Source organism: Monodelphis domestica, chromosome 5 (genome assembly GCF_027887165.1).
Source record: "Monodelphis domestica isolate mMonDom1 chromosome 5, mMonDom1.pri, whole genome shotgun sequence".
Taxonomy (NCBI): Eukaryota; Metazoa; Chordata; class Mammalia; order Didelphimorphia; family Didelphidae; genus Monodelphis; species Monodelphis domestica.
In genome coordinates this window covers 180,635,301-180,779,479 of record NC_077231.1, presented here as the reverse complement: position 1 = coordinate 180,779,479, position 144,179 = coordinate 180,635,301, and the positions used below count along the sequence as shown (strand labels likewise).

The 144,179-nt window shown below is 34.9% G+C and overlaps 1 protein-coding gene across 1 annotated transcript; it reads left to right on the top strand.

Moving 5' to 3' along the window:
• The first annotated feature begins 73,021 nt into the window (after window positions 1-73,021).
• On the top strand, window positions 73,022-140,382 carry PPP1R3A (protein phosphatase 1 regulatory subunit 3A). Its single transcript, XM_001366999.3, has 4 exons — window positions 73,022-73,870; window positions 135,498-135,556; window positions 135,654-135,778; window positions 137,717-140,382. Exons 1-4 carry the CDS (start codon window positions 73,074-73,076, stop codon window positions 140,378-140,380), a joined length of 3,645 nt encoding a protein of 1,214 aa, XP_001367036.2. The 5' UTR covers window positions 73,022-73,073; the 3' UTR covers window positions 140,381-140,382.
• Window positions 140,383-144,179: the final 3,797 nt, after the last annotated feature.

The following is a 144,179-nucleotide window of genomic DNA, read 5'->3' as shown; positions in this document are numbered from 1 at the left end:
TTTTAGACTGGCTTAGGATTTGCCACATAATAATAAATAATACAATAATTTTTAAGAACTCAAGGATGCCAAAATTAAAAAAGAAACCCTTTCATATAAATAATTGTTCAAATTTGCTCATTTTCCTTATGAATTCAATTTTCTGGTACAAAGAGTCTATCCCTATGACATGGTATTTCCTGTGAGATTTAAAAGAGTGTGATGCCATAAACTGTAAGAGTTAAAAGAGTTGAAGATATAAATTGTGATAGATATAAGAATGGGTGAGTAAATTGTGACCGCAGGAAATATGTTTTTATCACAGTGTCTTGTTTTAAATCAAATATAAGGTGGTCACCAGGTAAATATTCCCAATTATGAATATACCCAAGTCAACTGGGTTTTATAGAGACTTTAATTAATAATACAATGAGGAATTAAAGAAAGAGAGAAAGAGTAAGAAAGGAATAAGTATGAAGGGCCTTAAGCCAACATGGCCTAGACCTGAGTCTTAAGAGAGAGAGATCAGTCAGTCTTTTATCGCTCACGACAAGATCTGTCCAAGCAAGGAATCTAGAGATACCAGGCCAGCATCATCTCAGCTGCCTCCACTAACTCAATCTTCAATCTGAATTGCCCCTGAGAGAGTCTCAAGAGAGACCCTTCAAGGCAGCCTTTCCCAGCTGACTCTTTCCAGAGAGAGCTTTTTGTCTCCTTTTAAAGGGCATTTTCTCCTTTGTCACCTCCCCTAAATTCTTACATCTACCAATCACAGTAGACGTTTTTCAAAGGACAGACCATTCTTAGTTCACACCTTTAGAAGGTGTGAACTTTTGAGTAATTTACACCAGAGTAGACTAGAATCTCTGAGTAAGTTCTCACCTCTTTGCTCCTTGTAAGTTCACAAGTTGCCTAATCCTTTATAGGTACTTAGCACCCCTTTCTAAAAATAGGCATGGCTTAATTATGGGTTTAAGTACTTTTCATTGTTCAGCAAGGAGTTTTCTCCCCTAAAGCAGTCTTAAGTACTGGTGGAGTAGAGGTCTTCCCATTTCTGATCTAAGTAGAGTTCTCACTTTCCAAATGGAGAATGGTCCCAGTAGGGAATTGTTCCAATGGAGAATTCCCCAATGGGGAATTTTTTTAACATTCACAATTCTGAGAAATTTCAAGATTCACATTCCCCCAAGTTGTGCAAAAATTCATGGAGAAGAATGGTACCATTGGAAAAAGCTTCATAACTTGCTTAAAATGTCATCAAACCAAATTTCTGAGTCTGTTCATTTTAAATTTCCCAAAAGGAATAATTATCCTTACCCTAGGATACAAAGTCTTTAAGAATGGATCCTTCACTGTAAAAGAGTTTGTAACCTGATATTTATTATTTCTATTTAAGTTAAATATGGTAGAAAAAACCACTCTTCTTCTGCCCATTTGACTCAATTATAACTTATGCCCCTTGATAAATTACAGATACAAATTAGTGCAATCCTGCAACCACGTCTCTCTAGAACATCTTGTAGTTTACTTGTAGGCAATTTTCTATGCCTGAATGAGTTTATAACTCTCTGAAAGGTTTTTCCTTTGGGGGAAAATGAGGAAGGAACATTAATACAAACACTCATCTGTTAGCAACTTAATCTTTAATTTAAAAAGTGACTTTAAGGCAATTGATCAATACAGGTTTTAAACCCAAGAGCTGCATCTCTAATGCATATAATTGTTATTAAAAGTGGCTATTTGCTGTCCTACTCACTTCACCCTACTTGATTTGGTCAAGTTTTGAGTGGGGGAAGGGGGATTGGAACTCTTATAATTGTCACCTACTCATTAAAAGAACTTTAAGTCAGATGCAAAACAGGACAGATTCAAAGAGAATTTCATCATTGTAGGGAGTTTCCACTGAGGAGTTCCCTCTTTAGATGCAGATTGACAACTTGTAGTTTTAGAGAGTTTGGTGGGACACCAAATACAAGTCATAAATGGGCATAAAGGCAGGAACAGGCTTGGGTGTACTAGCATACTTAGAGGTGAGCATTAACAAAGACCCTTACCCTAAGGGGAAGGTCCAGTGATTGGCCCCAGAGTTATGTGGGCATGCCTGGTCCATCTGTCCATGCCTATGTAGCCAGTATGTGTCTGAGGTGGGATTTAAACCAAAGTCTTCCCAATTCTGAGACTGCTAAGCTAGTCAATATGGCATAATAGCTCCCATAAAAATCATCATAATAATATCCATATCCATTAAATCAAATAGCATAGATAATCCAGGTGACAGAGATTTGGCAAGATTCTAGAAGATTAAGAGTTCCTCTTCCATTGTCATTTAGAGTTGGATAGCTGCTGCCCTGTACATAGACAGAATAGCTTAAATTCCTGGAAGTTATCCCAGATTAGAGTTTTATTTGACCCTAGAAGGGTTTTAGCTATCTGCTATTGTTGTGGTATCCATCTTCTAAGGACTGAAGAGTCTGGAAGGTATCAATAAATGAATGTACAGAAAGGCAATGCTGAGTGCTAGCCACATCAGGCATTAGTATTCTGATCCAAGGGGGCACTGGAAAATAAAGGAGAAAGAACGAGAAACCTAGCAGATATAATGGATAGAGTGCTGTACTTCAAATCAAGAACAACTGAGTTCAGAGCCTGCCCTAGGGACTTAGTAATTCTGTGGCCTTAGCCAAGTACTTAATTTCTTTCAAGGTCAGTTTCCTTATCTTTAGAATGGCACCAATACCTAGATCGTACAGCTGTTGTGAGGACAAAATGAAATGACGCAGTATTTGGCAAATTTAAAATTATTCTATAATTATTAACTATTAATAATATTAATATTAATGATGATGATGATGTCAAGGGAATAGTCATACCTCACCAGCTTCTTTCTCAGAAGACAACACAGTGAAAGGGATATATAGTTACCTGACAAAAGATGAGAGCTGGTATTTTTGGAGGAGAAGATAGGCAAAGTAATGTACTTAAAAAAAGTCCCTCCCAAATTTATTTATTATTTTACCAAGTTCATGTAAAAACAAATTTCCACATAAGTTTTCTGAAGTTACATGATCCAAATTGTCTTCCTCCCTTCTTTCCCCCATCCCAGAGCTGGAAAACAATATGATCTAGGTTATTCATGTATTATCATGCGAAACATATTTCTGTATTGTTCATTTTTATAAGTGAACAATCATATAAAACAAACCCCCCCAAATAAAACTCAAATAACCAAATGAAAAATTATGTGCTTTGATCTGCATTTAGATTCCAACAGTTATTTCTCTGGAGGTGGATAGAATTCTTTGTTATAGGTCCATTAGAATTGTCCTGGATCACTGTGTTGCTGAGAGTAGCTTAAGTCTATCACAGTTGATCATTCCACAGTATTTCTGTTACTGTGTACAATATTCTCTTTCTTCTACTTATTTATGTTTGTGTCTGAAATCATCCTATTCATCATTTCCCAAAGCACAATAGCATTCTATCATCATCATACATCACAATTTGTTCAGTCATTTCTCAATTGATGGAAAACCCTTTAATTTCCAATTCTTTGTCACCACACAAAAAAGAGCTTCTATAAGTATTTTTGTACACATAGGTCCTTTCTTCTTTCTTCTTTATCTCTTTGGGGTACAGATCTAGTGGTGGTATTACTGAATCAAAAAGTATGTGTTGTTTTATAGCCCTTTGGGCATCATTCCAAATTGCCCTTCAAAATGGTTCGATCAGTTCAAAGTGATGTACTTTTGATGGAACTATGAAGTTGACCAACTATTCTTGATTTCAATTCGGAATTTTGGGAGAGAAAGGACTAAATTTTCTGACTCAGCAATCTTATTATTGAGCTTATATCCAAAGGAAGTCAAAGACAAATCTGAAATTTTTGCCAGAATATTCATAGTAGTATTCTTATGGTATCAAAGAATTGAAAACAGTGAAGATAATGATGGCATCTATTTTTTATGCTGTTGTGAGAGTTAAATCAGATGATATGTAGAAATCACTCTGCAAATCTTAAAGGCTCATATGAATGTAAATTTTTGCTTCCAACTTTTTTTAACCTCTTACCTTCTGTCTTAGAATTCATTTAAGTATCCATTCTAAGGCAGAAGAACATTAAGGGCTGGGTAATGTGATAGAGATATGAGAGAGAGAGAGAGAGAGATTTTGCAGGACTTGTGGACCAAGATGCAAGAGAGGATTCCAATGGAATGTCCCTGGTTGTTGGCAGTTTGAGCTGACGGGGGGGAGGGGCTTTTGGATTTTGACTATGACTGGGAGACACAGTTTCTCTCCCTGGAGGTTTGAAGCTGGCTGAAAGACTTTTGTGAAACTGATTTGATTTTTTTGTTTTCTCTGATTCTGAGCAGTTGAAGTTGACACTGAGAAGAGAAACTTGGTTTTTGGGACTTGGTCTCTGTTTCTCTGGCTCTGAGCAGTTGAAGTTGATCAGGGGAGAAGCTTTTGAGTTGGTGGTCTATAAGAGAGTTGAGCTGAGGAGGAGAAAAGGAGAGACTTTGAACTTTGTTTCTTTCTGAGGTTAAGCTGAGAGATCTGGTTGATTTGTGAAGAAGAAAGAAGATTTTGAACTGCTATTGTCCTCCATCTTTCTAACTGTCTAAGAGTCACATTTGTGACTCCCCCAAACCCTCAATTTTATCTCATTTAGATTAGGGAAATTCCTCATCCCTCTTACCTCAGTTTCCCATCCTGTTATCCCAATAAACCCCCTGACTGAGAAAGCAACTGGGGTATCTTTATAGTTCACTCAGGAGCAAGGGAAGAACCAAAAGCTTCAAGAAGATTTGGGAGGTGGGGGAGGCAAAAGGGAGAGGTTGGTTAAGGGAGGGAGTGAGGGAGGAAGGAGGAAGGAGTTTAGGAAGTAGATTGATCCATCAGCAATCAGTAGGGATCAATAGGCAGAAACCCCAGTGCAAATCCCAGAGCAGTGTCCCCTGTGTACCAGCATCTCTGTGTGGCAACATCCCTCAGCATTTCTTTGTTCAACCTCCATTACTAATAAGCAGGTTCAGGTCCCTGTAGCAGCCTCTCTAATCACAGCCAGCCAGAGAACAACAGTCATTGTAAAGAAACAGGTTCCCCTCAGTTTACCCTCTCTATTTCAAACAACAGCCATTGCTGCAGAAACAGTTTCCCCTCAGTTTGCCTTCACCATTTCAATTAGTGATAAGTTTCAGTCAATTTACTCTTGATTTCATTTGGCACCCCAGTAGTCTGACAGTACCCAAGAATCCCACAGGCAGGAGAGACAGTAAAGATCTTGCCTGGTAACTAGGTTTCTGGGAAACAGCTTTTGTGTATCTTCTAACCGTATTTAAAATTTTGATTTCTTCTATTTCCTTCTTCTTCAAATCCTTTTCAGTCCTCTCTAACTTTTCCTTAAGATCTTTAAGTTCCTTGCTCAGAGACAAAGTTCAAAAAGCCAAGTCAGACTCACAAAAGTCTCTCAGACAGCTTCAAACCTCCAAGGAGAGAGAGTAAGTCTCCCAGTCAGAGACAAAATCCAAAAGCCCCTCCCCTCTCAGCTCAAACTGCCAACAACTGGGGACATTCCATTGGAATCCTCTCTTGCATCTTGGTCCACAAGTCCTGCAAAATCTCTCTCTCTCATGTCTCTATCACAGTAATTGGAATAAAGTGACTTGCTCAGGGTCACTCAGCTAGGGAGTATTTGAGGCCAGACTTGAACCAAGATCCTCCTTTCTCCAGAACTGGCTCTCTATCCACCAAGTCACCTTACTTCCTTGCCTCCAGTTGTGGAAGGGTTGCAGAGAATTGAATGCTTTTGAGGGATTTGTTTTAGGGGTACCTAAATTCAATTGCTGACTCAATTGTCTCAATTAAGTAATAATATCTACCTAATAACTAGCATTTACAAGCTTACCATGGAAGCATTGAGCTAAAAGCTTTCATTTATTATCTCATTTTAATCCTCACAACAAACCTGGGAACTGTTTAACTGGGTGTAACCATTTTACAGTAAGGGAACTGAGGCAAATAGTCCCTGAAAAGTCAATCTGACTGACCACAAAATCTCTGGAAGCTATATTTCTTTCCAGCTTGAGAAAACAGGAAACTAATGTGAGGTCATAACTCAAAGGAAATGTTATCAAAGGCAGTTATGAGGATTTCTTGGAAGGGAGAAGAGAATGGACAAAGAGAAGAGAAGGAGGAGGTGACTTGGATCATGAAGTAGAATCTCCTATGGGCCAGTGGCAATATCTACTGTTGTCCCTGTTTTTGAATCAAAGCCTCCGTGAGAGAGGGAATGACCATTAATTGGATAAGCAAAGAGGTATATGAACATACGTGTGTGTCTGTGTTTGTGTGTTTTAATCAAGGGTGCTTCCTCCTGTAGGGGACTGAGAGAAAAATAGACATAAAGAATTGATGGTCCTTGTAGGCCACCCTCACCCATCGCCTATTTAACTAAGTGTATCTGGCATATATTTTTAGTTTTGTCCTGTAAAAATTGTGCTAAAGACTTACTTTCGACAGATTTAATTTTTTTTTCCATAAAGTGCCTCTGTTTGATCTTGATTTCATATTTCCTAGTGCTCCTTCATTTGTAGCATGAGGGTGCGAGACAGTTCAGTGAGCTACACAGGAGAGGTCTACATCCCTACCCAGGTAAGGATGGTCTAGGATAGAAATGTCCTGGTAATGATTAGTTTTTTGTTCTCCAACTGTGGGCATCATGGCAGGTCATTTCATATTTACATTTCTAAGGACTGAAGTACTACAAACTTGGCTCATTAAAAAAAAATCTGTCCCATCAGACACAAACCTATTAGTAACTTAGTGTTACAATGCTAGGGTTATTTTACCCTTAGATGATACTCTCTATAGTCTCATTATTGGGTAGAAATGTCACAAAATGTTTGAGTTAGAAGGGACTTTAGACAATTTTAATTTCAACTTATGCCAGAGAAGAAATCCTTACATATCTATCAGTAGCTAGCTAATTAGCCTCTACCTGAGGACTTCAGTGATAGGCAACCCATCATTTTCTAAAGAGCTCAAATCTTAATAATATGGAAATAGGTCTTGATCAATGATACATGTAAAACCCAGTTCAATTGCTCATTGGCTATGGGAGAGGGGAGGAAGGAAGGGAGAAAAAGAACACGAATCATGTAACCATGGAAAAATATTCTAAATTAAATCAATCAATCAATCAATCAATAAAGAGCTCAAATCTGCCTCTCTGCAACTTCTCTCACTTGGTTCTTTCCTTTGGGGCCAAATAAAACAAGGTTAAACCAGAGGGATCACACACTATGACCAGGTGGGTTTTATACCAGGAATGCAGGGTTGGTTCAGTATTAGAAAAAATCTATTAACATCATTGACCGTATCAATAACAAAACTGACAGAAGCCAGAAGATTATTTCAATAGATGCAGAAAAAGCTCTTGACAACTATAGCACCCAATGTTATTAAAAGTACAAGAGAACATTGGAGCATTAAATGGAACATTCCTCAAAATAATAAACAGAATCTACCTAAAACCATCAACAAACATTGTCTATAATGGAGATGAACTAGAAGCCTTCCCAGCAAGATCAAGAATGAAACAGGGATGCCCATTATTACACTGCTATTCAATATTGTAATAGGAATGCAGGATATAATAAGAGAAGAAGAAATGGAAGGAATTAGAAGTCAATGAGGAAGTAAAGCTATTACTCTTTGCAGATGATATAATGGTATATGTAGAGAATCCCAGAAAAAAAAACAACACCAAAAAACAAATCAACATAATTAACAACTTTAGCAAAACTGCCGAATGTAAAATTAACCCATATAAATCTTAAACTTTTTCTATACCAGTAATAAAGTTCATAAAGAAAGAGAAATCTCATTTGAAATAACTGAAGATAACATAAAATGCCTGGGAATCTTCTGCCAAGACAAATTTAGGAACTAGATCATTACAACTACAAATAATTTTTCACACAGTCATACTAAAACAATTAGAAAAGCATTAATTATTCATTAGCAGCACAAGCCAAAATAAAGAAAATGGCAATTCTCAAACTAATTTATTTATTCAGTGCCATGCCCATCAATGTACCCCAAAATTATCTCATAGAGCTAGAAAAATGATAGCAAATTCATCTGAAAGAAAAAGAACTAGAATATCAAGGGAATTAAGGGGGGAAATATGGTGACCTAGCAGGATCAAAGGATATGTGCAATTTGTTAACTTTCTAGGCATAGTTCCAAACCAATTTCCAGAATGGATGGACAAATTCACAGCTCTACCAACAATGCTATAGTTTTTCAATAATCTCTCCAAAATTTTAAAACATTTTCTCTTTTATCATTTTAACCAATCTGATAGGTGGGGGATAACCTCAAAGTTTATTTAACTCACATTTCTCATTATTAGTTATTTAGGACTTTTTAATGTGATTTTTAATAACTTGCATTTTTTCCTTTTATATCCTTTGACTTTTTATCTGTTGGGGAATGACTCTTATTTTTATGAATTTGAATCAGTTTCTTACATATAGCTTAAAGCAACACTACAACTTTGAGGATACTCTATATCTTAGAAATGAGAACATCAGAGAAATTTGTATAAACATTTTTTCTCCATAGTTACTTGTTTCCCTTCTCATTTTTAATGGAGTAATTTTTTTTTGCACAAAAATAGAAACTTTAAAAAATTTAATTATTTATTTTATTTTGAAAGATGCTCTAGATCACTTATTTATGCATAAATTCATAGATTCATAGATTCAAAAGGGAATTTTTCCCTTACTTCTCTAATTTGTTTATAATGTGACCTTTTATATCTAGGCCATTATCCATATGGAACTTTTCTTGGTAAATAGTATAAAGAGTTCACTTAACCCTAATTTCTGTCAGATTGCTTTCCAATTTTTCCAGCAGTTTTTATTTAGTAGTGATTCTTGTCTCAACAGTTTGAGTCTTTGGGTTTATCAAATACTATGCTTCTATGCAGAGAACATCTGCCCATCTGTAATTCTGTGACATTTGTCTAATTCTTCAATGCTTTTTTCAAAGTATCCCTGATAGTGGCTCAATCACATATGTCAGTAGTTTCCATTCTCATGGATGTAGTTCATCCCAGTCTGCTGAAAAGCACAGTGAAGTCAGATGAAAACTCTTACTAGCTCCTCATTTTCAATTCTCCTTTATTTATCTTTCCCCTCTTAATTGAATCTAATCTGAAGACCACTTTTCTTGGTAGAGAAAAAGAATAAGCAAAACTGAAGTCAAGTAGTTTCATTCTTTCTTTGTGGGACATTGCCCTTATATCAACCATTTTCACCACCTGGAATGCTTTCTCTTTTCTACTAGTGAGAATCCTTAGCTCCCCTTTTGGCTCAGATTAGGGGTTGCCCTTCATAGAAGTTAAGGAAGATAGTGTCTTACAGAGGGAAGAATAATGAATTTGATATCAAAGTCTGAAACTTGGTTCTGTCACTTATAACCCATGTGATTTGGAACAAGTTATCTAACTTCTCTGCTCTTCTGTTTCTCCATCTATCAAATGAAAAGGTTTAATGAGAATACCTCTAAGGTCCCTTCAAGATATGAAGCTATGATTTTTGGAATTTAAGAAAGGAGATTATTTCTGAATCTCTGATCTTTTTATAAGACACATTCTCTCCTCCCCTCATCACAGAATTTATATGAGAAATTAAGATTCAGTAGGGTTGATTTAGATAGGAAGGTTCAGTTATCCTTAGTAATCTGTTTATAAATTTAAACCCTTACTGACCTTTGGCATAATATTTAAAAATAACTCATTAATAATCACATTAAATATCAGATAAAATTATTTTAATAATTAACTTCTACATAAAAAGTTTATATAAGATACATAATTACATACCTAAGTTTATATATAAAAAATGATAACAAATAGAAGAATAGAGACAGGGAATAGATGTGAGATTACATTGATAGAGGAAATACTTGAAAAGTCCTTTTCTTAATTCAATTCAGTACTTTCTCTGTGTCTTCTCTCCTACTAATAGTCTGAAGGGCAGATAGAAATTATGCTAGAAATATAACTTTGTTGAAAAGCTTTAGTTTTAACACACCCATTTGTGAAGCATGTAACCTACTCATAGTAAAACTCTTTCTTCAATTCAATATTATCTAAAACTTCAACCAGTTAAGCTATCAGCTGGCAGCTGGCAGCTGTGTTTACCCAGAGCTCCTTGAACATCTTTGTCTGCCAATATAGCTTAGCATTATCATATGTCTAAGTTTGAAATCTATTTTTAAATGCAGTTTCTGTTATAGAACTGCTTTGCAGCTTAATGCATACTCCTGACTCTTTCATATTTTCTCCCAGTTTTTAAATTCATATGCATTTTAATCATTATATGTCTAGTACATTTATATGTAACTCATTGGATTGAGTCAATGAAAAGATGGAAATATCTATTAATGAATAAAAGTTCAAGATTTGAAAGCAATCAATTTTTAAAGCAATCAAACATCCTATTTGGCAGGTAGTGTTACTTTACAAACTTGATCCTTTTCTAACTTTAAATGAAATTTTAGCAGATTAAAAAGCCATTTTTAAGAGTAAAAATATTTGGTAGACCTGATGTTAGCCAAGTAGATAGTTTGAGGTGGTCATTTCTGATACCTTCCATATAACACTATCCTGCTTCTTATACTCTATTTTTTCCCAATGTTTCTTCATCTCCAGTCCTTTTTCTTTGTAGGCAAAAACTATGGCCATGACCCAAATTTTTTAAATCCGTTTTATATTTGGATGTATGAGTTTACCTTTGTGGAGAGCTCTTAGCATTGAAACTATCTCCAATGATACACCCTGGCAAATCATCTGCCAAAAAGTTGCCTTTTGGATCATTTCATTTCATTGTCCAAAAACTTTTCATTCAGTTCCATCCTAGTTTGACATTTCTTACAAACCTAATATATGTAAAGTATTGTTCTAGAGGTGAGGGATTCAAAGATGGAAAACATTGTGATTTTTTTCCAGAAGGAGTTTAGGATTATACACAAGTACAACCATAATATGGTTCAGATTTCCATTTTGTGCATAACTGAGATCATAGCTGGAAAAAGAGAAGATATTAAAGGAGAAAGAAAAATAATTTCTATCTTCAAAGATCAGGAAAAATTGCATGAAGAAAGCTGTCCGTGGGTTGGACTTTGAAGAATTTCAATGAGTGGAGGCAGTTGGCATTTTGTTAAATAACTAACAAATGACTGTCTTAAGAAAAAAAGAAAAAATTACCTATGATACCCTTTAAGTTTAATTTTCATTATTAATGTTTTCTTCATCACTTTAACATAGACAATCAGCAAAACAACAAATCAAGCCTTGATTTGTAGCATTTGCCAATTTCCACAGTTCAAATACTCACAAAAATTTAATAAGCATACTGCTGACTAGCATATAGGGTGTGTGTGTGTGTGTGTGTGTGTGTGTGTGTGTGTGTGTGTTTCTGTGTATGTGAGTATATAGAGTCTTTTGGAGTCATTATGGGGCACAATGTCAGGAAAAAACAGGACAATTTTAAGAAACTGACAAAATTGGGGAGCTGACTGGAGAAATGAAAACTCACATGGGACATGATTGCTGTTGTCAAGGATTGGACGGATTGCTATGTGAAAGAGGGGTTATTAGATTTGTTCTGATGATCCAGAGGGCAGAATTAGGAGCAATAGGCTGAACTTGCAGAAAGACAGATTTAGGCTTTGATGTAATGAAAAACTTCCTAACAATTAGGACTCCCACTAAATGAAATGAGATTCTTTAGGAAGTAATAGGTTCCCTGTTACTAGGGAAGTAGAGCAGTTTTAAAGTTTTCCTTACATATAAGATGTATATAACAATTTACTTACTTATTATTGATTCCAAAGCAGAAGAGGGGTAAGATTTAGACAATTTGCATGAAATGACTTGCCCAGGGTCATACAGCTAGGAAGTGTGGGAGGCCATATTTGAACCCAGTACTTCCCATTTCCAGATGTGGCTCTCTATCCAATGAGCCCCTAGGGTGCATTCTAAATCTGGTATGTTTTCTATGGGAAATTTCATTAGAAAGTCAGATGTAATATAGTAATAATTTTAACAAAATAAATTGGTGTTAACTTTGTTTAAGGATTTACACAGGGTTCATTGAAATAGCTAATACATGCATTGCAAAACAGCTCAGTTGGACATAATGAATTTGAATACAATACATCTTGAAATCAGCTATTGAATAAACGTGATATATGTAAACACACAGTAGCTCATATTGGATAGCAATCTTCAGGTTTTTTTTTTTTTAATGATGAAAGGTAGTTTGGTGGCACACTGAATAGGGTGTTGGACTTGTAGTCAAGACAACCTGGGTTCAAAACCTACCTTAGATATATATTATATTTGTGATCCTGGAAATCACTTAACCTCTTTCTGCTTGCTTCCTCATCTGTAAAATGGGGATAATAATAGCAACTACCATTTCATGGTTGTTTTGAGGATAAAATTAGTTAATATTTGTAAAGTGCTTTGCAAGCCTAAACATTAGCAATTGTTCTTATGAAAAGATTTCTAGGTCCCAGCCTGTGAACCTCAGTAATAGTGTTTTCAAAGTCTCAAAACAATAGAGATTTACACACCATGATAACAACACTAGCAATAACAGAGAGCAATTAAATAATTGTTTATTCAAAATAAATAAAATGTATAAAATTCTTCATAATTTATGCTGCAATCTTTCTTCCTCCTCATTTCAGATAACAGACATGGCTAAAGTAGGGAAAAGATTATATTTTCTGGAATGTGTGGGTCAGAAATGGGAAAAAGTCACTGGGAGAACAAGGGCTCTGATTCCTATGGGACTAGAGTTTTAGGAAGATGGGAGTTTCAGAAACAATTCGGTGGGGCTGTGTGATCACATTCGTAGGCTTGAAGTATTCATAAGACTCTAGTCTAGTGGAATATGTATGACCTTCAGAGTCTTAGGGAAACTCTAAGGCCAAGAGAAAGAAAAGTAGTTATCAGTGCTGGGACAGCGTTTCGAAGATCAGTTGCCAATCCCAATGGAAATGGAAGTACTGCATGGATGACATATCACATCTATCCCCTATTCTTGCTGAAGAGGGAACTTGCTTCTAATTTGCTCTGTTGGAACCCTTGGCATTTTGGTAGAGATTATTTGGAAAATTGCTCTTGGGACAAAGGAAGGAGAAAGAAGCAACTTACTCAGGGTCCAATGGAGATTGTTTTTTAGTTTTTTCATTTCCATGAATTTATTAATGTGGCGAGAGCCAGTGGATATTTAGACCTTTATTAACTTAAATGTTTTCAGTTTTCAAACTTGATGCTTCAAATGAAACAGGAAAATAAAATGTCATTTAAAAATTCCCACATTTTGAACCCAAATTGAGAGGGTTAAGAAAGGAAGAGAGATCCTAACAGTAATACAATGATCCAGGACAATTCTGAGGGACTTATGAGAAAGAATGCTGTCCACCACTAGAGAAAGAACATTTAAAGTAGGAATACACATGAAAACATATGATTTATCACTTGTTTATTTGGGTGTATGATTTGGAGTTTTGGTTTTAGAAGATTCTTCACTTGTAAAAATGAATAATAAGGAGATATGTTTTGTGTGATAATACATGTATAAGCCAGAAAAAAAATAAGAAAGAAGCATAGATATGTGAGCTATTAGTTGAACAACAGTAAATGTTTGTTTTGTGAATTCTGGTGGGGTGTGAGAGGAATTGTTTATCCCAGAGGCATCAAACACATATGTTGTCTCCTGGCAGATATGTGGGTCACAGACATTCTCAAGTGTGATGTGAACCAGATTAAAAGGTAAAAGATAATTGGGAAATATCTAACAAAGTAAAAATATAATAAGACATAGATAAGATTATCATGTGGTTTTCTAAGTGGATATGTGGCCAGCAGGGATCCTTACACATGGTTGAGCTACCCTTATTTCTATGTGAGTTGAACCCCACTAGGGTAGAATGCTAGGCTTAGAGGCAGGAAAACCTGAATTCAAATCTGGTTTCTGAAACTTATTAACTGTATGACCACATAAATCACTCAAGCTTTCTCAGCCTCAGACATTCCCTGGAGACTTTTTTGCTAAGGCATTAACAATCTGAGATCTGCAAAGGAGATCCTCAAAATCATAGATCTTCAACGTGTTTGTCAGAACTGTTGCTATCTGGTAGCCAACTGAATTTAACTCAGCTGATTCTCAGGCCATTGACAGATTTTCCAATATTACCCTCATGATTCAGATATTTCCATTGGGCTGCTATTTGCCAGAACTTTCACTGTGATGGCATAGAAACGTATATATCATAATTAGTCCCAATTACATCTCAATAAAAAAATTAAATGACCTCTTCCACCTTGTGGGAGTTAGAGGCAGCACCTCTGCAATGTGAAGTTTTTTGGCCTTCCCTTTATAGCAGAGAAAAAGTTTGATTTTTTCTTTTTCTTTTATGGAATGTTTGAAAAATCTTATTATAAAATTTGGGTTAAACATTTAATCAGAGGCTATATGTAGGTCAATGTTAAGTAAAATACTGTGTGAAAAAAGAAATTAAAAATACAAATAAATATGAAAAATTTAAAAAATGGAATGAATTTGAGGAGAATAATACTCAACATGCTGTGCAGGTAATATATTTATATAATATTTATATATGATAGTAGATATATTTCATGAATTTACTAGTTGTTAAACTTTTCAAGAGATATCTCTATATTTCTAGCCTTTGTGTGTCACCTGCTGGCATTTTTTAAATTGTAAATTAACTCATTAATTTATTTTAACTTTTAAAAAGAAATTGTATCTGTAGTATTAAAAGAAAATATGTTGATACTATATAATATAATAAAGGAGGAAAGACTCAATCACATTATATAGCTTTGTCTGTGTTATTTTTTGGTATTCATACAGCCCCAACTGACAGCAGCAGTTTACTCAGTGTAGATTCTGCTGGTAAAACAAACAAACTCGGTTTTAGAAACCACTGTATAATTAGGTGCCAGACCTAAGAAGCCACATCACCACCCAATTATTGATGGACTAGTGCTCATTAATGGGTATAGATACTCATCAAGGACTGTTGATTGTGAGATGATGGAGTGTGATTAAACTGTCGTAAAAAAATTACATATAACTTTGGACACTCTAAAGGAAATTTAAGTGTAAAATCATGAGGAAGTGTATTCATAAAAAAGAATGACAAAAACAATGCATTTTGTTAGTTGCTTGAAATAAAAGGGATTTTCACTATCCCCAAAGAGATGCCTGCAAAAGAGAATACTTGTGGCTGTGACTTGCTGAGCCACGTGAGACCCAGTAATTGAGAAGGAAGGATGAGGATGGAGGGCATGAATATTGAATCATATCAAAGGGTGAAACACTTCTTTGTGGAGTCAATTTATGACCAACAAACCATGGGCTCATATCGTGAGACATGTTGTCATTCAAATATTACAGCTGGGTGATGGAACCATCCATTAAAAATTAAATTAATTCCCAGAGGGCATGGCTGATTACTTGGAGTGGAAACCTTTGATACTTGGTTAGAACATTCTACAAATGTGATACAAGAATGTCATGGGATTGATTCAAGGAATTACAAGAGACCCCCAGGGGGTTCAATCTTGACATTATACATACATTGCAGATGCAAAGCCTGAAGGTCATGACACTGGAATGCTTGTGAATGATGTGTGTGTATTCAATTTTGGTAGTGCTTAGAGCACCAAGAACATCTACATGAAACCCCTATCTACCCTTAAATAAGAAAGAAAAGAGACCTATGACTTTGTGCTAAGATTAGAAAAGCTGTTATGGAGGGAAGAGATTAGGGGATAGTGATTGCAGAGTGATGGCAAGTTTAGGAACTGGACTACAAGTTCGAGATAGACAATAAGGAGAAGATGACACACTGAATGGAGAAGACCAGGGTCAAGATGTGGATGAGAAGAGTTTTGTGTTCGTACACTCCTAGGGTTTGTGGAAGTCTGCCAAGACTACTTTAGTCCAAGAGGAACTATTTTTGGAATGGCCAGGGAAAGCTGGTCAAACCTAGAAGTTAATCCTTTCCTGAATAACATTCAAGTCATGGAAGTCTCAAAAGAATGGACTCCATTTGTAAAACTTTCTTCTTTGGAATTTGGAGGCAGAATCAATTATTTAGCCTGGACCTTTCACAAACTTAAAAATGGGATAAATAGACCAATAGGTCTGAGGATACAGAATGACTCAAAGGAGTAGCAGAGCTTGGGGTTGAAAAGCTGACATGAAAGTCATAAAAGTATAAGGACTCTGGTCAGTGTCCACATTGTCAAAGATGTTCTAAAAGGCAAGGGAATGAACTGCACACTTGCATGTGAGTTGGTCTACCATATACAGTTCTAATATGAGTAAAATGAACTTTCATGTGACCTATACATCTGGGAAATGGCAAACCACTCCAGTATCTTTGCCAAGAAAATCCAAATGGAGTCAGGAAGAGTTGGTAAAGACAGAAAAATGACTGAACAACAGTATATGTCAAATTCAATAGGCCAGGCTTCTTTTAATCCAAGAACATTGATTAATTTATAGATTAGGTGCTTAATGTTGTCATAGGTATGTACAGCCTAAATATATATGAAACTGATGTAATTTTCAGTGACTGTAAATATTTTACTGGAAAAGGATTTCTTTGGCATGGCTAATTCAGGAAAAGAACTGCATTTACTATAATTCCAATACCTAGATCCCAAACATATCTTGGAAAAATAGGGAATCCATTTTTCTATGAGGTTATCTACTCATGAGCTTGACATTGTTGTTAAAAATCTTCTGGGAATGTGGAGTTTCAATGAACAACTCTGTTGGTGTTTGTGTCTACACAGATAGAACCAAAAGGACTATGAAATTGTAGAGTTGGTATACAGGAATCTGGGACTCCTGGCGTGTCCTTGAAATCTTGCAAAGAAAGGAGAAAAAAAAAACATCTATGCTGCAGTGGGGTTGTCAAGTCTGGCTAATGATCCCAATAGGGATTCAGATGCTCTGTTAGTGAAATTTCCACCCCTAATTCCAGCTATGGAGAGACCATACCCATTATTAATTCCTATTGAATCTCTATGTTTTGGAAGCAATTGTTTCCAAACTACTTTGAGGGGAATGGGAAGGGAAATAAATTATACCCTGAAAAATGCACAGAAAATTGTTTTCTATTATCTTTCCTTTTTTGTTTTTGTCTGGATTAGAAGTTTTCTGTTGCAATTCCTTCTCTTGCCTGCATCTGATATCTGATGCCTTGGTGATTCACTGAACACCTAGCTCTAAGTTTCTTTCTGATGTCTCCACTTAAAAAAAAACAAATAAACAATTTGAGTGGAGGAAAGTGAACTTTAGCTCAAGGACCACTTTCTATATGAGTCTTTACCCCAGTGCCCTCAGCTGCTAGTTTTTAATTGTCATTCTCTCAGTAGCTCTGGTTTATGTCCTGAAATTTATTTGGAGAAAATCAATCCATTAGAATGATCCTTGATGATAGGAAACTTGGGGTTAGAGAGATAGAAAGATATGATGAATTGAAAGGAAGGTGGAAGAAAGGGTATGGTTTCTTCAACAGAATCTTTGTTTTTGGTATATGCACCCAAAATAGTCTTAGAGGTAATAGTCATGGCATGCTGGGAATATACCCTTTGAAAATAACCATTACACTGAAATGACAATACAGTGAAAACATCTCTGTGGAAACACTGGTAATAGATTTGACTCCAGTTTTAGACCTGGAAAGCATAATCTTACTAGGGCCCCATCTAAAAAATAAATTTGAGAAAGCCTAAGTGCATTGAAATACTTTCAGTGACTGTGAAACATCAGCAGTTGTCTAACTTTGGTCTTTTTTATACTTCGATCCTATAAAAGCCTTAATGCTCCAGGGACAATAATGCCATGAGAAGACAAGGGAAGAATGGCTAATTCAAAGTTGGTGAACAGACTATAGATTTAGAGGAGGAGAACTTAGTGGTCATAGATTTAGAGCTGGGAGGGACCTCAGAGGTCAGCTAGTCAAAGTCTTTCATTGTAGAAATAAGGAAACAGCCCTAGGAAAGTTAAGTGACTTGTCCAAGGTTACACAAGTAAAATCAGAGACAGATCTGAACCAAGGGCCTCTGGCTCCAGGACCAGTTTTTTTTTTTCTATTGCACCCTGTTACCTCACAATCCTTAGCTTTGATTGTTAAATAAATGGAGGCCCAGAAGGATAAAATAACTTACCCAAGACTACACAGGAAGATATGGGACTCAAATTAACGTACTTTGGCTCCAAATTTGGTTGCTCTCTCCATTGTACCAGGTTGTTCTATTGTTGTGTTAAAGAAATTTGCCAAACTCAGAAAGTGCATAGTAACATCATGAAGAAATAAGTCATTCATCGATTGGTATATTCAAAATGCAAATATTCACAAAATAACCTCAGGCAATTTGAAACCAAGATAGAGGAGGACTCCTCCTCCAAACCAATTTTTGGTGGATTTGTCATCCTTCTTGACATGTGAAGAAACTGTTCTCTTTCCAGCTGACACTGAGGAAAATGTCAGTCATGTAGGTTCATGCTCTGAAACTAACCACCTTCCAACCTGCTTTACCACTACATTACCACAAATTGTAAAGTTAAAACTCTGCAGCTAACTTGTGTCTCCAAAGGGCAATGAGTTTATAATAGAATTTTACAGGGCTGACAAGTGACCTAGCATTAGTTCTGTACACAGGTTACCTACAACCATGTATTGAGAAATAATTTGAGTCATGGAAGGCTAGAACTACAAAATGCAATTTCTTGATAACACAGCAATAAGACTGAATAGATTGTTTTCTCAAGCTTTTCTATTTCATTTGTTCTACCTAACAACCAAGAGGATTGCCACTATTCCTAATCATGTCCAGAAAACATTCTTTGGGATATTGTGGAAATGTCAAGTAATGGTACCCCACGGTTGCTGATTCTAACCATGTGGCTAGAGCTATGTGTCAGTTCTCATGACTGTTACATGAGATGTGAGCAAAAGGGCATGATGGTAATGTTGAGGAAGCAACTGGGCTTACATCCCAAACCTGCCCTTTTGAAGAAGAGAGTTTATGTTCTGAAGTTATGAAATGTAAGACACTATGAGTTATAGTTGATGACAGCATTGCGAGTGATATGCACCAAATAAGATGTGGCCAGAAGAGGTGTGACTGGCCCAAGAGAAAATTTATTTTTAACCCCTCTCCAATTATCATTTTTTTCCCTGTGCTGTCTATTCCTATTTCTGAAACTTCTTCCCCTTTCCTAGAAGCCCTAAGTCATCTGGTTTCCCACATTCAATCACTTCTTTTATGGCATTTGGATCTAACCTTTTGGTCAGTTGCTCATACACTGAATCTTTACTGATCTTTATTATCATCTAAACATATTTTTACAAATTTCCATCTTTCCTCTATCCCAAGTAGGTATTTTAAAAACTTATGTAAGTACATTGATTTTTGGTCATAGCTTAATGGAATTCTCCCACATATCATTTACAACTGAAAAGAGGCCTTCAGTACCCAGAAAATAACTTGAGAATTTCTGATAACCTGGAAGAATCAGTGGTGGAGGGATTTTAAGGTAGGATGTGTCCTTCAGGGCCCCCATGATCACATCAAAATTGTGATCAGTTTTGTGGCCAGTTTTCTTAATGTCACAGACATTAGTAATAAATAATACCTAAGCCATCAAAGTCCCAAATGCATTACAACAATTCTCCAAAGTAGATCCGTAAAGCAAGTCCTACAGAAAAAATACCTAGAGATTATGGTGCTTAGAGGATGTGAAAAGATAATGAACCGCATGCCTCATTTGTAAAATGTAATTGGTGGTCTTCCTATTTATAGTAAATCTCAAAGGAATGATTTGATTCTACCTCAGTAAAAATGGGGAAGATTTTCCCTTCTAAGTATCACTAAACCAAAGGGATTTATTTATTCCTGTAATTAGTTAATTGACCTCAAATTGAGTAATATTGGGGCAAGTTGACAAGGCAGGAAAGAAAGGCATTATGGCATATTTACCCTTTTCACACATGTCTATTCTTTTAATTTTCTGTCTAATTTGTATAATACTATTCTCATGATATTAACAATTTCTCTAAGAATACATTTTAATTATTATCAACTCAATTTTATTCAATAAAATTCATACCCATAACTCACTTGAATAAATTAAAAATCAGTAAAAAATATTTAATAAAGTTTACCACAGATTAAACACTATGCTAAGTTCTGGGGGTACAAACAGAAAAGTAAGATAATCTCTACCCTTATAGAGCTCACATTCTAACTCTGGAGATGCTACATATAGGAGCAATGATTTCTTAGACTTTCATTGTATGTCAGGTGGTCTGATGTTCTTCCATCTTAATTAATTAATCTCAGTAATTACCTACCTATAATTTATTTATTTATTTTTTATAAAAACCCTTACCTTCCGTCTTAGAGTCTATACTGTGTATTGACTCCAAGGCAGAAGAGTGGTAAGGGCTAGGCAATGGGGGTCAAGTGACTTGCCCAGTGTCACACAGCTAAGGAAGTGGCTGAGGCCAGATTTGAACCTAGGACCTCCCATCTCTAGGCCTGGCTCTCAATCCATTGAGCCACCCAGCTGCCCCCTGATTGTTTCCTTCTTATCCAAGCCCATGAGTGTCCTTTACATTCTAAAGAGACTAGAAAAAAGAAAAATGATGGATTTTAGAGTTTTTTTTCAGTGTCTTTTATTTTAAATTGTTTACGTTAGCAAATGATTCTCTTATTATTTCATAAAAGAGCAAATAGAGAAGTAATTAGGGAAAGTCTAGGGTTGGGTGTGTATATTTTACTTTAGTTGGCTTTAAGTTTTCATGACCAATATTTTTTCCATGGGAATTGTGAAATCCTTCCTGTCCTAAATATTAATTTTTCAAATGAGTACTTGGAATATTTGTGGAAAATATTTAAGATGCAGGGTCATTAATAATGTAATAGTATGATTTGTATCTGTGAACAAATATATATGTGCTTTTATCCTGAGAATCTTATACACAGAAATGATAAAATGTGATCTAATCCCTTTGGTTATCCATATGATATTCATCATTGTAAATAAATCATTTGAAGCATGACTTCTTGGTATGGAAAAAAAACTAGTTTTGCTTGGATTTATGATATCAGGAATTATTACATTTAGTCTTCTTACTGTGGCCCTAGTATCTTTTAACTGATGGTTAAGAACAACAAAAAAATTCCTTCCTATCTTTATAAAGGAATATAGGGCTTAGAATGTAAAATGTAACTCTTCAACACAATGATTGCTAGTATGTTCATTTGTTAAGGTGGGGGACAAAGAAAATTTTGGGGTCCTTTTTCTCCATCCTCTCCATTCCATTTTGACTTGCTTAACTGGTGTTGGTTGACTAAGGGAAATGGCTAACTTGTGGATGTATCTGAGATTGAGAAGGGTATATTGAGTGGGAATGCTTTGCATCTGGCAGAATATGTCTAATTTTAGCACATATAGATTTAAGCAGACTTATAGAAAGTTGATGATAGGGAATATGTACCAGTACCCAGAGTGTCTCAAGAATTGTGATGATGGAAAATCACAATTCAAGTATGGGGGATAGTCAAGTTGTTGGTAGGTGTCCAAAGAGATAAACTGTTGGCAACATATCAGGAGGAATGATTCTGTTATTTATAGGGTCCTGGACTATATGAACAATCAGTGTATTGTAGCAATACAAATAAAGAACTTAGAAGTATGGTTACCATAGAAGAGATGTTATCAATGCTTCAGCTCCCAGGCACTCAGAAACATGACAGGTTTTCCTCTTTTTTCTATTACTTGTGGTTTTGGCTTCAATAAATTGTGATCAGGATCAGAGGAGAAATAATGCCAGAGAGTCAGAGGATTATAAATTTGGTAGAAATTTCAATGACTATTTAGTCCAGCCAATATGCAACCTATATGCCTTATAGCATAAGAAGTCATCTTTTTCTGTTTGAAGGCCTCCAATGAGGAAGAATCCACCAATATCCAAGTCAATCCATTCACTTTCTAAACAACTTTTTTGTTAGGAAACTTTTCTTTATGTAAAATCTATTGCCGTTTCCTTTGCAACTTCTATCCATTCTTAGTTCTGCTCTCTGGGTCCAAACTACAAATTTAGTACCTTTTCCATATGGCAAACCTTTCAAATTCTTGACCATAAATTTAGAGATATCTCAGAGTTTTTGCTATTCTAGGCTAATCTAATTTATTTGAACCATTCTTTATATGATATGGATTCAAGGTACTTGGCCATCCTGGATGACCTTTTCTTGATGCTCTCCAGATTATCAAAGTCTTGCCTAAACTGTGGTGCTCAGACTAGAATGCAATACTCTAGATATGGTTTAATCTAGAAGAGAATGGTAGGCTTGTGACCTCCCTGTTCCTGAAAACTATACTATCTTAGTATTGCCCGAGGTAGATTAGCTTTATTGACTGTCACTTCACATTATAACTCATCGTAAGCTTTCAGTATCTTAACCCCTCTGATCTTTTTCATATTAACTGATATCCTATTATAGAGCTGGTCTTACTATGTAGTCTTTACTATGTGCTGACTATGTTTCAAGTACTATGCAAAACACTAAGGGATACCAAAAAAAGTAAACATTATATCCCTGCCTTCAAGGAGCTCATTTTTTAATTGTAGAGGCAACAGGGCAAATATTTTATATTTTGGTGGTTAAGCAAGTGGTGGAGACTGTAAAAAAGCCACTTGAAGAAGATGAGATTTGAGCTGAATTTAGAAGAAATCTAGGGAAGCCAGGAAATGGATATGAGGAAAGAGAGCAGACAGAAAATAAATGGCATGGAGTTGAGAGAGGATGTGCTATGTATGATAAACAACAAAAATAGTGTCTTTGGACTGGATTGTAGAATTTATTAAGGATGATAAGTCTAAGAAGAAAGGAAAGATAGGAAGGGACCAGACTATAAAGGGTTTAAGATACCAAACATAGTACTTTATATTTTTTCCTGGAGGGAATAGAGAGACATTGGAATTTTTAAAAACAAGGGTGACAAAGTTAGTTAGAACTTCAGAAAAAATCATTTTTGGTACCTGAGTGGAAGATAAACCATGTAGTAGGGAGAGACTTATAGCAGGGAGAACATTCAGAAGACTATTACAGCAGTCTGGGGATGGTTCTGTTTCTATCATTGTTTGCATTTCAGTATTCCGCACAAGTCAACATTAGGGCCACTAAAATCCCAACTACAACACACATGCAAACATATATATATATGCATGAATATTCACACTTAAATATATGTACATGCATGCATAATGTATCACATATATATTTGTAACCAATATGTGATCACCAAAAATATTCAATAAATGAGAGTAAGAGAGTTCTCCTGGTCCTGAACATTGTGATTCTCTAAAATCAGGTTAAGACTGAAGCAGTTATTCTGGATGCCATATCATACACTATCACCTCATATTGGACTTACAATCCATAAAAAGCTTAGATATTTTCCAAATGAATTGCTGTTGATCATTGTGAATTTGGTTGCTAAGATTCTGGAATTTCATGCTAATGCTTCAATGAACAGAAAATTGACAATAATTAACAGGTATTTATGTATTCAATGTGATCATAAAGGAACATAGTATATGTGCGAGTGTGTGTGTGTGTGTGTGTGTGTATGTGTGAGTGAGGAAGTGTGCCTCCTGCACTCTATGACTTTTAAAGCTCAAATCTGGCAGGTGATACAGTGGATAAGATGTTGGATATGGAATGAGAAAGACCTGAGATCAAGTCCAGCATTGAACAAGCTTATTAGCATTGATTCTATGTACAAAGAGATTTATTTTTGGCATCCTTACTATAAGCAAAAGTAATGGGGTTACTCTCAAAATTAAATAAATCTTCACTGGCAATGACTAAAACTATATAGTAGAAAGTATATGGTGCATAAGAAACCTGTCATAAATGTTAAGTGCTGATGTACCCACTGGAAAGCATTATTAAATTAGTAAATAGTAAAAATATATAATAGAAAAAATTGTTTGAAACAACTATTTAAATTGAAACATTTTGGAATAATAAGTTGTGAAAAACAAAAACAATTTGCATAGTCACATTCCTCCTGTGAAGACTATTGAGACAGGTAGAAAAATAAATATTCAAGTAGAAAAATAAATATTCAAGTGTCTAGAACTAAGGTACTTTTCATTCCCAAGATTCTCTCATTTTCTGACTTGGCTGAAGAAGAAAATAGCAGAGCAATCATAAAGACAACCTGTACATCAGGAAATTTACGATTTAGGGAATAAGGGAGATAAAAGTAATTGAGAAATAGTAGTATGTGGAAAATTCTGATATTATGCAGAATCCTCTGATGTACTTGACCCCCTTTAGCTTGTTTTCAGTTTTATGATTTAGAACAGAGACCCTCCAAAAGACAATATTCTCTGGGATAAGTTCAGTGGTCTACTGTGATCTCAGAGATTCTTCCTGATACTTTTATAGGTGTTACCAAGGAATCCATATTCTCTCTACATGATGAAAGTCACTCTCAGAGATACAGGAATAACATGGATTTTTCCATTTATAATGCCCCTTAGTACAATTCAGCTTTTATTATTTTAGGAACAAGCCAGAGCTAACATCATTTATTCCCTTAAGAGTAAGTTTTTATCTCTCTTGCTTGAAATATTACAGACTTGAAATGATTCTGATGAAAGGAAAAACATTTTTGATATGGGGAAACCTGAAGTTATATCCCTAAAATGTCCAAAAATATTTTTGTACCCCAGTGTATTTCTTCCATGGTTTATGGAATATAATTATCAGTACTAAGTATTTTAAAAGGGTCAGGTATGGAATTTAATTTTGATTGTAGTATAATGGTGACTGTCATGGATTCTGATTTAGAGGTCAAATTTTAACAGTATCTCCATTTTGTGAATCCTTTTTCATCGAATATGAAGTTACTGTGCACACTTAGAAAGCATTTATTATTAATTCCATTCCTTTCCCTTCCCCTTTCTCCCAACCCCCACTTCTTAGGAACTCTCTAAACATGGAGATAATGGCTGAAAATCAGTTTGACGCAGATCTCTGTGCTTTTGCTGCACAGGGTCCTCATCAAGTTGACTGCTGAATTATTTCATGATAAGATAATTTACCTTCCAAACTTGATACCATACAGGTCACATGTTCTGGAGATATTCAGAAGGGAATTGTCACTTTCAGACGTCTAATATCAGTCATTCTTCTATCTATATTTGGTTTATGGATTCAGGGAAGTGTGATAGCAGTTATTAGCTGCTCTTGGGAAACCCACTTGTGAGAAAGATTTGTTCCTGATTAATGATGGAGATGATCCAAGTTTTAATATCAATTTTTGAGATCAACAACTCAATGTCAACATTGTTCTGACTTTGTCTTTTAAAATCACTTTGTTGATATTAATTATTTTTAAAACATTATTTAATTTGCATTTCCACAATAATTCTAATCAGGACTGAAATGCCATTTCAAACTAAATTTGTGAGTGTATGGTTGCATCACAATTAATAAAAGAACTAGTTAGAGGTTTTCTTCCTGAATAATCAGTAAGTATTTATTAAGTCCTTAATTTTTTCCAGCTACTTGGCAGATACAAATCACAGACTATCTACTTTCAATGAGCTTACATTCTAATGGAGACCACAAATACATATCCAATGTCTTTACAAAGCTTGGGTATTAAATTAATAAATGCTAAATGGTTAAAATAAGATAGTTTGGGTTAGGGAGGTGGAAAACTCTTTGTATGGAAGATGGTGCTTGAACTGCATCTAAAAGAAAGAAAAATAATCTTTAAACCAGAAGTAAGACAAGAGTTCATTCTAGGATTGGGGAATCATTGGTGCAAATGCTCCAAAATGGGATAAGGAATGATATATATAAGTAACAGAGCAAGGCAGTTTGAGTAGCTCATGAAGTAAGTGTAGCAGGAAGAATAATGTCAAAGAAGGCTCATATCTTGGAGTCAGGGTATTAAAGGCTTTAAAAATCTAAACAGAGAAGTTTATATTTAAATTGGTTGAGTCATATTTTTATATGTGTTTAGTAAAATTATTTTGGTAGTACTGTATATGAACTAGGGTGGTGAGAGACTTGAGACAGGAAGGATAATTAAGAAACTGATGCAATAATCTACATAAGAGCTGATGAGGGGCTGAGCCAAGGTGGTAACTGAGTGAGAGGTGAAAAGGTGTTTAATGCAAGAGATACTATGAAGGTAGAAATGGCAAGATTTGGCAACTGATTGGATATATAGGAAAAGGGTGAGGAGTTGGGAATACTGTTGAGATTCCAAACTTGGGAGATTGGAAGGATGTTGTTGCCTTCAAAAGAAATAGGAAATTTGGAAGTGGGGAAGGTTTAGGGGGAAAGAAAAGGAATTCGATTTTAGATTTGTTGAGTTTGAGATGTCCTTATGACATCCAGTTTGAAATGTACAATTGTTAATTAGTGAAGAGGGATTGAAGCTCAAGAGAGAGCCTGGAGCGGAATATATAGGTCTTGAAGTTATCTGCACAGAGTTTATAGTTAAACTAATGGGATCTGATAAGATTACTGAAAGGTTGGAGGAAGGGGGAAGAGAAGAAAGGAAGGAGAAAGATAGAGAAAGAATATAAAGGGAGAAGAAATGCCTTTGGGAACATCCACAGGTAGAGAGTATATAATAGATGATGAATCAGCATAGCAGAATGAAGAGCATTCAGACAAGTAGGAGATGAACTAGGAAAGAGCAGTGTCATTTAAATGTAGAGAGAGGACATCCTCAGGGAGAAGATGATAAATAGTATCAAAAGCAGCAGAATCTATACAAAAAAGGCTCTGGCAGGGAATTATTTTTTCATTCAGCATTTGAAATCCAGAGATTTCATGTTATTATAGGAGTTTCTCCCAGAATTCATCATTTTGTTTGATATTGCTCTTTTTGTTAAGCATAATACTTAGACCATAGTATGTACTTAAAACATGTTTATTGATGGATAGAGCATTGGCTACAATAATTAGCAAGAATTAGAACTCTTAGTTGTAACTTTAAATGGGTGCTATTCAATCATTTGTTTAATCATGAGATAACTAAACTGAAAATTCTTACTTTGTTTTTGTAGTTATGATTTATTTCAACTCAATTTGATTCAGCCAGCATTTAAATGCCCAAAATGCACCAGGCCCTGCAGTAGGTAATACAAAAGTTAAAAACCAAATATGGCCTCTGCCTTAAAGAGCTTATAATCAAGTGATGCAGTGAAATATTACATCACAAATGCCAAACTATTGTTGGCTTTTCAATCTTTATAACTTTCCTAGTATTAAAAAATTCTACATGTGTAAATAATTTGAAAGTGCTATGTTAAGATTTTGTCCTCTGTTCCATGTCACTTAACATTTTGCAATTTTTTCAAAAACATTTATACTACTGAAACACCTGCCTTCTAAGATCATTCATTTATACATTTATTGTAAAGCTCAGTTTCATTGCAGTTTATATATTGTTAATCTATTTATTTATTTATTCATTTGACAAATATTTATTGTATACTACTGTTTGCTGGGCTTGGTACTGTATTATTAACAATTTTCTTCAGTAGTAGCACATTATAGACTCCTAGCAGAGAAGTTTCTCTTCTTTATATAATTTGGTCATAGTAAAAAAAAAGAGAGAGAAAGACAAAATGTGGTGGAGCATTAGAGGGAACAGCCTCAGAGTGAGGAAGATCTGGGTTCAAATCATGAATCTGACTATTCTACGTACTGGTTCTTTTCTCAGCACTCCAGATAACTCTCTAAAATTTCAAAAATAACTGTAGATCTTTGTTGATTGAGGTGGTTTTCTTCCTGAGAGTTTCTTACACTAATTAAATCAAAAATCTTGAAAACAAAAATAATGCCTGCCTTTTTTAGAAGACAGCATAGTAAAATGGAGTGAGGATGCCCTGGGCAGGAGCCAAAGAAAAAGTACTCAAGAAACCCTGAAGATTGGACTCAAACTATAAAAACTCAGACCCTCCGATTTCACATTATAAAAATACAGACTGTAAGATCATAGAAAAGTGACAATTAATTTTAATTTTAATTCTTTTTTGAGTTGATGGAATTTTTCTCTTTCCCCTCCTTGCTATGAGGGAGAATAATGGACTGGAAGAGCATGAGAGAAATAGGAATAAATTTTACAAAGAAAATTGAATCTGAGAATTGCAAAACATTTTCTCCTTGTTGAAGTTTATAAAGTGATTAGATTAGCAGCATTGCAATGATGTAGGACAATTCCAAGGTTCTTATGAGAAAGAATACCATCCACATTCAAAGAAAGAACTGTGGGAGTAGAATGCAGAAATAAAACACATAATTAATCACATGGTTCAATGGGGATATGATTGGGGATGTTAACTTAAATTGATCACTCTATTGCAAATGTTAATAATATGGAAATAGGTTTTGAACAATAATACATGTAAAACCATGTGGAATTGCTTGTTGGCTCTGGAAGAGGGGGAAGGGAGGAGGGGAGGGAAAGAACATGAATCATGTAAATATGGGAAAATATTCTAAAATAAATAAATTAATTAAAAAATAAATTTATTAGAGTGCCACTCTTGTAGTTGGGAGGACCTGGGTTCAAATCTAACATCTATCACATCCTAGATGTGTGATCCTAGGCAAGAAACTTAAATGTAATTAACTAGCCTTTATTAATCTTCTGTCTTAGAATTAATTGATTCTACAGGTTTAAAAAAAAGGGGGGGGGGATTGGAACATGCCATAAGAAATGTTAGAGAAAGATGATTACTTTAAATATTTGGAAACAGAAATCTGTCAAGAAAAATATCTTCATGGTCTGGAAGGGGAAATATAATGATTTTTTTCCATTTTAAAGATTTATTGTAATCTATTCCCATGGCTGAATCAATTCATCTTAACAGACAGTAACAATTTTTAGGGAGGTCAAAAATCTAACTCTTGTCATGGTCTCTTCATGGGTGAGTATGGAAATTGTTGTTCCATTTATATACTTTAATTTCCTAAAATTGAATGGAATAATTTTTCCCTTCAATAGCAAATGATTTTTGAGGGATTTAAAATTTGTGTCCTACATTATGTGAAGTTGTTTTGAAATGGGAACTGCCCTTTCAAGATCATTATAATTCTAATGGCTAGAACTGTTTACCTGAAGCAAAGAACAAGATAAGGAAGGAAATAGCATTTGTATGTGTATACAGGGCACCTGACATGGAATGGTTGGTTTTAGGACATTTCTATAAGGTAACAAATAAGCCACTAATAGTTATTGCATGTGCCACTCAATGGTGCCAGAGCTAGTAGATGTTTAACTCTGAATCAATGTATGTGGGTATAGGCAGTTCTTTATTTGAATGGAATCTTGTTAGATCACTGGGTCATCAAAAAGTTTGTTTCTGAACTATTTCCCCACTACTCACTTACATCCAAGCATGCTTTCTACTCAAACTTGTCAACGAGTAAGTACTGACCAGATTTCATGGTTTACTTTATTTCCTTGCATATTTTCAACCAGACCAACAATGAGGAAAGAAAAAAAATATATAATTCAGTAATTATAAAAATTCTTATCAATTGCTAGAAATATCATTAGATTAATTGGATTTAGACTTCAATAGTTTCAAAAACATCTGTCTAGGCAAAAGTACCTATGCCCTCATTGAATTAATATTTGATTGATTGAATTAGAAGTAGGAGACTTGAATGAGAGGGATTAAGAATTGCGTTCCCTTGTCTTCCAACAAGACAACCCATATAATATGATTTAAAAAAAGATTTCTAGAGTAGTTGTTCATCCTTCCTTCCTTCTTTCCCTCCTTCTAAAGAAAACCCCTTTCTGTCTTAGTAACAACTTTAAGAAAGAAGGGCAAGGGATAGGCAAACTTACCGAACTTCCTAATTATTATTGAAATCATTACCATCTTTCCAGGTACTCAGATATACTATTTCCTTATCATACTCATCTTCTCATTCTCTCTTAACTCAACCTAGTCAATCAATTGCTAAATATTTTCCGTAATTCTTTCTCTACAACATTCTTTGCTTCTGTCCTTTTTTTTTTTGCTAATATAACCTACCGTCTAGGTTAAGCCCTTATTATTTCTCTCCAGAGCCATTGTAATAACTTCTTAATTGATCTTCCTGCTTCAAGTTTCTCTGCTCTTTTATCCATGCTATGAAATGAATTTCTTAGAGGGAAATCTAACCATAATACTCCCCTACCCAATGCCTCATTAACTTTTGCATCAGATATTATTTTGTCTTTATAATATACTTTTAATTTTTATTTTTGTGTAAGCTTTGTAAACACACAATTATCAGTATAGTAATATATGTAAAAGTTATAAACAAGTATAAAAACTTTTATAAAAAATGTACCTTCTAAAGTATCAATTCTAAGAGAGAAGAGTGGCAAGGGCTAGGTAATAGGGTTTAGTGACTCCCAGGGTTACACAACTAAGAAATGCTTTTTGTCGTTGCTCCACTGAGAAGGGATGTAAAAAGGTTTGGAGACTGATATTATGGAAGGTATTTTATAACCTTGCTCATTCATTTTTTGTGTGCTTAATTCTTACTTTTATTTTGGAGGAGAGGGACTGTGGGGACAGAGTGGGTTGTGCTTTGTTATTTTAAAAGAAGGTTTTACTCCTTCTGTCATAAAATAGCAAACCTGTAATGTCTTACTGAGTTGTTTAAGTCCCTGAAAAGTTAAGTGACTTGTCCATAGCCGCACAGGTAGAGTGTGTCAGAGGCAGAACTTGAACTCAGGTCTTTCTAATTATTTTTTTCTTCCCTTGGTGCAAGCTGGAAGTTCAGTAGCCCCTTATAGCCCATCTTCTTGCTATTTAATTAAGGGGATTTGATCTTCTCTGTTTCTAATCTGGGTTCATTAGTCCTGTCTTTAGGCAGCCTGTTAGCCCCCCACTTCTTAGGTATAGGGAAAGGGATGAGTGGCTCCCCACATTGGTGAAGGACTTGATGCTTTAGTCTACTGCAGCTTAAGACTTCTGAGCCCAAGTGATCCACCAATCTCAGCCTCCCCAGCAGAGGAATTTTTTAATGATTCTTAGACCCTGCCTCAAAACATGCTCCTTCTCTAAGGCTTATTAGTAGAAGGAAAAATGCAGGAAGCAAATTTCATAAAAGTATTACTTAAGCTCATTTAAGCTTGTACAAAATTCTTTCATGATCTTTGACATCATCATCTCAAACTCATTCCCCTTTCTCCTTTACTCTTACCTAATAGGCGCAACTTCTGACCTTCCCTTATATTAAATTTGCTCCATGTTCTTTTTTATAAAATGTATATAACCTTGGTGTCATATGTTCTATTCATATCTTATCCAAACTTCAACATAATATACCCTAACCCCCTGTCTAGGCACAAGACACAATTGATGGATTCTGTTTCTATAAGTGCTATGCTGTTGGGTTCAAATTGTTTAAAATACTTGTTTGCCTTCCTTAACCTATCACTTATTTATCTTTGCTTCTCTCACTTTCTATGTGCCTTTATCTGGAAATAGAGCCAAATGTAGTTTAACTTTTGGAGAAAAATGAAGTCTAGCAATAGAACCTGGAAAATGATTGCTTTGGGCTCACCAAATTAATGGCTTCTAGAAAGCTTCCTTCCTCCATTCTCTTAAACCAGATTCCTCCCAAGTATGGACAATGATCAACTCAAAGACATTTCTATGGTCCTACATCACTATTTTCTTCTCATTTTCTCAGCACTTGCTAGAATTAGAAGCAGGAAGATCTCCATTTAAATCCTGCCTCTGGTCTTTTAATACCTTCAGTGATCATATCTCAATTTTTTCCCTTATAAAGTGAAGATAATGATACCCTTACTACTTTGTTGTTCTTTTTACAAATGTATTTTCTAATTCTTTAGGTGGCTCAAATATAGAGGGACTACCATTTCCATTTGGTAGGTAAACTCCTTTGGGATAGGCATCAGATGTCCTAGCTCTTTCTCCTAACAAAGTTTAGTGCTTAGATTCTTGGAAGGGGAAAAAAAAGCGGTTAATGGACCTATTAATGCATGAAAGTTACCCCCCAAATTCTACTGCTCGTCTCTAAAGTTAACTAAAAGGATGTAAACATATACTTCTAGATCTTTGTAGGCTGATACTGAGATGAGTGGGAAAGTGCTCTTAGAAAAACGAAAGAGAATGCAATATTAAGCTAAGGAATGCGTAATAGACGGGCCCCTAAGTCAATGCAAAGGAATTAAAATCTATGTTTTCTACTTAAAGTTCAGTTTTGTATTTGGAGGGCAGGTTGATTATGGGAGTGGGGGAAACACTCTCTCTCTCTCTCTCTCTCTCTCTCTCTCTCTCTCTATATATATATATATATATATATATATATAAAATAAAACCAGTTATCAGATATTTTTGGTGATACTGTGATTTTTAGAGCAGATCTACTACTGTATCATTAGTGAAGTAATGGTAAGAAGAAAAAGGCAATTTGCAGTGATAGTTTATAAGAGTCCATATGACCTCAGCCCTGGCTATTTACATCTGTCACAGGCTGTGGCATTTCATCTGGTGACTCTTGAAGTATGTCTGTGACTTGAATGTGACTATTCTAATTTATGGGTGGAACAGAGTCAGGATTATTCCTTATTTTTTGCTCTATTATTTTTACCAGTTTCAATAAAGTAGTTCACTTGTTTAAAAAAAAGAAAGAAAGAAATGCTTTTCAGGTAGGAAGTTTTATATATTGCATATCTTGTTTCATGAAATTTATGATTTTTCAGTGAGTTGGCTATTGCTTCCTAGAGATGCTTTAAAATCCTGAATAATCTGCCTAGATTCCATGTGTGTAATTAGCTCAGTTTTTGTAGTTCTTAGTGACATTATTTCAATTTCATGTGGTAAGAATCTTATCTTCCTGCTAAACATTTTATTCTCCCTAATTGAAGTTCAAATGACCATCATATGAAATGTCTTTTGTTTCCTATTTTAAACACTGTTGACTATTTATGCTTTAAAAAATGAGTGGCTCACAGCAACTTATCTGGCATAAGACAAGTCATTTCAGAGTATAAACGTGGGATCATTTATGTTATACTACAGACACTCTAGAGAAACATTACAGTAATTGCATTGTGTACTGCCTTTCTGTCCAATCACGTATTAAGAAAAAGATGATGCCAACAATTTTAACAATTTTAATCACTATCTTGTTAAATTTAATTTATAATTAAAAACGATGCCTAACAAGTTCACAGTTGGTTATGCAATCTCCTTCTATTCATATGAATATTTTAATGTCCGTTAATAATTATTGCATTCATATTAAAAAGACATTTTAAAATATAATACAAAGAAAATCATACTCCAGAAAGGAAAGGCTCCAGAAAACAAAGATGCACATGGAAAAGAGAATCTGTCACTGAAAAATGTAGAAAATTTTCCTGTGGTTCAAGGAAACTCCTTTAAAGGGACTTATCAAGTTTTCTGTCTTCCTCACTTTCAGGATTTTCTATGTTGCCTGAAATGCCCGTGGAGAAAACCAGTAACATTTGCTGGATATGTGCTCCAATGATTCTCCTTGCCATCTTTCAATCTTACCTTTTTCATGAAACTGCTCAAGGACAGGTTATATCTTAGAATATTTCTAAATCCTTGGCCTTGGGTCTTGTAGAATATGAGTTGTTTTCAATAATAAAATATAAATAGAAGCTAAATTCAGCTTATTTGGGGGTAAGGAGAGAATGGCCTTTGCAATTAAGGTGATATAAGGCAAGGATAGATTTTATAAAAGTCCTTCTTTACTTGTTTTGTTGTATTGGTATTTACCTGCACAGAATTTAGAAATGACATCTTCACATGGGGCAATGGGACTCATGTGGAACTTTTAAAATTAAAATTGGTTGTCTTTTCATAATTTATAGAAACATCTGTAGTCATTGTAATAGTTAGAAGCTTTCTGGTTTTGTTCAATTGGTCAACACTATTCCAAAGATAACTTAAGTAAAAGACTGAATGACTATAGTTCTGCAGAACTCAATGTTTAGAATCAAATGGCCTACTGTAATAGTTGATATAATTCTTTTTTAATAGTCAAATTGAGTCATTAGACTGGAGCAGCTTTGTAGTCCACAAAATAGAGTACTCAGCCTGTAGTCAGGAAGACTTAAGTTCAAATCTGTCCTCAGATACTTACTGGTTGTGTTACTTTGAGCAAGTTACTTAACTCCATTGGCCTCAGTATTTTTTACTGGCAAAATTAGTTGCAAAAGGAAATGACAACTCCAGAAAACCAAGAAAGCCATAAATGGAGTCACAAAGAGTTAACTGTAACTGAAAAAATAAAAACCCAACAACAACTGAACAACTGAATCACTGTAGTAAAGAAATTAAATAATGCTATTATCTTTATAGGAAATTCAGCACTGATTAGCCACAGGTTAAAAAAAATAAATTATAACAAGCTAAAGTATGAAGATAAATAGGCCTTGATGTCAGTCTTTTAATCTGTCCATTCTTAGATAAAATCCCACTGACATCTAATAACTCATGAGAAAATTATTGTAATTAGATAATATTGTGAAAGAATTAAAGCCTTCACTGATAGAAAGAGCAGATTGAAATCAGTATTTTTTGTTTCTGTTTGCTACACTTAGTTAAATGTCTTATATTTAGTACAATACATGCTTACTTTATACATCTAAAAGCAGCAATGTGGTAATGAAGCACACTATAATTATATAAATGTATATTGATGAAGCATATAGGAATCATGTTAAGTTCTTTTTTATAATAAAGTTTAATTTTTCCAGATTACATGTCAATACAATTTTTAATATTTGTTTTCTAAAATTTTACAACCCATGTTCTCTCTTTTCCTTCTGTCTTTCCAACCTCCCCAAAAAGGCAGGTAATATAAGTAGTACATATATTATCAATTAATGCATATTTCCATCTTCATCATGTTGTGAAACATAATGTTTACATTACAGAAACATTCATGGAGGAAATAATGTAAAGAATGACATGTTTTTGTTTTGTCTTTTAGACAATTACTTTCCATCTTAGAATCAATACTGTGTACTGGAGCCAAGGCAGAAGAGTGCTAAGGGCTAGGCAATAGGGGTCAAGTGACTTGCCCAGGGTCACACAGCTGGGAAGTGTCTGAGGCCAGATTTCAACCCAAGACCTCCCATCTCTAGGCCTGGCTCTCAATCCACTGAGCCACCCAGCTGCCCCAGAATGGGCATGTTTCTATCTGCAATCTGACTCTATCTATTCCTTCCATAACAGTGAATATTCTTTTTTGTCATGAGCCCTTGTCAGTTGTCTTGCTTGTAATAGTTAAGTCATTCACAATTGATCATCATACATTACTGTTGTTACTGTCTACTGGTTCTGTTTACTTCACTTTGTACCACTTCATATCAGTATTTCAGATTTTTTTTGTGATTTACTTGCTCATCATTTATTAATGCACAATGGTGTTCAATTACAATCATATATACTACATGTTGTTGATTCATTCCCATCTGATGGACATCCTTCAGTCTCTAGTTATTTATCAACACAAAAAGAACTATTATAAGTATTTTTTTACAAATAAGTTTTTTTCCTGCAATATTTAAAATTAATATCCAATAACTCCAAGTATAATATTTTATATGATCTATTAATAATCACTTGAAGTAGGAGAAATAAAAGAAACAAAATTAGAAAGCCTATGTAAAGAACACATGTGTAAAATTCTCCTGCCTGACTCTTACCCAACCTCTACAACCTTGTTTCTAGAGGAGTGCAAGAGGGAGGAGTTACACAAAAATACACACTCCCCACATTAGCATCTAACATGAGAAGGAGCATGGGATGCTAGGAGAGAGAGTCCCTGGGGAGCAAAATTCTAATGATACATTCCCTATCTTTAATCTCTATGGAATATAGACCCAGTAGTGGTATTGCTAGGTCAAAAAGTATGCACAGTTTGAAGACACTTTGGGCAAAGTTCTAAATTACTTGCCAGCATGGATGTATTATTTCACAGCTCCACCAATAGTTTATTAGTGTCCCATTTTTTTTCATATCCCCTCCAACATTCATTTTTTTTAAAATTTTTTAGCCAGTCTGATAAGAGTGAGGTGGTACATTAATCACTTTAACTGGCATTTCCCTGAGATTTGGAGCATTTTTTCATATGATTAAAGATAGTTTTAATTTCTTCATCTGAGAATTGCCTGTCAATGTCCGCAATCATTTGTATTCTTATGAATTTAACTCAGTTCAATATATATTTGAGAGATGAAGCCTTTATTGGGGAGACTTGCTATAAAAATTTTCCCCCAGTTTGTTGTTGGCCTTTTAATACTGGTTACACTGATTTTGATACTGCAGAAACCTTTTAATTTAACATATTCAAATTTATCTATTTTACATCTCATAGTGTTCTTATGTCTTCCTTTGATCTAAATTCTTCCCTTATTTAATAGTTCTAGCAGGCAAACTATTTTGTGTTCCTCTAATTTGTTTAAGGCATCATTCTTTATTCTTAAATTGTGTATCCATTTTGACTTTACCTTGTTATAGGGTGTGAGGTATTGATGTATTCCTAATTTCTGCCATACTATTTTTCCAGTTTTTCCAGAAGGATTTGCCAAAAAGGGAGTTCTTCCAAAAGCTTGAATCTTTAGGCTTGTCAAACACCAGATTACAATGTTCATTTACCCTTATGTGTAGAGTGTTTTATCTGTTCAACTGGTCCTCTACTCTATTTCTTAGCAAGTACCAGATTGTTTTGAAGGTTGCTCTTTATAATTTGAGGTCTGGTACTGCTAAGCCAGTTTATTTCATATTTCCCTCCTCAATTCCCTTGATATTTCAAGTCCTTTTTTTCTTCCAGATGAATTTTGTGGGATTCTGAGAAGATGGTACCTTAGACACAGCAAAAGTATAGACCTTGCTCAAAAACCTTCCACACCAATCAAAAACAAAGTGCTTCAAGGGGACAGAAAACCAAATCTAACAACAGGAAAGAGCTGGGGGACCCTCCTGCAAGAATCAACTTAAAAGGTGTGCCAAAAAAGCCTTAATTCTTGAACTCTTGGGTTGAAAGGAAAGGAAGAAGAAAGGTCCCAGGACTCCTCCCCCACCTCCTGTGCTGAGTTTCCAGTGGTCCTTGGAATCTCTGGGCAAGCAAGGGCTCTAGTCTAGAGGGAATGGCTTGCTGGCACAGCAGTGCCAGACTCAGGTGTTGAAAACAGATGTTGAACACAGTCAGGGAAGCAGCTGGAGGAGAAGCTCAGAGAGGGAAGCCTAGTTTCAGCCAAAATTTTCCATCTTGTACCCCCCACACACACTTTTTCTCGAGGTTTTGGTCTCAGGGCCCATTCAGCTCTTCAAATCAACTCTGCTTGGGGTTAATCTTATCAATAGGGCAGATAAGAAGCCTTCAGAGGCCAGGGAAGCTCAATATCCAGTACCCCTCCCCCACTGACTCCACTGAGAGCCTTGCTGATTAAGCTCTGAGGGTGAAGGCTGTAACCACCAGAGAATACCCTGATAACAGGGTGGGAAGCCCAGCTCCCTTTAGCTTCCACACCTTTACATACACCTTCATCTTCTGCTGCCAGCTGGGGAAGATCTGACCTCAGGGCTCATTAATACCATCAGCCTAGCCTAATCAATCAGCAGAGCAGAGAAGAAGCCCCTTCAGGACAGAATAGCCCAAACTTACAGATCCAACAAATAATCAGAGGAGCAAGATAATAGCCAATGATGGGGGGAGGGGGAGAAATAAAAAAAAATATGAGTAAACAACAGAAAAAGAAAAAAAGAAATTACAATTGACAGCTCCTATTCAGGTAATGAACAAAGAGCAAATGGAACAGAGGAGGACTAAGGAACACTAAGCAAAAACACAGAAACACCAGCAAATTGAACACAGGCTTTGGAAGAACTCAAAACACAATTCAAAAAACAATGAAAAGAGGATGAAGACAATTGGGAAAAGAACTTAAAAAGAAAAATAAGTAATCTGGAAACAGAAAATAGTGTCTTGAAAGCCAGAATTGACCAGCTTGGAAATGAGGCAAATAAGGTGAAAGATGACCTACAAAGAAAATCAGAACAGAAGGAGGATGACCAAAAAGCCAGAGATGAAATTGGGTCTTTAAAAATTATAATCAAACAACTAGAAGCAAATGATTTCATGAGGTAGCGAGAGTCTATAAAACAAAATCCAAAGAATGAAAAAATTGAGGAAAGTATGAAACACCTCATTGATAAAACTGTAGACATTGAAAACAGATCAAGAAGAGACAATTTAAGAATTATTGGACTCCTGGAAGATCATACAAAAGAAAAGGCCTGGACATTATTTTACAGGAAATTATTAAAAAAAAAACTGCCCTGACATTCTCAAAAATGAGGGAAAAGTGGAGATTGAAAGAATATACAGATCACCTTCATTTAATTCCTAATTGACAATGCCCAATGTTATAGCCAGATGAATTTTGTTATTATTTTTTCTTGCTCTATTTCAGTAGTTAGGGTTAGGTTTGGTATGACACTTAATAAGTAAGTTAATTTAGGAAGAATTATTATTTTTATTAAATTAGCTTGACCTAACATGAGCATTTAATGTTTTTTCAATTATTTAGAGCTGACTTTATTCTTATGAAAATTGTTTTGTAATTATGATATAGTTCCTGAGTTTGTCTTGGCAGGTATATTCTCAGATATTTTATATTGTCTATAGTTATTTTACATGAGACTTTTCTTTCTATCTCTTATTTGGGGACTTTTTTGGTAGTATAGAGAAATAATAATGATTTCTATGAGTTTATTTTATATCTTGCAACTTTGCAGGAATCATTAGTAAGTTCTAACCATTCTCAACACATGCTACTGAATCAATACTTAAAGTAAGTAAATGAAGGACCTCTTTTAAAAGACCAGATTGATGGATATTTTAAAAAATTCCAAATTTCTGTTTTATTTTTGTGAATGGAAGAAATAGCAACATTTCAAAAAAATGAGGCAGGAAAATCATCTATGAAACTGTGAAAAAACATTTAAGTGTACATTAAATGTAACTAATAGTGGTCCCTAAACTGCCTTTGTCTTCAGTGTTTGCTTCTGAACTTCCTTCTTCTATCCTCTGTGTATTTGTTTTTATTGTTTTTTGAAGTTCTCACTTTTATTTTTCTTATTTTTTAATCTCTATCTCTACTCATAGACTTCCCCCTCCCCCAAACACAATTTTTCCCTTAAAAAATAAGTACAGTCAAGCAAAATAAAAGAACACATTGACTATGTATAAAAATTCATGCTTTGGGGGTAGCTCAGTGAATTGAGAGCCAGACCTGGAGATAAGAGGTTGTGGGTTAAAATCTGGCCTCAAACACTTTCTGGCTGTGTGACCCTGGGCAAGTCACCTAACCCTAATTGCCTAGACCTTACCATTATTTTCAAATTTCATGATCAATGTTTATTTAGAATATTTTTCCATGGTTATGTGATTCTTGATTTTCCTCACCTCTTTTCCTCCCCATTCCTGTAGATGACAAATAATTCCACTGGGTTATACATGTATTATTGTTAAAACCTATTTCTGAATTATTCATATTTGCAATAGTGTGATCTTGTAAAGCCAAAACCCCAATCATATCTACATCAAACCACATCAATCATATGTTTTTCTTCTGTGTTTCTACTCCCACAGTTCTTTCTCTGGATGTGGATAGCATTCTTTCTCATAAGTTCCTTGCTTACCACTCTTTTGCCTTGGAACTAATACTTGGTATTGATTCTAAGAAAGAAGGTAAGGGTTTATAAATCTTTGCCTCTATCACACTAATTGCATAACACTGGGCAAACTGCTGAATCTCTCTGTTCTCTAGGAAATGTTAAGATTAAAAGTTGGAGTAAAGGTGTTATCTTACATATGTAGAAGTTCTCTCACCCAGGAGTTCCATTTACCAATAAAATCACAAATCAGTCCTTTTGGCTAATCCTCTTCATTTCATATGATGGCTATTTGAATTTCAATTAAGGAGAATAAGATGTTTATCAGGAAGATAATTTACACACCATATGAAGCTGAGATAATGAAAAAAACAACCTAGTAATATATATGATTTGGCAAAACACAAATGCCTATTAGATGCTACCATACTGATGGGATTCCCTATGTTCTTGCTCATATTCTAGAGGAAATCAATGTTTAGATAATTTCAAGATTTCTGGGCTTCTTTGTTTATGAGATGTTTGAAGACAAAGGATAGTGATGCTGTTTTAAAATGTAGCTCTTTGAATGCTCCATGAGAGCTGGGTATGGTTTATATAAACTTTATATCATCCTCTATTATCTAGTACAATGATCTGTATTCAGTAAGTGCTTAACTAAAATTTGTTCAATTAGTCTAGAAGTGCCAATAAAATGTAGAGGGGAGAGTAGTGAATGAGTCGTTTATGACAATATTCATAAAAGATGGAAACAATTTTATCCTGTAAAATGCCTCCCTTCTCTTTTCTGAAAAAGCAAAGAAAATGTTAACATGAGACTCCTGGTCACTATTTCAGCTTAACCAGAATACATGCTCCCACTATACTATGGAAACTGAATGCCAATTGTGAAGCAGAGTTGGGGAGAAGAACAGGCAGAGAGGAGTGAGTTAAGACAAAGGATTTAGATTTCGGAGGACACATCTAGTTTAGGCATCCAGGTATGGTTAGTTGTACTTAGATGCTATTTTAAATGATGTCAATTGACACTATATTCATGTAGCTATTGAGAAGTGACATTTAATTAGTGAGTGACAAGTAGAAAATGGCAAGGTGACATGGAACCGCTTAATAATGATGCCGTCAGCATGAAGTGGTTTTTTGCGGTTCATATTTGCAGAGTTTTGCAGTGTCCTTTATTAAACCTTCACATTATTCCTAAGATAAAGGGATAACAAAAACCAGCTATTCTTTTTTCACTATGGAATGAAGGAAGGAAATGGGTTTAAATAGTAACAAATTGCAGATTATTTGAATAAAAGACTATGCCTACAATGAAAGTATTTTTTAGGTATCATAAGGTTTTGGCAAAGAGCTCTTTAATCTCTGGCTTCTTTCTCTGCACCACACTAACCCCAAGATCCTTATTGCTGACATTTTCGTTGCCCTAAGACAAAATTAACACATTGGCAGAGGAGGCATGGCCTACCTCATATAATTTTGGGGATGACAAAAAGTTTGTTATTCAAAAATGTTTCCCTACCTTAGGACTGTCACAGTGCCTAGAATTTTGAAATCAGTTACCTTGAGGTTAAGTTTCCCATAAAGGTACTTATTAAATCAGAAATGTTTTAAGGTATATACATCCCAACATTACCAGCTCTGAATAGTTCAAATTAGTTTTTTTTTAGTAATAATAACTCATTATGTAGTAGAGAGAGCACTTGAAGAGAATCTGAGTTCAAATCCCAGCTCTGTCACTCACTGCCTCTATGACTTTTAACAAGTCATGGATCTTTTCTTGGTCTTAGTTTCCTCATCTATAAAATGAAGGAATTGGAATAAATGAACTTTAAACTTTGACTATGACCCTTTAAACTGTTATTTATATAGAAGTCTGAGGTTCACAAAACGCTATATACACATTTTCTCTTTTGAATCTTACAACAATCCTGTGATATTGACATTACAGGGTTTCATTTTATTCATTTTACAATTAGAAAACTAAGACAGAGAGGTTAACTCTTTTGCTCAGTCACACAGAGAGGAAGGATCAGGGGCATGATTAGACCCAAGATATTCTCACCTAGAGGCCCAGCTCTCTAATTATGCTATGATCCTTCCACGGACTATGAAGTCACCCAAGACTTGATGGAATTGAATATAAGATAGAAACTTTTTTAAAACAATATTTTATCCCCACCCCAATTACGCGTAAAAACAATTTAAAATTTATTTTAAAAAATTTCAGTTCAAAATTCTCTCCTTCCATCACACTCTCGCCATATTAGACATTTTGCAGAAGAGATCAACAGCTAAGTTTTGATAGAGAAATGGGATCAGGGGAGGTTTGATGATGGGATACAACCTGGAGGAAAGATCACAGAGGAGTTCTCCAAGAAGTGTGCTTGGATCTCAGGGGGACAGCATGAGAGTGCTGGGTATCATAATGAGCCAAAGGGAATGGAAGAACTCAGAAGGGCAGGAAAGGACACTGAGAACAAACTATGTATTCTGTAATTTTATCTCTAGCTAGTTCCTGTCCAGACTCTTTGAAGTCCCAATCCTTAAATGGCTTATGAAGTTCTGACTTGTTTATGAGCACCAAGTTCAAGGAAGTTAAAGTAATCTGTAGTCACATAACTGGTAAGGGTCAGAGGCCAATTTTGAACTCAAACCTTCCTGACTAAGTGCAGAGGTTTTTCTACTCTTAGTACACTTTATTTTGTGACTGAAGTATCTTAATTGGGTGAAGAGTGAATGGAAACTCCTCTAATCAGCCCTATATCGACAGCCCAAGACCAAGCTTTACATCCAGTTCATCTCTGTGCCAAGAACACAGGCCAATTGAGTCATTTGACCACCTGTTCTCTTGCTTTATTTCCATCTTTTGCTCTTGTTAGGAGCCTGAAATCAACTTATCATAATCCCTTTCTCCTCAGATCAAAAACTCCTTGCTTTACCTGTTGCAACATTATGTGTTTTTTCATCTTATTCAAACATAAGGCATTTGAGAGCAGGGATGTTCTCAGTTTTGCATTTTTTTTCTTGTACCTACTGTAATACCTAGTACATAATAGACAGCAAATATCTTTGCCTTCGTCCATTTACTGCATTGCTTTGCATGTCTTCTTAATATACAAAACTCCTTCATCACATTTTTAACAAATTCTTTCTTTTTACAATAACCATCTTAAAATATTTAAGGCTCAGTGAAATCTATGAAGTCAAATTTGTCTTCTTGTTGTATTTGGGTTTATAGTTAACTTTTTTATTAGCAAAACTTAGCTCTAGGTTTTGTGTGTATGTGCATGTCTCTTAAGAAATGTATTTAATCAGTTTTATAGTTTTCTTGCATAGATAGCATTCCTTTTCCTCTTTTTTCTTTTTTCCCTTGATTGTGGAATGGCTGAACAAATTGTATTATATGATGGTGATAGAATACTATTGTGCTGAAAGGAATAACGAACTGGAGGAATTCCATGTGAACTGGAATCACCTCCAGGAATTGATGCAGTGAAAGGAACAGAACCAGGAGAACAATGTATACAGAGACTGATACCCTGTGGTACAATCAAATGTAATGGACTTCTCTACTAGCAATGTCTCAGGGCAATTTAGAGGAAATTGTGAGAAAGAATGATATCCACATCCAGAGAGAGAACTGTGGGAGCAGAAATGCATTAGAATAATATGGGATTGATCATGTAATGTAATAGGGGTATATTTGGGGTTTGATGTTAAAGGATCACTCTATTTCAAATATGAATAGCATAAAAATAGGTTTTGAATAATGATACATGTAAAACCCAGTGGAACTGCTTGTTGGATTCAGAATGGGGGAGAAAAGTAGCAGCGAGAAGGGATCATGAATCATGTAACCATGGAAAAATATTCTAAATTAAAAAAAATTTAAATTGCATTCTTTTAAGAATTTTTGTTGGGCTTGTGTCAATCTGGAGTTTTCTTTAAGGCTGTGCTTGTAGGTGTTTTCATGACACAAATCTTCTTCTGAATTTATATATTGAGTTTCCCTGTCACATGATAGCTTTTTATGGTCAGATTATTATTATTATTATTATTATTATTATTATTATTTTGCTTGCTCTGCTCACTTCTTGGGTAGGGGAGGGGGAATAACTGGCTTGGACTTCTTTTATGTCCTTTTGCTGCTTTCACAGCTCAGTCTTGGGGCCTGTAATTTTTCAGTGCTTCTGTGATCTGTCCATTGCTCTCCTGATGTGTGTGCTGCTCGTTCTTCAGGTAGGTCCCTATTCTCTCACAACTGTAACCATGCGGATCACTTTACTTTGCCTTGGAACTGTGTCCTGAAATGGAGCAGGGGGGGAGAGAGAGATACCAAATGGCACTCGATCCTATGCCCAATGCTAGTACAAGGGTCCTACAGGATCTCTTTCTGTCCAGCTTTCAGCCTTTTTAATGTCCCTGGGCTCTGGGTTGCTACACACTAGTGTTTATGCCAAAGTCTGCTGCTGTTTCTACCTATGGCCATATGGTTACTGCTTTGCTACACACTCCTAGGCATCCTTCACTCTAGTGTCTAAAGATCTCTCTCTCTCTCTCTCTCTCTCTCTCTCTCTCTCTCTCTCTCTCTCTCTCTCATGCCCTGGGTTGTAAAAATAACTCACTGTGACTTGGCGAATTTCTTGAATTTCCTGCATAGAATTTATTTTGGTATATTCTTTGTGGTTCCATGACATGTTCTAAATGGTTAAACACCTTAATATTAAAGATCATACTAAAATATGCTATAAAATTTTTAGAAGGGAAGTATATCATATACCTTTAACTGTTATTGGTAGGAAATATTTTCTTAACCAAACAAGGGACAGAAGTGACTACAAAAATAAGACGGATAACTATAACTATGTGAAACTGAAAAGCTTACACATCAACAAAATTAATGCACCTTGAATAAGAAGGGAATCAGTTGAACAGGAAGAAAAGATCTTCCTATAAAAATGCAGCAAATGTGTTTTAATCCATTATAGCAACAACAATAATATTAGCAATAGTCTTTACATAGCATATATTGTGTCAGGCATGTGCTTATCATTTCACATATATCATCTCATTTGATCCTCACAGCAACTCTAGGAACTTGGTACTTTTATCAGTCTCATCTTACAGATGAAGAAATTGAGACAAAAAAGGGTTATGTGACTTGCCCAGATTCACACAGTTAGTGTGTCAAAGATTAAATCTGAACTCACCTTCCTTAACCTAAGCCCAGGATTCTATCCATTGTGACAGCTATGCAGATGTATTGAGATGAGGGTCCTTATAAAAAAAGAATAGAGTTTCTTGTGTCAGAGGTTTTACATAATACTTGTAGCTCTCCTAAATTGTGAGGTCACTGGTGATCTACTTTGAACTATCTATTGGACAGAATGTAAAAACACAAAGAATATTTGTAAATACAATTTGACTGATAATGTTTTAGGGGGTAGGAAATCCATTCATTTTTATGTTCCTTTGGCATTCTATTCTTAACATATGATTAGGAATTGGTTGACACACATGTCCCTTGCTATTAAACCACTTTAACATTCTAGTGGAAGGAATGCTAATACAAGAATTATTCCTACTATTTTGATCAGAAGGTCCAACTTTTAGAATATGGGTAAAATATTTCAAACTGTCATATTATTATAAAACCATCCTCTGTTTTCTAAAACTCCTTGGCATATTATTCTATGTTTCATGTTGCAAGCACATTGACTTTTGAGAAAATTATCCTATTGGCAAAGTCAAATAACTCAAATATTTTAAAATATTATAGAATACATACATGATCTCAAGGTTGGAAGTCGTTCAGTGAGCTACCAATGTTTCCAGTGCTGAAGGGATTTTTAGTAGTAGATTATTATTTTAAGTGTCCTAATATAGAATGATCATCACTCTTTAAGGATAAGAAATTACATTTTTAAATTTTTTTATCATGTATATGACCTGATATACAACAAATTCATAGTGGATAGATTGTTAGGTTTGGAGTCAGGAAGACCTAGATTCAAATCCCATTTTTGCCACTACCTCTAAGATTGCATGCCAGGCACTTTAACTTTCCAATGTATCAGGTAACTCTCTAAACTGTAAGTGACAGATAGGTTGTTATTTATGTTGGTGGAGGCAGTTCCTATGCTATGTGGGCAAAAATAATTGCAGGTCTTTGATGTATTATTAATGATGTCTTACTGTATCATTGTGTTGAAAGACAATAAGATATTGCAGACAAGCAAAGAGCTTGAAGTCATGAAGATCTAGGCTTAAATACACTAATTGTGTAATGCTGGCAAATTACTTAACTCCTTGTTGTAATGCAAGTGCCTCAGTTTCTTCAATTGCAAATGGAAAGAAAGGACTTAGGCTCCTTGACCTCTAATGCTCTTTCCAGCTCTAAAACTATGATCCTATGAATTCTTGAAGGTTGGGCAAAGTGTAAACTAAAGAAAGTCTGTTCTAAGGATCTGGGAAAACATTGAACTCTGGCCTTGTAGAAATTTGTATGTTAAATTCAATGAGATTCATAACCATAGGGTTGTCCACAAGGAAATGACTTTTTTCATCCCAAATAATTCTGGTCTATTTAAGAAGTGTAGAGGTGGTAATCTATATTGGTGAAGGGGTCACTTACCTTCAGTCAAATTATAGATCCTTGGAGCTCTGAAATAAGTTAATATGAAACATTAAGGTGATGAAACCCTTATTCTGATTTCTCAGTCTCACTTATGCAGTATAACATTTATATTTAGTAATGCAAAGTGCCTAGCAGTACTCTCTGCTCCTAAGTGTTCACCTCTATTTAAAACAGTTTTTCCTCTTACTGGTCTACTCTAGTCTCTTAGATTTTGCAGAAGGGTCTCTTATATGGGTGATAGATTAGAAGGAGATGACCATTTCATTCCCTTTTAATTCTAGGATCCTAGGAGAGAAAATAATTTTCCTGTGCTAGAACATTAAGAAACTCCTAAAACAAGTATTTCCTGGGATTTAAGGTCATAACATTATAGGATTTAGCATAAGAACAAAACTTTGAGATCACCTGATCCATTCTAGTCACTTTATAAACATTAATTAAGGTCAAGAGAAGTTAAGAGATACCTGTGAGGTCACACAGGTAGCAAGTCTCAAAGCCTTTGATTTAAATCGAGGTGTTCTGGCTTCAAATCAATGGCAATAGAAGGTTGGTTAGGAAACTAATATATGGGGTCCTTTCTAGGATATAGTTTCCATTGTCATTTTGGGAAAATGTGATGTCTTATTCAATTCATAGAACCATGGAAACTATCTGCCCTAGTGTCACTTTTTTTCTCACCTAGTGTCTCTTTTTCTCACATCATAGAGAACTTTATATTGACAATTATTTCCTTTTTCAGAACAGGTGTTTAATAAATGTTTAATGATTAATTAGTTAACATGACTGAGGTATTAAAAGGGAATTTGGGAATGCCATTGGGAAAAGGTGTCAAGTTTAGAGCAAGGCTCAAATTTAGCAAGTAAAGAAATAATACTGTTCAAGTATTGGTCAATGACATTCATATAACTAGTTTTAAAGGAGTTAGATCAGAAAGAATATTGCAATTTGAGTTAGGAGAAAAATATTTGAATCTTGCCTCTGATATTTTGTGACCCTTGGCAAGGAACTTTTAAAAATGTATTTGTTTATTTAAGATATTTTCCCATGGTTATACAATTCATCTTCTTTCCTTTTCCTCTTCCCTCCCCCATTCCACAGCTGACAAGAAATTCCTCTGGGTTATACATGTATCATTGTTAAAAAACCCATTTCCATATTTTTAATATTTGTCATAGAATGATCTTTTTAACATCCAAACCCCAATCAAACCTCGTGATTATCATATATGTTTCTTCTGTATTTCCACTCCCACAGTTCTTTCTCTCAATGTGGATAGTGTTCATTCTCACAAGTTCCTCAGAATTGTCCTGGGTCATTGCATTGCTGCTAATAGAGAAGTCCATCACATTCAATTGTGCCACAGTGTTTCAGTCTCTGTGTATAATGTTCTCCTGGTTCTGCTCCTTTTTCTTTGCATCAGTTCATGGAAGTTCATATAGAAATTAAGCAGTTTATCATTCTTTATAGAACAACAGTATTCCATCACCATCATATACCACACTTTGTTCAGTCATTCCCTAATCGATGGGCATCCCCTCACTTTCTAATTTTTTGCCACAAAAATTGCAGCTATAGGGGGCAGCTAGGTGGCTCAGTGGATTGAGAGTCAGCCCTAGAGATGGGAGGTCCTAGGTTCAAATCTGGCCTCAGACACTTCCCAGTTGTGTGACCCTGGGCAAGTCACTTGACCCCCATTGCCTAGCCCTTACCACTCTTCTGCCTTGGAGCCAATACACAGTATTGACTCTAAGACGGAAGGTAAGGGTTTTTAAAAAAATTGCAGCTATGAATATTTTTTTACAAACACTTTTGAATATCTCTTTGGGGTACAAACCCAGTAGTGGAATAGCTGAATCAAAAGGCATTCAGTCTCTTAAAACCCTTTGGGCATAATTCCTGACTGCCTTCCAGAATGGTTGGATCAGTTCACAACTCTACCAGGAATGCATTCGTGTCCCAATTTTGCCTTGGCAAGGAATTTAAACTATACATTCTTTGATTTACTCTTCTTTGTAAAGAAGAGATTTAACTAGGTGACATTTTTCTTCAAACAAAAATCTATCTTTTATTATTATAAACAACAAAAATCAAGAAATATAATCATTTATCCATGTAAAGAATAAGAACTATGTTAATGTGGGCAATGAGGAAACTAAACTATCACGCTTTGCAGATGATTTGATGGTATACTTAAAGAATCCTAGAAAATCAACTAAAAGACTAGTTGAAATAATTAACAACTTTAGCAAAGTTGCAAGGTACAAAATAAACCCATGTAAATCATTAGCATTTCTATATATTTCTAACAAAACTGATTAGCAGTAATTAGAAAGAGAAACCCATTTGAAACCATTCTAGAGAGAATTACAGGTAAACATGGCATCAGTCTAGACATGGGACACTTCCTCTCCTCAGACCCACTGATATAGACTACCTCAAAAGACCCAAATAACCATTTTCATAAGAACAAAGGGATTCTACAGTAGGGTGAGCATTGAAGATATGTGGGATTTGGGCATTTCCACACTATAAGGGGGTAAAAAATCTCCCACCCAAATGTGAGCTGATCTACCCTTGTCCACCCCACCTACAGAGCCAGAGTCAGAGCCAACGTGCGCCACAATCAGCAAGTGAGTGAGGGACACCTCTGGAGTGAGCAAGGGGCACCTCTAGGTCCTTGGGACCTGACTAAAAATACCGAGGACCTACCTCTGAGAGCAGCTACACCTAAAACCCCAGCAGCCTGGGGACCACAGACCATGGGCGCTCTCAGCAAGGAGATGCAGAGAAGAGCAGCGAATAGGAGAAACTGCTGAGATTCGAGAGCTCATTGCTCCTTGATTCCATACATGGAGAGCCTGCCTATCTCTCTCAGATCTCTGACTAAAAAGGGAAGGAAAATCCCCACAGTGATGGCAAATTGCTCCCAGGAGCCACAACCTCCATCCACAACCAAAAAAAAAGAAAAAGAAAAGGCATTGACCTTTGAAAATTTTTACAGAGGGAAAACTCAGGATACAGAGGAAATATAGGAGGAAATTCAAACAATTACAAAACCTTCAAAAAATGGAAATAGTCGGACTTACGGGTAAACATGGCTGCAATCTAGATGCGACTCGCTTCCCCTCCCCAGGACCGAATGAAATAGACTACCTCAAAAGAGCATAAAAATCACCTTTGGACGAATGGAGGGACTCTCCAGTACCCCACAGAAACGAAGGTATGTGGGGTTTGAACATTCCCCCACTATAAGGAGGAGGAAAAGCTCGCACAAAAATGTGAACTGAGCCACCCCTCCCCCCACCCACCAAACCAGTGTAAGCTATCAGAGTGCTCACTGGGACAGAGAGTGAGTGAGGAGCTTCTCTGTCTGGGGGTGGGGGGCACACCAGGGTCCTTGGGATCTAAAGATTGCAAGGAAATGACCTCTCAGGGTGGTTTCACAGGCGAATCCTATGCTGAGCACAGGAGGATGCAGAGCTGAACTCGGGGAGGTTGCACTGAACATCTGAGCGGAGCTAAACACCTGGGCGGGCTGCACTGATTGCCTGGGCAATTGGGCTGAACAAAGGGACCCACGCTCTAAGAAACCTTGGAGGCTGGGAAGAACTAGTCTGAGGCAACCTAAATTCACAGAAAACCCGCCCATATCACCCAGACCCCAGACCAAAAAAAGAAAGTGTTATAAAACCACTAAAGCGATGGCTCACATGTCCCAAAATCAAACCTCCAAGAAGAAAGGGGGGGAAAGTGACTATTGAAAATTTTTATGGAGGGAGTACCCAAGGAAAAGAAGAGAATGAGGATGAAATCCAAACAAAATCAGAACATGCCTCCCAAAATGGAAACTATCCACAAGCTCTGGAAGATCTCAAACTGGAACTTATCCAAAAGATGGAAACCTTTTGGAAAAAAATGGGAGAAAGAGATCAGCAGTCTGATAGACAAGACTACACAATTGGAGAAGGAGCTGGAAGCATCTAATAGAATGGCAGACAAAGCTGAAAAGCAAAACCAGTCCCTAAAGACCAGAATTAGGCAGCTAGAAGACAGCGAGATTACAAAACAGCAAGTATCAATAAAGCAAAGCCAAAAAATTAATTAATTAGAAGAAAACATGAAATATCTCACTGAAAAGGTCACAGACTTGGAAAACAGAGGAAGAAGAGACAACCTCATAATTATTAATTATTGGTCTCCCCCAAAAACCAGAGATAAACAAAAACCTCGATGCTATTCTACAGGAGATTATAGAAGAAAATTGCCCACATGTTCTGGAGCAAGGGGGCAAAATAGAAATAGAAGGGGTTCATAGAACACCCTCTATACTAAATCCCCAAAAGACAACCCCCAGGAAAGTAATCGCCAAATTCAAGAGCTTCCAAGAAAAGGAGAAAATCCTACAAAAAGCCAAGAAGAGGAGCTTCAGATATAGGGGGTCTCCCATAAGGATCACACAGGACTTAGTGGCTAACACACTAAGAGACTGCAAAGCATGGAACACAATATTTAGAAAGGCAAGAGAGCTGGGTCTCCAACCAAGAATCAACTACCTAGCAAAACTGACTATATACTCCCAGGGGAAAGTATGGGCATTCAACAAAATAGAAGATTTCCAAGCATTTGCTAAGAAAGGACCAGAACTTCGTGGAAAATTTGACATCCAATCACAGAAATCAAGAGAAACATAAAAAGGTAAATATGAAAAAAAGGGATAAGGAGATAAATCTTATCTTTTTCTTTAAGTCAAACTCTCTTCTATAAGGACAACATTTATATCAAATTGTATATATATATATTAATATGTGGGGAAAATGTATTGTGTAACTCTCAAAAATTGAATGCATCATAAGAGTAGTTAGAAGAATCATACATAGAAAAAGATTGGGGCATCAAGAATATTTGGTGAAAGGGGGGGGGAAAGAAAGAAAAAGGGAGGGGGGAACTGTTGATAATACTAACATTTACTTCAAGAAATAGGGGGAATAAATAGAATAATCTTTCCCATACAAAGATACATATGGGAAGGGGTTCTTAAATCTTACTCTCAGTGAAATCAAATCTGAGAGGGAAGAACATCTAGATCCAGTGAGATCTTGAATTCTATCTTATCCTACAGGGTAAGAAAGAAAGGAAAATCAAGGAAGAGGAGGGGGGAGGGAGTATAAAAAGGGAGGGAAGGAGAGGGGGAGGGGAAGGGAGAATAAAAAGGGAGGGGATAGAAAGGGAAGCATATGAAGGGAGGGGACTAGAGGGACTGACCTAAAGTAAATCACTGGTTCAAAAGGATATAGCTGAAGAAGAAAGGTCAGAACTAGGGGAAGATATCAAAATGCCAGCGAATCCACAAGTGACAATCATAACTTTGAACATGAATGGGATGAACTCACCCATAAAAGGTAGAAAAATAGCAGATTGGATTAGAACCCAAAACCCTACCATTTGTTGACTTCAAGAAACACATATGAGGTGGGAAGACACCCACAATGTCAGAATTAAAGGATGCAGTAAGATCTTCTGGGTCTCAACTGACAGAAAGAAGGCAGGAGTTGCAATCATGATATCTGACAAAGCCAAAGCAAAAATAGACCTGATCAAAAGGGATAGGGAAGGTAATTATATTTTGTTAAAAGGGACTTTAGATAATGAGGAAATATCACTAATCAACATGTATGCACCAAATAATATAGCACCCAAATTTATAATGGAGAAACTAGGAGAATTGAAGGAAGAAATAGACAGTAAAACCATATTAGTGGGAGACTTGAACCAACCATTATCAATTTGGATAAATCAAATAAAAAAAATAAATAAGAAAAAGGTAAAAGAGGTGAATGAAATCTTAGAAAAATTAGAATTAATAGACATATGGAGAAAAATAAATAGGGATAAAAAGGAATACACCTTCTTCTCAGCACCACATGGCACATTCACAAAAATAGATCATACACTAGGTCACAGAAACATGGCACACAAATGCAGAAAAGCAGAAATAATAAATGCAGCCTTTTCAGATCACAAGGCAATAAAAATAATGATCAGTAATGGTACATGGAAAACCAAATCAAAAACTAATTGGAAATTAAACAATATGATACTCCAAAATCGTTTAGTTAGAGAAGAAATCATAGAAACAATTAATAATTTCATCGAGGAAAATGACAATGGCAAGACATCCTTTCAAACCTTATGGGATGCAACCAAAGCAGTACTTAGAGGAAAAGTCATATCCCTGATTGCATATATTAACAAAGAAGGGAGAGCAGAGATCAATCAATTGGAAATGCAAATAAAAAACTCGAAAGCGATCAAATTAAAACCCCCCAGCAGAAAACCAAACTAGAAATCCTAAAAATTAAGGGAGAAATTAATAAAATGGAAAGTGATAGAACTATTGATTTAATAAATAAGACAAGAAGCTGGTACTTTGAAAAAAAACAAACAAAATAGACAAAGTATTGGTCAATCTAATTAAAAAAAGGAAAGAAGAAAAGCAAATTAACAGCATCAAAGATGAAAAGGGTGACCTCACCTCCAACAAAGAGGAAATTAAGGAAATCATTAGAAATTACTTTGCCCAATTTTATGGCAATAAATACACCAATTTAGGTGATATGGATGAATATATACAAAAATACAAACTGCCTAGACTAACAGAAGAAGAAATAGAATTCTTAAATAATCCCATATCAGAAAATGAAATCCAACAAGCCATCAAAGAACTTCCTAAGAAAAAATCCCCAGGGCCTGATGGATTCACCAGTGAATTCTATCAAACATTCAGAGAACAGTTAATCCCAATACTATACAAACTATTTGACATAATAAGCAAAGAGGGAGTTCTACCAAACTACTTTTATGACACAAACATCATACTGATTCCAAAACCAGGCAGGTCAAAAACAGAGAAAGAAAATTATAGACCAATCTCCCTAATGAATATAGATGCAAAAATCTTAAATAAGATACTAGCAAAAAGACTCCAGCAAGTGATCAGAAGGGTCATCCACCATGATCAAGTAGGATTTATACCAGGGATGCAGGGCTGGTTCAATATTAGGAAAACCATCCACATAATTGACCACATCAACAAGAAAACCAACAAGAACCACATGATTATCTCAATAGATGCAGAAAAAGCCTTTGATAAAATACAACACCCATTCCTATTAAAAACACTAGAAAGCATAGGAATAGAAGGGTCGTTCCTAAAAATAATAAACAGTATAGATCTAAAACCATCAGCGAACATCATCTGCAATGGGGATAAACTAGATGAATTCCCAATAAGATCAGGAGTGAAACAAGGATGCCCATTATCACCTCTACTATTTGACATTGTACTAGAAACCCTAGCAGTAGCAATTAGAGAAGAAAAAGAAATTGAAGGCATCAAAATAGGCAAGGAAGAGACTAAGTTATCACTCTTTGCAGATGACATGATGGTCTACTTAAAGAATCCTAGAGATTCAACCAAAAAGCTAATTGAAATAATCAACAACTTTAGCAAAGTTGCAGGATACAAAATAAACCCACAGAAGTCATCAGTTTTTCTATATATCTCCAACACAGCTCAGCAGCAAAAACTAGAAAGAGAAATCCCATTCAAAATCACCTTAGACAAAATAAAATACCTAGGAATCTATCTCCCAAGACAAACACAGGAACTATATGAACACAGCTACAAAACACTCTCCACACAACTAAAACTAGACTTGAACAATTGGAAAAACATTAACTGCTCATGGATAGGACGAGCCAATATAATAAAAATGACAATCCTACCCAAACTTATTTATCTATTTAGTACCATACCCATTGAACTCCCAAAAAATTTCTTTACTGATTTAGAAAAAAACATAACAAAGTTCATTTGGAAGAAAATAATGAAGAAAACACAAATGATGGGGGCCTTGCAGTCCCAGACCTTAAACTATATTACGAAGCAGCAGTCATCAAAACAATTTGGTACTGGCTAAGAGACAGAAAGGAGGATCAGTGGAATAGACTGGGGGCAAGTGACCTCAGCAAGACAGTATATGATAAACCCAAAGATCCCAGCTTTTGGGACAAAAATCCACTATTCGATAAAAACTGCTGGGAAAATTGGAAGACAGTGTGGGAGAGATTAGGAATTGATCAACACCTCACACCCTACACCAAGATAAATTCAAAATGGGTGAATGACTTTAACATAACGAAGGAAACCATAAGTAAATTGGGTAAACACAGAATAGTATACATGTCAGACCTTTGGGAGGGGAAAGACTTTAAAACCAAGAGAGACATAGAAAGAGTCACAAAATGTAAAATGAATAATTTCAAGTACATCAAATTAAAAAGCTTTTGTACAAACAAAACCAATGTAATTAAAATCAGAAGGGAAACAACAAATTGGGAAAAATCTTCATAGAAAACTCTGACAAAGGTTTAATTACTCGAATTTATAAAGAGCTAAATCAATTGTACAAAAATCCAAGCCATTCTCCAATTGCTAAATGGGCAAGGGACATGGATAAATACTTTTCAGATAAAGAAATCAAAACTATTAATAAGCACATGAAGAAGTGTTCTAAATCTCTTATAATCAGAGAGATGTAAATCAAAACAACCCTGAGGTATCACCTCACACCTAGCAGATTGTTCAACATGACAGCAAAGGAAAGTAATGAATGCTGGAGGGGATGTGGCAAAGCAGGGACATTAATGCATTGCTGGTGGAGTTGTGAATTGATCCAACCATTCTGGAGGGCAATTTGGAACTATGCCCAAAAGGTAATAAGAGACTGTCTGCCCTTTGATCAAGCTATAGCACTGCTGGGTTTGTACCCCAAAGAGACAATAAGTAAAAAGACTTGTACAAGAATATCCATAGCTGCATTCTTTGTGGTGGCCAAAAATTGGAAAATGAGAGGATGCCCTTCAATTGGGGAATGGCTGAAAAAATTGTGGTATATGTTGGTGATGGAATACTATTGTGCTCAAAGGAATAATAAAGTAGAGGAATTCCATGGAGATTGGAACATCCTCCAAGAAGTGATGCAGAGACAAAGAAGCAGAACCAAGAAAACATTATACACAGAGACTGATACACTGTGGTACAATTGAAGGTAACGGACTTCTCCATTAGTGGCAATGCAATGTCCCTGAACAATCTGCAGGGATCTAAAAAACACTATCCACAATCAGAGGATAATCTATGGGAGTAAAAACACTGAGGAAAATCAACTGCTTGACTATAGGGGGGAAGGGGATACGACTGAGGAGAGACTCTAATTGAACACTCTAATGCAAATACCAACAACATGGAAATGGGTTCGAACCAAGAACACAAGTGATACCCAGTGGAATCGTGCACCGGCTATGGGAGAGGTGGTGGGAAGGGGGTGGGGGGGAGGAAAAGAAAATGATCTTTGTTTCCAATGAATAATGTTTGGAAATGACCAAATAAAATAATGTTTAAAGTGAAAAAAATGGAAATAGTCTATAAGCTCTTGAAGAATTTATATTGGAGCTTATCCAAAAGATAGAAGCCGTCTGGCAAGAAAAGTGGGAAATAGTTCAAAGAGAAAATAACAGTTTGAGGAGCAAGAACTCCTCATTGGAGAAACAGTGGGAGTCCATGAAAAACAGAATAGGCCAAACTGAAAAGGAAATTCAAAAGATTAAAGCAGAAAACCAAAAGATCATAACAGAAAAGTAGGCCTTAAGGACCAGATTTGTGCAACTGGAAACCAATGATCTTGCAAAACAGCAAGAATTAATAGAGCAAAGTCAAAAGACTGACAAAATAGAAGAAAAAATAAAATATCTCACTGACAAGATGACAGATCAAGAATACAGATCACCCTGAGACAATTTGAGAAGCATTGGTCTACCTGAAAAACCAGAAATAAACAGAAATCTCAGCATCATACTACAAGAAATAATCCAAGAAAACTGCCCTGATGTTCTTGAAAAGGGGGCAAAATAGACATTGAAATAATTCATAGAACACCTTCTATACTAAATCCCAAAAGACAACTCCCAGGAATGTAAATGCTAAATTCCAAAGCTTTCAAGCTAAGGAGAAAATTCTATAACAATCCTAAAAGTGACAATTCAGATACCAAGGATCACCAGTCAGGTTCACACAAGACCTGGCACCTTCCACATTAAAGGACTGCAAGGCCTGGAACATGAATTTCAGAAAGATAAGAGAACTGGGTCTTCAACCAAGGATCACCTATCCATCAAAACTGACTATATACTTTCAGGGGAAAGTATAGGCATTCAACAAAATAGAATATTTCCAAATATTTGTAGAGAAAAGACCAGAACTAAGTAAAAAGTTTGATATCCAAACACAAAGATCAAGAGAAACATGAAAAGGTAAATAAGAAAGAGAGGGAAAAGGGGAAAATGTTTTTTTTTAAAATTTTATTCAAACTGTCCTCTTTAAGGGTTATAATTAGATCAAATTATATATATATATCAATATATGGGGAAATGTTATTTGTAACTCTCAAAAATTGTATTCATTATTATAGTAATTAGAAGAATCACTCATAGGAAAAGATATGGTCATTAAGGGCTATACGATGATATGCAAAAAAAGAAAAAGGGTTGCAGGGAGTCAAAGATGGTACCAAAAGATACTTGAAGAAATAAAATAAATAGGATAATCTTTATCACATAAAGATATACATGGGAAAGGGAGGGGGAAGAATACTCTGATAAGAAGGAGAGGAAGAGAGTGCTAATAGTTAATACTTAAACCTTACTCTCAGTGACATCAATTCTAAGAGGGAAGAGCATCTAGATCCATTGGGATCTTGAATTCTATCTTATCCTACAGGGGAAGTAAGAAGGGAAAATTTAGGGGGTTAGAGGAGGGAGTACAAAAAGGGAGGGAAGGAGAGGGGGGAGGGAACTTAAAGGATTCTAAAAAAACAAGAAGGGAACAAAAAGGGAGTGAACAGAAAGGGAAGCATATTAAGGGAGGAGATTAGGGAGATTGATTAAAAGTAAACCACTGGTTTAAAAGGATATAGCAAAAGAAGAAAGGACAGAACTAGGAGAGGACATCAAAATGCTAGGGAATTCACAAGTGACAATCATAACTTTGAACATGAATGGGATGAACTCACCCATAAAACATAAACAAATAGGAGAGTGGATTAGAATCCAAAATCCTACCATATGTTGTCTGCAAAAAACACACCTGAGGCAGGTAGATACTCACAAGGTCAGAATTAAAGGTTGGAACAAGACATATTGGGCATCAACTTATAGAAAGAAGGCAGGAGTTGCAATCATAATATCTGACAAAACCAAAGTAAAAACAGACCTGATTAAAAGGGATAGGGAAGGTAAATATATCCTGATAAAAGGAAGTATAGACAATGAGGAAATATCACTAATCAACATGTATGCACCAAATGGTATAGCATCCAAATTTCTAGAGGAGAAACTAGTAGAATTGAAGGAGGACCTAGATAGTAAAATTATACTAGTGGGAGACCTCATCCTACCACTATCAAATTTATATAAATCAAATAAATAAATAAATAAGAAAGAGGTAAAAGATGTGAATGACATCTTGGAAAAATTAGAGTTAATAGATATATGGAGAAAAATAAATAGAGACAAAAAGGAATACACCTTTTCAGCAGCACATGGTACATTCACAAAGATTGACCATATACTAGGTCATAAAAACATGGCAAACAAATGAAGAAAAGCAGAAATAATAAATGCAACCTTTTCAGATAAGGCAATAAAAATAATGATCAGTAAAGATATATGAAGAGCCAAATCTAAAATTAATTGGAAATTAAATAATATGATTCTCCAAAATTGGTTAGATAACAAATCATAGAAACAATTAATAATTTTATTGAAGAAAATGACAATGATGAGACATCCTTTCAAACTCTATGGGATGCAGTCAAAACAGTACTCAGGGGAAAATTTATATCCTTGAGATGATATATTAACAAATTAGGGAGAGCAGGGTCAATGAATTGGACATGTAAATCAAAAAACTTGAAAGAGAACAAATTTAAAAACCCCAGAATTATAAATAACCCAGAATATAAAAAAACCCAGAAATATAAATAATATAAATAATATAATAATATAAATAAATAAATTAGAGATCCTAAAAATGAAGGGAGAAATTAATAAAATTGAAAGTGATAGAACTATTGAACTAATAAATAAGATTAGAAGCTGGTATTTTGAAAAAACAAACAAACAAAACAAAGTACTGGTCAATCTAATAAAAAAGGGAAAGAAGTAAACCAAATTAATAGTATCATGGATGAAAAGGGAGAGCTCACTTCCAATGAAGAGGAAATTACGGCAATCATTAAAAACTATTTTGCCCAATTATATGGTAATAAACATGCCAATCTAGGTGATATGGATGAATATTTACAAAAATACAAATTGCCTAGATTAACAGAAGAAGAAATAGAATTCTTAAATAAATATTCAAAGAATAGCTAACCCCAATACTATAAAAACTATTTGACATAATAAGCAAAGAGGGAGTTCTACTAAATTCCTTTTATGATACAAATATGTACTGATTCCAAAGCCAGGCAGGTCAAAAATGGAGAAAGAAAATTATAGACCAATCTCCTTAATGAACATAGATGCAAAAATCTTAAATAGGATACTAGCAAAATGTGTCCAGGAAGTGATCAGGAGTGTTATTCACTACCATCAAGTAGGATTTATACCAGGAATGTAAGAATGGTTCAATATCAGGAAAACCATCCACATAATTGACCACATCAACAAGCAAACCAACAAGAACCACATGATTATCTCAATAGATGGAGAAAAAGCCTTTGACAAAATACCACACCCATTCCTATTGAAAACACTAGAAAGTATAGGAATAGAAGGGTCTTTCTTAAAAATAATAAACAGTATCTATTGAAAACCATCAGTGAACATCATCTGCAATGGGGATAAACTAGATGCATTCCTAGTAAGATCAGGAGTGAAACAAGGATGCCCATTATCACCTTTATTATTTAACATTGTACCAGAAACACTAGCAGTAGCGATTAGAGAAGAAAAAGAAATTGAAGGTATTAAAAATGGCAATGAAGAGATCAAGCTAACACTCTGTGGATGATATGATGGTCTACTTAAAGAATCCTAGAGAATCAACTAAAAAGCTAGTCGAAATAATCAACAACTTAGCAAAGTTGCAGGATACAAAATAAACCCACAGAAGTCATCAGCATTTCTATATATCTCCAACACATCTCAGCAGCAGGAATTAGAAAGGAATTAGTTCCTGGGTTTGTCTTGGCAGTTAGATTCCTAAGTATTCCTTTTAAAATTACCTTAGACAATATGAAATACTTAGGAATCTAAACGCAGAGACAAACATAGGAACTATATGAACAGAACTACAAAACACTTTCCACACAACTTAAACTAGATCTGAACGATTGGAAAAACATTAACTGCTCATGGGTAGGATGAGCTAACATAATAAAAATGACCATCCTACCCCAATTTATCTATTTATTCAGTGCCATACCCATGGAACTTCCAAAAAACTTTTTACTGAATTAGAAGAAAGCATAACAATGTTCATTTGGAAGAACAAAAGATCAAGGATATCCAGGGAAATAATAAAAAAGACATGCAAAGGAAGGTGGCCTTGCAGTCCCAGATCTAGAAATTATTTTCTAGATCAATTAAAATAATGTCAATCAATAATAAATTTTTCTGAGAACTGTGGGAGTAGAAGCACAGAAGAAAAAACAACTGCCTGATCACATGGTTAATGGGGATATGATTGGGGGTGTAGACTCTAAATGATCATCCTAGTGCAAACAACAACATGGAAATATGTTCTGATCAAGGTCACATGTAAAACCCAGTGGAATTGCACATCAGTTACTGGAAGGGATTGGTGTGTGGTGTAAAAATGGAGATTTGAACCCTAGGCTTCAATCCCCAGAAGTTCTTGATATTTCCCACAATTCTCTGTAATCTCACCTGAGTCTCCACCTGGGCCAGATCACAATTAGTATTTAACTGGCAGTAACGCCTCCCACTCACCTCTCTGCCATTGCAATGATGTTTTAAGTAAGCTAAGCATGGGGATTTAAATTGGCTAATCAGCCATGGGCATGTGGTTTTTATTTTGTATCTACTTTATTCCTTGATTTCTGATAATCCTTAATAAACCTCATAAAATAATATATTTTTATTATTAGAGATATAAATTTATTTTTTACAGAGGGGAAGAAAAGAACATGAATCTTGTAACCATGGAAAAATATTCTAAATTAACTAATCAAATAAATTTAAAAAAATAATAATTTTTCTGTTTCAACTTCCTCTATGTAAAGTGAATGAACACATTCAAATGGAAGATTTATTGAGAATAAAAAATACAGTCAAGCTCAAAGACAGCTGAAATGGCATCAATGACTTGTATTTATGGCCAAGATCTTGCTTTTGCTCTGATTTTTTTTTTTTACTGAAGGAAGGAAACAGTATCTTGTGACAATGTTTCAGTCTGTGGTCCTGATATCTTAATTAAATGTGAAAAATTCCTATCAAATTAAATACTTACTTCTGTACAGACTACCCAAAGACTGCCAACCTACTTACAAATGATAAATCTCTCGGTTAAGAAATCTGAAGTCTTCTGGATTTTTCTCAGTACAGAGAAATAGTGTTCTCACAAGAGACAGCTTAAGTTAAAAAAAAAAAGATTGACTGGTAAGAGTTCTGCTCAGTTCTTTTTTATATATTGAAATAGAGAATATTTTTATAGAAATATATTTTATACGGAGAGAAATGGAAGAAATTACTTTAAGGACATGTGTTTCCTGGAGTGTCTGTAAATGTGTGTAAGAGTTCTCTACTGTCTCTATCAATCCAAAACTGACATCACCATTTACTAGATTAAGGCAATTTTCAATATCATGAAAATGTTGCAATTTTCAAATGAACCTATTTGAATAATAACTCAAAGGTCAACTTTGAACAACTATGAAATTAATTCTTATGAGAATGAGACTCTCTCCCCTAATAAAACAATAAATAATAGTACTTATACACAAGCAACTTTATGCCTTAAAGAAGAAATCATCAAAACATGGAGGCATCAATAGACAAGTTATTTAGCCAGCTCTCTCACTTCCTCCCAGAAAAAGGAATTAGAAACATCATCAGTAAACCATAACTTCTCTGAAGTCTGTCTCCTCAATTGTAAAATGAAGGTGTCGATCTGTAAAACTCAGTGAAGTGTCTCTGTTGGGAGAATTGAAGAAAGCACGTAAAACCATGTAAAAGTATGTAAAAGAGTTTTTCATATACTCTATGGTTACTTCTAAGGAAGTTCTCTTATGATGCCCTGGGTTTTGCCCCACACCCACCCAATTCCAGTTTTTGAAGTTTGAGAACTTTTTATATTGGGGAAAGCTAGGTGGCATGTAGAGTGCCAGGATGGGAGTCAGGAATATCTGAGTTCAAAAATACTCAGATACTTACTAGCTGTGTCACCCTTGGCAAGTCACTTAGCCCTATTTGCCTCAGTTCCTCCTCTATAAAATGAATGGAGAAGGAAGTGGCAAACTACTCCAGTATCTTTGACAAAAGGAAAAAAAAAACAACCTTAAATGGGGTCATGAGGAGTTGGCTACAACTAAAAAGTGCCTAAACAAAAATTTGCTATACTTTGGTAGATGGCTCCTCACTTACTCAAAGAGAATATTCTTGACTACAAGATCATATACTTATTGAACACACAGTATATAAATGGATACTGATTATTTTAGGAAAATTTTAACTTAAGAATGTGACATTCATCAATGAAAATATATATGTTAATTATACAAAGGTATAGAAAATAGAAGACCTAATTTCATATCCTGATTATTTTTGTTATAATTAATTGATCTTTTAGACATATTTGATTGTTTGGGGTATAACAATTTGCTTTAGGTTTGGAGTTTTCAGACTAATTTGGACTAATCGAATTCCAATGAATTCCAATGAATTTCAATCGAATTGTTCCCCATTTATTGTTAAATTTTTCATTACAATTTGATTGATCAATACTTTATATTCAATCAATTAATAAGCCTTTATTAAGTGCTTACTGTGTGCTAGGCACTAGTACTTCGGATGGATATAAGAAAAATACTCCCTGTGTGGCAGATAATATATACATATATATATTAATATAAACCAAATATATACATATATAACTACATGCATAGTATATGTATATGTATGCACATATATGCATATATATTTGTGTTTGTGTTTTCAGTTATTTCCCTCATGTTCAACTCTTTGTGATCCTATTTCTAAAATGGTAATAATAATAGCACTACTTCTCGAGGTCATTATGAGTATCAAATAAGATAATATTTGTAAAGCACTTTGAAAATCTTAAAGAGTTATATAAATGTTAATAGTTATAAATGTATATACATATGTTTATATAATTTACATATATAGAGGGTTCCACCTTTCTTCAAGCACTTTAAGAGTTGCCATTCAGAAGGAAGATTTTTTTTCTCTTCGCTTTGCTCCAGAGGGTAGAACCAAGAGCAAGAGGTGTAAATTTCAGTGTGGAAAATGCAGGCTTAACAGCAGTATTCCCAAACTATTAGAACTATCCAAAAATAGAATGAACTAGCTTGGGTGGTACTCAACTCCTCATCATTGGATCTTTTTAGACAGAAGCTACATGACCCCTTATTGGGTATAGAGTAGTGGAGATTCTATTCCAGATTGAGTTGTAATAGTTCTAAAATACTCCTACAACTTGAAAATTCTATAATTATTCAATTTTGTTTTTTCTAAATTTCACTTTTGCCTGCCAGATTATTGCTTAGATTTTCTCCTTCCATCTTGTGGCAACACTAACAGTTAGTAGAAAGAGGGGATAGAAGTGAACAAAACAGTTTAAAATTTCCCCCCATTATTTCATGTCCCTTTTCAAGCTCAAACTTGGGAACAGAACTTGGATTCACTGTTCCTACTTCAGTGTTACCCTTAGATTCTGAATGTATACTGGACTCCTGTGTGGAAAAAAATAAAAGCTTTGATGAGATCAGAGAAAACCTTTAATAAGGTAATTTGTAGTTTCTGTTCCTACTTTAGTTTTTCCCATCAAGATTAGGGATTGTACTGTATTCTTTTATGGAAAAAAGCTTTGATGAGATCAGAGAAAAGCTCAATTTCCCACAAAAAAAACTATTTCTCTAATCCAAACACTCTGCCTGAGTTCTTCCATCTAGAAATGTACACTTTACATATGTTTGTTCCTTTAGGCACCGTGCTCAGCAGCTGGGTTTAAATAAATATTGCCACATAGTTTACTGATGGTCACATGAGAACTAGTTGTTATTTCATGGGTATACTCTATGCAGGGACTCTTCTTCGGGCAAAATGAACAATGCATGTGGAAAGGGAGATATATAACACATGAATCAGAGTAAGGCTAAAAGCAAGCTCTCTCTAGCACCTTTACCTCTACACTGTCTATCTCTATGATCTCCATCTCAGATTGTGATGGCAAAGGACTCCAGAACCTTAGTGATACTATTTTTCCCAGCCTCAAGTCTTGCTTTTTGCCTCGCTCCTCATCTCAGATTGGGCTCCACTTATTACCTGTCTCCCATTGCACTCATAGAGTTACTGTTGACCTCACAGGGAGACCAAGCATAGAGCATGCATGCTACATGCTGGGAGGACAGAACGCACTGTAATTATCTCTATTTTATAACGGATGAAACTGAGATGCAGAAAGGTTAAGCCATTTGTGCAAAACCACATATAAGTAAGCATTCTTTGAGATGGAGATAGAAACCTTTAATCAAGAAGAGGTTAAAATGTCATGATTCCAAATCAGAAATAGACGGTCTGAAATGGCAGATTCTTAAGAGAGAATAATTAAAGGAGTTGATGCCTCATTGTCTTTAACGATATTCCTTGCTGTTCCATCAAACCATTGAATAGATAAGAGGTGAGCAATAAGTTTCAAGCTGATCTTTTGTGTAGCCAGACAATTTAGACAAAAGCTCATAGGGATTTGGTGAAAAGTGAATTTACCCACCTGGCTTCCAAACTCCATAACCCTGAGTAGCAAATGACTGAGTGACAAGGAGTTATGTGGAGCAGAGCAAAATGACTCAATGGATTTCAGAGAATGTTTTTTGAATCTGAGATAGCTGAGTGTTGCCTATGCCAGCTGTAATAAGAGTAGCAATTGGAAGTCTGGAAAAGGAACAATGTTCAGACATTGCTGGGCCAATGCATTTTATTCATCTCTTGCTTTTACTCATCATAGAGTCTGTAGAATTTATAATTACACAGAGCAAGATTATTAATCAGTGCTCTTCAGTGTAGTCATTATTATTTTCTAAGCTTAAATGCTCCACAAAAATGTCATCTCCCAATCAGTCAAGGGAAAACTTTCCACTACATTCTCCTTGTGCCCACTGAAAAAAAAGGGACCAAATTTAAAATCCTATGAGACACCCTCCCTATCCTCAATTTATAACCTGATTAATCTCCTGGGGAAAGGAAATAGTCCATTCCTAAATTTAAAATCTTTACAACCAGGTAGAAATAGTGACAGTAACTATTTATCACATCTAATCTTAAGGCTCTAATTCTCTGATATCTGTTTTTAATGGATCATTTCTTTTACATCTTCATTTTTTACATAGAACTATCCTTGAAAAATGATTTTCCAGTAGTCTAAGTATTCTTAGATTTCCAATTCAACCAATTGTCCTCCACATCCTATAGTTTTCTGTTAAGATTATTATTGTTTTTTTTTTGGTGGAGCAGATGTATATTAACAGTTTAGACTATAAGTTGTGTCATGACACTTATGCAAATAAATATAGCAACAAGGATCTTCATTAACCATGGCACCCTATGGAATTCTCGGAATGTAGTTTAGTAAATGGTTGCTGGTTGGCTTATTAAGAACTATTAAATCTAATACCTGAGAAATATCCAGTATGACTGGGGAGTGTAGTGGGGGGATTTACTCATGCATGGCATTGGCATTGAATACATGCTCTCTTGCCACTAAACCTGTAATAGGAGTGCCTCGTTACATATGGAGTCAGTTTCAAGTTCTTTGTCAGCATTGGTTCAGCCTATGTTTGCCTTGGTAAAGACAACTAATAACTTTTTCCTTCCATGATGTCACTTATCCTGAATGTCTGACTCTATGATCTGGGAAGGATGGGGACTAAGGATCATAGATGTAGCTCTAGAAGGGAACTTAGAGATTATTAAAGACAAGATAATTCAGCTGTGTTATATATATATTATTAAAGACAAGATAATTCATATAACACAGCTGAATTATCTTGTCTTTAATAATATATATATATATACATATATATATATGCTTCCTGATGCCAATGTAACTACTTTTAAGGAACCTTTCAAATAATAATGATAGCTGGCATTTATAAAGTACTTTAAGGATTGCAAAGTACTTTACCTCATTTAATTAATTATGAATATTTATTAAGTTCCAACTATATGCTAGGACCTTGAAAGGGATAAAGAAATGGATATAAGGGAGATTTTGCCTATAAGTTGATTACAATCTATATGGCCATTCATTTCATGACCAATAAAAATATATAAGTATATATTTGTTTTTTCACAAGAAAGAATAGACAACTTTGTTATATTTGTTCTTGCCTATCATGTAACATAGCAAAATGGATCTGAATATGGCAACATAGTGAACTATTCTTTAGCCATGACAACCTAGAGTGGACAACTTCATTAAAAGTGGCATATGCATAGAAAGCAGTAAAAAATAGGATGTTGTATAGAATATAGGCAGAAAATCTGGAAGTAATTGATTCTTACTCCTCCCATCTACTTTCTCTTAAGAATGACACCTCCCTATCAACCCTCTTTAGTCTTCTTTATTTCCTTCCTCCTGATTCACAGGCTCAATAGAAGGAAATTTTATGCTCTCTTGTTTCTCCTTGAAGTTTCTAGACTTTGACTCCATCCCCATCAAGCAATTCTTTCCTTCTTTAGGAAGAGAGTATGGCCCCTCTTATTATACCATTCCTTACCTCATACATTATTGTGGTCATATGCTAAACTCCAGGACATTTTCTGACCTTCCTAAATGCTTTTAATGCTTAGTTCAGAGCCTTTCTCTCCACCTTGCAAGATTGGCTTGGCATTCAGGACTTTTCTGATTTTTGAATTTGGAGTTTCTTATCTTCCTTAATGTTTATGATCTCCATCTTAACTGCTTTTTCTTCCCACCAAAGGACCATAATAGTTCTTACATTTTTTCAGAATGACTTCTGCTCTCTTACCACTAAGTCTTTTTTATCTATCTCTCTTACCCTTTCAGAGGATAATGCTTTGATGACACATTCAGAAGATGACTCTTTCAAATTAACAAATTTTGGAATTGGGAAAGAGATTAGAAATAACCTAGTCCACCACTCTCCCCCCCCCTCCCCCAGACCCTGTTTCTCTCCATCTTTTTAAAGCAGATGAAACAAAAACCTGAGTGGATAAGTAATTGCCTAGGATTATAAAGTTCATAAATGGATTATGATTAGTAAAAGAACTCAAATCTAGCTCTTTGGACTCCAAATCTTCTGCTATTTTTATTACATTATGATCCCTATTGTTTGAACCTGCCTCTTTTATCCTCTTCATAGTTTCAGCCTCTTTCTAATTCCCTGAATTCTTTAGCTTTGTTGTGTCTTCCTTCATCTTTGGACAGTATGATTTAGGCATAAGATCACAAATCATTGATTTAAACTAGAATGGCTGCTGTATATCACTGAGACCAACACTGTAGTTATACAGATAAGGAAACAGACTCAAAGAAGTTAGGGAGCTTTGCCAGGGTCAACTCAGCTATTAAGTCCAAATTGAGATTGAATCCTGATCTTGACTTTGAGTCTGTTGCTCTATCTACTGTGCCTCAGTGCATTATATAAATTCTCTCTTTATTTATAATCTTGAATCCCTTGCCTCTTTGACTTTCAAAACCATTTCTCCCTTGCTAATAATCTCCAATTCTGAGTCATCCTAACCACCTGCCTTTTATATAACAAGGCCACTAAACACTGCTGGACTGTTATAAAACTGTGAAGAGTGAACACAATGAAAATGCATTTTATACAAAATTAGTAGGTTCTTTGCTGTTTTGTGGTAATGCTAATTTTTTTGACAAAATTTCATAATCTATTACTTGTTGAAATTTCATCTTTACCTAATGAATCTTTTTAAACTTAATTTTATCATTTAAAATAATTTTATTTATATTGATTTTAAATATTAACTTATTAATATTTAATTTAAAATATAATATTTAATTCTAATATAATATTTAATTAATAATTTAATTTATATTTTATTAAATATAAAATAATTATATTCTAATATAATATTTAATTTAATTTAATTTAAAGTAGTTTTATTTTATTATCCATTGAATCAACCATTTCCCTTGCTCTCAGCAGATGACATGAACTCTTTCCTTGTTGAAGAGATTAAGGCACTATGAGTTACCTCAAATCTGTCCCCCATACCTCAAACTCTTTGGCTGCTTTGAAGTATCTTTTTATCCTTTCCACTAATCCTCAAGAATAAGATTGCTCTTCTAGAGCTAATTCTAGTATACCTGAGAAGCCTTCTGAGTCTTTGTTTTATCAATGCTTACAGATTCATTTTAGCATTTCCTAGATAGCACAAGAACCACATCCTACATGAGATTATTCTTCATCTTGGCAAAGCAGCTAGTGCCTCTCTTCTCCAAATTACCATCTATTAACTTTATAAATATTTTGTAACTATCTATGTGAGTACACATTGTCTCTTCCAATAGATGGCAAACAGGCTGAGGCCAGGCAGTGACTTTTGTTGTGTGTGTGTGGTTGTTTTTGTCTTCTTATTCCTGGTGTCTAATACACTGCCTGGCATGAGAGTAAGCATTTAGTACATGCTTGTTGTTGGTCATCTGTGTAACTGACTTACTGATTGTCCCATTCTTCTCTGGAATCTTTATCAATTTCCTCTGGCCTCTTCCCTTCCACCTATAAACATGATAAGATTTTCTCTATCCTTATTTCATCTTCTCTGATATTACCTAAGAGACTCGTCTCTCAAATCTGTTATTCTGTGACCCCAAAGGTCAAATTACATGTCATGTAATGATGAGTTTTATATAAATAATAGCTGTTGGCATGTGAGATAATAAAGTGATTTGTTGTAACTTATATACATGCATATAAGAGCAAGAAGGCACTACTAGATGTTTGACCTTGCAAAAGCAACATAACCTTTTTTGGGTTCTAGTTTTTCTTGCATTTAACATGAAATGATTGTCCTCTAAGATCCATTCCAGCCTAAACATGCTATGACACATACAGATTTTGCAGACATCATATGATTAATCCTCAAAAGGAATGATGCAAATATTTCATATATTAAGTGACCAGAAATCTCTCGTACTTGGAATAATCATTCCAATTGTTTTAAGTATAAACAATATAATTTGGAAACACTGACCTTTCAAGGAACTTTGAACCTATGAAATCCCTTCCAACTCCAAGATTTTATGATTCTTATGCTTAAGGCCAAAAAAGAAAAGACCCTTTTCCAACCTGATAAATTCAGTTCTACCCAGGGCTTCAATTGGTATGTGCCCCACTGATTTTCACTCTTATAATTTAAAAAATGGTGATCCTATGAAATAAAGGGATTAAACAATGGAACGTTAGTAGAATTTACAAGTAAGAATTTGTGGACATACATATACACATATATAGGTAATATGTATTTGTACATTCATAGGAGTACATATTTTATATTTAAATATTAAATCCTTGGTCTCCTATGTTCCTTTATATGAACCTTTGAGGGTCTCTCACTGTTCTAAAAGATTTTAAAAATAACAAAACTGAATAGAATAAAACAAGGTGGATTTCATCTCATAAAGCTGCTAACAATATAATGCAACATTTATTAGTTGAAAAGGAGAACCCTAGGAAGGAATTATGGGTTTTTTAGCTGAGGTGATAGTAGATATGAAAAAAAATGGATGTTAGTCTCTTCTCTGTTAACTGAAAAGAAACAAGACAATGTGAATTTGGATGGCACACAGAAAAACACCATGTCATCAGGCTGTGGGTTGATCGTGCTTCTCTGTACAACCCCAGAGAGACTTGCTCTATAATATTGCATTCATCTGCAGGCACCTCATTAACAGAAAAAAGTATAGGCAAACTGGAAGGAGTTCAGAGAGGAGTAACAAAATGATAAAAAGCACTAGAGGGATTGACATGTGAGAAAAGATTAAAAAAGATGAAATCACGACGCTTTTGCTAAGTGGTGACTAAGGAGGTACATGACAATTGTCTACAATTAAGTGAAGGTTATAAACTCCAAAGAGAGACAGTAATTACCATGAATCAAGGGAGTACTACTTTATAAAGAGATAAAATTAAGAAAAGAAAGTTTAGGGCAAATATCAGGTTCATTTTTGAATACTGAGATGTATTATATTTCTTGCAGGTGAATGGTAGCACCTACATCCTTTGAAATGCTTAAAATTGAACAAATTGGAAGTGCTTAGAAAGTATTGAGGCATGCCTTCAGTGGTTTGGATAGGATTGGACTCAGTGACCTTAGTCGACAGATTTCTCCACCAGTCCTCATTATTTTATCATTTGTAAGCCATGGCAGATGTAATCAATTGCTTCTGGACATTCTTTTCTAATTCCTTTGCTATCCTTCTATCATTACATACTTCACATACCTTGGATAATAGCTGGTCATAGGAACTAAAGTTATAGCACAATGTCTCTTTTTGGTGTGTGACAATGAGGGAGGGAGAGAGGGAATAAGCATTTTCATGAAACCATGACAACCTCTGTTCCAGTATTTTATAGGGTCACACAGGGTAATGTCCTTGGTCTCATTTTGTGGGGATATTGAATGACTTTAATTCAATTCAACCAGCATCTTTTTTTTTTAATAAGCAGTATGTACAAGGTACTAGGAAAGAGCGCAGACAATGCTTCAGTGAGCTTACATTCTACTGGGAGATACACAATTTGTACAAATAAATTAGGGCAAAGTAATTTGAAGAAGGAAATTGCATTAGCCACAAAAGTGATCAGAAAAGACTTCCTGTAGGAAGTAGCACCAGAATTGTCTTTTAAAAATTAATAATTTTATTTTCCCATTCATATATAAAACAATTCCAATATATATTTAAACAAAGATTTGAGTTACAAATTCTCTCCCCCTCCCTACCATTCTTATCCCTTCATTTGCTCCTACTTCTCTCCCCTTCCTGAGGCAGTACAGAATTAAATGTTAAAGAATGTTAAATATCTTAGGAAGAAGATATAAGGAGGGAGTGCAGTCCAGGCTCAGAGTTAGTAAGATGTATATACTGAGTTCAAGGGATAAAAATTTGGTTGGTTTTGACTGAAATGTAGAGGATTATGAGGGCAGTATATAAGGAAAGCAATGTAAAAGAAGCCTGGAAATACTGAAACCTGATTGAGTAGGGCTTTAAACTCCAACTGAAGAGTTTGTTTTTTCTTCCATAGACAGTTAGGAACCACTGAATATTATTAAACAGGAAGAGAATCACAGTCCTATGTTGAAGGTCAAATTTTGGCAGGGCTATGGAAGATGGATTGGATGAAGGAGAAAATGGAATCAGGAAAACCAGTTAGTAGGCTGATGCCATACTTCAGATGGAAGGTGATGAGGGCCTGAAGAAGAGTGGTGGCTATGTGGAGAGAAGAAGAGTACTAAAGATTTAGCAGAGGAAGAACTACCAAGAATTATACCACTGATTAGAAACTATAGGTGATGATGGAGAATGAAAGACCAAGAGTGACTCTGAAGTTCCAAACCTGGGTTACTGGTAGGATGATGGTACAATCAGAAATCAAATATACTTGATTCCTTTCAAGGTCAGTTTCACTTTATCAAGACTTGTATGCTCAAGTCAGGTAGTTTATGGCATTTTATGCATTTTGCTGTGAATTAATAAATAAATAGTAATCAAATGATCTGAAAAACAGAAAAGTTATAGATTCAAGCAGATTCTTTGCAGGCTTAAGTTATTTAAAACTGTGCTACTTTGGAAATTATAATAGCTTGCTGTGACTCAGTTTTTTCAGTTGTATCCAGTGCTTTGTGACCCCATTTGGGGTTTTCTTGGCAAAGATATTAGAAAGGCTTATCATTTCTTTCCCTTGCTCATTTTACAAATGAGGAAACTGAGGCAAACAGGGTAGAATGACTTGCCCAGGGTCACACAGTTAGTAAGTCTGAGGTTAGGTTTGAACCCAGGTCTTCTTGACTCCAGGCCAAGTATGCTATCCACTATACCACCCAACTATATTAGCCCTCAGTAACTAAGATCTAGTAGAAAACAGTACCTACCTCTGAAGAAGTATTACTTAGTTGTAATAGACTTAGTAGCAATTTCCAAATGTGGAAAATCTTTTCTGACTCTTTTAGTTGTTAATGTTCTTTCACTCCTCATGTATGTATTTATTTCTTAGTATATTGTATTCTCTCAACTAAATTAAATATAAGGTCAGGGGCAGCTGGGTTGCTCAGTGGTTTGAGAGCCAGGCCTAGAGACAGGAGGTCTTAGGTTCAAATCAACCCTTAGACACTTTCCAGTTGTGTGACCGTGGGCAAGTCACTTAACTCCCATTGCCTAGTCCTTACCACTCTTCTGCCTTGGAACCAAGACACAATATTTATTCCAAGATGGAAGGTAAGGGAATGTAGGGTCTTACTACAGTAAAAAGAGCACTAGGACTTGGAATTCAAATTCTATCTCTGATGTTTATTCCTTGTATGACTTTGGGTAACTCTTTTATACTTTCAGAGAGCCCCAGATTCCACATACATAAAATGATGTGTTTGGCATTAGATGGCTTTGGAGTTCTATTCAGTTCTAAATGGATGATTCTATGGCTTTAAAAATTGTATTTTAGCTCCAGTGCCTTGTATGTAGTAGACATTTAATAAAGTCTTATTGGATTGCTTTAGTTAGGTGCTTCATTTACTACAGGGTGGAGCAGAGGCACAGGGATCTTCTGGCCTCTTTGTACAACAACAAGGTGCACTGATTTGGTCCAAGACACAGTTAAATGTGGTAAGAAGCAAAATCAAACATCAACAAAAGCCAAAAGCTTTATCTCTATTAGAAATTGGTTCAAATGAAACATTTTCAAACTTCTGACTAGGCAGAATTGGATTTTAAAATGCCACTTTGGGATTTTATTCATAGGTGAATACCCATTTTTTTTTTTTAAAGTGAGGATTAAATGTGAAAGTTACCCTGGGCAGAGTAACATTGATGTGATCAAATTAAAGACCTTTGGAAAGCAGACCAGCAAAGTTTACATGCCAATGTTTCTATATTTAGGTCTGACTCCCTCCTGCAATGTCAACTGTAACATTATCTTTGTTTTAAATCTAAGTATCTCAAATATCAGTCACTACTAGTTGTCCAGTTCTCCCTTGGTTTATATCAGAGAGCCCAATGGAGCCTTCTGAAGAAACTGTACAGATTAACAAGGATAACTTTTTAGAAGTTCCCAGTTTATCTGATTCTCTTTCTGAAGATGAAGAAATTAAAGAGACCCTCAAGCCCCGCTTCTCCCCTCTGCCAAGAAGACGGGGCTCTGATTCTTCTGAATCAGATTATCCATACCTGGATACTCCTTCTTCAGGTTCACGAAGAGTTTCATTTGCTGATGCCCTTGGATTCAATCTTGTATCTATTAAAGAATTTGACAGTTGGGACCCGTTGCCTGGAATTTCATCACATTTTGACTTAAGGAATGATGTTTTCCACACAGATGAGTATATTTTATCTCCACTGTTTGATTTGCCTTCCTCAAAAGAAGTGCTGATGCAAGAGCTGCAGGTTCAGAAGGCAATCCTAGAGTCGACCGAGTTCCTAACTGGGGCAACAACTTTGAAGGGCACTATCCGAGTTTTGAATGTTTCTTTTGAGAAGTCAGTATATGTTAGAATGTCCTTAGATGACTGGCAGACCCATTATGACATTTTAGCTGAGTATATTCCCAATTCTTGTGATGGTGAAACTGATCAATTCTCCTTTAAGATTTCATTAGTTCCTCCTTATCAAAAAGATGGCGCTAGGATTGAATTTTGTATACGCTACGAAACTTCTCTCGGCACATTTTGGTCAAACAATAATGGCAAAAACTATACATTGGTCTGTCAAAAGAAGGAAAGGGAGAAAGAGCCTGAAAAATCACCAGAAGTAATAACTAACAGACAGCTAAAAGGCTGCTTAAAGGTAAAATCAAGGTGAGGTTATATCTTATAGTTTTTAGTATTGAGAAGCTTGAATATATCATGTCACACATGTTTCATTTGTTAAAATAAATGATTGTTATGCTTTAGACTTTACTGTATGCTATGCATTTAAAATCCTGCTTAACTTTAACAAGATTAATTTTTAAAAAGTCTTTTTACTTAATAGGGTTTATCTCTTCTTAAATATAAAGTATATAGCTATATGATAAAAAATGGGCAAGGAATTGCATGTGTGCACGATTTATTAATTGACATGGTTTTTTAAAGGGGTATAAAGCAAGAGAAAGAACTAAATTTTTTAAATTCCTTAACATCTCCCAGTACCATCAATGACTAAATTAATGGAGGCTGAGAAATTTGTAGGTGCCCCTCTCTGGGTCACAATGTAAAGCTTAGCTCCCTCACATGTAAAAATGATATATGAAGTTATAAGTCCATTGATTTCCAGTCATTGTGCCTAAGTCTCCTCTGAAACTTAAATGAATGAAAACCCAGTGCTTCAAAAAGGGAATGCTGCTTGAGCTAGGTGGACTTTCCTAACTGGAAAAAAATCTGTGATTACCTCCTTGGATCTCATAGCTTAATGCTTGAAATAGAAACATTTTTGGATGTCTTTTTAAGTTCATTTACTGGGAACTTTAGAGTGATGTCCCTGATTAGTCATAATGTGAGAGGTATGATTACAACAATAATATGATAAAGACACAATGAGGTGATGAGTGGAAGTGTCTAATTAAGGATTTTGATTGTGATCAAGCAAGTTAGCATGGTACTTATACAGTAAAATGTAATAGGTTACCATGGTAATTATGTCCTTAAAGAAGTTGTAAACAATATGTCAAGCATGGTCAATATATGTGTGTGTATGTATACAGGACTAAGGAATTCAGATATCCTCATCTTTGTTTGGAGCTGTTAACAACTTGGGTGCACCTGAAAATTCATTTATAATTATAATAAAGAAGTCTGGTTTTTATTACCTCCATACCATGAGTTGATTAAATTCTCCTGGTATCAGGTCACCAGATCATCTTTGTAAAGGAAAGTTTAGTCTATGACTGCTCTTCCTCAGCTCCTGCTAGAAAAATCTCCAAATTTAAAAACAAAACAAAACAACAACCCACCATTGTTCCACATACCACCTGTCTGGCTGTTTTCTGAAGTTGTCCACTCTGTCAGTCCCTAATGGGGTACAGGGAGAAGGAAGAACAGTGTGCTTCCAAATTCTGCTGAAAACTGTGTTATGGAAAAAGCACTGTACTTGGTGCCGAAAGATAGAGATTCTAGCCTCAGCTCTGTCACTAACACTGCATGGACAGTGATGAATCTCTTAACCTCCCTGTCACATAGTTTTCCAATGTTTGGAAGATCCATTCAGATAATGTAAGAGACACTCTAAAAAGCATAAAGTGCTGTATACATGCAAAACTGTTATTGATTTATAAAAAATGAATGATTTATTATTTAAAAATAGTCGCAGCAGTGGAGAATGTATGTCTTTTCTCAAGTTTGTTAGAGCTTTGGCTGTTTCATGCTTTTAAGATGAGTGATATTTCCTCAAATCTGCATTTTGAAGTTATCTTAAATATTAAAACAGAATTATAATATCTATGCATGCCAAGGTGGTTGATTATTTATCCATTTGTCATAAGATTGGACTACCCACCCATTTAGGAACTCTCTATTTACAGAACTCTTAAAACACAGACAAAATCACTATTGAAATCCAAATACATATCCGTAGCATCATATGTTTCACATACTTGAGAATTTAATGAGATGCTCATTAAATGCTATCTATTTGGCTTTTACAATTTGCTGCTTTTCAAAAGAACAGGATTTAGGAAGTGGTTCTAGAGCTAAAAGCAAAGAACTCTTTTGCTAAGTAGATTATTATGTAAGATAAAATGGGGTTTTGAAATTGTATGCATTATATGCTATATTCTGGGGCAGATAAGAAATTCTTCTTATCTACTGAACTAGACTGGATGCCAAGAACAACAACAACAAAACATCAGGTATCAGGCTTAATTTATTTCTATTTTTTCAGTGAAGAAAAATACATAGTTATAATATTCATTGAAGTGTTGCCTGTGTAAGAAATGAATGAGCCTGCCTAGGATAAAAATACCTCTCTCTTTATGTATATGTCTGTACCTATACATATGTGTACATATATATTTAGATATATATGTGTACACATATGTGCATACATGTTGAAAGAAAAAGAAAGAGATTTTTCCAAAGAGCTATCATTGAATTATAGCAAACACCATTCAAGTCCTAATATCACTTTAGGGAAAAACCTGAGCCCTAAACCACAAAATGGTCTAAAGGCCTGAAAAGTTTCCTAATGAGTTATAAAAATGGAAAAAAAAAGTCCTCTCCCGCAAACCCACAAATACATTTTCTGCAGTTCTATAACTTAAAAATGACCAATATAATTCAAACCACATTTAAAAAAAAAGTATTTGCCTCTGGAGGAGGCTTTCTGCACCGAGTTTCAGTCCAACATGAATTTTTACATCTGATTTATATACCACTCAAAATGGAGTGCATAAAGGAAATCCTGACAGATCCTTAGAACAGCATGTGCCATAATAGAATATTTATACAGCTTTTCCATAATATAATTTATATGCAATGGGTTTCAAATATTCCTAAAACTCACACAAGAGAGTACTATCAAATTTCAAAATGAATATTACAGTTGCTTTCCACTGCAAAGGGTTTTGACAGAAAAAAAAGTCCTTTACCTTGTTAGTGTGATATCACAAAACATAAAATCATATTTTCCTAAAATCAGGATAAGCTAAGACAGACTCCTTTGATTTATTGTTTTTGGCACCCGGTTGTTGTTGTATCAGTCAATGTGACTTTTTGTTGTAAGCACAAAAGGCAGTATGGTATAGTAGATAGAGAGCTGATCTAGGAGTTGGGGAAGTCTGAGTTCAAGTTTTCCCTGTTTTATACTTTCTATGCCACAAAAACTCAGAATGCCCAAGCCAGCTCTGAATAACTCTGTGTTATAGATGAGCCACTGATCTGCATCAGTGGAGGCATTTGTACTCAGGGAATTCTCCACACTGATGAGATCATGGGTTCAGAAGAACACAAATAAATGATGCATTTACATAATACTTAAGGAGGTCAACTTATTGATTGTTTCCTTCTAGTGGATAAAAATGCATGTGAGATTTGCCTCATGTATTTATGGATATGTGGAGGTAAATGAAGGATAATCTAATCTACAAATCACAATTGAAATCCAAATGAGAGGGCCCTGCAAAAGGCTATAATGTCTGTTTTGTTTATGAAAGGAATGTCAATTCTCATAAAACTGAAGTTATAGATTGCATCTCATGAAAGTGTCAATAATTTCTGCTTGTGAGTGTATAGTATACTTAGGCAAAACAGTAAGAAAAAAACAATTTTCCGTTATTTCAGTCACTCCCTCATGCACTCAATTTCTTTAATGCAGACTTTCTTGGGCCAAAACTTGCAAATCTCCACTTTGGCATGGAAACTCCTTTTTCTAAAGCTTATTATTATTTCTGCTGGTCTGTCTACTTTGAATTGATTAAAAATGCAAAAAAATAGGAAAAAACAATTATTAAATCCTGGGCATGTGACTATAGTGTTTAACCAAAAATATTTAATTGCATCGAAATTAGATTGCATAGTTTTGCTTCCCCCCTTCTTTGTATCTCTAGAGCTCAGAAGAGAGCGTAGAATATAGTCTTTGTTGAGTCATTTCAGTTGGGTCCAATTCTCTGTGACCCCATGATCCCATTTGGAGTTTTCTGGGCAAAAATACTGGAGTAATATGTCATTTCCTTCTCCAACTCCTTTAATAGATTAGGAAACTGAGGCAAACAGAATGAAGTAACTTGTCCAGTGTCATACAGCTAGTAAGTGTCTGAAATCGTATTTGAACTCTGGCATTCCTGACTGCAGGCTTGGCACTCTTTCCATTGTGCCACCTAGTTTCTGCCTTCCTAGGCACATAGCTGATGTTCAATAAATGCTAATTGACACGTGAGTTACATGTCATGAGCCAATTGAGTAACTTTATAGACATGGCTATGCCATATGAACATGTGAAAAAGACAGATGATGCTTCAGGAAGCAGATATGAACATGTCATTAATTCAGATGTAAATAACATTTATGCAAACATACATGACAATGCCATCAAATATTTTTGGTTAAATGTTGCAGTCACTTGCCCAGGATTTAATAATTGAGTTTTCCTATGTTTTTTGCAGTTTTTAGTCAGTTCAAAGTATAGTGAAAAGAGAATTTGACTTGGAATTAGAGGACCTGGATTCAAATTCTGCCTCCTGGATCAATCTGTGTACAAGCACCTTGGGAGAGAAACTCAAACTCCTTATGCTTCAGTTTCAGTCTAGAAAATTAGGAGATTGGATTAGATGATATCTGAGGTTACTTCCAGCTTTAGATTTTATGACCTTTGAAAGCAGCTAGAAGCTGAGGCAACTAGATGGCAAAGTGGATAGAAAGTGATGGGTCTACAGTCATCTTTCTGTGTCTCAGACACTGTTTTTCTTGCTTTGAAAAGGTTTTATTGTGAAATATCAGATTTAGGGGAAAAGTACAAAATTTCAGTGGTCAGATGTGTGCAAGTACAGTATTTTAACAGTCTATACATGTGAACAGCTTCCCTTGCAAAATTTATATTTAGACTGATATTATCTAAAAAGGATTCAAAACAGGCTCAAAACACATTAATAACTTGAGCCATAGTGCCTATCACTTTTAAATGCTAATGAAGAGTGTAAATAAGCTGAAAAGCACTAAATAGCACACTCTGTGTGACCCTGGACATGTCACTTAAGTGTTTGCCTCAATTCTTCATCTGTAAAATGAGCTGGAGAAACTATAGCAGCTTGTTGTTCAGTCCTTTTTCAGTAATGTCCAACTCTTCATGGGGCCATTTAGGGTTTTCTTGGCTAAGATACTGGAGTGGTTTGCCATTTCCTTCTCCAGTATCTTGGCCAAGAAAACCCCAAATGGGGTCATGAAGAGTTGGATGAGATTGAAAAATGACAGATCTTAAAAGCAGGTTTAATGTACCTGATTCAATTTAAAACACCCAGAAGACTCTACTCTGCTTCAAATTTTTCTTCCACTGCTTTTCCCAGCACCTATAGGGTCCCCAATTAAAGCTTCATTTCTTTGGGGCCTTGAAGGACTTTCAGTCTTAATGAATCCCCTATTAAAATGTAAAAAATCCGTGGGAAGGTTAACATCTGAAGCAATTATTGATTAAGCCATAGAAAATAATTTAATTCATCAAAGCATTTACAAATATGATAGAAAACTGAGAGTAAAGCCCATTGGAAATGAAATACGGCTTAGTTATCTTGAGTGGACCTGAAGCCACAAAGAGGTGTAGAAGTTCTTCTAAGGAAAAGGGAAATGGCAAATAAAACTTCACCTTTTTCAAAGTTGGTCTTGCCATTTTATTTTTTTTAATTAATTTTTTTTAAACCCTTACCTTCCGTCTTGCAGTCAATACTGTGTATTGGCTCCAAGGCAGAAGAGTGGTAAGGGCTAGGCAATGGGGTTCAAGTGACTTGCCCAGGGTCACACAGCTGGGAAGTGTTTGAGGCCAGATTTGAACCTAGGACCTTCTGTCTTTAGGCCTGACTCTCAATCCACTGAGCTACCCAGCTGCCCTCTGGTCTTGTCATTTTATATTGGAAATGAAGCAATCACAAGTTTAAAAAATAAATTTAGAAGCCATGTATATATGTATATGTATATATATATGTATATTTCATTTTCTATTAATCAAGGCAGGTGTCATGGAATGTATTATCAGTGGACTCTGACTTGGAGGGTCATCTAGGACAGGACATCACTTCCACTATATACCCAAAGCATTCTCTGACATATTCAGTTTCAGCCACAATATGCTTTTTTAAAAGTGAACCAAAATCTAGACATTTTCAAAGGAGAGAGATATGTCATATGGATACTTGGTGTGATATGATAGCATAGACAGAGAGAAAAACCTTCAGTATCCTCTGTTCTTCAATCCCCAACCCATTTTCCCTATAAATATTACAGAAGTAAAGAAATCTGAGTGATACCGATGTCAAAGATTATGTTTAGTTTAAGTCTGCAAAACAAGGGATAGAACCAAGTGAAACCAGAGATTAAAATTAATATTACAATTTCATTTTAAAACTAGTTTCTTTGAATGGAGTGCTAAAATCACAATGAAACTGGAAAATGAAGGCAAAATGACATGGTCATGCAGTATGTTCTAATGTCTGCCTCTGATTTTTGTAGTTCTGAGTTTCTAAATACTATGGGATGTCTATCCATCAATGTCAAGGAGGTGTAGGTAGGGTCAAGGCAGACTCAGAGACTTTTCATGTTGGGATCAAATTAGTTCTGGTAGGAAGGTCTATTTAAAATTAGAATTCCATCAGTCCATTAGCAAACTTTTATCTAGCTTTTACTATGTTCCAGGCAAGGTATTAAATTCTAGGGATACCTCCCTCCCCCAAGAGTAAAAAAAATCCTCAATGAGAATATTCTTAACAAGTGTAAGTTCTAACAGGGGAAACAATATGTAAGAATTTATATATGAACAAGATAGTATTTGAGGGTAATCGTAGAAGGGAAGAAACTGGCTGGGTAGGAAAGGGGTTGTCTCTTGTTGAGGGTGAGATCTGATCTGAGTTGTTAAGGAAGTCAGGGAAACTAAAAAGCAGAGATAAGGGACAAGAGCACACCTGGTAAGTACTAAGAACTTAATAATAATGTCTTTCGTAGGTATTTCCCTACCAAAAAGTCATAATTTCCAATATACTTAGAACAAAAAGTTTCAAAAAAGAGACCTGGCAGAACAGATCATGTGGAAAGCATGTGGAAGTAGGATGAGATATATCTAATCCAATTGGTTTGTTGTTGCTACTGGGGTTCTACATAGGGGACCTTATGTTGACACTTTCTCAACTACAGAAAGCAATTATTTTACTCACCTGTGCAATAGTCTATAGGTCATTAATAGTAAAAAAAAATCAGAATTTTTCTTGGTTCCTCAAGCGCTTGTTCAAGGACTGTGTTTAACTGAATAACCTTTGGAAAAAAATATGACAACAGGGAGCAGTTCTGTGGATTGAGAATCAGCCCAGAGATGAGAGATCCTGGATTCAAATTTGTACTCAGAAACTTCCTACCTGTGCAACCCTGGGCAAATCACTTAATTCCACCTCCCCCATTGCCTAGCCCTTACCACTCTTCTGTCTTGGAACCAGTACACAGTATTGGATTCTAAGATGGAAGGTAAGGGTTTTTTTAAGAAAAATATTAGAATAATATATTGAGAATAATAACTGACATTTGTATAGCACTAAAAGGTTTGAAAAATATTTTATATATAATTTCTTATTTAATTCCTATAGTCTTGTGATTACATGCTATAGGTATTATTCCTCCCATTTTATAGGTATGGAAACTGAGACCAAGAGTATCGAAATGGCTAGTCCATGTCTAACAGTTGTTAAGTATCAGAGGCAGGATACAAAATCCAGATTTCACCTGGCCACAAGTTCAGAATTTTTTCCATTACACCTGACCTTAGTAAAGCCACATTAAGCAGCAGAACAGAAAATAAGGCTGTCAACAGTAGGTGTCTTACGTGGGAGTCTCCAGCCAGATGTGGTCTCACCTGTGGCAGAGGGGAGGAGGCCTATGACATTATTAGCCCACAAGTACCTTTAGACATTTCTAGTCACAGCAGATCCACTCCACATCTATAAACACTGGTATTCTCTTGAAGCTGATTAAAGGCCCCAGAGGGAGAGGAGAGCAAAGAGTAACTCATTTCCCTTCACTTCCCCAGCTTTTCTCAACTATTTGCTAAACTCTATCATTCCTGTACCTCAAGAAAAGTCATTTCTGGGGATCAGGTGCTCTGGACCCTCTAGGACCTTGGACCAGAGGCATTCCAAGCAATGAACCCAACCAATTTACGAAAAGGATTATGTTTTTGGTGTTTATCTGTCTCCCTTCTAAGTAGCCTCATCACTTCTGCCCCAATTCCCAAGTACCACTTGTTTTCACGATGCCTGCTGGATGCTTTGGAATTCCACTCAAATATGTCCCTCCCCACAACCTGTGACCACAGATTCTTCTATCAAACTTGTTCTCAGCTATTTGCAGGGTAGCAGAGGTTAATAAACTGATCTATACTCAGAACTTAGTGACTGATACAGTATTAATATTAAAAGAGGATATTACTATAAAGAAGTGAAATATGAGTCAGTGTGATGTGTGACACACATATACACATATATGCCCACATACATGCCATTATACACACAATGCACACACACACATATATGAAAGGAAGGGAGACACCTTAGATCCTCACAAATAATCCTTGCCCTATGTATGGATTCTACATCTATCTCTGTTTGCCTCTAGCTACTGGGAATTCACTACCCCCTAATGCAGTCTGTTCTATTTTTTGAATATCTAATTGTTTTTTTTCTTAAACCCTTACCTTTCATCTTAGAATCAATACAGTGTGTTGGTCCCAAGGCAGAAGAGTGATAAGGGCTAGGCAATGGGGGTTAAGTGACTTGCCCAGGGTCACACAGCTGGGAAGTGTCTATGGCCAGATTTAAACCTAGATTAGGTCTGGCTCTCAATCTACTGAGCCACTGAGCTGCTCAAATAGCTCTAACTGTTAAGAAATTTTTCTTATTTGAACTAAAATGTTTCCTCATATAATTTCTATACAATGAGTTTGAGTCAAACAAAACCAATCTCTTCCATATGCTAATCTTTTAAATATCTAAAAATAGCTATCATCTTCCACCTAATTCTTATCTTCTTCAGGCTAAGTGATATTAGAAACTTTGGTTAAAAAGGTTTTGAGTCATTTCATCCTTCTAATTGTTATGCTTTGGATACTCAGTGGGTTATTGACATTCCTAATGTTTCTCTGAGAAGGTACATGAGATTAGACAAAATGTTTCGGATATGATCTGTCTTAGAAGGACCAAAGTGGGTCAATCATTCCCCTCATTCTAAGAGAGGAGTTCTTAACTTGAGGTTAATGACCTTGTTTTCTTTTTTCTTTTTTTAAATTAAATTAAATTTTTTACTTTCTTTTCATGTTGATAAAATCTTTAATAATTGTTTTCAGATATTTTGTGATCTAATGTGAGCATGTTTTAAAAATATTTTGATAATTGTATTTTACTAAAATCTATTTCCTTTGTAATCCTATTTTTTTGCTATTTTATTTTTTGCATCGTAAAAACATTTTTCTGAGAAGTGAATCATGAACTTTATAAGACCACAAAAAAAGAGTCCATGACACAAAAAGCTTAAAAAGTCGTCCTCAATGCTACACTTATATTGTTACAGCCCAAGATTGAGAGAGTTCTTATTTTATTTTATCTGATGCAACATTAGATTGTTAAATCCTATACTAAACTGTTAGTCTCCTAAAATCAGTGCTTTTTTAACATGGACTTTAAGGGAATATTCTAATATTGGGGTCATGCATTTGATTTTTCAAACCCAAGATCAGGACTTGTATTGATTCCTTTTAAACATTATCTGTTTTGCATTAGCAACAAATTATTCTACCTTGTGAAGATCTTTTTGCCTCATGATGAGAAGAGAAAAAGGAGAGGGAGGGGGAGTGGGGCAGATAGGGAGAGAGGAAAAGAGAAAGAGAGAGAGAGAGAGAGAGAGAGAGAGAGAGAGAGAGAGAGAGAGAGAGAGAGAGAGAGAGAGAGAGAGAGAGAGAGAGAAGGGTGTAGGTCCTTCAGGTTGATATTGACAATTTCTTGGGTTCAGTCAAACAACTTTCAAATGTGTCCAATTTTAATAACCAATAGGACCCAATAGTTCATGTTTCTGTCATCACCAAAGAGGTATAATCAAAGAATCTGTTGAACTCCATATTTTTGTCAGTAACTTACTGCAGGTCTCCTCTTAAAAAAAAAAGGAATGAAAGTAGTTTCATAATGAATCCACACTAATACCCAGGCATTACCACCTTTTGTTCTGAGTATTCTCTGTTCATATCTTCAATAATTTGTTCTCTACTATTAGGAATCAAAATCATCAGCCTAGTGTGAAATACCTTTTATTTTTTTGTAAACTAATATATTTGCCCATCTCTATTTCTGAAATTTACTTCCTCATCATTGTTTCTTTTTAATTTTCTTTTTTTCATTGTCTTTTGTTTTTAATCACGTCAGTTTCCAACTAAATAATTATCCTTCTCTCCCAGAGAGCCATCCCTTAGGAAAAAGAATAAAAATAAAAGAAAGAAAAAATTCATAAAAATTGACAACAGAAAAAATTGACTTTATAATACATTATATGAAAAGGAATGGGGTAGGAGAAGGGAATTAAGTGGTTCAATGGATAGAGAGCCAGGCCTGGAGATGGGAGGACTTGGGTTCAAATTTGAGTTCTGACACTTACTAGCTATATGATCCTGGTCAAGTTATTTAACCTTAATTGCCTAAACTGTACTTCTCTTCTTATTGTTACTGATATTTATTATTGGTTCTAAGACAGAAGGTAAGAGTTTGAGAAAATGCCTTTTCATTTTTTCCCCTGCTGCTAAGTTTAGTCATCATGATATTACAACATTCAGATCTCATTGTTTTGTGGTTCTTGTTCTTTCCTATTACATTATCATGTTCATTGTGCAAATCATTTTCTTTCTTTTCCTACAACATTTTATATCAATTCATATGTCTTTTCATGTTTCATTTTATTCATCATATTTGTCATTTCTTGCAGCACATTCATACACCCTTAGAGTGTTTAGCCTTGACCCAGTTGATAAACCTTTACTTTGTTTACAATTCTTTTCCCAAAACAAAAAGCCTGATATAAATATTTAGGTATGAATAGACTTTTTTAATGATGTCCTTGGGTATATGTCTAGCAGGGGATCTCTGGGTCAAAGGAAATAAATAATTCCAAATCACTTTCCAGAATGGTCCTATCATCAGCTCCACCAACAATACATTAATGTCATTGTCTTTCTATAACACTCCAACACTGACGATTCCCATCTTTTATCATCAGTGAAATTTTCCTGGCTATAAGGAGAAATCTTATGGTTTTGATAGTTTCAATTTATCTTATTATGAATGATTTGGAATATTCTTTCATATAGTTATTAAGCTTGTGCATTCGTTCTTTGGGAACTTTTTATTGGTAGCCTTTGACCATGTAAGTATTGAGAAATAGACCTTGATCTGATATATTTCTGCTAGTTTCATATATAACTTGAATCTCCAAATTATTTTTAAAATTGCCATTGTTATGTGTTCAGCTATCACATTAATTAGTTCTGGGATGTAATTTGTCTGAGGCAGGAGCTTTAAATTCATTTCAGGTAGCTAAGTGATCTCATACCATCATACTTTTGGGGAACCATAATTCATGGATAAAAGGTTCATTGAAATTAGAGCTGGAAGACAACTTAGAGAACATGTAGTTTTTCCTTTGAAGTATTTTTGTTTTATAATCCTCAATCTAGAAATTATTCTATTTTGATAGGAAAAAATAAGGCATAAAAAAGAAGTTAAGGAATTCCATTTTTTCAATAATCATTTATTTCTTTTCCATTCATCTCAAGGAGTAGGTCTTATCCACTTCTTGTTCCCAACAGCATTTAAAAAAAAAAAGCAATGGAAGACCTTTTTGTTTTCTTTGGTATCTATGAATTGCAAATATACATTCACACTGGACTTTAGCCCTTCCTACTATTGATTCACAATACCTAGAATTTCTTCAATTCAATCTGAGTTAATCAATAGCACTTTTGAGTTTGTTAATGAAATTCCTAAGCATCTACATTGTTCTTTTTAGACATCACTGCTTTTTCTTTCTCACTAGAATCACTTCTACTTTGCCAGAATTTTACTCATGAACTCCTTTCATCCTTCTTGGGCTAATTCCTCTTTAAGAATCACAAGCTTTTAGATATGATTTTTTCCATCTTTGAATTCTTTAAAAAACATTCTTTTAAAGTATGAGATAGTGTTGAGATTATGCCCAATGTGAAATCATGAATAGTGATGGTAGTGTTGAGAGTTATGAAGAAGATTGAAAGCTAGTCTTCCTTCTGTAAGGAGGGATGGTGATCTTGAAGTCAATATACATCAATGATAATTCTGGGGATAAGATGGGGTAATTATCATCTTACCTCAAAAATATTAAAATTTAGAGTCACTGAGTGGGAATTTATTTTTAGTTGCTCTCTGGTTATTTGCTTTGTAGTTTTTTTTTAGAATTCTAGATTTTAATTTTTGTGCCTTCTACTAGCTTTTTTGTTTGTTCCTCTAACCTCATGTAGAAGGAAAGTAAAACTAAAAAGAAAATATAGGGATTAGCATAGACCTTGGACCTGTGATTTCAATGGTGGGTAGTGCTTCCTATGCACTTTACTAGTGCATGTTGGTATCTTTTCTACAACTATTTGTGTCCTTATCGCTGAACAATTCTAGTAAAATAAAAATGGAAAATGAAAGAAACCTCAAGTTTAGATTTCTAGATTTCTTGTGAATTTCAGTTGTTCATATTCAATTTTCCTTTACATGGATATTTGAGATGTGGCTACATGTAATTTGATTCTAGTTATATTTTTAGTGGATTGAATTCACATTTGAAAATATAAAGAAGCTGTAATTTTTATAATGTGGGAAATGCCCCCTCTGAAAATTCACTAGCATTCCAAGATTCATCTTTGACTTAGTAGATGAGTCCTTAAGGAGTTGCTAGACTAGAACGTATCAGAGATAGGAATTGAATTCATGAAGTACTGACTACAGATCCAGTATTCTATCCACTATATTGTACTGCCTCTTGTTGAATTTATACATGGTAAACAAATTCAATTTTTTTAAGTCAGGATTGTTTTATCTAAATACCCATTTCAGCATTTTTTTTGTCTTCCTTTAATGGAAAAAAATACTCAGGACAGAGTTCTCTAAGTCCCACCATTTTTACTGTCACTTTAAAAGAATCACCCTGTTTAACAGGCACTGTAGTGTTATTATCCATTATATAAATAATAACTAGTTTTGAAGCCTTAATCATGCTATCCTGCTGCTTAAAGATTTTATGACAAATAGAAATAAATTGCTAAATTGGACTTTACACCCCATTGTTTAGTGACAGAGACCAATTGAACATTAAACAAACCTGTCATAGAGAATTTCAACACCCTCCACCCCTCCTCCTCTCTCCAGGTGATTCTGGAAATGGTCTGTCTGTGGCATTTCAGGGCTATTCAAATCACAATAAATAGAAATGGAATTCTAACAGTAAAAGTGCTGTAACTGGCAAAGTGCAGCTGTGGTTCTGATATTTTGAACCATCCATTTTCAAATTTTTACTAATACGAATGAACTAAAGAACCTCCTTCTTCCCTCCACCCACAATGTTCTACATGGGAAACATCTGTAAAAATGAGACACTGGGCTTGAGAGTTATTTGGGGGTCATTTCATTAGCAGATTTGATTCTAATAATATGCTGGGTGATTTTTTTTTTCTGATGACAAATTAGTCCATAATCCAAAAAATAATTTTGACCCTGAATTGAAAAAAAATCAGATTTGCATTGCTATAATTTTTTTCTTGGTATCCTGACCCAATGGACCACTCATAAAGCATTGTTTATCTACATATTGATATCATAAGTAAGCTATCAGAAGCTATCACTTATTGTGTTGCAATGAGAAGAATACTATATTTGGAGCTAGTATTTAGGTCCATCTCAACTCATTCACTCACTATGTGACCTTGGGCAAATCATTTAACCCTTGGGCCTCAGTTTCCTGATTTAAAAGATAATTGGGTTTTAACTTCCAACTCTTCCAACTCTTAACATGTTATCCATTGATCTCCTGAAGATTAGGGCTAATGGTAAATACATGTGATTTAAATGGTACAGGAATTTCTGTAATTTATAAGGAATTCCTTCTAATACAGGTTGGTATTTTCTCTGAAATGTACTGCATGGGGCTCTGAGATGTTAAATGATTTATTTGGGATCACACAGCTAGTACTCAGACTGTGGCCTTAAAAACCACCTGCTGTATTCCCTTTAAAAATTAATTCTGTAAATAAAGTGCTACAAGTATTAATTGGTATGTATTGCTTTAATTATGACTAATAGTTAAACTAGTTTTATTAATTCAGTTTCAAGGAACTTGAAAATTGGATATGTAGAAGTTTTAACTTTCTCTGGCATAAGGAAAAATTAAGTCTTTTGAATTATATTGTATCTTGAATTATATTTGAATTGTATTGTAATTCCATAAAATTATGCTTTTTGGTTTAAATAAATTAATAATATTTGTCACTGTTGTCAATAGAGTGCTTCATGATTTCTAGAAACTTTGCATTCAATCATATTGCTGGCATTTGAGGAGCCATTGATTCATGACTTTTGACTCCAGCAGGATTATTACTGAAATCATCCCAGAAAAATATTTTGTTGACTTTTCTTAATCATCTTTTGAGAATTCTAAAAGTCCTTCAGAATTTTTTTTCTGGATTCGGACAACAGCTTCTAGCATGATATTAGATAGCCTTAAATCTTAATATCTAACTTCTCTTGTATCTTAAATTCATTTACTTTTTGGCTGTCAGTGAGGATAGAGAATACAGGATCATCATCTTTCTACTTGGATGCTTGATGATAATTATGTTGTCTTCTTGAAAGATATATATTTTCCCATGTTCAGTAATCCCCCCCTCACCCAACCACATGACCTACAGGATCAAGAATTTAGATAAAACACTGTGCCCAAGAATCATCTTTCATGTCTCATTTGCTAAACATTGAGACATCTTTACTACTTTCTTTCTGAAACTTGTTAATGTTCTTCATTCCATACTTAAAATATTGAACCTCATATAGAAGATAGTATTATTAGCCTGGTAGGTAGCAAATATTGTGACTGCTTAGTTATTTTCAGTTGTGTTTGACTCATCAGGAACTTTGGGGGGGGGCGTGTTTCTTGACAAAGATCCTGGAGGGGTTTGCCTTTTTCTTTTCCAACTCATTTCCATATAAGCAAACTGAGGCAGGTAGGGTAAAGTGACTTGCTCAGGGTCACACAGTTACTGTATAAGGTTGGATTTGAACTTGGGTCTTCCTGAGTCCAGGTGGGGCATTCTCCTAACACATGACCTAGTTGTAGGTGGTAATTCCAGGCTCTAGAATGCTGTATGCTCCCTTTTCTTAGAAAGCAAACTTTACTTCTGACTCCTGCTCAACTTAAGAGCTTCTGAATCTAGTTTTTTTGATGATTAAATATGAGCCTCTCCTTAGTTCCCATGTCTGTGGTACAATGAAATGAGTGGTGAATTTGAAGTAGGGAAACTTAGCTTCAAATCCTGGCTCTGACACATTAATTGTGTCAGTTCATTCCTCTGAGGTCCAATTTCCTCATTTGCAAAATGAGTGTGCTTTAATTTATTTAACTTCATTTATTAAGTGACTAACGTGTGTACCTTATAGATAGCTGGAAAGGATAAAACAGGATGTACTCCATGGCCATAAGGAGTTTATATTTTATCAATGTTACAATTAATCAGATAGTAACAATATAGTAAATAATGGGAGAGGTTAAAGAGCAAGCCTAGATAAAGTGGATACTGTAAATACTATTAACCTTATTTCACAGATGAGAAGCATGAAACTTAAATAAGGTAAAGAACTTTTTCGTATTCACAGAGCCAGGAATGTTGGAGGCAGGAGTAGAGACCAAAGCTTTCTGATTCAGCTCTCTACCAAAAAAAAAAATGACAGGTAGTGAAACTCGTATGTGATTCTCCTTTTTCCTTGACCGTAATCACCCATAGAATCAATTCACTATTACCCTTTTGAAGCAAGATATCTTGCATGTCCCAAATAGTCCTTCACTCAAGGAGTGAAAGAATCAGAATTAGTTACCTCTTTGGATAAGTCAATGCTTTAAGAAAAAAAAGTTAGGAACTTTTCTCAGCCCACTTCTTACTACACAAGGCAAAGATTATGTAAGAGAATAGAAAGATCAGACAAAAGTGGATTTCAGGAGGTTATTTAGCTTATTTCTTTTCCTCATCATGGACCAGCACTCACAGTGTGCTGGAAAGATAGCAAGTCTATTAAAAAGTAATTAATGAAATTACTTTCAATAAGTATTTAATTAATATTAACTAAAACTAAGAATTTTTCTCTTAATTATCTACATCTAATTGTACAATCGAATACATGAAATTATCTTGATTTTTATATACTTAGTATTTGTGAAATTTGAGCAAAAAGCCTTAATTAAGTACTTTAGCCACTTAAGTAGAAATTAAAATAATTTTACTCTATTCTTCCATTTGAGCACATAGTGGATATAATCTCACTGAGTTTTTGTAAAAGATGGTTTTGGTATCTGACAAATGAAACAAAAGACATTGTCATAGACATATAGGATTAGGATTAGACCAGTGGTGGTGAAAATGAAAGGTTGAGTGATACAGTTCAACCACATTGATAGAAAAAGAACAAAAATGGAGGTCTATGATTTCATCACTGATTTTTTGATTGAAGATTTAGGAGAAAATGTAGGCAACAATTTCAGAGGATGAGGCATAAAGACATTGAAATGTGCCTTGGTGGAAAGAGCACACATAGAGGAGAATTAACATAACTATTAAAGTACCAATTGAAGAAATTGAATATTGTATTGTACCAATATTCTTAACAAATTTTTTTACATTTACTGTGACTGTATTATGTAACTTTACTCAGAGAAGAGGGTATGATTTCCTGTGCCTAGGTCTAGTGTCGTTATTTGATAACAAAAGATGTTAACTATTATCAAAGGAATTTCTCTTTTCCAGACTAACTTTTCAGTCTGCAGGAGGAGAAAAGCTACTCTATTTTATTTTTCCTATAGTGTAGATTTTCACTGCTAATGAGATACTATGTGTAATAAGAATTCATAATATAACTTCAAAGTCTTCTCAAGTCCCATCAAGGGACTTTTTTCCCAGAACTATACTCTTTTTAATTAAACTTTGGGAATCATTATATTTTAATGGTTTGTTTTTATTCCTTTGTAAAAACTGTAATAAGAAAGAATTTATTGCGAGATACTTTTGGCTTGCACCTCCCCACACTATAATTTTGGCTCTTTTTAGAGTAGGTCTGCAAATTGGTTGCTGGACTATTTTTTATAGGCATGAAAATATATTTTAATAACCATAACTGAACTGTTACATAGATGAAACATTTACCATTAATTCAAGTGGTGATGAATATTTTCCTAATCCCTGCCATCTTTTATATAGAATCATAGATTTAGAGCTGGCAGCCACCAAGTCAAACCCCCTCACTTTACAAATGAGAAAAATGTGGCTGTCAGAGATTTTGTGACTTGCTCTGAGTCTCACACCTAATAAATATCCAAAACGGGATTTGAACTCAGGGCTTCATCACATAAATATTCCACCTACTGAACCACTTAGCTTACTCTAGTAAACTCTGAGCTCAGAAAGTGAAGTGATTTACCCAAGATCACATAGATACTAAGTATCAGAGGTAGAATTTAAACCCAGGATCTCTGGTGTCCGTATATACCACATTCCTTCCCTTTTCTACTAATATATTAACGTCTTTCTGTTGTAACTTTAAATGAACTGAATTGGGGGGTTGTGAGTATATGTGTGTGTATGAGTGTGTATGTGTATATGTGTTGGGATGAATGGATACTGATGTTTAGATTTTAATCCTCTTCACAGAGGTGTTTTGTTATGGATATAAAAATTGGAAGTACTTGAAATGTGAGATAGTATTATGATGACTGGTCTTAAAGTCAGGATTGTTCTGGACTTGAATTCAGTCTTTCAGGTTTATTTGTTGTGTGACCATTGGCAAGCCATTTAACTCCTCCAAACCTCAACTTCTTCTTTGATTCTTAAATACAAAAGCATCACAGTGGAAGCTTGGTATAAATACAGTCTACCAACAGAAACAGAATGGACAAGTTTGAGATCAGTGATGGCTAGATTTTTGGGGTGAGGGAGGATATGACAAATGTCCTCAGGTTTGTGTGGAGAGGGGGAGCTGCCTGGCCTTATCTCCTGGCTTTCCAGTAATGAACTCTGGGGAACTCTATGCTGGAGTGACAGGGCACATGCCCATAAAGAGGGTTCTGAGTGCCCCCCTGGCATGTGTTCCATAGGTTTGCCACCATGGTTCTAGGCACTTTAGTTGCCTTAGGCAAAAAGTAGTTAAATACACTTGACTTCCTACTTTAGTGGCTTCCCTCCATTCTTTTCCTGACCTCTTAATGTGAGTTTTGTGCAAAGTGAAAATTATTTCCCCTTGCTAACTCATTTCCAAGTCTTCAGCAACTATCTCTATGCTTATGATTTCAAAATGATCTCTAGGCCTCACCTCTTTTCTTGTGGATCAAGACCTGCAATTAAATATATCATCTCCATCTGGGCATTCCATTTAGAACCCCAAACTCACTATGTCATAAATCAAGCATATTAGTATTCCCCCACATAGCTGATGTGTGTGACACTACTATTTAACCTGTTTCACATGTTTTCAACACATACCGTTCTTTTTGTCTACTTCCTCATGATCATTCCTCATAAATACTGGGTGAGACTTTGATATATTATACATTTGCAACATCTCATATACTTTCTGTCCTTTCTAGTAGGTAGGTAAGACTTCATGCTTCCAGTGTCTCCAATTTTTATTTCATTCCACTGTCTAAAATAGTATATCTTCCGTACATATCTAGCTATATAGATGCTTTGATTGAAACTTTTTAGTAGCTACTATGCCTATCTAGTAAAGCCAACCCATTTATTTAGCATTTGAGGTCCTCCACAATCTAAAAGAACCTTACCTTCCCAAATTTATCTCATGTTACTCTTCCATGTTCTAGTCAAATTGGAATTTTCTCTACTCTCTGAATACACCTTGCACTATCTCCATTCTATCAATTTATTTTTTTCTACCTTATGCCTGAAATTTTCTCCCTCTACTTCTTTAGTTGTTTCATCTCTACACTTCCTTTTAAAACCAAACTCAGATGCTACCTCCTCCCTGATGTCTGCAATTAGTTGTGACCTCTGTCCTTAAACTTTCCATGCATTTTGTCTTACAATTTTCTGACTTACAAATTTCTGATCTTACAAATTTCTGATACATTATCATGTAATGTTGTATATTATAGTTACCCATGTCTTATCCCTATTCTAGGCTGCCAGTCCTATGAAGACAATATATTTTCTATACTTTATATTTTCCTCAAGTAGCTAGGATTATAGTATCATAAATTTAAGCCTAGAAGAGATCTTAGAGGCCGCATAATCCATCCCCATCACATTATTCTATAAGTAACTCCATTCCCTACTCCCTCAAGGACATGGTAGTTTTTTTAGAGACAGTTCTGTATTGCTATGTGCTGCATATTCAGAGGTGGTAGGAGGTTGTGACTCCCTGTTAGCTGAGGAAAGGCTGAGTTTGCAATGCTGCATGCATGTAGAAGCAGAGAAGAGGCTTCTTTAAATTCAGAGCAACAGATGATAAAAGTTGAGAAGGAATTTGAGAAAGAATACATATATATATATAGAGAGAGAATGTGAACTTGTGAATGGCAGGTGAGAGATTTCTTTGGGGCTGAAGGCATGAAGGGAAGCTGGTCATAAGTATTTCCTTGACTTCTAGTGCTTAATCCTAGAAATCATTAAGAACAGACTCACCCTAGCAAGATTCTTTTTGTTCTTTGGTTAACTTGAAATAGTCTTTTGCTCATAACAACCACTTTTATTCTTGTGAATTCATTCTTCTAAAATAATCTATACGACTTCTCTAATTTTTGCTTACTATTTATTTTGATAGAAATTTATTAGTGGTGGTATGCTTGGAAATTCCCATTATCCTCTTTAGAGTGATCAGGGAAAATACCTTTTATTCTGAACCAATAAAAGGGGAAATACCATTACCTTAGACAACAAATATTTGTCATTCTAGTCCAATACCCACTTTGGAGACAGAAGATGAAAGGAGAAATTGCCCAGTCATGGCTGATCTGAATCCTGCTAGCTCCTCCAACTCTATGCTACTGATCATACAGTCTTGGTCCTTTTCCTATTCTCAAGGGTAGAAATCTCAGGCTCCCTATCATGATATTAAATGGAGCTTCCTTGATCCCAGACCAGACTTCTAGTTGTATTATATTCTCGCTAGGTGTTTAATGTTAGATGCATCCATATCTATATTACATATGGTTTAGTAGACGAAGCCCAGGCAGATAGCATACAGATAAGGAAACGGAGGTCCCAAAAAGTTAAAAAATTTGTCCAAGTCATAGAGATAGTAAAAGAACTGGTAATCAAGCCCAGGTTCTCCAAATCCTCCAAATGTTTTTCCCTCTGATGTGCAACAAATGTGTATTAAATAAATGGATTAATCATTTCTGCCTGTATGTAGTGTATTATTCCCCATTTGTCAATGAAGAAATTGAAATTCAAAGAATCTAAATGTGCAAAAACTAGGTTTTTAAATCCAGAGTTTTTTATTCCAAGTCCAACATTTTTTGTATTACTCCATGATACCCTTCTCTTACTATTTTAAAGATGAACATAACTTAGATAAATTAAAAGTTTAAAAGTCTGAAGTTTTGCACACACAACAGTAAAACAATGAAGTTGAAAGGTGGAAAACTGTCAATCAAGTGAGTATTTTCTTCATACAAAAGCCTCAAATCTGTTCAATGACATTTAAAAAATAGAATTAGTCAAATGGATTGTCTGCTTTGGCATTACACAGATACATACTAAATTTAGACAGCTGGCATCATTCCTTAAGATAGAAGGACAAAGGTCAGCTTGAGTAAGAAACTGACAGTTGGAGAAATATAGTATATGCCCTTCAAAATACCAAACAAGATTTAAAACCATTCTTGTTACCCCTACTAAAATGACCTCTTGCCTAAATAAAACTTTTTTTTTCAGACCTGTGATTTCAAAGATATGGAGAAATTACTAATGAAAAATTTCCCTTCACAAATGTAGACCAGCAATTACTCTACAATTTTAATATTTAGAAAAATTCCTGGGTCACTGAGATGTTAAGTGACTTGTCCAGGGTCAGAGATTAGACAAGAGCCCAGGTCTTCTTGGATCTAAGGTCAGCTCTCTAGCATGCCATGCTGCATCTTAAAAAATACTTTTTCATGAATTATGAGTTAAATCATCATTTCCTTGACTCAGTAAGAAAGATGCTTCACCTGCAAGTCTTTAACCTATTGACTATGCTCAATCTCTGTGAGCTGATAGAAGCCTATTTGAGTATACAACATAAAAAAAATGTCGGAGGGTTTAAGTCCTGCTGGCTTATGCCATTTTTGCTGTCTAAACCCTAGCCGTCAATTAGTACTGCTGCACTCTGCTTTAGTTAATCATCTTGGGTTTTTATTCCTTATCTTCTGTAAATTAGACTCCAAAATTTTTTCTGGGTTCTTGTTAATAGCATATATTTAACTATTCTTACTTTCTCCTCTTAATTATCACTCTTTCCCTATCCCAAGAAATGTTCCTATTTCTTTCTGCAAAGACTAGTCTAGGCTACATAAAAGCAAAGTAACCCACTGAACCATGAAAAAAATCAGGCAATCAACTAATTTACTTGTCTTCCATGATCCTTCTTTTTTCTAGTTCTCCTAGTTAGCCATTGCTCATCCTCCCTTTGCTGTTGATACAAACTCGCTCATTCCTTTAGCATGACCTCTTATCAAGTCTTTATCCTAATCTGTCTCTACACCTTTTCTCTTAGGAATATAATTGATTCCCAAGGTTCAAGTGATCACTACTATACAAATTACTTTAATTATAATCATATTTTTCAATTGTTCTATGGGCATCTTCTCTGGCTATTTTCCAGGTGTGGGTTGCTCTTCCTACTGATTTCCTACAGGGACACCTTTTCTAACTTTTTCTTAATTCTAGGGCTTTTTCTCTTTTATTCCAACACTTACCTTCCATCTTATAATCAATACTACATATTGATTCTAAGGCAAAAGAGCAATAAGGCTTAGGCAATGGGGGTTAAGTGACTTGATCAGGGGGTCTGAGGTATTTGCACCCCAAACCTCCCATTTCTAAGGCTGGCTATCCTCTGAAACATCTACCTGCCCCCAGTATGATTTCTCTTTTAATTATTTACTATTTATCCTGAATATAGATTGTTTGAACATATTTGTTTGTAGTCTCTGCTGTTAGATTGTTAGCATCTTAAGGGCAGGGATTGTCTACCTCTTTTGTATCCCTAGCACTTAGCATAGTGACTAGGACATAGTAGGAACTTAATAAATGTTAACTGTCTCAATTTGGTTAATTATTCTAAGGCCTCAAATTCAACATGTCTAAATCTGAACTCATCTATCAACTCAACTATCTGGGTTCCTCTTTTCTTCACTTGGTGCTCTTGGTGCTCTCATTGGATGATCTTATCATCTCCCATGAATCCAGTTACTCTCTCTAGGTAGGTTGCTTACAAGTCTATAAATCTGTCCCTAGTCTCTAGAGTCTCAGTCTCACATCAAGAACTGCCTAGTATACATTTTGTACTGGATGTTCTGCAACCTTATATTTATCCATAGTAATTCCATGATTTGAACGAAAGCTCCTTTATTCTACAGACTTTTGCAAATTTGTTTTTGTGACCACAGCACTTAGTTAAGTGAGTAGCACATAGTGAATGTTTGTTGATTGACACTTCCCTAAAGTTATCCCTGCTAAAAAATTCCCCATTTATTTCAAGGGGAACCACCTTCCTTCTAATTACTAAGATTCAAAATCTCCTAAGCTTGCTACTAAGAGACTTTAGGGAATTTCTCCTTGGGTGAGATGTGAAACTTTGGGGACACTAAAATAGTTATTAATGCTTAAAGCTGCATTAAGACTTAGGGTTTTACCATGAATGTACATATCATCTCCCTTGATACTAGTATGCTTCCTGAGAGGAGGGATTTTTCATTTTTGTGTTTGTATCGGAAGTACCTAGCAAAATCTAATACATAGTAGAAACATAATAAATATTTGTTGATTGATCCATTCTTGTATGATATTTTAGAACCCAAGGGTCACATCCATACCATATTAAGGCTTTATAGTAAGAATTCATTGTAGGACTTCATATGCTTCAATACTTTAATGGGTTCATGATAATGAATACAAGTATTCCCTCTAAAAGTGCCAATCTCAGATCATATTTTTGTTTTATGAGATTCTCATAAATTTCCTCTCATAAACTTATAGAGGGGGTTCTTCCAAGTTCCTGGGGACTTACTCTTAACACTGCAGAGGTGTCCATAGAATAAAGAGGCTGTCCATAAGCTTATCCCTAACATTTCCTACATGATTGGCCACCTTCTTTCCTAGGAATATATCTCCCTGATGCTCTCCCTATAGTTGTTTATTATTCTAGCATACTCACAGACCTCCCTTGAAGTGTCTTAGGAATGAATTCCTCAATGTCCATAAAATTATGTCCTTTTTAGCATTGTTTTCTTCTGTGGATACTTGGTATATTACAGCTTTTCCTCCCATCTTGTTTTGTGTTATTTCTACTTTCTCTTGCTGAGTATCAGAGATTATGATTAGTTAGAGTCCAACTACAGCAGCACTGTATTTCTGGGTAAAATTAAATTTATTATAAATGTGTTATAGTTATTTTTGATTTTTCATCTTTTCATTTTCACTCCTTCAAGTTTTATTCTTAGATGGTCTCAGATACTCCAATTTAGTTAGTTCTCTCACCAAGATATCTGTAAACTTGTTTTTCATCCACTTTTTCTTTTTATGAGATGTTAGTGTCCATAATATTTTTATTACACACTAATATTTTGCAAACAAGTTTGTATTCTAAACTTGTTTTGGCCTTAGCAGCTATATCCCTCTGTTCATCAAGAAGACCAAGTTCTGTTGTGGTTGACCAATATGGTTTGTAGAATGTTTTTTCTCTTCTTGTTGTGGTGATTGTTTCATATATATGTATATGTGTATATATGTGTACATATATACTGTTTCCTTGGGAAATTGTGAGCAATTGTATTTATCTATTTGCTGTTTTATTATTTTTTTGCATCATACACTTGTTTTAGTTGGTTATAGCTAACAGACATGTGAATTGTACACCATATCTTCTCCTCATTTTTCTTCTTTCTTCTAATTTGGTATTGATCTTAATCTTTGCTTTAACAAGTTAGTGACCTAATAGTATACCAGCTACTGATTAGGAAATGATATCCCACATCAGTAACCAGTCTTTTCCTGTCTTGTAAAATATAATCAATTGTATTTTTAATGTTCACCATTTCTCAACATGTACAACACTTCCTGAATCTCCTCTAGAGGAAAGTACTCAATATATATCAATATAAGATTGTTATGTAGTCTACAACCTCCTTAATTTATTATTTTGAAACCATTATATTGTAATAATTAAAATGGGTTTGACAAATATAAGAATTTTTAAAAGTTGTGGTCATCATTTATAATAATTAAATATTAAGTCATGAGATTGTGAGTAGCTTTTGTAGCTTTATTACAGCAAGGTAGAGATCATAAAGGAGGAAATGTAGAAAGGAAGTCGAAAATATTGCCCAGCTAAATACCCTAAGTCTGTATCTGAGTGCTTCCAGACCCAAGAGAGCATCCCATTGAAGACAGGAGAAGAATCAAAGAGCCAGTGTCTGGCCAGGGTCTCCTTATCCCAAATTAATCACTGAAGCCAAACTCCTTGAACCAACAATACAAAATCTCTAATGCAGAATGAAATCCAATGCAGAGACACCAAGGGAGAAGTCTTCGCTCAGCAAAAGCCACCAAGGAAGCAGGAAGAATCAGAATGTCCTCAGCTAGCTTTTTTACAAGCAGTTTTCTCCACCTCACTTCCTGTCTCTCTGGTTTCTCCTTCCTTTCACTGTGGGCTGGTTTATCACACCTCAGGAACCAATCAAAGCTTCCTAATTTGCCTGGTACTACCCAGGTGGAAGTGCCTGTGGGATCCACCTCCAGCCCTCTGAGGGACTTTTATTAAAAGGCTTCTCAAGTTCCTCAATTGAACAAAAGGGAATTTAACATTTATTGCAAATGTATACTTTCATGACAAAGGGGACTGCCCCCTAATTTGGCTTTTTGTCAATGTGCCTAGCAAAACATTGGTTTTTCTTTTTTTAATTTCTATCCTCTATATTGTAATTTCCTCTTATAAAGTGAAGTATTGCATATATCTGTAGTTGAAAAGTTTTAGGACTACAAGATGATTATGTTAAATGATCAATGGGGAGACTAGTCTCCCAATGATCATCAGGGGGGATTGTGAAGGTTGGATTTAGCTATTTCTTGATTGTAACAATGAAGATACTAAGCTCTTCCTTTATTGTGAAGATTAAATTGTAATCCCCTGATTGTAACAAGCTCTTTCATTATTGGGAAGATTAAATTGTAATCCACAATCTAATTTTAGATTTTAGTACACAAAAGGTGATAACTCAGTATTTTAAGTAAATCTACCCATTTTAACTAAAAACGGTGTTAAGTAACTACAAAAGGTGAACTAACCAAAAAAAAGGTGTTAAGTAACCCAAAAAGGTATAATATAACCAAAGAAGTTGTGAACTAAAGAGTGGACAGTCCTGGAGAGGAGTCTGCTGTTATTGGTAGATGTGAAATTTAAGGGAGGTGACACAAGAGAAAAAGATCTTTAAAAAGAGGATAAGAGGCCAAAAGAAGAGATATTTGATTTGAGATTTGAGTTGGATGGAGGATTCTCTGACTCGAGTTGGACTGGAGGAACTGGACCCCTGGAGGAACTCGTGCAGGAGACCCCAGACTGTTTTTCCATTTTAGATGGTCACAGTTGATGAGTGAAAGGCCGACTTAGTGACCCTGCCTTTCTGGAGCTGTGAAGCCTCCAGAAAGGCCCATTGTTTTTAGTCTCTCTTCCCCTGGCTGGGGCTTAGAATTTCTAATTGGTATCAGAGGAAGCCACAGCACTCTCTCTCTCTCTCTCTCTCTCTCTCTCTCTCTCTCTCTCCCCCCCTTTTCTCTCTTCCTCTATATCTTCCCTCTATTGTAAATAAACTACCATAAATTCCATTTACTTTAGTAATTCATTTTGGGATTTAGAAATTAAATCCCAAATCCCTGGTGACCACCTATATAAATATTCAGAGTCCAACCACAATTAAATTTAACAATCTTTTCATCCTTCAGTGTCATCACTATAGAAGAAGAAAAATAGCTTTAAGAGGACTGAAGGACATTTTTTATTTTTCATTATTTCATGGATTGCTATAGGCAAAAATTCATTCATAAGTTTGCAGCTTATTAATTATCAGCCTCTCATAGTTTAAGTATTGCTGAGATTATAGGTACTTTTGTAGTATATTAGAAATCACATGATTCAGTCATAGTCCTCAAGAAAATAGTCATTTCCAATGGACACTGAAGGAATAAAGCATTTATTAAGCACTTATTATATGAAAAAAAACTGTGCTAAGAGGTATAGAAATAGAAAAGCACAACTGTTACTGCTCTCAGGGAGCTCACATTCAAATAAAGGGAGACAAACATATAGAAGGGCTCAGTTACAAGCCTAATTTGGAAAAGTCTGATGGTCATTAGGGTGCTCTGGCAAAACAAATATTGGTTCTTCTTCTTTAATGTTATTTCCATTGATGTAATCTTTGGAGAAGGACTTTGTAGAAGATAGGGACATATATCACAACAGGAAGAAATAAAGGCTTTCATTGATAGACTTTACAAAAGCCACATACCAAAGTGGCATGAGCAAGTTTTACAAGAAAAGAATTGGGAGATATTATACATGCTACTTGCCAAGCAACATCTTACACAAAAAAGAATTTGATATTTTAATGAATAGAAAATGACTGGTTATTTATTCTTGAATTAGCTGTATATATTGTCAAACACAAATTGGTTAGAGCAAAGAATAAACTCAAGTTCAAATTAGAAGATACCTTGAACCTATGCTACCTCCCAGTTAATTAGAACCTAATTTTCAGGAAGACAAATAAAAAGGTTCTTTACATTTTAGGATTGAGAAAAGAGAAAGAAGTTGTGTGATGCTGTTGAGAGAGTTTTGTGTACAAGCCATTGTGTGGGGCATCAAGGTGAAAATAAAAAAATGAAAAACATCCCTGGACTTCAAGTAGCTTACATTATACTGGGTGAAAGGGAAGATAGTATATAACATGCAAAAAGATAAGAATATACATGTTAATTTGAGGAAGAAGAAACTAAACATAGGCAGGAAGAGAGAGCAGTTTTGGAACAATGGGCATTTGAGGGAAGTAAGTAGGCTTGGAGAAAACATATTTTGGTTAGGGGTTTGGGTAACCAAAGGCCAGCATGTTGGTGATCAGGAGGAGAGACTAAGGACAAACCATTTATTTTTAAATTTGCTTGGAATGAATTTACCCCCTTCTCCTCCTCCAAAACACCAGATAGGAAATAATTTCTTCCTAAGTAGAAAAACAACCTCAGGAATCCACTTAATCCTTTTCTGCTAGAGTTGATGCTAAAACTGAAAAGCTTTTAATGATATGGCTAAAGAAAAAGGACAATATGGTTACCACAGCCTTCTATAGCTCCAGGAAGGAGTTTTCCTCATGAAGCCTTATTCACCTCTGTCCAGAGAGATCTTTCTCTTCTGAATGCACACCTCCTTCTAACTCTTCAGCACTATATAAACTATAGGAAGGTACTTTTTATTAATTTTTGTGTAGCTGTATCTTTACCCCTACATATCACTTTTTATATCCTGTTTAGGCCCAATTTGAGAAAGTTCCTGTGCTCTTCTTCTCCTTAGTTTGGGATCATAGTGATCTATACCCCAGTTATCTGTTTCTCTAGGACATAGCCCTGAGAAATAATAACTGGACACATTTCTACCCAAATGACCCTTATCTGAAGCAGGAGTCACTTGTACATTCAATTGAGAGTGGAAAAGTTAGGTTATCAATATAGAAGCCTTTAAACTATGACCCAGATGTAGTATGCTATCTTTAAAGTTTGTTGTCTATATAACATGGTTTTCTGCTTAGATGCTATGGTCATCAGCTGATTCATAGTTTCTTATATGTCTCTTTCTTGTTATTCTTTCTGTATTAAACTATGTAGATTTGTCAAGTTCATGGAAAAAAAGAAACATAAAATAATTTGTAAGAACCCTGATCATAAGTAAGAAATAGTTCAAAATATTATCCTAATTTGCTGCATATATAACCAATCAACAAAAGTTGAGTCCATTTAATGACCTTTATAATCTTGATCTAGAGATTCCCCCCTATTCACTGAACCCTATTCACTGAAACATGTCTATCCAGTGGCATTATATCCTTACACTCTGCTAGTGTTAAACACTATTAAACAAACTCATACTAACAATTAATATTAGTATTGGGATCTTAAGATTAGGAAGGGACATGATGAATCCAATTTCAGGACTGGTACATCAATACTTTTTAAAACAGACTTGACAAGTAGTGAGATGCATGTATTTGGAAGGGGTGCTCTAAACTGCTTTTAGGGAGGTGATTCTGAGGCTCTTCTTGGGGCAAGCCCCATGTCACTAACGCACTGACTAAGTACATCTGGAGTTTGAGTATTCAGGATTTGATTAACAAGAGCTAGAACTTCTGAGTTGATGACAGAAGTTCCTCCTTTATCAATAAACCTTTGGTGAGACATTCAGAATATACTCAAGGGAGTTAAGTATAACCCTCACCCCCAATAGTTTATTTTTGCAGCCAATGCCATCGTCAACGAATAGGTGGAAATAGTCCAATTTAAAACTGAACAAGGTGAATATTTTTCATATTTAATAATTTTATTTAATATTATTTACACTATAAAAATTAAGACTGTGCATTTAGATAAACATTTAATAATAGAATTAAAGGTAAATGCACTGATACTTGTTAAGTACTATTTTCCTCTCTATATTGTTTCTCCTGTTGGAATACAGTTCTTTTAGGGCAGAGATAGTCTTGCTTTTGCATTTGTATCCCTAGAACTCAGTAATGTTCCTGGTCCATAGTTAGTTCTAAATAACAGCTTTTCATTGATTCATTTATATCCATAATAGAAGAGAATGTTTTGTGAAATCAGCATCAGTTATATTAGTGTCCATATGTGAATATGCCTGTGTTTATATTACACATTTTGACTGGAATACATGATAGCATAGAGTGTACATATTTATGTGTATACTTATGGAGGGAAAAGAGTACTTGATGAAGAAGTAAAGGACCTGATTTAAAGTCTTGGCTATGCTTTTTACTACTTGCATAATTCTGGATAAATCACTTAATTCTGGAGCAGCCTTAGTTTCCTCATCTGTAAAATTAAAGTGTTAGAAAGAGGGAGTTTTTGAATAGCATCTCACTATGTCACTAACACTATCGTCCAGTCTCTATTTCCTATCACTATATTTAATCACAGCAATGGTTAAAAATAATTATGCAAACTATTATCTATCTTAAATATATTTTTGTGTGTCCTTTTACTCTTTCACCAAAGAAGGGAAAGAAAACAGCAAGCGTAGCAGTAGTATTTTATATGAAACATATTCTCACACATGATAAACTCTAAACACATTAAACTATCAGCATTATCCACAAACCTGCATTTAAAGCATTAAATTGCACGTTCTGCCTTTTCAATAACTGTCACCTCATCTCTATTATTTTCACCTCAAGACTCTAATTGTTTCTTTTATGGGAGCTAACCTACCAGTGTCCTTGGCAGTACACTTTATGGCTCATGCATTTGCTGTAATTGTTTGGGCAATTTGCCATAGAATATAACAACTGGAAAACATTTTGCCAGCATAGGTCCAAATCTTCACAAACACCATCAGTTTGTATAATAAGCTGTATCATTGAGAAACATAAAAATGATGTATGTTACCAATGAAGAGCAAAGGGCATGTTGGATTTCCTTTGATAAAAAAGAAACAAATGTAAAGTCCTCAAATGTATGGAAAAATAATTCCTATTTCAACTGAGAATTAATTCATTTAGAGGCCTAACAAGGACAGCAGTGCAATGGATAGAAAATATGCTTACATTCACTAATGCCAGGTAGCTACTAGTTCGTCTACTATTATATACATTAATGCCAGATCAGAGCTAAATAAAACCTTGAATGAAATGAGTTCTTGAAAAGAACTCATTTTCATATTAACTATAAGGCCACATAATGAAGGACAGCATAGTTGACTGGCATAAATTAAAAACATGAACTGAAGCTCTTTGGGTTCTCATTTTAGGATCACCACAAATGCATCTTAAGAAATCATTTAATCTGCTTCAGTACCCATGAAAAGGCCATTTGTCACCTCTATGCCTCATGAGATTTTGAATGATGAGTCAATACAAGTGTAATAAAAAAGTACACAAATAGTCTAAGGGAAGTAGTTAGGTGATATAGTGGATTGAACACACAGAGCAGAGCCAGGAAGAGCTAAGTTCAAAGCTGACTTTAGATACCTACTAGCTATGTGATCCTGGCCAAAACACTTAACCTCTATTTGTCTGAATTTCCTCATTTTTAAAATGAGGATAATAATTACATCTTCCTCTTAGAGTTGTTGTAAGGATCAAAAGAGTACATGTAGGATGTGATTATCACAGTGCTTAATACTTTTATACTTCTGAGTAAAGATACTGGAAGCCTGGCTGATATGATTACTGAGCTACCATCAGTGATATCTTGAAGATTATGGAGAATCGGAGAGGTATCACAAAAAAAGGATAGTAAACAACATCTGCAGACCATAAGTCAATGTGTGTGACTTCAATTCTGGGGGAAATTCTAGAACAAATTAACAAAGATATAGGTAATAAAAAACTGAAAAAGGAAGCAGTAATCACCAGGTACCAGCTTAAATTTATTTATTTTTTTAGATAATTTACTGAACTGGTAGATATGGGAAATACCACAAATCAGTGAAGTAATAAACCAAGCCTTGATTTATGGCCTTTGTCAATTTTTGAGATGCATATATTCATAGTGAAATTTTAATTTTGGCTTTCTATAATACCCTGGTACAAACTAGTTCCAGAACAACCCTGGTATACTAGAATGAGACAGATTCAGCACTGATTGAATGGACAGATACAAAATCTATTGTATTCTTATTGATTTCTTAGCTCCAAAAGAGGTACTCATTGGAATGTCTCAAGGTTCTCAGTAGGGGATATTTTTTGTTTATTTCTTTGTTAATGACTTGGATAAAGGTAGGCTTATTAGACTTGTAGATGACAAGAACATTAAACAAAATTTGATAGGGATTAAATGTAAAGTCTTACACTTGGTTTAAAAAAGTCAGCTTCACAAGTCTATATTAGGAGGAGTTGTAAAGAGGGCCAGGATATGGTTAGACATTCTGCAAAAGACTTAGAGGTTTTAGAGAGCTCAACTTGAATACACTATGTACTTTAGCAGTCCAAAGAAAGTTCATGTGATCATGTCTTATATTAATCAATTGACCAATCCATAAACATTTATTAAACCCCTTCTACATTCCAGATGGTGTGTTAAGGACTGAGAATACAAGAGAAAAGGATAGTCCCTGCTCTAAAGAAACTTACAGCCTAATGGGGAGACTATGCTAACAAATACAGATAGCAAACTGTATATATACAGGATAAGTAGGAGATAATTAACAAAGGGAGGGCACTACAATTAAGAGGGATTAGTAAAGACTTCCTGTAAAAGAAGGGATTTTTGTGGGGACTTGAAAGAAGCCTAGGAGGTCAGTAGATTGAGTGGAGGAGGAAGAGCATTGCTGGTATGGGGAATAGTCAGAGAAAATACCTGGAGCTGAAAAATAGTGTGACTTGCTCATGGAATGGCAAGAACCCCATTGATATTGGATTATAGAATACAAGTCAGGGAGGAAGGTTTAAGAAGACTGAAAAGATTGGAGAGGGCTAAGTCATGAAGGACTTTGAATGCCAAACAAGATTTTGTATTTGATCCTGAACACTATGGGGTGCCACTGGAATTCATTGAGTAGGAGGATGACAGGGTTGGAGCTATACTTTAGGATAAATGCTTTGGTGACTAGATGGAGGATGTATTTAGCTGGGAGAGGCTTGAAGCAGGTAGACCTATCAGCAGACTATTGCAATAATGAAGGTATAAGATGAGGAGGTGCCTGCACTACAGTAATGGCATATAAGAAGAGAAAGGGGGACATATTCAAGTGGTTTTGCAAAAGTGAAATCAGCAGGCCTTCATAATAGCTTGAATATAGGAAGTGAGAGGTAGTAAGATATAAAAGAAACATAATTGCCACACAATAATGAATTGACATGATACTTTAGGAAGGACATTAAAAACCAGAGTATGTAAAGTATCAAAAGGTTCCATACACTGAAGAAAGAAATGGAAAACCACTCCAATATTCTTGCTAAGAAAATTGCTTCATGGATAACCGTGGTCTGTGATATCATGAAGAGTTGGACATGACTGAAACAATACCCTAACTATTCAACCAGGATAGTAGGAGGCCTTGAGTTTATGTCATGTTAGTATTAATTAAAGGAACTGAAGGTGTTCAGCCTGGAGAAGAGATTTGATGATCATCTTGGGTGAATGGGAGGACAGGGGAGTTTCCAGTATCTGAAAAGTTGTAGCAAGGAAAAGGAATTAGATTTGTTAGCTGTGGTCCAACAAGGGATTACCAAGTATAATAAGTGGAAATTGGAAAAGAGACAAATTTGGGCCTGACATAAAAAACAACCTCCTAATAGAGGTGTACAAAAGTAGAAGAGATTGCCTGGGTATTCGATTCTCTTTCTTTGAAAATTTTCATGCAGAGGCAGAATGGCCACTTGTCCATCTATTAGATACGTTGAATAGTGGCAAGGGATGATTATTTGAGTATAGTTTGGACTATGTCACTACTGGGGTCTCCTCTATGAATCAATGTGAGAAATTCCTCTACCAGCAGAGAAAATTTCCCATTTATGACTAAGTAAATAAGTTTTAAAGAAGTTGCTTGAGGCAAATGCATGCTAAGAAACTTGTCTAGGGTCATAAAGCCAATAAGTACAGAGGCAGAATGTGATTCCAGGTCTTCCTAATGCCAAATTCAGTAATTTTTTCACTTTATTATGCCATTTCTAATAAAATTTTCTTGTAAATATGATGACTTTATAAAAGTGCTTTCCTTCAAGAAATATTGCTAGGCATTTGCAATAATTTCAGGCTATTTTGGATTAGTGAATAAAAGGAATTGTGAAATAATCTTCAGTTTTTCCTCACCCACCTCTTTCCTATTTGTTATCTTCCCTTTTAGAATGTGAGATTTGATATTAAAGATTGTCTTATTTTTCTATTTATCTCTCCAGAGTTTATGCACTGTGCCTTGTACATAGCAATGATTAATAATTTCTTTAAAATTCATAATGCTTTTTCATTTATTAATTAGGAATCATGAAAGAAAGGCCATTGCTTTCAAGTATGAACAGTTTAATTTTTCATTGCCCAAAAATTTGAGTACAAAATTAAAAATATTCTCCTCCTTATGTATCATCTGGACCAGTGTATAATGCTAATGTTGATCCATTTTTGAATATAAATAACAGATATATCAACTGAAAAACTATTATAAAGACTTTATTTTAAATAGATTCTAATGAAAAACATTCCAAAAAACTTTAAGTACCCTCATAAACATAGCATCAATATTTCTAAAAAGCAAACTCAAGAAATCATTATTGTTTTTAGAAAAATAATATATTATTAATTCATATTTCTTAATTCAATAAGTAAATGGTCAGAAGTGGCAAGAATCTTTATCTCTATTTGTCCATGACATCTGACATGGAGCATTTAGAGTTCTGAAGAAAAGAATTAGTATGACATTTTTTTCACAAATAAGCATGTGTTCTGAAATGGATATATGTATATATAAATGCATATATAACATACATAAATTATCTTCCCCATTAGAATATAAAATGTATGAGGACAGGGACTATTTTTGCTATTTCCTTAGAACAATGCTTGGCATAATGTAAATTAAAATTAAATATTTATTGATTGATTGACTGGCAGTAAATATTTTTATTATATTGTCATCTATGCTAGGATAATAAAGTAATATGAATAGAAAAAATAGATAAAGAAAATGGCTAATAGATAGAAAGCTTCCTCTTATGCCATAACATATCAGTAAGTTAATCAATGAATAAAATTTTAACTATCTATTATGTATGAGGCACTATGATAAACAAAGCATACAAAAAGGCAAAAGATAGTCCCTGCCTTCATGGGGTTCATAATCCAACAAGGGAGACAACATACAAACAACTCAGTACAAAAAATTATTATATATATATGTATGTATAAATATATTCAAAAAATACACACATATATACACAAATAAATATGTGTGTATTTAATATAACATATATACATAAGTATATATATGTACCTTTTTACAATATTGTGTATGTATGTATATGTTAGAAATAATAAATGGAGAAAGTACTAGTATTTTAAAAATTTTAAAAATTAAATAGCATTTTATTTTTCCTATTTACATGTAAAAACAACTTTGATTCATTTTTTGAAAGTCTTTAGTTCCAAATTCTTTCTCTCCTTCCTATCTTCCCCCAATACTTTCTCCCCCCTTTTACCTCATTGAATGGTAAATTATCTAATATAGTTTTTACACGTGCAATTATGTAAAACATTTTCCCTTAATAGTCATTTTGTAGAAAAGATCTCAAATAAAAAGAAGTAGAATGTTGAAATATTGTATGTTTCAGTCTACATTCAGACTCTATCATAATTCTTTCTTGAAGGGCAGATGGCGTTTTTTATTAGGAGTCTCTCTGATTGTCTAGATCACTGCATTGCTGAGAATAACTATGTTATTCTCTATATAACTATATAATAAATGTTATTCATAATTATTTATAAAAAATTGCTGTCACTGTGTACATGTTCTTCTGGTTCTGCTTCCTTCATTTTGCATCAGTTCATGTAAGTCTTCCTAGATTTTTCTGAAATCATCTTGTCATTTCTTATAGCACAATAGTATTCCATCAGAATCATATACCACAATTTGTTCAGTCATTCCCATTTTATGGATAACTCTACAATTTCCAATTCTTTGCTACCATATAAAGAGCTGTAACAAATATTTTGTACAAATAAGTTTTTTCCTTTTTTGATCTCTTTGGGATATGGACTTGCTAATGATGTTGATGGAATAAAGGGTATGTACAGTTTTAAAGTCCATTGAGCATAGTTCAAAATTGCTCCAGAATTGTTGGATTGGATCATAATTCTACCAACAGTGTAGTAATGTCCCAATTTCCCCATATCCTCCAATATTTATCATTTTTATTTTCTATTATATTAGCCAATACAATAGGTGTGAGGTTGTACCACAGAGTTATTTTAATTGGTATGGCTCTAATCAAGAATGATTTAGAGTATTTTTTCATGTGACTATAAATGGCTTTGATTTCTTCATCTGTAAACTGAGAAGGCACTAGTATTAAGAGAGATTGGGCAAGGCTTCCTGTAGAAGGTGATATTTTAGCTGGGATTTTTGGATTTTAAATAGTAGTCAGAGATAAAGACAGAGAGCATTCCAAGTGAATTCTTCATAGATCTACTCCAGCTTAGTTCCCCTTTCCTCATGACAGCCTCCTAAACAATTGCTTTAACATATCCTTGGGACTCTGCCTCCTTATAGGATGGTATTTCCTCCTCCTTCAAATGAATTACCCTGGGCCCCATAATTGTTAATTATGTTTCTAAATATGGGGCTGATAATGGACTATCAGAAGAATAAACAGTCTATAAGTTCAGAGAGGATAATCATCATCCTTTGGAGATTTTTTTTTTTTTTGACAGCAGGGTGTGAGGTAGGAACAAGATTGAACAGCAACTCAAAGATTTTCTACTAAGATGTGAAAGGGGAGTTATTGGTGTAAATGGAGACAGTTACCACATTGACAAATTCATGGATCTTTAGAAATATTTAAGTACAATTCCACTGCAGGAAACAAACAAAAAAGGGATCTTCATCTCTGTCCCTATTATGGTAACTCAAAATGTGAGCATCATTTGATCACTCTTATGTGAAAATGGTTTCTTCACATGACTAATCTCTTGCTGATTCAATGGGGGATCAGTCATTACCTGAATCCTATGTTAGACACAAAACATGAACCTCAGTATTATCTTTTCTCTAAACTTTCTGTCTTTCTATTTGTTCAATTATATCCCTTCTTCAGAAAAAAGAAAAAAACTTCTCTCTAAAGTATCATTCTGTACCATCTTTATAATAATAACTAATATTTATGCCACATTTTAAGTTTTGAAAAGCACTTTACAAATATTCTCTTGTTTTATTCATACAACAAACCTGAGAAATAGATGCTATCATTATCCTCATTTTACTGATGAAGAAATTGAGACAAAGAACAAATGATTTGCTTAGGGTCACAGAGTTGATATGTATTTGAGATTAGATTTGAACTTGTCTTCCTCTCTATAGGCCCAGGACTTTATTAATTCATTATCTTCAGCAATCAGTAAACACTTATTAAGTCCCTGCTCTTTGCTAGGCATTGTGCTAAGTACTAGTGCTAAAAAAAAGAGACGAAAAATAGTTCCTGTCTTAAAGGAGTTTACAATCTAATAAGGAATTCAACATGTAAACAAATATACAAAATAAGGTAAATAGAAAATAATTAACATAGAAAAAACACTAGAATGAAGAAGAAAAGAAGGCCTCCAGTAAAAAAAGAATAAATTTTAATAGGGACTTAAAGGAAGCTACAGAGGTCAATAGGTAGAGCTGAGGAGGCAGAGAATTCTAAGCATGGAGGATGGCCAGAGAGAAGGCTCAGAAATGAGAGATGGAGTGTCTTGTTCATTAAATATCTAGGAGGCTAGTGTCACTAGATCAAAGAATATGCGTAGACAAGTAAGGAATAAGACTGAAAAACTAGAAGGGGTCTGTGTTATAAACAGCTTTCAATGCCAAATAGAGCGTTCTGTATTTGATTCTGGAGGCAACAGGTTGCCCTTGGAGATTTTTGAGTAGGTGGATAATGTGCTTGGATGAGCAATTTAGGAAAATTGATTTGGTGGCTGGATGAGGGATGGATTAGAGCAGGAAGAGGTTTGAATGCAGACAGCCCTTCCAGCCAGCCATTATAATAATCAAGTTGTGAATTAATGAGGACCTGCACGAGAATAATGCCTTCTCTAAGGGCTTATATTCTAATGGAGGACACAACATACCTAGGGAAATGGTGACCAAGGAATGAATTTTAGTGTTTCAGGAATGAATTTTCAGGAATGATGAGTAAAGCCATAAGACAGTCTATTGTTATATTCTTTCTTGAAGCAATGGCAATATTGAATTGGTTATGATTCCCAGACCAACTGTTTTACCATTTGGGGATGAGGCAGAATGGGTGGTAAAATGTTGTAGATGGTTAACTGGATGAGATATAAATATGGTCTAGGGATAGCTACTATACTGAGTCACATTAGTGTAAAAAAAGAAAAAATCCAGGCACCTCTTGCTTATAGAAGGAACTTAAGTCTACCTGGCTGATTTGGAGGAAAGGGTTTTATGTGAATTCTGCACCAGCCTGCAATTCATTTCATGGTATTTGGTGACAGCAGAGAGAGAAGAGGAAAGGAAATATTTCAGAAGTATGGGTGAGGGGGTGGATGAGGGAATGTTCTGTATAATGTGGACAATTTGAGAACTATGCTTTAGTCTGTTGTGTTAATAATGTGCATATTAAAAAGTCACGAATCTACACATTAATGAATTCTTAACTAGTCTCTGACACAATAGACTGATATGTCCCTGGAGGAGTCATTATGGCCTATCATGTCAATGATCTGCATATTAATGACTCTTTTACATACCCATCAACAGGTAGTCACATAGACTTCCATTGAGTTCTTTTTCATTTGATTTTTAAATGTGTTTCCTCCCTATTCCCCTTTCTCTTTTGTAATACTATTGTGAAGAAAAGACAAAAAGGTGCATTAAGATAATTTTAATATGTGACGTAAGTTCACAAAAGCATCAGATTTAGAGATAATGCTTTAAGATTTACTGGAGCTGCTGCCTGGAAAACTTTGTAGCAGTTTTTCTACAGAGCCAAGCTGAGGCTTACTGGGATTTAGTACTAGGCCATCCACTTTTTTTCTTCAAAATAATGCCTTTTATTTTTCTAGATACACCCATGTAGGACTTGATTGCAACCAACTAGAAGAACTGATTTTGAAATTTGTTTATGAAACCCCATTGTTTTAAAATGAAAATCCTTACTGCAACTCTCAAAATCAGGTTTGGGCTAAAACATTTATTTAAAAAATAACTTTGAAAAAAAGAGTAATTGCTAGTAGAAAAAACTTTGAAAGTATAAAAGATACACCAGCCATGTCTTTGATTGCATAGTGAATGGAAAAATGCACCATACCTCTTCAAAATGACTTTCTCACATATACTCCTTTTTACTTAGACACAGCCCCAGGAGGACTTTTAGCACCTTAACATTTCCACCTTCACTCCACATGCTTTGACTTTTGTTGGATCCAATTAGGACATGTAAGAAACTCGATGCACTTTGAAACATGGTTCTTTGGTCAGGAATACAAGCAGTGTCCTCTTTGTGTGGGGATGCGGAAGATTACACTTCCTGCATTTTTCTTGAATTACTCTTCGAAGATGAGAGGCACCTTTTCCCTGAATTGTTCTCTAGATTCTGGAAGGACTATTGATCAATGATCTCAATCTAGCAGATGACCAGAATGCAAAGTTCCTTCCCAACAGAGATGTTCTTGCCCCTGCTGGCACCCCTCAAAGGATGTTAAACTAGCATCCTTCTGCCTGAGGGATTATAAGTGATAGTGATGGAATGCCTTCATGCTCATTGTGCTGTATTATAAAGCACAAGGGTTTTAATAAATTGTTACTTTCTGGGAGGCAGAAGGACCAAAAGAGGGTCATCACTGCAATCAATATAAATGGCAATGAGGACACATTACTTAATGAGAGCATGGTGTAGTGAAAAGAATAGGGGATAAGAAATCAAGAGACCTGGGTTCTAATGCAGTTCTACAACTTTTTTTTTTCTGTATGACCATGAGCACATCTCAGCCTTTTTTGAGCCTCGGGTTCTAACTATGAAATGGAGATCATAATATTTGCTTTACCAGCCTGACAGGGTGACAGAGTTGTCATGGGAATCAAATGAGAGGAAGGTCACAAGGCCCCAGGATTTAGACATGGAAGGAACCTTAGAAATCCCATTTTTTTGCAGATGAGACAGTCAATGATACAGTTATGCTACATGAAGGAAGTAATGAGGCAGTTGAAGAACAGGGATGGAAACAAGAACTGTGATTTCACTGGCATAGGGAACTTTCTAGGGAGGAAACTCACTCTGTCAAAGCAAGTTAGCACCCTCTCTCATAGTTTTAGGGAGGTGCCTAGAACACCAATACATTAAGTGACTTAGTATTTGTCAGACCTTACTGTGAGTATCTGAAGTCAGTGTCTGAGACACACTGCCTTTCAATGTCGGGGAAAAAAGAACAGAATTCGGAATCAGAAGACCGTGGTTTGAATCTCAGACACGGTACTTGTTGTTACCCTTGTTACTTAATCTACCTATCCCTCAGTTTCCTCTGTATAATGAATGAAAATGTCAGGTACTAGTAGTAGTAGTCTCTCGGTAACCAAGGATGATGATTGTCTTTGTGCGCTTTCATCTGTGATGTAGATGAGTGTGCACAAAAACACTTGTGTGTGAAGGAGATTTAAGTGGAAAAGTCGATGCACAGAGACAGTCCCACTCTCTCGGCGTTGGAAGCCTGGCATGAAAAATCGTTACACCTGGAGACTTCCTCAGCTGCATTGGATGGCCGAGTTATCTTTTGTGCTCCAACACGCCCTAAGCACAAGCTACAATTAAATTAAGTCAACAAGTATTTTTTAAGAGCTTACTCTGTGCCAAGCACTGAGCTACATGCCAATATTGCCATATAAAGGAAGGCAAAAATAGTTCCTGTCCTCAAGAAGCTCCCAATTTAATGGAGATATGATATGTAAACAACTATATATGAGCAAGATACAGACAGAATAAATCATAATCATAGTAGAAAGGCATTAGCCTTAAGTAGGACTGAAGAAGGAAAAACTTAGCCCATACTTTAAAGGGATTTGGGAAACTATTCATTTAATTTCTATGTGTCTCAGGCAGTTCCTTATGCTTGAAACTTAAGTCAAATATGAATTGTGATTCATACTGGTAAAGGGAGTTCTCATGCCAACAATTGTTGACATGCTTACAAAAATAATACTTTTGGGAAAAGTACTATTTTGCAACTTTATAAACCCAGAAGTTGCTTGGATGGACTATCAATGAGGAATGGAGAACATTCCAGCAATAGGAAAGAGGCAGGGGAAATGCATGCAAATGGTCAGTAGTTTCTTGTATGAGGAAGATCAAGGAGGAAAATGCTATTGATTCAGAGAATATGTGGAGGGGAATAACTCATAAGAAGATCCTTTGAATGAAACATTTATTAAGTAACATTTATGTGCAGGTCATTGGGGCCTAGAGCTACAAAGTTAAGATATATTTGCTTCCAAAGACTACAGTCTAATAAGGGAATAACACACCAGCAAAAAGAGCCCTAAAAGAGTATTACATTAATTTTTTTTACTGGAGCCACTGCTTGGAAAACTTTGCAGCAGATTTTCTACAGAGGTGCCTCAAAGTACTTTGTGTGGTCTGAAAGAGAAAGTCATTACCTAATTTTCTAAGGCAGGTGGTATAATTTTGGTTTTAAGAGATAGGCAAATATTCAGTAGGCAAAGATGAAGAATGAGGACACTTCAGGCACAGAGAACAGACTGATAAAGACACAGAACTGAAAAGCCTGTGCTTCTCTAGGAAAAGATGGTAACAGAACAGTTCCTTTTGGCTATTGTAAAGTATATGGAGAAAAACCTAAAATAAGATGGGTTGGCGGTTGTCCTCATTGTGAAGGATCATAAATGCCAAAAATTTACTAGGTAGTCAATACTAAAGAAATTTTTGGTAAGAAAAGTGACAATCACATCTATTTGTAATTATTTTTCTGAAGTGGTTTGAGGATGAATCAATTGGGGAAAGGAGGATATTAGAATGGAGACAAGAGTGCCCACCACTTAACACAGTGCTTGGTACATGGTCGGCACTTAAAGGTTTATTGACTGACTGATTGATAGGAGCATATTCTAATAGTATATAGAGGCTTCTGGTATATGGACCTTTCCTAAGGTGGTAACTGAAAAATAGAATGTAGGGAATGGATTCAAGAGATATATTGGGAGTTGGAATCAATAGGACATATGTGCTGACCAAATATAAAATTGGAGTGCAACAAAGCATCAAAAACCAACCTAAATCATGACCATGGGAGAGTGAATGGTGTTACAGATCAAATAGTGAAATGGGGAGGTACAAATGGAAAGATAATGTGCTCTATTTGGGATAGGTTGAATTTGAAGTGCCAGAGAAACACTAAGGAGCAGATTTTTATAGTCAGCCAGAGGTTCAGGCTTGATTCATAAAAGATCAGGACTAAAGATATTGATTTGGGTGTCATTTACATAGAGGCAGTAATTGAAATTGTTGGAGTGAGTTCAAATCCTGAATTTGATATTTACCAGTTGTGTGACCTTGACAAGTCACATAATTTCTCCGTAACTCATCAACTCCTTATACTTAAAACATAAGGCAAATATGGACTGTGACTGGTATGATAAAGGGAGTTCTTACCCAAAGAGTGAAAAATGACATTAAGAAGAAGCATGAGGTGGGTAAAAAGAAGCAAAAACATTTGTGAATAAGGAAAGGCTGAAAGGATAGAAAGAGAAGAATACACAAGGTGGAGAATAAGATGGAGAGATCAGAGATAAAGAGAAAGATCCTACCTGTACCATTAGCTCTTTTTGTAGTGGAAAAGGATTGGAAACAATAGGTATCCATCAGTTTGGGAATGGTTGAACAAACTATGGTATATGGTTGCAAAGGAAAAAAAAAAACTATTGCCATAAAAAAATGATGGACAAAATGAGTTCAGGAAAACCTGTAAAGACATATGAACTGATAAAAAGCAAAGAGAGCAAAACCAGGAGTACAGTATAAAGCAACAGAAATATTATATGATGAAGGTCTAAACTATTTTCAGCAAAACAAAGTTCCAAAATAACTCAAAGGGACTTATGATAACAAAAAAAATAATACTATCCATAACCAAAGAAGAAACTATTGAAATCTGATTGCAGATCAAAGCATGCTTTCCTTCACTTAATTTCCTTTATGAATTTTTTTGTTGTATATGTGATATGTGTCTTTGGCCATGACATGGGGAATATGGCTATATATCACATGAAAGTACTCCGATAACCTATATCAGACAATTTATTACCTCTAGGAGTAGGGGAGAAGGAGGGAGGGTGAGAATATGAATTACAAAATGTCAGAAAACAAATGTCAAAATTTTTTTCTACATGTAATTTAAAAAATCCAGTAATAATAAAAAGAAGCATTAAGATCTGCTTTGTAGCAACATTCTAAAGACTGAGACTTTTTCTATCTGACTCGCTGCTGAAGCCTTCCATATGTGTCTCCACATTAGAATGAGAGCAGAGATTGAATGACTTTTCTATTTGTATCCCCAGCTTTTAACACAGGGCTTTGTACATAACAAGCACTTAATAAATGTCTCATGCATCCACTCTTTAATTCATTCATTCATACCCAACCTCCTCTTAGCTAATAAAGACTGACTTTGTTATTAAGATTAATTTCTGATTATGATGGGAAATTATTGGAAAAGCTGAAATTTCTTACTCCTTTAGCAACTTATCCAATACTTTCAAATAGCATTGGTGATGGTAGCCATTGGGTTAATTTTATTTTTAAGACTGAGTCTCCTTATTTCATCTAAGCTGGAAGTACAGTGACCACTTTTGGTTGACCCTAATCTATTGAAGCATTGAACTGCTCTGTTTCCAATGTGGAATGTTTTAACCTCCTTTAGATAACCTGGGGCTAACCTTTCCTCCCCAGATTCATGCAATATTGGTGCTAGACTCCTACTACAGGTCAGAACTCCTGACCTCAAGAGGTCCATCAACTTCAGCCTCTGCAGTAGCAAGTACTACAGTATGTGCCTGGCTTTCCATGATGCCTTTAGCCTCAACTAACTGATTCAGTAATAATAATTCCTTATTGTCCATAAACCCTTTTTAGAAGTCAGTAGTGTAGGTAATATAGACTCTTCAAGTCAAAAACTAACTCATGAGTCTCAATTACCTGGGCAATGGGCAGAATCCATATTTTTTCAATTGCCTATTGTGAAGGGCAATGTCTGTAGTTCAATTCTACTATATACATTTCAGGTAGGATAGTTCTCAACTAAATTATCAGAAAGCTGGATAATAAATGGTTCCATTAATTCATCTACTCCAGAGGAAAACCTGATGCCTTTAAGAGAAAATGAGAGTAGGGTCAGCTTGGTTGCTGGGTGGAGTGAGAGCTGGGCCCAGACACAAGGGTTACTGGGTATAAATCTAGTCTCAGGTACTCCATAGCTGTGCAACACTGGGCAAGTCACCTAACCCTAATTGCTTAGCCCATACACTCTTCTGCCTTGGAACCAACACTTAATAAAGGTTTTAGAAAAAGAGAACAAATGACTAGAAAACTTCAGAAACTATGACTGTAGAGCATAAACCTCTAATATTTTGTTGATATACTAGGTTCTCTACCTTATCACTCATTAAAGAAAAAGTAAATGACCAGGCTGAAACCTTTATAGTTAGTAAAATTGCCTCTAAGCAGTTTTTTTTTACACTTAATTTATTTATGGAGTTCACTTGCAATTTCTTCTAAATCAAAAGATAGAAAAAAATTGAAGGAAGTAATCAACTTTAAGAGACATGTACTACTTTGGCTCTGTAAGAGACTCAAAGATTTTGTTAAATATTCATGATTTTGTGCTTCCCTTAAAAAGCACACCTTGAGCTGTACTTGGGTCAAGTGAAACTCCATTGTCTGTTCACTTCAGGTTTTATCAAGGTGAACCACAAAGTACATTGCCTACTTTGGGCATGTGAAAAGTGATTGGCTTGTCCTGTTGATCCCAAGTTACATTACCCCTTGCTGAGTCTATAGGAAATCATGATGTCAAAGAATTCTTTAAGAAGATTATCATATCTTATTCTGTAAAAATTTTATAGTTATGGAATTTCCATGTTTGAAAGTATAAAAGTGTATCTGTTTAGTACATTTTCAAGATCAAGCATGATAACAATAGAATAATTTAGAAATGGAAATAATCAGAATTCTTATGAATATAGTAGTATAGTTTTATACAAAATAGGAAAATAATTCAAAAGTCATCTGACTATTAATATAATGATATTTTTGTTGGTTCCTTGAATGCCTACATATTTCTTTGGTTCCCTAAGGGGCTTTACAATTTATCATAATTTTGGGGTATTTTATAATGTAATAAATCAAAGTCTTGGTAATAGTTCTTGTTTTTTCTTATCATATTGTTCTCTGTAGGATTTTGTATTAAAATCAATTTCTAAAATGTTCTTGTCAATAGTATTTTATTCATACAATAAAACATGTAAAATACACATGTAACTCTAAAGAAAAAGATGGATGGCTTGAGATCTTCATGGGCAATGAGATGGCTCATGTAGGGAAATCATGAATTCACCAAAGTATGAGTAGAATTTCAAAATAGGATGATGTTGTAGACTAACCATTTCTTCAAAAATACATGTTTGGAACTAACAGAAATAACAGAAACAAAATATTAGTTTGGAAAAGTCTCAACAATGGTTTCTCTGTAAATGCTGCTTTCAGATTTTGAAAGATATATGATGACCTTGATATATGTATTACTATTAATGACACAGAACATGACTTACCTATGCAGACTGATATCTGTTCAATTCCTGTTTGTATACTTTGTAAGTCTTCCACAATGATACACCCAATATGATGGAGCCTTATCTCCAGATCTCTTGAGATTACTCAGATATCAACTGAGTATGACATGTAGGCTATCCAACAGTTATTCCCTACTTTTGCTCGAAGATCCATCTATCTTTTTTCATTCATACATCTCTTTGATGCTATATTTTATATCTTTTATATCACTTCTTCCATGGGATTCTAGGTTGATTGTAGTTTACTTATGGCCACAATATACCTCTCCTTTGGCCTTTGGGTAACCTATGATTTTCATTCTTCAGAGACTTTGATAGTTTATGACTTAAACATATGTAGCATCACAGTTAGGATATTTGGTAAAAAGATAAACTTTTGTTTTATGGTGAAATATTGAGTTAGTAAGAGCACTGTGAAGTTTTATAAGGGCAAATCAATTTGTTTTCATCCACCAGGTCTGTTCAAAATTTATATTCAAATGTTGCTTGGTGTTACAGTGGATAGAGGACAGAATATGGAATCAGGAAAATATGTCAAATTCTGCCTCAGACTCTTACCTGTTTTATGACCTTGGGCATGTCACTTGACCTCTGCCTGCCTCAGTTTCATCAAATGGAAAAATGGAAAAAATAATACCAGCTGCCTTGTAGGATTATTGAAAGGATAAAGTGATATAATGCTTATAATGTGTTTTGCAAACTTTAGAGCACTATATAAATGTGAGCTATGACCATTGGCTACATGGAGCTTACAATACTCCCAAGTATGGTCCAAGGTAGATCAAAATGTAATCATGAAATATTTAAGAAAATAAATAAAAACAACGCAAGACAGAAAATACTGCATTTTAAAACAAATCAATATGCAACCCCCAGGGATTCTTAAGCGTGGCTTAATTGCCCCCGTTCCTATTTCAGTTTGGCACCATTGTTCTTTATAATGAGCATCTTTTATCTATGGGATGTATAGTTAAGATGAACTCCTTGATATTCTATCAATCAAAAATATTATAATAAAAATAATTTATCTTTTGTAGAACTTTAACTACTATTTGACCTTTGTTGACATGACTTCACAGTAGATTTTGAATCATTTCCTTGCTAAAACTTTTAGTGAGACATTGCTAAGAGTTGTCATCAAAAAAAGATGGTCAATTGATGGATATGCCTTAAGTTTCTAGATGTTTTTTTTTCCTTTTTGCCACTCCCAAAAGAGTTGCTATAAATATTTTTGTATATATAATCCCCTTTCTTCTTTCTCAAGTCTCTTCTGGGTATAGACTTAGCAGTAGAATAGCTGCATTAAAGGGCAAGCACAGTTTAGTAACTTTTTTTAAACACAGTTCCAAATTCCTTTCAGTTTGTGAAATATTTTAGATGTAATATATAGTATTATTATTTTAATATTTATATCAAAGAGGTGTAAGCTAAAGCTGGGATGATGGTAAGAGTGGGTGAAGACTGAGTCTTGTGTAATAGAAAAATGCTAGACCTAGAAATAAGAGAGCACAGGATTCAAACAAAGGTTTAACCTTTACTAGTTTTATGACTACTAGCCAGTAACAACCTTGTAAGCCTTAGTTTCACCATCTGTTAATAGGACATAATTACACCTGAAGTATTTACCTAACAAGGTTCTTGTGAGGATCAAATAATATATAGACTATATAATATGTAATTATGTATATTATATAAACATATTATATATAAAAAGCTGTGCAAAATTTTAAGAGATATGTAAATGCTAATTGTCTACCTTTAATAAAACTCCATTTCTTGAGTGAAAAAGATTAACAGGGTTAAATTTCACAAAAAAGTCTTCTCAACAAAACTTTAGGTAGGCTCATTTAATGTATAGTCTCACAACCAATTTAAATTACATTGTTCTTAAGTTTCATTCTTATCTAAAATGACTTTCCTTTTATTTTGGACATTATTGGGAAAGAATGGATGAGATCACAAAGTCTGAGTAGAATTGACTGGACTCAACTGCTTGAGATGTTGAACATTTACTTATTCACTGTTTTCATGGAGTATGAGTGGTCTTGCCAAAGAACTCCAAGTTTTGTTCTGTTCAGGCAGTGCTAAGTGTTTTCAAGATAAGCTTTAAAGAAATATGAACACAACATTCATGAATCCCTTCAGAAATCATCCTTTTTATGCCAGTTTTCTTATTCCACTTGGAACAGAGGTGTGCTTTTGCTGTCTAAATCTAAGCCTGTTATCTGCCCTGACTGAAAGAGCTTTAGGTCATTTTGTCACATCAGATCTGCATGCTTTTTATAAATGTATCTGTAGAGTGAGCATATCTTGAAGGTGAAGAGAGAGAGGAAGGTCTTCATACAATACAGGATAATACTAGAGCCCTGTGAAAGAAACTTATCATGGTACTTGTATGCTGCTTGATTTTCATTTAATAAATATTGACTGATCGTATTGTGCCAACCTATTCTAATAGCCAAAATTAGTGTTGATTGGAATTGAAGCAGACTACAATGAATGGTGGAAATGGTAGGAACTGCTATATTATTAATATGATACCGTGTGATACAGAATATATGTGTGATAAAGATGTATTTGTATTTGTAGAACCTGGTATACAGTACTTGACTCTTTAATATGATCTGCTATTTAGCCCACATTTGTGGAAAATAGAAGAGCTATTGCCAATACTGCATGTAGTCTAACTAGGAGGAGGTTTAGATCAGGTCAAAACCACCAAGATTAAGAGATATTAAAAATCGTTTCTATCTGTAATTGGAAAAAAAATAATAAACTTTTTTCTTAAAGCTTCAGTCTTCAAGAGGGCAATTAGGGTAAAATTCTATTGCAGCCCTTCAAATATCTCCATTTGTGGATATTGGTCTAATTTAAGAATTAACCTCCCCAAATAATTCTTAAGAGGGTATCTTAACTTATACTCACCAACTCACACTTACATTCTTCACCAAATTTTGGCTACACAAAAGACCATCATAAAGAGGGAATATCGGGTAATCCCGTTTATCCAAGCAAAACAGAAAACACAAATCTGAAGTTCTATTGCTTAGGACATACCCCTCCAAAATTAAATAAAAACTAAACCCTTCGTTTGACTGATATTAGAGCTCAGCTAGATTTAGTGGAGAAGAAATTATGTCATCCTGGGGAGATTCTCCTCTCAACAGTCTAGAATTGTGAACTTTAGACATTAAGAAATATGACTGCATTCCTCTTATACATACATGGGTAAGGTTCTACAGCGTCCAAACCACTTTTCAAAAGTTTATGTCTCGACTATTTCCTTGGAGTTTCTCTCCCCACAATTCAATCAGTTAATCAACATTTATTATTTATATATTATTATTACCAAGCACAATGTCTCTGAAGTCTCTGCTGTACACTTAAACTAAGTCCTTTAATCAGGTATTCAGTGTTTCATTTAGCATTCAGCTAACTCAGAAGTCACAATTTTCACTACACCATGGCACAAAATACAGGGCTGTCAAAAGAGGCTTACAGGAAAGCAAGGTTATATACCCACATTTTCATGGGGAATCATTATCATCTTCATCATCGTCAATCAGTAAAAACATATTTATTAAGCACCAACTCTGTCAGGAACTCTGATAGATTCTGGAAATAAGGAAAGGACTTAGACCTATGATTTCATTGGTATAGAGAAATCTCATGTATTTCCTTTTCAATTCAGGTCAGCACTTTTTTTCTGAAATTATAATCCTAGAGGATTTACCCAGGAACGAAGAGTATATTTCAGAAATGGGACTTGAAATCAGGTTTTCTAAGTTTCAAGTTTAGGTTAGTAACTACTTGTTGATAGGTTGCAAGTGAAAATTTCCAATCTCCTCAGTGGTTAGTTCCCTTTCTCTCCCAGAGTTACTTTTTATATACTTGCTTTTAGTTACTAATGTTTATTTTTGGATTCCCTTTATTTCAAAACAAACTTTTATTTTGCATGTCTTTGTATTTGTAGAAACTGGTACAGCACTTGACTGTTTAAACATTGTTTGATGGATATTTGCATTTGAAGTGAATTTAGCAATTCATTATTGAAGAGTTGTATAGATTTCTGGATGTATCCTACAGGAAATAGTGTGTAAACTGGCCAATTAGAAGCCTTCTTATGGGTGATTATGTTTAGACAATATTTTCTCAATCTTCATCATAGCTGTTACCAAGAAAACTTTAGGAAGCAGCTTATGATAGTCTTAGGTCCACGTGGAAGACATAACAAAGAAGTTGTCCAATAGATAGTTAGTTTGTTTTGAAGCCTAATTACTATGTTGAAGACATAATTTATCTGTATGATTCCTAAAATATATACTGGCCTTTAGGATTGCATTTTTAACTTATTTTTTCTATTACTGTACCATTATTTAAAAGTATATCTTTGTCTGCACAATGTCTTACACAAATTAGGTACTTAATAAATGCTTTTCTTTTTTATTATCAGGGTATAAAATCTAATGTATTTGAGTTCTCAAATCACAGGGACAAAAGGAAGTCAGAGCTATTCAATTTTGGTTTTGTTTCTGTTTTCTCTGCTAAGGGGAATGATGTTTGGATTTCTAAGGACAGAATCAAAATGACTACTAGGAAATTGTTACCCAAAGTAAATGGGAAGACAGAAGCAACCTGTCATTGATGAGCTTGTAATTCCTAAGTTCCTGATAAATATGGCAGATTTGTTTTTTTTTTTAACAACTTTCAGTTACCTTTGAAAGATCTTGAAGAACTTAAGAGGTGTCATAATATCAAAGAAGTAAAATTAAAACTTTTCTAATTTTCAAAAGGAATATGCCAATGAAGATGAGAGGCAATGAGACATAGTAGAAAGGATGCTGGTTCTGAAGCCAGAAATTCTGGGTTTGAATTCCAAATTCTGCCTCTAGTTGTGTAACTTTGGAGAAGTAAATTGACAATTTTGGGCTTCAAATTACTCATTTACAAAATAAAATATTAGAGCAGATGACTTTAAAAGCCTTTTTCAGCTATTGAAAAGTTTCTTCATTTGATGGTTAAAGGACAAATAGAGAAGGAAACACTGATCCATATAGATTTTTGTCACAAATACATCATGCTAGACATAGATAATTTCATTGTTTTTGACAAGGTAACAGTCACATCAGATATTATTCACCTAGATTTTAGCAAAATGTAATTCTTATGCAAAAAAGAAATGTAAATTTGATAAGAATAAAGTCATATGCATTTTGAACAAATTAAACTGATTTAACTAAGAGCAATCAATAATGGCTCTCTATTGGCTTGAAAGGAGGAGTACTGCAGTAATCTGTGATTAGCCTTGAGTTATTTAACATTTTAATCAATAAATTAGAGAATAGAATAGATGTATGCATGCTGTATTGACTGATGACAAAAAGCTGGGAAGAATAGTTAATGTATGACAAAACTAAGGACATAAACTTATCCTGTTAGTTTAGAACAACATCTAATCTAATAAAATGTAATATATGAGTAAAAATAAAAAGATTTACACTTGGAGAGTTCAAATCAACTTTATAAATACAAATAAAAGAACAATATCTAGATAGTAGTCTGTCTAAAAAGACCTGTAGTTTTTAAGAGACTGTGAACTCAATAGGTATCAACTGAATATTATGACACCATAGTACCAAGGTGTTAACTGTTATTGTATTCTAACCTAGTTAGTTGTGTTTAATTCTAGGTTTCATTTTAGGAAGGATATTGATGAGCAGGAGAGCATTCACAGGAGAGCATAATAAAGGGACTGGAGACCACACTACATAAAGTTTTGTTGAAGGAATTGGAAATATTTGGTCAGGAAAAGAAAAAAAATCAGAAGTAAGATTTTTTTTAAGTGCTTAGTGGACTATCATGTGGAAGAGGGATTAGAGGGGTTCTTTTTTGCCTCAAAGAGTAGAATTAGGATGGGATGCTCCAAAGGATCAAATTTAGACTATGTAAAGAAAAGTATTATTATAATTAGACTACTCTGGAAGGAGAAGGTCACAAGACCACAGATTTAGGGAAAGAAGGAATATTAGAGGCCATCTAAATCAAAATTTAAAATCAAATGGAAATGGGAGCCACTGATATATCTTCTTATATTTTTTTCCTTTTCAGATTACTTGTAGATACAATTTTTAATAATCATTTTCTATATTTTGTGATCTATATTCTCTCTTTCCATTCTTCTCCTTGCCCCTCCTTGAGATGGCAGGTAATATGATTATTTATAACATAGTTTTAAAACGTAATATTTATCTTTGTTTTAATGGAGCAGCTAAAAAGTATAATGGATAAAGTACAAGACTTAAAATAAGAAAGACTCATCTTCTTGTGTTCATATCTGGCCTCAGACACCTACTAGCTATGGGACTCTGGGCAAATCACTTAACCTTGTTTGCTTCATTTTATCATCTGTAAAATGAGCTGGAGAAAGAAATGGCAAACCATTCCAGTATCTCTGCTAAGAAAATTCCAGATGGGGGAAAAATGGGACATAAATGAAACAATTGAACAACAAATGACTGTATTTTTATTTATTTTGTTAAATATCTCCCTAATTACATTTAATCTGGTTGAGACCTCACTAAGGTGTGTTTGTGGACTGAATGAGGGTCACATATGTCATGTTTGACACTTCTGGTCTAAACCAATCTTCTCATTTTATAGTTGTGGAAACTGAAGCTCGGGGATAGCAAATAACTTGTTATTAATCACACAGCTAATAAATAACAAAGGTGAAGCTTGAATTTAAGTCTTTCTCTGGAGCCAATGCTTTTTCCACCTTGCCAAGCTGCTTCCCAGCAGAAGTACATTGGTCAGGAAGCAAAATTGAGTCTCTGGTGAAAGAAGTGAAGACTCTAGCACTAAGCCACTGCTGCCAAGGAAGATGAAGGAAATGAGGTTTAGGAAGCCTAGTGGGTGACTTGTCCAAGTTGAAATAACTACCAAATATCTGAGACAACATTTGAACACTTTTTTTTAACTTTTACTCTTTTTTGAGCATCCTGTCCACTATACTCCACTGCCACTCAGTCTGAAGATCATCTTGCCAGGGTAAGAGAATATTAGCTGTTCATAGGCACAAACCCACAACTGATTAGCAAAGGAAATTTTGAGTTCTCCTTCACTCGTAGTCTTTAAGAAATGCCTAAATGTCATTTCATTTAGTACCCTTCAAGAGATGAGGGTTGTTTTTCATTTATTAATCTAGATGACTGCTGAAGTCCTTCTGACACTGTGATTATGAAATTGTATTTATTTCCTTTCTAAGCTGCTAAAGAAGATAACTGATGTTAGGGAGTCTGGGACTTTTGTATTGGTACTTTTGTTTAGGTTGATAGTTCTAGTTTTGGGGAATTACAAGCATTTCAAAATCAGAAAAAGAACTGCAATACAGTGGAATGAATATTGGATTTAGATGAGAATTCTAGATTGGCAGCTCATTACTGATGTGATCCTGTTGTTGTTCAGTTATTTTCGACTCTTCACGATCTCATTTGTGGTCTTCTGTGGCAGAGATCCTGGTGTTTTTTGCAATTTCACTCTTTAGCCCACTTTAGAGAGAAGGAAACTGAGGCAAACAGAATTAAGTGACTTGCCCAGGGACCCACAGCTAGTAAGTGTCTGAGGCCAGACTTGAATTCAGAAAGATGAGTCTCCTGACTCCAGGTGTAGCACTTCATCCTACACCATCTGACCTTGTTCAACTCTGGGTTTGCTTTTTATGTATTTATTCATTTATTTTTTAAACCCTTACCTTCTGTCTTACAACACTGTGTATTGGCCCCAAGGCAGAAGAGTGGTAAGGGCTAGGCAATGGGGGTTAAGTGACTTGCCCAGGGTCACACAGCTGGGAAGTGTCTAAGGTCAGATTTAAACCTAGGACCTCCTATTGCTAGACCTGGCTCTCAATCCACTGAGTCACGCAGCTGCCCCCTTATTTTTTTTTTAATGAAGGCATTCAACTAATCTCCAAAGTCCTTTCTAGATCTAAATTTATGATGTTGAATGGGAGTGGGGGAAGGAGGGTTACTGTTTAGAGTGAATTCAAAGGAGGCCAGTCATTGACATTTAGAATTCAGGATGATTTCCTTATTAGAAGTTTGTTATTAAAGCCTCCTTTTCTTCGGTTGAAGATATTTCTCAGAGATCTAGTGGTTAAATAATATCTTCCAGACTTTCAATGCATGTTTGAAAAGTGCCGAGTTGTAACTAGTAATTTTGGCATCTGGGGAAATTCAATGGAGAAGAGGGAAACCTCAGGGCATTATAAGAACAATGGAAGAACTCACCTGGGGTGTAGCTGAAACTGAAGAATAAGCATGACATCTTGTAGCTCCCTATTTTTACTGATCATTTACACCAAATAGGTGGTAAGTTCAGTTGTTCTATCTATAGGAGTATAAATAATGTTTGCCTCTAAATTTTGCTCCCTAGATCAAAGCTTCTAGTCACACCTCTCTCCCCTAGTTATGTTTTGGCAATGTGATGCAAAAGAAAATGGGCAAAGAGAAGCTTTATTTTTCTCCTCATTAGGTGTTATTTGGTCAAATCTCTTAATTGTGTTTTCTAGTGTGCCTTTAGGAATCTCTATACCTCTTCAAAAGTGTCTAAGCTTTTCTCATAATTTATATTTCTAGTCTTCAATTTTATCCAGAGCTTCCTATTAGTAAAAAAAAAAATTGTCCCTAAGACATTTTAGCCATGGAAAGGGAACATCCCAAGGAAGGACTAAAATCCCAAATGCTATTAAGCAAATCTACTCTTTTGCTAGGATCTGTTCATCTGCTACATATGAGAATAAGTTAGCAGAGCCTGTATCATATTGAAATAGAGACTGATTGGTTGTATAGGCTCTAGCCTGACTGATAGAGATGTTGGAAAGATGCCTGAGTGATGCTGTGCCATTGTAGGCTACATCACTAATCTATAATTTATATATTTACTATAATTAGAATGACCTATACAGTCATACATATAAAGAAATCCTTATTTTACAAAGATGTGTGCATATATATACATATATATATATATTGATTTATTTCTCTTAAGTAAAGAACTCTTCATGATTGCTCCGTAAAAGTCAGTGTTATGTTTTAGCATGATTATATGACTGGGTTATTTATGTTTGTATCCTTAGCACCCAGCACGATGCCTTTCGTGTTTCAAATAGAAAATAAGTGCTTGTGAATGGATTCCAAGATGTCACATCTTAGTTGGTTTGGTTTGCAGCATTATGAAATCACATTCAACTGATTTTCATTGTAAGCTTTTTGCCCTTCATAGAAGATGACAATGCTGAGAAATCACTATCAGTGTCTGTTCTTTGAGTTACTCTTCCAGCAAGGACATAGGTTCTTCACTCAATTTCTTTTGTAATCCAAAATTTCTATTTCTGGAGAGGGTAAGGACATTAAAAAAAAAAAAAACATATCTACGACTGGTTAGTGATAGAGGAATACGTGACCATGATGTTAGGTGCCTGAAAAGCTGATAAAAAACCTGGCTTTCAAGTCGAGTCAAAATTTCATTAAATGCTTACTTTGTGCCAAGAATTGTGCTTAACATTATGGATTTAAAAAAAAGATAGAAATCATTCCCCCCTTCAAGGAGCTCACATTCTAATGGGAGAGACAGTAGATAAACAACTATATAACCATTTGGACATGTAGCAGATATATGTAATAACACATCTAGCTAGTTAACTCCACACACACATATTCATACATATATGCATATATACCTAAAAATAAATACAGAGTAAAATAGAGGTTATCTCAGAAGGAAAGTTCTGGCATTAAAAGGAACTGAGAAAGATTTCTTATAGAAGATGACATTTATCTGACACTTGAAAGAGCCCCGGGGAAACGAGAAGGTAATGGTGAGAAGGGAGAGCATTCCAGGCATGGGAGACAGCCAGAAAAAATGCATGAGTTGGCAGATAAAGAATCTTCTCTAAGGCCAATGTCACTGGACTGTAAAGTATAAGATGCTTTAAAAGCCAAGTGGAGGAGTTCAGATTTGACCCTTACGGTAATACGAAGCCTCTAGTGTTGATGGAGTTGGGGGTGGGAGTGGGGAAACAGAGAAGTATGGTCACACTTGCTCATTAGGGATATCAATTTGGCTGTTGACTCAAGAATAGGCAGGAGTGGAAGAGACTTGTGACACAGAGATGACCCAGAAGGCTAATCCAGGTGTAAGATAATAAGAACCTCCACTAGATTGATGGTGAGGTCAGAAGAAGAAAGGGATATATATGAAAGGTATTACCAGCACCTGACAACAGCTTGGATATGTTGAATGAGAAAGTGTTGAGGATGGCACCTAGGTTGCCAGCCTCCATAAATGGGAGGGTTATGGTAACTTCAACAATAATAGGGAAGTTTGGGAGGATAGTGGTGCCCTAAAAAACAGAGAAAATTTGGGGAGAAAGATGAGTTCAGTTTGGACTTGGTCTTTAATAGCATTTTACTTTTAACCAAATAATAAAGGGTCCATTGAGCCCTTTAATAGGAAATTTCATACTCAATGATTTTAGAGGGATGGACTATAGGTTATTTGGATATAGCCAATAATAATAACAACAACATTTAAATGGCACTTTAAGGTCGGCCATTTAGTTAGCTAATAGCACATAACACCCTAAATATGACTTTCACAAAAAGCTACAGGTACTATAAGACATTTGGTCTATATATAAGGCCAAAAAAATTTCAAATCATTCAAATTATAAATTCTTGCCACATTGGAATTCTGAAAAACAATGAGACATTTATCTGAAAATTTTTAGTCTATATCATTTTATTTGGTACAATTTTCTCTCCATTTAGTTAGTATTCTACTCTTCTCTGATTCCTTTCCCTTTCTATCTTAAAAATAATTAAATACTTCAAATTTTTATTTTTATTGACCTTCCCTCTTCCAATGCAAAGCATAATAGCACAACTTCTATTTGCCTTAATTAATGGTGTTAGGGGTCCCTAAAATTATAGGGATAATTGTTTCTAAAAAATTGGTAATCTTGGTTGCCTCTAAAAATCATTATCTGCAGACCAACCATCTGGCAATAAGGTTTATTTTATTATATATATATATATATATATATTTATACATATGTTTGTGTGTTTAGAAAATTGTATGATACCATAAGTTATATAGCTAAAGATATATGTATATATATTTACATATATTAATTAATAACAATATATATAAATTAATAACTCAATTGATCTTTACAATGAGCCTGTTAAATAGGTGTTATTATTATTATTATTTCAAAGAGAGAAAACTGAGGGTTAAAGTAAACAAATAACCACCAAATTTCCACAGGTCCTAAGAATCTGAGGCAGGATTCAAACTTAGGGTCAGAATACCACTTAGTTCCCAAGGTTGTATGGGTAGTCCCCTTCATTAAATGTTAGAATATCAGGAGTTGATGTAATAAAAAGTTCAAAGAATAAGCTGCTTGGCTTTCAGAATTTTGTTTCTCACTCCCATTCTTGGTATCCTTATACTTTATTTTAACTAATAATAATAATAATAATACATCATTGTTTTTTTCTGAACATTGACCATAGAAGAAGTGTCTTCTCAGAAATGCTGACTCTGAGTTCTAATGGTTAATTTATTCTTCAAAGATCAAAAATTGTGTTTTATTCAGTTAGCAAAAAATAGGGAGAGAGGAGATTATGTGTTCTAAAACTGGCTCTGCCAAAAACTGCACGAACCTGAGGAATTTCATTTAATTCGATTTCATTTGATAAAGATATATTTCAAATGTCATTTGAAAGATACATAGTCACATGTTGTAATGAATTAGTTTTTTAGATGTTTTGCTGATTTTATTGTTCAGTTTTTTCAGTCATGTCCAACTTTTTGTGATCCCACTTGGGGTTTTCTTGTCAAAGTTCCTGGAATGGTCTGTCATTTCCTTCTCCAGGTCATTTTACAGCTGAAGACACTGAGGCAAACAGGGCTAAGCATCTTGCCCAGAATCACATAGCTAATAATAGTGTCTGAGGCTAGATTTAAATTCAGGCAGATGAGTCTTCCTGATTCCAAGTTCATTGTTCTATTCACTGTGCCACCTAGTTGCCCATGCCATCTAGCATATATACTGATACTCTTTAAGAAAAAAAAAATCTCTTATTTCCACAAATTTTCTTACAAAAAAAATGAGCCTAGTCAATCAAAATCAACAAGTTGGCAAGCCTCATTCTCCACCGATAATTCATGATGTTTTTCCTAAGAGGCAGAAGACATGCCTTACCTTTAAAGGAGAAACTAGATAATGTATTAAAGAAAGTTCAGCAGTCTTTCCAGTTTATTTTCCTTTCTGTGCCACTTTCTGTAATTGTGGTCATTGTGTTAATTATACTTTGTGTTCTACTCTCTTTTCTCTACTTACTTTTTTCATAAATTCTTTGCAACTCTCCTGAATTCTTCTTGTCATTTTCAACCATTTTACATTCACATTACCTTCAATATTATAGTCTTATAGCACAGTTTGTTGAAACATTCCCCATCCAATAGATAGGTAGTAACAGTCAAAATAAATGTCCAGTTTAGTATTATTTTTGAAATCTAATTCTAAATCTTTTTCCAGAATCACTGGTCAAATTTATAGCTCCATAAATGGCATACTAGTGTGTCCATTTTTATACAACTCTTCCAACATTTGTCATTTTATCCTTTGGTTATATTTGGCTACTTGATGAGTATTTTAATCACAATGCATTATGCAAGACACTCAATATACAAAGAGGAAATAAGGCATACTATCTGTTCTTTGGGGTTTGTAACACGAAGCTGGACTGCTTGACATTTAAGATCCCCTCAAGATAGAGAATTCTATGATTGCATAAGTAGATAGAGTGAGATATTTGTAAAGTACTTTGCAAACATTTAAGTGCTATTAATGGCATTACTTCATAATTTGTATTATTATTACTGTCTATTTATTGAGAGACTGTATCAGGGGTATACTAGAGTGGGATCTGCTTGTTAACTTTTCCATGTCAGAATTGGTAGCTTGAAATTCAGCAACTATTACAAATCAGGGCTTGATTTATAGTTTTGTTTATTGTCTTGGCTTAAGAAAGTGAAGGAGAAAACATAATGCAAGTTAAACTTAAGAAGCATGAACTACATACATTTCCTTCATAGCATGATGGACAGTTAGTCTTAGAGTTAAGAAAAGCTTGCTGCAAGACCTTTGTCTGACTCAGCTATGACCCTGCCCTCTCATTGCCTTAGAATGATCTTCATCGCTAACAGGAATCTTTCTCACTAGACATTCCCTACAGCAATGAAATCATAGGTCCACTCTAAAAATGGTATTATTATATTTTTTATTTTCTTATTTTAGAATGCAAATGAAGGGATAGTTAGTTGATTCAAAGGATAGGGAGCCAGAACTGGAGACTGAAGGTCCTGGGTTCAAATATGAGTTCAGACATTTCCAAACTGTGAGACTCTGGGCAAGTCACTTAACCCCAGTTGCTTAGAAACATTTACTACTTTTCTGCCCTCAACTGATACTGATTATTGATTTTATGACAGAAGGTAAGGGTTTAAGAAAAAATAAAATAAAATACAGATTTTAAATGGTGGTTTACATCATGTTCTTAATTTTAGAATCATAATCATTTAACCCTTTCGAGGATTACTTTTTACATTTTTTGATTTTTTTTCTTATAAGTGTACACATTCGTAATTTCTTTCAAATCCACCTCTTTTCTCCATATTGCTTCTTGTATCTATGCCGTGGCTGTATATACCTCTACTTACCACCAGCTTTGTGAATTAGGAGTGCCTATTGTGGTGTGATGGTAAAGCCATCATGAAGTTCTTCCTTGAAGATCACTACCACTGACTCACTATTCCTGAAATTCCATAACTAGTTCATTTGCCTTTGGCTTCAGAATAGATTTATTTATAAAATGCAAATATTCTTGGGAAAAGAAGCTCTTTAATCCTCATTTGTCATTGAAATCTTGGTATGAATAAAATGATCACATCCTACTCATTTGGAGATGAGATCATCAGGGATCAATTAATCCAACCATTTTACAGATGAGAAAAATGAGGCTCAGAGAGATAGGAGACGAGTCTAATATCATATTGACCTAATAAGTGGTAAAGCTAGAATTCACACCAAGATCATCTCCCCTCCAATTTAGCACTCTTCCTGAATAGTGGGTGGCCTGCCTCATCAAGATGTTTTCATGGAAGGGGATGGGGGGGGAGAGAACATTGTGCCCCTGAGGAAGAGGAAAGCAAAAGTGGGTGCTACTAAGGGGAGGAAAAGACACAGTGAGGAAAAATGATGAATGTTAGAGACAAATAGTGCCTACTTCATTTTGTCCAGCACTGTCCCTATCTTTAGCTACCTTTAATAGCCAAATAATGGGCCTTTTTGGATTAGACTTTTCTGTTTCGATTTAATTAAGCTAGTAACTCGATCAAAAACATCAATGAAACTTGGACTTTACATTCCCTGATGATCACATATGTTAGGTAAATAAGTATTATCTTTTAATAATAAGCTAGAGTATAAAGTACTTTTGGTTTTTGTTTTTACTCTGTCACTGGGATTCTTTTGCCTGTTTTCCAATGTGTAATGCATATATTTTATTTGATTTCTAGTATTCTCTGTGTATATTTTTTATTATGTCTTCAAGTTTTTTCAGACCGTGTATTTATATACATCAACAGTTTCTGTTTAAAATTGTAAGCCTATAGAGCAGAAGCATTGTGTCTATTTAATCATCTTAAGTATTATATACTCAGTAGTGAACAATGCACAGGTGGGTACCTAATGAATGTTTTCCAAAAATGAGCTAAAAGGAAGCTTGATTCCATTTGACTTGAGTGCTTTTCAAAAGCAGAAGCATTTTAGAGACCTGAGGAAAAATGATTGATAACATTTTGGTTTTAGAAAGAGTGAAAGGAAGCTTTGAAATGCTATTGTTTTTCTACTACAAATGGAATTGGGAGTTTTGTTAAGGGAATGAAGAGGAAGCAGGAGCTATTAAAAGATACTTAATAGTTCACATTTTGAAAAGAGTAGAACTCATGTATGTGAATGAGTCTGGAGTTATATTTGCAAAGTGAGAGTTTTTACCCAGCTACTGCTTTATTAAAAATATCTTTCTATCTTTCTTTCTATCTGTCTGTCTGTCTGCCTATCTATCTATCTATCTGTCTGTCTGTCTGTCTGACTAAGATTTAATGCCATAATAGGGAAACCATTATTTTTCCTTGTCAAAATGTTAATAAGGCATTGCCATTTCCTTTTCTATGACCATGAGATATATTCAATAACTCACTTCAAGCTAACAGCTAACCACCCTATAACTATCAGACTACAATAAAGGCTAGTCCAGCATAAGCAAAAGGGAATTTGAAACAATATAAGTGACCCACATGATTGCAGGGCCACAAATTTGACATCGAAGATAAAGCTATCCAACTTGTTTGTCTACACTGGACAAATCAATCAGCCAACTCTCTCGTCTTCTTTGGTTTGTTTTGATTGGCAGATGCGGTCTTGTATGAATGTTGAATTTTTCACTGGGAAAAAACCACTAGAATAGGAATTCAGTTCTAACCATACCAAAAAAAAAACTCTTTATGCAATTCTATATTCCTTACGGATTTACTAAAGATATTGCTACATATAAACCCATGAGACTTAATTTACTAGATTCACTAAAATTTCCTGACTGGGTGTGATTTTAAGACTTAAAAAAATCACCTTCTAAGTATACTAAGGTAAGGTTAAGTTTAAACCAAAAAGGATACATGTGTATTTTAAGTCCAGATCTCGAATGAAGAGAAGGAAGTATATCTAGAATAATCCTTTACATTAAAAAATGTAAACTTGCATATGAGAGGTCTGAAGTCTCAGTTATAAAATTAGCCTATGGCAATACATATATACATTCTTTCAACTGAGTATAAATTTGGCTGCCTCCTTCAGTTTTTAGTTAGCTGATTTTTTCTAAAATAATTAATGTAATATCAGTTTAACTGAGAAGGTTGAATCAAATAGGAAATAAAAATTAATAATTGAAATGTTAGGAAACAATTTCCACAATCACAAATGGCCTGGCAGTTCATGAACTTTTATCATTAAAACCTAGAGAAAACTTGTGAAGATTAAGTTTATGAATGATATGATGATTAACATATGTGATTTTCTTGTTATAATTATGTTTTAAAATAAAGTATTATCATTTATAAATGTGTTTTATTTTCTTTCAATGCTTCTATAGCTGTATTTGTTATTATGTGATTTTAAGATTTATCTCATTTTGAAAAATATTTGAGTACAATGAAATCTACGAGATTGTACTGTATTTACAGTTTTTTTTGAACTATAATCATTACATAGTAAATATATATCTTAATGACTAAATCTTGGAATAATGACTAACAGTTTTTTTTTATTTTAACAGCAAAGAGGAATCATTAGAAATATTAGAGGAGAATAATTGTAATAATTCAAGGATTACAGGTATCATTTCTCTTTAATTTCTGATTTAAAATTTTTTCTCATAACCTATAGCAGAGGAGAAAAGTGTTACAAATGTATAATTATGCTCACTTTTCAGATACCTCTCTCCCAACAATTATTTTTTCCCATGAAGATAAAGAAGACACGGGAGCCAGTAGTCAAAATGTAAAAGATGTAAACAGAGCAGATGATGAATCTAGAGAAAAAGAATTAGAGCTGATGGTAAGTATTCTGGTTGCCACAGTGTTACAGGATATGAAACCATTTATGTCTCAAAGATAGCAAAATGTCTCCTTTTCATTAGCATCCACTAATGCAATTTACAAACATGAAAACCTGGTCTGTGCTGTCATTGCATCTCTATCTTGATCAAAAAGACACTTTGATTTCAGGAGTTTGCTTTCAGTCTTTGTAGCCTTAAATTAATTACTTTTATTTCTTATCTCTTTACTAGTGGCTCTAAATAATGGTTTTCAGGAATTATAGATGAAGTAACCCAATATTGATGCCTATTCCTAATCTTCCTGAAAAGTATAAACTCTTCCTTTGTAAAAATGGAGTTGAATGAGATACTCTCTAGGGTCTCTTCCAGCTCTAATAATCTAGAATTCTTTTAGTTTCATGGTATTCCTTTATTTACTTCTTTCTTCATGAGATTGCCAATGGTTTACACTGCTGTAAAGTATTAAATTACCCAGCAGGAACAAGAGAGCCTTTTGCTATAATTTTTTAAATAAGAAACAAATGCTATAGCATCCAATTTAGTATTAAATTTGTTATCATAAATTTCACACTCGGTGAACATTCAATCCATTTAGATTTTTTTTTGATGGTTTAACTTATGTTTTTCATCACAAAGGGAGAAATAGCAGTAAATGAGTCACATAATACAATTTATCCTTCCCAGTGTCTAGTTTGAGCTTAGAGCACTGGAATACATGGATTCATAATAATCTAAGATTAAAATGACTTTTGCCTCTTCAAGTGTCAGTGCTGAAGCAGGAAAGAAATAAAGCTCATCTCTTTCCCCCTTCCCTCCCCCAAAGCACCACCTTTTCTAGAGTGATATGGAGGATGCATCACAAAAGTATGCAATTTACTTTGCTCCAACTTTAAGTAACTACAAAGTTGTCAGCCATTGTGAGAATTCTCACCAGCTGAAAGTTAACATTGCCATTTTTTTCAAACCACAGAATATAATGAAAGGACCCTGAAAAATCACATACTCCACCAATGCACCTCATTACAATGAGCAGGCTCAAATATAAAAGTTTGTTTAGAAGTCACTGAGATTGTACGTCCAATAAATGAACAGGGAACAGTAATTTAGATGCTAATTTGCACCTTGCCGATGTTAATGCATAAAACAATGAAGCTCTATAATAGATGGAAATACAACCAAATCTGTGAAACCCACAGGCATTGGCTTGCAAGACAGCTGTGCAGTTGACAAGTAACATGAGCCTTATGTGAGAAGAAGGGGAAATCGTAAGATTTGCATATAATTATTGAGATCATGCAAATGTCAGTTATGAGGAGAAAAAAAAACACAGGCATCTCACTGTTAAATCCTGACAGTTGGCATCACTGAAGAGCTCAAATACATTTGAGTACCAGTTGGCAGAGGGTCATTAAAACAGAATTTGCAGAGACATTAACTCCCTCACTTTTCTTTGAGTGACGTTTTGCTATTAATAGTTTGCAGAGGCTTTGCAGAAAACATATTAATAAGAGAAACTGTAATGGGGGCACCTACAGCAAGTGTAAATGTAGCAAGGGGCACCCAGGAAGCTACTCTCTAATTGATTAGCATGGAGCTATCAATGTGTATATCCTAAGTGAGGAGAGAGAGCAATGACAAGCAAGAACAGTTGAATAATATAATGTGATATTTGGAGACTGGGGAGGAGAGTGATTAGTTTTTGGCCTTTTCCTTAGTAATCACATTCCCAAATCATACTTTAGCAGAATTCCCAAAAAACAAAACAAAACAAAAAACCCATCATCCTGCTTCGAAGCCTCTAAGAATTTACCTTCATAAATGAAATGAGGTAATGGGACTATGCCTGGGACTTACTAGCTGGGCAAATGAAATGTACTTAATTCATTTTACATATTTAAAAAAATTCTTTTGGTCATTATTTTCTATTTTTTCCCAAGCTAAATGAGTACTCAGTAAGAACTAGAAGTCCTTCAAGCAAAGAAGAAAGTTCATTTGCAACAGAGCCAGTTAATTTTCCAAATACAGTGGAAGAATTTGAAAATCAGCGAACCCTTGGTGAGATGAGGGAAAACTTGCTAAGGAGGCCTTTGTCTTCCAGTTCATCAGCAGAAAATCCCTTAAGGGGAGAATTATACAGCGATCCGAAATATTCCTTGAGAAATGAAGTTAGTCACCAGTTGGCAGAGGGGCTTACTTCAGGTCTAGCAAACAACAGCAAACCATCAGGGAGATACACTGATAGTGGTGAAACCACTCCATTATTTGGCAATCTCCTTGTAAAGCAACAGGATGAACATTCTCACTTTTTGGAAGAATCAGAAAGGCAAGGAATAAAATGGGTAGATATTTCCAAAAGTAAAACAGATGGTGCAATGGGAAATGAGATGATGGATAGATTATTCACCAGCCAGGAGGATGCTCATAGCTACAAAAAAGCCCACAAAATGACACTGGAAACATTTTCTTCAGAGGATAATAAATTAGTGCCATTAAGCACCAGTGACATGGAAGTATTGGATGATAATGCCAATCCAGCAGGAGAGGGTCAAAAACTGCAAACGTCTGGTCCAACTGCAAATTTGCCTTTGGCAGGCAATGCTGATCAAGGCAAAGAAGGAGAAAGAACCAAGGAAATTAAAATCAAAGACTGGGAATGTCCAACAAAAGAATTTCATTCTTATGTGCCTACCCATATGAATGTTTTCAAAGAATGTCCAGTTACAGAAAAGAGAACTTCTAGAAAAAGTCATGCAAACATTAAAGAAAAGGAGGCACAAAGAATCAAGTTTGGTGTTAGTGAAAGGCAAAATGAAAATATGCTGCCAATCTCAACTGACCATCAAGGGAGAAGACCTGAAAGAGGAGCTAACGACATGAGTCAAGTTAGTAATAGATCACTAAATGACTCTTGGAGCAAAGTAAATGAAATCTCTGCTAGTTCTTCTGACTTGGCTTCCAGGGCTGATAGATCACATTCTCTCAGAACTGATTTAGCTAAACACAAAGATGTGTTTACAACTCAGAGGAGTGGTCTAGTGGACTCAGAAGGCAACACTCCAGAAAGAATTCATGGCCAAGTTTGCTTACCAGAAAATGGAAACGTCTTGCAACCTGACCCGAATCTTCCCCAAGATCAAAGAGAGAAATCAGACAGGAAAATTCCTGATGATCAGAATAAGATTGAATGTGGAAATCAAAGTTGGAATGTTCTGGAAAGTCAGGTCATTTTAAGAGAAAGTAAGACAAATAGGACAGAACAGATCAAGGAGCACGCAGATGGTAAAGACATGTGGGAAATAAGAGATAAAACAAGGAGCCCGAATGTTACTCCTACAGAAGAATTGTTTACCTGCCAAGAAACAGTGAGATGTGAACTGTCTTCTGTAGCTGATCATGGTATTACCGAGAAAGCAGAAGCAGGTACAGCTTATATAATTAAGACAACATCAGAAAGTACTCTAGAAAGCATGTCTGCTAGAGCAAAAGCAATAATTGCTAAGCTACCTCAAGAGACTTCTCTAAGTGACAGGCCCACTGAGGAAAAGGAAACAGCGTTTGATCCACATGAAGGGAGAAATGATGATTCACATTATACCCTTTGTCATCGGGATTCAGTGGATGTAATCTATGACATTGACTTTGAAAAGAAATCACATTTAGGTATTTATAATGTACACATAGATGAAAAACGAAAGGAAGAAACCATGTCTCAGTGCAATCCTGGGGAAATACTTGACAGGGCAGAGGATGGCATTAGAAATATTGCAACTGTAGGAGAATCTCTGCAGGTCACTCCTGAGAATGGAAAAGCAAGCTCAGAACTGGATTTCTACTCAGCACAGTTACCTACTCTTCCAAAAATTTTGAAGAAAAATATATGCCACGGTCAGTCCCAAGGACTTCCTCAGAAGAATGCCGGTTTGGTTCCTCTTGCTCATCAAAGTTTCCATTCTGAAAGAAGCATTTGTTCTCAGAATAGCACTCCTGTTTCCACTCATCTTAATAAAACTCAATCCAATGAGGAAACATTCACTATAGAGTATCCAATGGCTGCCATGCCATTCAAGTCCATTTCCACTACATCAGAATGCAAATGTGATCTGCACAGTGAAGCCCAGTGTGTTGAGAAAAATCTCCATCCTGGGTCTGTACCTCAAGAATATCACAAGAGTTCAGCAATATTGACTTCCAGTGATGGGAAAGAAAGGTTCAGAGCTGAAAGATTTCAACAGGCAGAAAATAACATGGCAAAATCTTTAGGGCCACTGATTTTTATCAGTGAACCTAATGAGGAGGTGGAAGAGACAAGTTGTGAAACTGAAGAGTTAATAAACTATGGACAAGAATTAGCCTCCTCAAGCTTTAAGCTAGGTAACAGTTCTGACTCCTCCATTCTCCCTACCCAGGACAACCAAACTCTGGCCAGTGAGTCTCTGCTTTCAAAATTCAACTCTAAAATACTCTATTTTCTCTTGTTCCTTCTGTTTCTCTTAACAAGCTACTATTATGACCTAATGATTGGCTTGGCATTTTACCTTTTTTCATTGTACTGGCTGTCTTGGGAAGGAGGGCAACCCCAAGAACCTGTCAAAAAGAAGTAACCTTACAGGATTTATTATTCACTTAAAATCTAAGATATTATGTCCCAAACATTTTGATTGTTAAAAGGGAATATTCATTGTTCAAAGAACCAGTGCAGTTTTTCTCTTGAAGGATCGTTTAAAAAGGAATGTGTATGAAGTTCACTCCTTCATATAAGTAATTATTCTATATAGGACCATTATGTTTGGATCATTAAATACCTATATGAATATGAGATCTGAAGCACGTCAAGTTAAAATTAGGTACAGCTGTTGCTCCTTAGCAGGCTATGAAGATGCAATGCTTCATGTCTCTTCACTACTTAAAGTGCCATTTTCTTGCATTCATTTCTTTTACAATAAAGCTTCATTCCCCCAAACCCATCCCCCCCAAGGTTTTAAAAAACAGTTTAAGAAATATTTTAAATGTAGCCAATGGCACGAGGACTTCTTAAGTCCCCAAGTAATGGTCATAGAATTTTCATATTTCCCACTTGTGTTGGCATTATTTCCCAGAACAGTCTGGGAGAGCAAATAATTCTCTTCATTTCCATTTCATTGTTTAAGGACATTATCTGCATATTGGAAAACAGAGCTCACGCACAATAAACAGAGTGAGTTTGTACAGGTTAGTTTTTGGCAAGATAAAAGTAGGTGCTACCATACCACAAAGCTAAGAATGACTGGAACAACTGGTAGCTTATTACTCAAATGCACAAAACTTTTTTGGGTGAGTGTTCTTCCTATTTTTTAAATATTGTAAAGTAGACTCTGTAGCACAACTGAACAATTTCATTGACAAATAGCATTTGAGGTAGAAAATTTGAATTCACTTTTTCATATGCATTGCTTTAAGAAAGCATTTTTTCCTATCAAGCATAAAGCATTATATAACAACAGTAAAAAAAATGAACTTTCTAAACATGGTACATTTAGAAATGATTTTTTTTCTTTCTTAAACAAAAAAAAAGTAAAAGTATGATTTAAATTCTTTTTTTCTCTAAAACACTAAAAGTCTCCAAAAAGAAATTGTCATATTTTTATACACAGAAGTACAATAGCTAGGCACTATTTAAAATAATAACTTCCAATTTATTAGTTTATTAAAGGGATAAAATTGATATTGAAACTGATAATAAGCAGTTGCAAAAATTATTTAGCAGGAAATAAACTTCTGATATATTGTAACATTAGCAATATCTATTACATATTGTTAATTTTATGGAACAGTAGAATTGAGTGGAGATAATATTAAAATTTTGATGACATTATTCTATCTCAGACACCCTTTGGATCCTTCCCAAGCACTGAACTTAGGTATATTTGAGTTTGTTTAGTAACTGTCAGAGACCATGAGAGAGACTTGCTACAAATCACTCTGCCTGTATCACTCTTCTCATCTCTCTGTTTCAGAGAAGTGGAGAGAGTGCCTAATTCATCATCAGAGACAACATGGACATATCTCATATCATGCAAAGGCTAAAACTAAAAGATCACAAGTTATGCAAAAAGTCACATATATCTAAGAAATATTTCTCAAACTTTATTTTTTATTTCTTAATGAAAACCCTGGATTTGTTGCATAAAGAGATAATTATAATAAATTTTGTTTTAGCTGATTCTCATTCAATGGCAGAATGTATCTTTCTTCATATTAAATAATTTCAGATTCCAGATGATATGATTCTATCCATCCTTCAAATGCCATTCAGATTAAATGACTGACACTAGCTTTTTAGACTAACATATATAAACATCCTGAGGTAGAACTTGAGGCAAATATTTGATTGTTTGAGCTAGCATAATTTCATTTAAATACAGGTGGAATACTGAAGGCAATATCTAGACTATTATCTCTAAAACTGCAGGATTGATAATTTTGTTGACAGGTCTATACAAAGTTTGGAGAAAGAGTGTAGTTAATGTTAGCATTTCTTCAGGTCTTAATGGTATGATTTTTGCATTCTACCTTTAAGGGTTTTAGTCAATATGCCATATCTTATTATTACAAAACACTATATTGCTTTATCGAACACAGGTGTCTGGACTACGGTTGTTCATTCAAAGAACAAAGTGATTCATCTACTGCCTATATTTGATTTTTGGTAATTTTTACATTCAAAATTATTGCAGTATTTATTTGTAGTATACTATCAGTAACCTCCTTTGGATGGAAAACATATTCCATTGTTTATTTATCTGAGTGCAGTGAAAAAAAAGTCCCTGGTTTAGGCACTGACTTTTCAACCACTACTTACAGAGCAATTTTCACATTAACAGTGAAATAAAATGATAAGCACTTGGGGAAATTTTGATAGGTAAAAAGGTTTGAAAGATAGATTTAGGCAAGTCTGTTTTGGTCACATCACTGAATTGAATAGGAAAAATGGCATACAGTGAATACTAGCAGATCTCCATTTATCTAAGATCTATCCCTGAATTAACGTGGCAGGTGTAATCTTTACAAGTATCATTGCCATCAACATCTATCCCTAAGCATTTGTTGATTGCCCAAAGGGTGTGTGGCACTGTAGTAAGCAAAGTGAGGTGAATTACATGTCTACTGCCTGAATTGTATAAGAAATGTGAATTATTAAACCTTCATATTCTATCTTCCCCAGTCTGCTGGCTCTACGTCAGAAAGAAAATTCTAAAAATTAACTAGCAGCATGAGCTATGCCACTAGTAAAAATAATTGGTTTAGAAATTCAAATTTGTATAAGCCATCCCCATCCTTTTCAGTAGTCTCCTTATTGTAAAAGAAAGCAAGTCCACTAGGATTGTTCCCACCTATCAACATTACAATAGCACAAAGAATGGACAACCTCATCTCCTTCTTGTTTAAAAAGCACTTCTAAGACATTTCTGGAAAGCCTAAGAAGGAATCTCTTTTTGGAGAGAGTACCACAAGTTCAATTGCATGATTTCTTCTCTCTCAAGGAGACAGATGGATTAGGCTTGATCGTTTTTTAAAGGAATCAAGACCCAATGATGGCAATACATCATTGCAATCACATTGATTATTTTTATCTCTTTCCCAGTTTTTGGGCTGGCTGGCTATTTCAAAGTCCTCACTCACTCTTCACTTAAAGAAATAAAAAATGACTGGAACCAAGAGTCAACTGTTACCTCAAGGACTAACCCATTTATCTTTTTCACGTGATGCTTACTACTTCACTAAATACTTTAAAGCAGATCAACAAGGTCTAGTAAATCTGATGCAAATGGATTTTCCTGACTATAAGAGACTGTCTCCTGTAGAATTATTTATGAAATCATCCAGTTTGGACACTGACTTGGTGCATTGAAGGAATTTTGTCTCTCATATTTCAAGACTGAGTATAAGATCTTGGTGCTTGCTTTTGTATATGGTTCTTTCAGGACCTGAGTGGATGTGATCAATATACTTCACCTTCAAGGGATGGACATTTGCTAAGTGTTAACATGAATGTATTTACAGAAAGAATTTTGTTATTGTTGTTATTGTTTTTAATGTCATCCTGTTCTGTTACTATGAGACCATATTCTAGTTTTTCCTTATGGTTGCAAAGGAAGGAGATTCTGCTTAGTACTACAACCTCTCCAGCTGAAGAAGATTGAAATTAAAGAATCAATTTAGGTGGAGTGGTAGGGAGGATAGAGAGCCAAATTCAGAATCAAGACCACTAGATTCAAGTCATGCTCCTGTAACATAATAGCCATGGGACTATTGGACAAGTCACTTAATATTTCAGTACTCCAGGAAACTCTCAAAGACTAAAAGTTACTGAGAACATTACAGATATCCAGCACTGACATAATGAGTATCCACACCAGGAGA

Coding starts and splice junctions, on each gene's coding strand:
- PPP1R3A (XM_001366999.3), top strand. CDS start 73,074: ATGGAGCCTTCTGAAGAAACTGTACAGATTAACAAGGATAACTTTTTA. Junction 135,557..135,653: donor TAATAATTCAAGGATTACAG/GTATCATTTCTC, acceptor CTCACTTTTCAG/ATACCTCTCTCCCAACAATT. Junction 135,779..137,716: donor AAAAAGAATTAGAGCTGATG/GTAAGTATTCTG, acceptor TTTTTTCCCAAG/CTAAATGAGTACTCAGTAAG.